This window comes from Ahaetulla prasina, chromosome 2 (genome assembly GCF_028640845.1).
Source record: "Ahaetulla prasina isolate Xishuangbanna chromosome 2, ASM2864084v1, whole genome shotgun sequence".
In the NCBI taxonomy this organism is placed as follows: domain Eukaryota; kingdom Metazoa; phylum Chordata; class Lepidosauria; order Squamata; family Colubridae; genus Ahaetulla; species Ahaetulla prasina.
This window is the reverse complement of record NC_080540.1, coordinates 271896205-272040383: the sequence shown is the minus strand read 5'-3', so window position 1 is coordinate 272040383 and position 144179 is coordinate 271896205. Positions and strand designations below refer to the sequence as shown.

The following is a 144179-nucleotide window of genomic DNA, read 5'->3' as shown; positions in this document are numbered from 1 at the left end:
ACAAATAATTCCATCAACACTATCAGACTATTTACTGAATCTGCACTACTATTAATCATTTCATAGTTCCCATCACCAATCTCTTTCCACTTATGACTGTATGACTATAAGTTGTTGCTGGCGATCCTTATGATTTATATTGATATATTGACCATCAATTGTGTTGTAAATGTTGTACCTTGATGAACGTATCTTTTCTTTTATGTACACTGAGAGCATATGCACCAAGACAAATTCCTTGTGTGTCCAATCACACTTGGCCAATAAATTCTATTCTATTCTAAGTTCTCAGCAATATCCCAAATAGTTCAAAACAATTGGATCTGGTTAACATTGAATTAGATAAACAATATATTGAGCTACACAGTCATGTATAATATTAATAATTCTTTCTGTGCAAACTACTTGTCCAAAAAGGCACTTGAGAGTCGGAGTCAGGCAGAGAAAAAATAATCTGCTATCCTTTCTTGCTATTTAGTCCGATTGCTAGACAAAATTCATTTGTCTCCCCCAAACCGGGCAGACAGTGGTCAAGGAGATTTGCTAATAAAATTGTAAAAAAGCAAAAGAAGTTAAAGCAGTTATTTAATCCCAAATAACATCTATTGCTTGGTAAATAAACAAATAAATAAATAAAATTTTGTGATAGTAAAAGGAGATAAACACACTCCAATCTACAATAGCTTAATCACACTTTGGATTTGCTAATTAATACATGGAAATGACACAATAACACAATAACAAAGTGTTTTTGCTTAAAGCAAAATCAAAAGCCAAATGTAAGATGCTTTCTTTTTCCATCTTTCTATTATAAACCAGTTCATTATGTAGAATGAAAAAAAAAATCTTATAAGCATGCATATTTTTATAATATAATTTATCTATATTATCTTCAAAGCAGAATAGACGCTTTAGATTTCTCTTAAAATCGTGGTGATCCAATCAAGAAAAATAAATTAATTAAAACAAGCAATTGGATATTATTTTGGTTTTGCTTATAAATTTATAAGTGTTCGTGGATCCCTTCTTGCACTTATCTGCCACAATTAACTGATGTTGAATTAGCATTTAATTAAATAGACTATAGTGCTTAAAATGTACATGATAATAAATTGTCTTTAATGTGCCATAAGTTATTGTGTTTGCAGTTTTAGCATGCTAAATTGATTTATTTGGGAGGATTCTTGCAGTGTAGATACAGTTAGGTTAGCCAATTTTTTTTAGGGCAGCCCTGAAATTGCTCTTCAAATAACACTAATTTCTATGAGCATTGCAGTGCTAGGCTGCAATATTCCCATTGTTTGTTCTTTAAAAGGCTAAATTATTTTTAATCTATAAGGTCAACTGATTTAAATTTCATTTCTTTAGCTTCAGATACTATACACACATTCATTATGCACATACACCAAGACACAAATTCACCCAGAACTGTAGGGGGGGACAGGGAGAGAGGAAGAGTGGAAAACAATGAATGGAAAGAGTAGGATTGTCATTGAGTAATGAGAAGCATAACTATCTTTAACAGCCAAGAATCCTCTAGTATCTTAAGAACTAACAAGCATATTGAGCAAGCTTTCATGGGTTACATCTGTGGCTTAGTTAAGTTTCCTCAGAAACAGCCTTCAAAGATGCAATGAGGTGGATGACATACTAACCCGAGGCAACATATCTCAAATTCTAATTGGCACAGCATGGCCCTCAGGTTTCTTCAGGACACATTTTATTTCTGTCATTATGCCATGATGAAATTGGAGGAAGGCCTATAATAAAATTCCTTTTCCCTGCCCCTGGTTCATCTATTACAAATGGGAAAAGCAGATTTGAAAACAAGAGAGAATTACAGCATGTTCCTTTTGAGCAAGTCCTTAGATTTGTGCCTATCCTTATTTCCAGATTGATTTCAAGAATGTATGAAATGCAGAAGAATATCTCTGTTGACTTTGTAAACACATGGGAAACTTAAATTTTTTTGTCTTGACTGTCAATATCCTTATGACATCTGTAAAAATGACAACTCTTCATACAGTGCTTCTTAAAGATCATTTATAAGGTATCCCCATCCTTGCACTTTTGAGACATTTGAATCTGAGTTCCATAATCCCCAGTTAGATATGTTGGCTTCATTTCCTTTGGCTAATATTGCTAAGAATCTTGGGAATTGAAAACAATACATCTGAAAGCCAGCAACCTGAGAAAGCTGCTTGAATTGTTCTTACTATTGGCATAGGTTAAAGAGCAAACCATAAACAGGTTTCATCCAGATTGTATCTGTGAAAGTCAGGATTCATTTATGACTTTTAATGACCCACACCAATTTGGAACCCATCCCTACTTATGGCCTAGAGTAGTGATGGTGAACCTTTTTGGCACCAAGTAGCCAAACCAGAATGTGTATGCGTGTGGACATGCCAGAGCGCCAGAAACCCAAAGACCAGCTGGCCAGAATGCCCCCGCCAGCCATCTGGTTTTCAAATTTCCAGTGGGCGCATGTGCGCTGGCCACCTGGTCTTCGTGTGTGCCGGAGTGCCAGAAACCCGAAGACCACCTGGCAGGTGCGCACACGCACACGCACACTGGAAACCAGAAGAGCAGCTGGCAGGTGCGCACACGCACACGCACACTGGAAACCAGAAGAGCAGCTGGCAGGTGCGCACACGCACACGCACACTGGAAACCAGAAGAGCAGCTGGCGATGGCACGCGTGCCCACAGAGAGGGGTCTGTGTGCCACCTCTGGCATGCATACCATAGGTTCACTATCACAGGTCTAGAGTAATACTGCAAAATGAGGAATGCTCATAGGAATTCTGAACTAAAAGATAAAGATGTATTTAGAAAGAAAATATTGGATTAAAAAATTGCAATACAGTAAAATCCTATCCCAAAAAATGACCTATTGGTCAATACATTAGCAAATGGAGAAGGGGGTTGCAGTTGCTGACCTGAAAATCCTAACAGCTCAAAGTAGTTGAAAGCGCTTTCTCGGAGTGGGACAATGAAGATAACCACTATAGTCTCTTTCATATCATTCCTTCCCTGGAGCCTGTTTTACTACTACCACTACTCATAAGATTCCACATTTCTCTGGGCCCCCTGCTGCAATTCCCTGAAACTGGCTATGATGAGGAGAAAGTTTTATCTTTCCTTCCTTACCCATACCCACTTTTGTCCCATTCCCCAAGGCTATTTTGCAGAAGATGGAAAACATAGGTAACAGATGAGGTTGTATCAAATATTGAGCCATGTTGAACAGAGACTCACCAGTGACAGACTGAATGTGTTTGGTGCAGGCAAGACAAAGGGTAGCTATTGCAATTATTCAACTGAGGACTTAACATGTTAAGTATTGTCTTTCCCTGAGAGAAACAGGAGATCCATTATCTCAAGGGTGCTTTTTCAAGAGGCAACTGGACTTTCTGTTTTTTCTTTGAAGACTTTCACTTCTCATCCAAGAAGCTCAGAGCTGAAGAAGCTTCTTGGATGAGAAGCGAAATGTCTATAACTTTAGGATAACTTTGGGATGACTGAGAATCTCCATAGACAGAAGATCCATTAGAATTTCTTACCCAACATCTACTATATTGGCAATGAGGGACTAGACAGGATGAAAGAAGTTGAAATTTAATTCTAACAAATGAGTTGCTCTTTGTCTAGAACAGAGGTGTCAAACTCATGTCATCACGGTGGCGTCACATGATATATCAGGACTTTACCCCCCTTTGCTAAACCGTGCATGGGTGTAGTCAGCGTGTGACGCATCCGGCCCATAGGCTGGGAGTTTGACAGCCCTGGCCTAGAAGCTTCTGTATTTGAAATGGCACAGCCCTGCCTCTGAACAAGATTGGATCTCTCAAAGAGATCTCAATCTCAAAAAGATCTCTCAAAGAGCTGGTCTTATTTGATCAACAGATCATTTTCACAAATGCAGCTTCCAAAGCCATTCTTACTTAAACAGTATCCATACACTGTTTTCTTCATTGCCTTTTGTTTAACCTTTTCTTTCTTTTTGAAAATGTCATGAACTCTCTCTTCAGTCATATATTGGTTATGCAATTCAATTCCCACTGATTGATGCAAGCAAATCTCCAAGTACTTCTACTGTATATAAGCCACAATCATTCAGTATCCATTCTCTTTTGTTTTACCCTTTATTTTAACATATACACCTCTTAAGTCGCCCAGGCACCATTTAATTTGGTTTTCCTGGTATATCCAACTCTCACTTCTATATAATATAGGGACACAATTAAGCTTTTTATGCAGGCATTTTTTTTAACATTCTTTTTTGCAACAGATCAGATATATCCATTATATTTCTGCAGCAATTGTACATCTTCAATTTTCTCTACCCATTTCCCAATGTTTAGTTAGTGTAATACCAATGGAAACATATTCATACACCTGCTCCTGATTTTTCAATTCTTGTATATAATTTGCGATTTCTTTTTTCTGGCAAACTCAGCTACATTGATAGATTATTTGTTTTGTTGAAATGCCTCATTGCAATATGTAATCTCTTCAACGTTCTCTGCAAATAATGGGGCCTGGTTGATAAACCCAATACCACTGACATACAAAATCATGCATGTCTTCACATTCCTAATCAACATACCTCTAGCACCATTTGTGTATATTGTGTTCTCCTCAACTCTTAACCAATTTATTATCCACACAAACTGTATTTCTTCATGAGTTGCTTTTCTCACCTACAGTATCTAACCTTCAACTCTAAATTACTCAGTATCTGTCATAATTAATTTTATACTATTTTTTTCTAAATCAGCAAACATACAAAATACTTTTTTTCTCGACATTCATCCATTTCTGAATAATTTGTTAAAATTCCCCAATGTGCTCATTTTCAACTCCTGACTCCTTTCTTTCACGTGTTGTCACGTGTGTGGGGAGGTGTGGGTGTTTGGGTGTGAAAGAAAGAGAAAGAGGTACAGCCCACCTCCCAAATTTCCCAGAGGCAATTTTTATTATTTTGAATTTTTACTTTCTATATGAAAACACTTAGAACTTAGAACACAGACTGTTCCTGCACCTCTCAGAGCCTAACAAGTATATATCCATGCTTTCCATCTGAATTTTGACAAACAACATCCCAGGCACATTTAACTGCCCTAGTTTTTGCTGTCAGTTGCTGCTGCTAGCTGTCCAGTTATAAAGGAAAATTATAACAACCTACTTCCTGTTGTCATGTACAGCTGCAGCTTTCACACCTGCATTTAAAAAGCTGTTCAGCCACTCCATGAACAAACCACATTCGTATTATCCCAGTTGCATTATCAACACACGCAGCCTTTCCATTTATCAAAGATATCAAAACATTTATGAGTATCATTCTTTTTTTTTTACAATGTGAACATTTAGGCAGGTATTTTTGTTCTATTTTTTTATATATCATTATTATCCCCATACAAATATGTAAAGTATTTCTTGTAGCATTTCATTTCATTATTTCATGACTTCGTTACATGATTTTTATTTATTGTCAAAAATAAAAGTGAAGTCATGCATTTCATCACTTTTACGTTTAATTTCATTGACTAGGCTGGGATCTTTTGTTTAGCAGATTTCTACCCATTTTCAAACAGTTTTTACTTCTTCAAAATAAACACATTTTCTTTTTCTCTTTCATCTTAAACTGTTCCTTACTCTCTTTCACTACTTTAACATTTGTATTATCCTTACATGCTGCAACAATTGTTCTCTTAAATGCATTTTTCTACTACATTTCCTCATTCCACTAAGTGTCCTTTATTATATTCTTGCTAGAGTAATGCCATGTAACTTTTTTTTTTGTTTGTTTACATTTATATCCCGCCCTTCTTCGAAGACTCAGGGCGGCTTACAGTGTATAAGGCAACTTCTATGGCAATCTACTAGAACAGAGTATGTTATGGGTTGCTTCTCTTAAAGACCTCTATCTAGTGGGACCAAGAAGAAAGTCCTTCTCCATGGTGGCTCTCTCCCAGTGTAATATCATCTCTTAGATCAGGAGTGTCAACCTCAAGGCCGGCGGGCTGGATCCGGCCTATGGGGTGCTTAGATCTGGCCTGCAGGGCCACCCTGGAAATGGCAAAGGCCTGTGGTGCCTCTGCCATTGAAAATGGAGCTTAGGAGGGAGGCATGCAGCCCTCCTGGGCTCCGTTTTTACTAGCAGAGGGATGCAGGACGTCGAGCTGGCCACACCCACGCCAGCCACACCCATCCTAGCCTTGCCCACTCGGCCCACCGAGGTCAAACACAACCCTGATGTGGCCCTCAATGAAATCAAGTTTGATACCGCTGTCTTAGATGATAAGAGATAAGACTGGGCACCACCCTGATATTCTTCTGAAAGATTCTTCTGAAAGATAAGAGTTTGCCAGGAGGCCTGGGGACCTCAGAGAGATACGGACCCCATCAAGTGTTTGTTGATTGTTATTGCCAGAGGGGTGGGGGTTATTGGGTATTCTGTAAGCTGTCGAGAGTCAGTGTGAGTGAATGGCCATATACATTTTATTGAATAAACAAATAAATGATTTTATTTTCACTCTAAGCAATTTCCATGTCCTGTTTCCCTGGAACCGTATTACATTTTTTTCCATAGGTGAACTATTTTTTTTTCTGCAGTTGTTCTAATTTAATTTTTGCTTCCTTAATTCTTTCCTTTTTTCCATGTCCATTTTCTCCAAGATGCACCTATGTTCAGAACCTCTCATTTTCCCTACATCCTTCATTAATCCTTTTAATCTTTCATCAAAAGCAATCAAATCAATTATGCTTCTACATTTATATAAACCTAATTCTTTGTTGTCTGTATATATGAATAAATTTACTCCAAAACCCTGTTTTTTGAATAAACACATCTTTTTCTAAACAGGAACTCATCAGCCATTCATTTATTCATATGTCTCTAGATGGCTCAATTACTTTTTCTGTATTCGCTCATCTCATTCTCCTCTATCCATTCATGTCACCTACTGGAAGAATTTTACTGCTGGCTCACATTCATTCAGAATGTTGCACAATTTTTCCCAAAAGCCATCTCTGATTCTTCCATTATCAGCATTCACTGGAGCATAAAATGCAGTTGTCACTAGCCTCTGGATTCCTTTTTCATGTTCACTCACAACAACTTTGATAATATAAATCCATTCTAACATATATTTTAGCTTTTTCATTCACGATTAAACCTATACTTTCACTTCCCATTCCACTCCAAAAAAACCTGCAATCACTCTTGTTTTTATTTATCCCTCTGCTTCCTTTTAATTCCATAGATACTGCTTTACTGACTTTAATTTTCATTACTAATTCATGCTCTTTACTCTTCTTGCCTTCCAAATTACAATGCTCCATATGCTATGATTGTCACCAATTGGACCCAAAGAAATGGATCTCCACAAACAATCATGGTTGTTGTTAGCTAAGACTTTCACAAAATGTTTCTTAACAATAGTGAAAAAGATTATGCTAGGCTATTAGCTTTAATTATACCACCTTGCATGCAGGATTACCCAATTATTGTAAAGTCAATATTAGCTAGTTTTAGTACCTTTGTGCTTGCATGCTACAAATGCAATGAAAATCCACAAGCGCACTCATTCTCTTCTATGAAAACTTGGATAACTAATGTAGACCCTACTAAACCCACATTATTTGCATTCCACCAGTTAGGAGGTATATTCATATATTGGCACACTCAGGATGCAATAGATAATTTAGAAGAAAAGCAGAAGAAAATAGCACATGGGGCAGATATCTCAAAAATGGGAGTTCTTTTTCACAACATTCTCAGCGCGTTTAACTGAGAAAATTATTAGTCATTCTTCAACTAAGTTACTTGGGAAAGATTTACTCTTAAGTGTATGCATTTAGGAGTCTGACCTTGTTTTTCCTGCCTGCAACTAAACATTACTAGCCTCACTTCCGTGAAGGAAGAATACCCACCACCTTTTTAATCCAATCATTTTCTGTAATGTATTGAGGTCTGCATGATATGACAATTGAAGTTGAGCTAAGCATACACTTTAAGAATACAGGGGATCAGATCTACAACTTGAATCAAATCAATAATCAAATATATATACAATGCAGAACATGATAATAAATAGAGATTGGCACATAAGCAACTTCATGGAATGACAGACAGTAAGCCAACAGTATTCCATTTTGAAGTCTGAAAGAACCTAAGTTAATACACCTGCAGTTCTTCCCAATTAATATGGCCAATTAAACCTTTGTCTCTAGCACCCCCACCTGACCATGGAAGAATATAGATCTTATCAAAATTCACAAAAGCAGTAGATACCACTAAGAATGATGTTGCCTTAATATATTACATTTTATACATTTGCTTTTAAATTATGATTTCTTATATTCATGTGATATATTATAGCAACTTGATAAAAAGAAGCAAATGTTATCATCATAGAACTAAAGCCTGTGCATTTTGATCCAGGTTCAGTAGCTTTGTAAATTGATAATAGTTTTAACTCTTAAATACCATTCATAGTTTTGATTAGCTTTGTAAATATCATCAATCACAATCAATTATATGTTAGCTGATGATAGACTAATATTTTGCTTTCTTAGTATATATATCTTAAAAAATAACTTATTTTTGGGTTATTTCATGGTTCAAACTTCTCTCCCCCAGATGGAAAAACAGGCCCTTCTATTCTTTCTTCTCCTTCCACTTATGGCTGTAACTTTGTTGCTTGTATCCTTAAGATTTATATTGATATTGATTGTTTCCTGATTGCTTATTTGTACCCTATGACTATCATTAAGTGTTGTAAGTGTTGTACCTTGGTGAATGTATCTTTTCTTTTATGTATGCATCAAGACAAATTCCTTGTGTGTCCAATCACACTTGGCCAATTAAAAATTCTATTCTATTCTATTCTATTCTATTCTATTCTATTCTATTCTATTCTATTCTATTCTATTCTATTCTATTTGACTTTCCTTAACTGAAGGAAAGACTCATCCTTATGAAGGAACCCTTTACTTCCTCTCCTAGTTCTTTCATGCACTCTTGGCACTTTTATCTGAAGAACCCAATGATATTTAAGATTGTTGAGCTTTCCACTGCAGTGATAAATATTTTCCTTTATGTTTGAATACCAGATTTCTTCTATTCTTTCAAAGAGGTTTATGCTTCAGTTGTGTCTATTTTTATATCCTTACCATGAGCATCATTTTTCCTGAATCACTGGGCTGGAACAGTTGTTGCAGAATCATTATCCTCTTCGAATCCTCTTCTGTCTTTACTAAGATGCTTCCCTTTGGTCCTTAGAGGTTGACTCAGATAGAGATGTGTGGGACGAGATTATGAGTGAATCAGTGCCACATACTTATGTGAGAATAATAATTCAGCTTCTTTTCCCTGTACTGGGCATATACCCAGTTTCTCTGATGTTTCTTCCATAGATTAGAAAATAAAATAAAAAATCCAGCTTGACTTCTGATCACATTCATGGATGTCCTAATAGTTTCCATCACAATAATATGGAAAAGGATAGCTGTTACTTTTTCTCAAGAAGTTTTTCAATTTCTTTTTACTTACTAATCAAGACCAAATCCATGGTGGTCTTTCGTTTAAGTATAACCAGATCTTACCGTGTTTTTTAAAAATCAGCCAAAGTCAGTTATTGCCAATTAATTTAGTCACAGGAACTAAAAAAAAGTAACTGGTCCCTTGAAATTTGTGGAATTCAGTGTAAATAAGCATAGAAATGCATTATGTAACTGTAATCCTGTGCAGGGACTCCTGCTGTTAGGGTTCCAAGTAATACCCCCAACGAAAGAAAATTCCGAAGCTTGAGTTCATTCAAAGTTCCATTTTATATTGGCACATCTGGGAAAACCCGAATCTGAAAGTTTTCAGATTTGCCCCACCCAAAGGAAAGTTCAAGTCCCTGCCCAACACCCACATGTCCATCCCATGGTCCAATGGAAGCATTGTCCCAACTGGAGATGCCTCCCAGTTCCAGCCGTCCAGGTACAGAGCAAGATGTCCTTGACTCTTTATGGAATGTTAGTATGATTATATACCATCCTGGCTCCATACAATCCCCCCTCCCGGTTTTGTTCTTTTTCAAACTATAGATACAAAATTGTTTGGGAGCAGAAATACAAATATACACTGTTCAGAGGTGAAATGCTCTGATGTCTGCTACCGATTTGCTTCACTACTGGTTTGCTGCGTGCACGTATGCGCGGTGCACACCAAACGCACACTTTGCATGCATGCACACCGCAGATACTACCGTGCAGTGCTGAAAAAGGAGGATAAAGAAGCCTTTTCTAAGGTAAGTAGAATGGGGGGGCAGGGAACAGCTGTGCTGCGCAGTTTAGATTCATTAGAAAGCAGGATTTCCTGCTTTCTAGTGAATCTAAATTGTGCGGCACAGCTGATAGTATTTTTTTTACTACCGGTTCACCCGAATCAGTAGCTTTTACTACTACCGGTTCGGGCAAACTGGTCCGAACTGGTAGCATTTCACCCCTGACACTGTTGTATATTTAAAGTGTGTACATAATCTTAGAGCATGGGTCCTCAAATTACAGCCCGGACGGCTGCATGCGGTCCGCTGAAGCTATTAATCCGGCCCACACAGGACCACAAGGCTGCCCTGCCCACATTGCCCCGCCCACCCTTCAGCCGAGCACAGGATTTACCTTCACGAGCTCCGCAGGCTGGAATTGAAAGGTAAGGCCAACAATTTTTGCCTGCAGAATGCTGCTGGAGGTTGGAGGCAAAAAAACGTGCAAAAATGGCATGTTTTTGGACAGAAAATGGGCCATTTCTGCCTGTTTTCAGCCTGCAGAATTCTGCTGGAGGTGGGGGAGGTGAAAAATGGGGTGCTTAGGCACCCCAGGAGGCAAAAAGATGGGTGAAAATGGTCCATTTGTGGCCAAAAAAATGGGCCATTTTTGCCTGTTTTTGGCCTGCAGAATGCTGCTGTAGGCAGGGGAGGTGAAAAATGGGGTGCACAGATGCCGAAGGAGGCCAAAAAATGGGTGAAAACTGCCTGTTTTTCACCTCCCTTGCCTCCAGAAGATAGATAAGAGAGAGAGAGACAGAGGGAGAGAGAGACAGAAAGAGACAGAAAGAGACAGAAAAAGAGAGTGAGACAAGACACACACGCACAGAGAGAGAGAGAGAGAAAGAGAGAGAAAGAGAAAGAGAGAGAGGGAGAGAGAGAGAGAGAGAGACTTTGATTGTAAGCTCCTTGGAGCTGAGAAGAATTGCTGCAGATTTGAGTTTTCTGAAGTGGACCACTAGACTCCTAAACAACTGAAAAAATGATCTAGTAAAAAGAAAAGTCAACCGAAAGAGCAACATGCAAACAAAAGCAAATAAAATAGCCCCAGGAGCAAAGCAAATTAAAGTTTAATTTTCGTGCATTGTTTAATGGACTGTTAAATTGGCCACGCCCACTTAGTCACATGACCTAGCCATGCCCACCCAGTCACATGACCACCTAGCCACAACCCACCCAGCCGGTCCAGTCCCCCAACAGTCTGAGGGACCGTGAATTGGACCCGTTTACAAAGTTTGAGGACCCCTGTCTTAGAGTATCACAAACAAGTATTAGAATTAATGAAGCTACTAAATGTGTATGTATACTAGGTGGAATTAATTCCAAGATGCTTGGTAATGTGGAAGGAAGGAAGGGTTTAGAAATCTGGTGATACAATGGCATGTGAGAATGACCCTGGGAGATACAGAAGAGCCACAACCAAAGGAATAGGCAGTTTACGATTAGGGGCAAATTAAGAGGCAGTTTAGCCCACAAAAGGATTGTGAGCATAGCAAACATCTCACAAGGGATCCTTGATCCTGCCAGTCTTGCCCAGATTGGAAGCATGCCCAGATGAACTAATTCTATTTTATTGTAAGTGTTATGTATCTTTAAATATTTTGGCGGGAAACAAGCACGTTGCTGATTGGTTGAAGCCGCCGGTTAAACAGTATATAAGGAGAGGTTTTTCCCCAGCCAGGTTGCTGGGTTCACCATATATTAAAGAGCTGTTGTCACTACCCTGGTCTCCAGCCTCGTTACTTCCCGAACTTAACACTGGCGACGAAGGTGGGATCTCGAGGCTAAGGAGAACCAGAACCGAGCTGAAGCACGGAAGAACCGAACCCAGCAAACACAGGGCAGAAACGCGGAGATGGCCAGTTACACTCCGCCCGCGCCGTTTGACCCAGCTAGAGAGAAATGGGGAACGTACATGACCCGTTTCGAAAGCTTTCTAGAAGCAAACGAACTGCAAGGAGTTCCAGACAACCGCAAAAGGGCATACTTCTTGAGCCACTGCGGTCCCGAGGTCATCGACATCGCGGAAGCCCTGGCAGAGCCAACGCCGGTACAATCGGTATCGTGGCAAACTCTGCAAACCCTGCTTAAAAACCATTTCGCGCCAACGCCGTCCAAATACGCGGCGGTTTGAATTTGGAGAGCGCCGACAGCTAGAGGGCGAATCCATCGGCGACTACATGGCCGCCCTGCGGAAAGCCTCCAAAGACTGTGGGTACCGAGACCTGGACGAGGCGCTGCTGGAGCAACTCATCCGGGGGTCAGAGACATGCGCTTATGGAGGCGGCTGCTATCAAAAGCAATCTAACGCTGGCAAACCCCCTGGACGAAGCCAGAGCGCATGAAATGTCCACCCAAGCGGCGGAGACCCTGCAAAAGCCTCTCACACCGAAGGCGAGCACAAAGTCAACCCCGGTGCACCAAGAAGAGATCCAAACCGAATCCGACGGTGAGGATGAGGAAGGGTTTGTCGAACCGAGAAACGCGCAAAGAAGACCGACGAATGCGGAAGTTGCGGAGGTCAACACCAGCGCCAACACTGCAAGTTCAAGGACGCTACATGTCGGCGGTGCGAGAAGAAGGGGCACCTAGCTCAAGTCTGTCGAGCTCCCCAACCTTCCCGCCGAAAATTCAAATCGGCCAATCAGAGCGCGGGATTGGCAAGGCGACCCGTGATTGGCTCAAACAAAAAGGGCGATTCAATCAAACGACGGTGATCATAGGTCACAACCCGGTGGAGAAGAAAATCTTCACCAAACCCAAAATAGAAGGAGTGCCGTGCCGACTCGAAGTGGACACCGGGTCAGCGATCACCATCATGTCCTGGGACACTTTGGCAAAGCCGTTGCCACCAGTCGCGAAGCCCCACCTGCAAACACAACGGCTACGAGTCCACGACTACCAAGGGAATCGCATCCCTGTTCGAGGGACCACCTCCGTCCGAGTCGAGTACGGACCACACAAGAAGACCCTGCCCATCACGATCGTCGAAGGGACCCTGCCTAGTTTGTTGGGACTAGACTGGTTTCGTGCACTGGGCATGGGAGTGACTGGCATCTACAAAAGTGACTGTAACCTGAAAGACATACTCATGAACGAGTTCGAAGATGTCTTCAAAGACTGCCTGGGCAAGTACAAGGGGACCCCTATTTCCTTCAACTTAGACCCCAGGTAGCCCCATTAGGTTAAAGGCAAGGAGAGTCCTTTGCCCTTAAACCTAAGATTGACAAGGAGCTAGATAAGCTCATAAATCAGGGATTCTGGTGCCAGTCGATCACGCAGTGGGAGACGCCAATCGTCACCCCAGTAAAACCAGATGGGTCAATTAGAATCTGCGCTGACTACAAGGCGACGTTAAACAAAGCCTTACAGAAAAGCGCCACCCGTTCCCGTGGTGCAACACTTGCTGCACTCTTGGGGCAAGGGCAAGTCTTTGCAAAGTTAGACTTGGCTCAAGCCTATCAACAACTGCCCGTAGACGCCAACACAGCCGAAGCCCAAACGATTGTAACTCACAGAGGTGCTTCAAGTGTACCCGATTACAATTTGGGGTGAGTGTGGCACCAGGGCTGTTCCAAAATTTAATGGAACGACTTCTGCAAGGGCTCCCAGGGTAGTTCCCTACTGATGATGTATTGATATCAGCAGAAAATTTAGAGGAATTGGGGAGCGTTGAGAAAAGTTCTGGGCATTTTCCGTCAGCCGGACTAAAGGTTAAAGTGAACAAATGCCAGATAGGGGTAGAATCCGAATTCTTGGGCTACCGAATAGACAAGAAAGGAATTCACCCCACTGAGAGCAAGGTCAAGGCAATCAGAAAGGCTCCAGCGCCCAAAACAAAACAGAGCTACAGGCATTCCTGGGCTAGTGAATTTTACGCGGTCTTTTAAAAACAAAGCGACTGCTGCTGAACCGCTGCATAAGCTCCTGGGAAAGAATACTGTTTGGTCTTGGGGAAAGTCGGAAGCTAGGGCTTTCGAAGCAGTAAAAAACCTACTCTCGAGCGATAGCCTGCTGATCCAGTATCATAGCTCATTGCCATTAGTACTGGTTTATATGCCTCCTTACGGGTGGGGCTGTGCTCAGCCACAGACTTCCAAACGGCACAGAAGCCCCTATAGCCTTCTACTCCAGAACGATGTCCTCCCAGAGAGGAACTATAGCCAGTTAGATAAGGAAGCGCTAGCAATTGTGTCAGGGTAAAAAGTTTCACGAATATGTTTTGGTAGAGACTTTGAAATTGTTACTGACCATAGACCGCTGTTAGGATACTGGCTGGCGATCACCAACGCCTGTGGCACTTTCGCCACGATTGACCCGATGGACTATCTTCTTAGCCGCTTATTCCTACAAGCTGCAGCATCGACCAGGAAAAGAAGTGGGGCATGCGGACGCTAAGCAGATGCCCACTACCAGGGGCGATCAAGACCCCACCCGGGACGCCCATCCTGCTAATTGACTCTTGACTCTGGCCCAGTCACATCTAAGGAAGTGGCTCGGCATCATACCGACATTATGTTGAGGACTGTACTCGGTTGGGTACAAGAGGGTGGCCGCTGCGCCGGGCGAACGGTTTAAGGAATTTGTAAAAACGTGGGAACTCTCGGCTCAAGGGGGTGCCTGCTATGGGGTGATCGAGTGGTGATCCCGGAGAAATTGAGGAAAGGTATTGGACCTCCTCCACGAGGGTCACCCAGGGATCAAGGATGAAGGGGCTAGCAAGAAGCTATGTGTGGTGGCCACTCATGGACTCAGAAATTGCTGAGAGGGTAGGAAATGCCAGGCTTGCCAAGAGTCCAGACCTCTACCCCAACGGCCCCAGTCAGGAATGGGAAAACCCCAAGGGCCCTGGTCAAGAATCCACATTGATTTTGCTGGCCCTTCCACGGCCAAACCTTCCTAGTGGTTGTCGACGCATTCTCTAAATGGTTGGAGATCATTCTCATGAAATCCATGACAGCCGAGGCAGTAATCGCAGCCCTGCGCCACCTATTCGCAACCCACGGGTTGCCTGACACGCTAGTATCCGACAACGGCCCGCAATTCACGGCAACCCAGTTTGAGGAATACTTGGCAGAGGAGGGCATCCGACATGCCCTCTGCGCCTTTCCACCCCGCGCCGAATGGTTTTGCAGAGCGCTCCGTCCGAGCGCTAAGGAGGCATTGTCCAGGCTCAAGCCAGGTGACTGGCAAACAAAGATAGATTTCTTTCTGGCCGCTCAGCACAGAACCCCAGCACTGCTACAGGCAGAAGCCCAGCCGAATTATTGATGGGACGGAAGCCCGTGCCCACTTGACTGCTTGAATCCCCATTACACACCAGAGGGCTACAAGGGGGAACTGGAAAAAACGAGAGAAATGGGCATAGGCGACCGAGTGTGGGCCCGCAACTATGGGGACGGCCAAAGTTGGCTAGCAGGGCAAATCATAAAAGCAACCGGTCCAAAATCATACTTAGTTGAGTTAAAAGACAACCGAGTATGGAGGCGCCACATAGATCAGATAAGAAACGAATAGCTGAACAACCCGAGCTAAATGAGACAGATCATGACCTCTCATTATTTGAACCCACACCTGACCATAACCCGGGGGAGGCGCAAGACTTAGCTGAGGTCCCGGAGGTCCAGCGACGCCATCAGGTTCCCGATGGAAACAGCAGGAAAACTCTGCAGTAATCCAAGGCCGGATGGCCTAGAAAAGAGTCTGCAGTAATCCAGGGCCGGATGGCCTAGAGAAAGAGCTGGGAGGAGCAAACAGCCCTCCGACCAGCTCAACACCACCCAGGACTGAACCGCGAGGTCCGAAAGAATCAGGAGACGCCCAGGTTATTTGCGTGACTACGCCGAAAAATAACATGTAAATAATATGTAAATAGAGGTAAAGTGTTTTCTGGGAGGAGGAGTGTTATGTATCTTTAAATATTTTAAGGGAAACAAGCAGGATGCTGATTGGTTGAAGCCGCCGGTTAAACAGTATATAAGGAGAGGTTTTTCCCCAGCCAAGTTGCTGGGTTCACCATATATTAAAGAGCTGTTGTCACTACCCTGGTCTCCAGCCTCGTTACTTCCCGAACTTAACAGTAAGGTTACATTAATTATTGTAAGGCAGTGGTTCCCAAACTTTTCTTGTTTGAGGCACAACCTTTTCTTGTTTGAGGCACCCTTGGAAAGCCTTTCAAAAGTTCCCGGCACCCTTATAAGGAAATAGATATTTAAAATCTCCGTAGCTCAAAAGTTCCCGGCACCCTCAAAAGATCTCACGGCACCCCTTAGTGCCGCGGCACACTGGTTGGGAACCACTGTTGTAAGGTTACATTAACCTATCAGAAGTCTGAAAGTATATTTCTCCCCTGTCGCCTTTACAGCCCAAGAAACTAGGGAAAGTCCCTCCTGAAATGTTTGCACATCCCAAGGAAACATTTTTCCAATACTATAACTGAATTGGTACTAAGAATAACAAATTCCAGAATAAAACAAATAACGTTGTGTTGCTTCAATTTAGAATATTGAATGTTTTAATATTGGAGATTTTCAACAGAAACGATAAAGTGCTCCTTCAAATCTTTGACAAACTGTAATATAATAACCAGATTCGTACCAGAGACAATCAATTCTAGACCCTGGAATTCTCATATTCTGTTTGTCTTGGCAGCTCAAGGCTTCCTTAGAAGTGATTATCTGTATCTAGGGGAAAGTCTCTCCAAGGCTTGAAGATGCCATTCACTAACACACTAGCCCTGTCTCTGATGGCACCTCACCTCCTAGCAACCATATGCATGAACATTCTACTGCCTTCAGGGAGAGAACAAACACATAAAAATAAATTTTATAGCCTTCCCTGAATGAAATTCTCCATGCATTCAGAGCTCCAGATGACCTAGGCTTTGTAAAAGTGCTTTATCCTTGCAGATATCTTTATATGCACCTAAACAAGCTAGTCATGCCATAACAAAACAAAGAAAGTGTCTCCTCATAAATTAGCCTAAGATTAGCAATATCTTCTAAATAACAGGAGGAGACAACTTGAGGCACATTAGGTATTGCTAAACTATGACTCCCAGTAAACATGAACAATGGGATTTACAGACTCTAGAATTCATAGAAACAATCTAGTAAGAAATCTGGGGGTTTGTATACATCCACATAGGTGATATACAAAGTATGTTGCTGTACATTTTCTCAATCCAGATATCAGATCTCCATTCTGCTTCATTAACAAGACTGGTGAAGAATGTTGGGCTAAAAGTACACTGATCAATTCAGTGATTCATTCATGTCAGTGGTAAAAGCCACCACCAGTTGATGTTCCCTAAATTAGTGTAGGGCTGAGTCTAGGAAAGGAAGCAGATGTTGACAGAAAGCAGAGTGGTAAGTTTGGCCATCTGTCAGAAGATGATCTATGGAATGGGTGAGGACTCCTGCTCCTCCTTCTCCTGTTTTAGCAGGAACTCCCTTGAAACAACTGCAGTCTCCATCATCCTATACCCCCAACTTATGGATCACCTGTATCGTCCGAGCCACCTTATGCCCATGCATCAGGCACTAGAGGGCTGACAGGCAGGCTGCTCAGTCATGTACTTTTGCTGCCAACAACTTACATGGCACAACATGAATTATTGTGAAGTAAAAGTAAAAGTACATTGTGAATGACTTGTTTGCCAAATGGGCATTTCCCCCTACATCTGTCAACCTGTACAGAAAAAAGGCTCTATATGAAAAGGAGGTTACTTGAAGTTTTACAGCCTGCTGAAAGCATCCAATAGGAACTGTGCAAATTCCAGTCTCTTCTCCACTGTCACTTTGGTAGCTGCTGAAGAACCACACTTTGAATATATAGCAAGGTTTGTATTGGTCGAAGATGGAAAACACAATTTTTAGTCCTGATCAGATCAGAAAATTCCAGAGTTGTGGATGAGAGAAAGGCTATGTTACGAAGATATGATTTCTGAGATATTGCCAAGCTGACATTAGAATTTTTGTGGACATACCTCTGTCCTTCAAACATGCAATTTGTCCTCTATTTCTGGAATTGCTGAGCTGCTTCTGATTGGCTGTATCAAATCTCACAGGATCCTAGATACCAATGTAGATAGAGATGGTATTTATTACAGTCATTCTTATAGTCTTCATAGAGCCATAGGGTCTGCAGAAGCTCTATTCCAAGTCAATACTTTTTCTTTTCATCACAAAATTAGAAGTATTCAGATCAAAAACACACATTTTGGCATTAGATTTTTTGCAGACCCACCTTCTCCATACCTGGTTTGCTATTAGAATTAACAGCATTAAATAATTTTTGGGCAGAGATGATGGAAAACAATGGAAAATAGAGGTTGTTTTTTTTTCATTTTTCCAGAACTAGCTTATGGTTGCTAAGTAACTATGCAAGCAAGAGACCTGCACAATTCCTTACTTGGTTTAACCAAAATATTGCAGCACAATTTTTGTTATTATTCAGCTGGATTTTTCTTTGTTCACCATGGATTGAGAATGGTGTTTATAAGCAGGAGAATTCATATATGTTTGAAATTGAGTAGATTGACTCTCTGAGAAATACCATAAGACAATCTCTGTTTCTCCCCCGAAGTGAAGGATATGGACTCACACTGAATATTTGCTGTAATCCACAGATTTGGATGCTTGTGACTGTATGGAGATGAGTAGGACCTTCAGTGTGAGTCATAAGACACTTTAGTTCTGTTATTAATGTCCCAACCTAAATAGACCACAAAGAAACTGCTTTGGGAGGTGGAACTAATTAAAGTAACCACCTGACTGGTGCTCTACTAAAGTTTATTTCGTAAAGCAGAGCTGAACAGTGAAAACTCTTCTTTTGAAATGATGGTGCAGGCAAAATAAAAATAAAAATAGAAGACTGTTATAATAAAACAATGTAGAATCTTATCTTCCTTGATACAGCAATTCTGAATACACTGTTATAAGTTTAGTAGTGGAAGTTTCAGAATCTAGTACTGTCCAGAAGTGCTGGGTTTTATATTCTGCAATTTTAGTGTATCTGAATGGCAACAACTTGGAGAAGGTTTATAGTAGTATGTTGTTGAAGAGATCTTATACCAAGGTGTGATCCTTTTATTCTTCTCAAAGGATTTATGACATATTAGACGTTAACCATTAAACATTCAATATTTGCATTAAAGGTAAAGGTTCCCCTCGCACATATGTGCTAGTCGTTGCCGACGCTAGGGGGCGGTGCTCATCTCCGTTTCAAAGCCAAAAAGCCAGCACTGTCCGAAGACATCTCCGTCGTCATGTGGCCGGCATGACTCAGTGCCAAAGAACACGGAACACTGTTACCTTCCCACTAAAGGTGGTCTCTATTTTTTCTACTTGCATTTTTATGTGCTTTCGAAACTGCTAGGTTGGCAGAAGCTGGGACAAGTAATGGGAGCTCACCCCGTTACACAGCAGCACTAGGGATTCAAACTGCCGAGCTGCCGACCTTTCTATCGACAAGCTCAACGTCCTAGCCCCTGAGCCACCGTGTCCCTCTTATTTGCATTATTTGCATTATTTGCATTATTATTTGCATTATGGTTTCATAAATCAATGAATGTCAAGGTTAGATTTATTTACATACAATATCACTTTCAGCACTGGTCAAAGAAAGAAATTACAGGCAGACGAGTTACATCCATCCATCCAAGATATCTCTTAATACAAATGACATAACTTATTCATTTTATATTCCCAGAGTCATCCAGATCAGGGGTCCCCAACCTTTCAGACCTCAGGGACCACTAAATTCATAATTTTAAATCTCACGGTCCACTAATATGATCTGCTTAATGACCAGCTGGGTGGGTGTGGCCAGGTGGTCATGTGACTGAGTGGTTACTCACATCGAGGGGCACCTTGCTGGCCTCTACTCATCATCCCTCTCCTGCCAGCCACTCCTCGCCTCCCCACCCAGGCTTCTTAGGGCCCCAACAGGAAGCAGTTATTGGAGCTAAGCAACCACCATGAGAAAGAGTTGGCAAAACAGCTCAGTTCAAATTGGATCTGACCGAGAAGGAGGTTCAGCAGAAGCACCTCATTCAGGACTATGAGCATAGGCTTTCCAAGCAGAGGGAAGACCTGCAGGAGTGTAAGGCCAGGTACTGGTGCCTGGAGGCTCAGCGGGCTGAGATGGTCAGCCAGTCCCAGGCCATGATGCAGTCCTACTGAACAAAGGCCCTCTGGCTCCTTGCCACCAACGGCACTTCCCTCCAGCCTTTGCCCAAAGCCCTGCACCAGGAGGCTGAAGCAGACCCCAAGTCGGAATTTCTGCCACTTCTGACCTGCACAAAAAGACCCCAAAGGGGGAGACTCTGCAGCAACATAAACGTTCATTGCATGTATCCGGCCCAGGGGCCATAGTTTGAGGACCGCTGATTTAGTGCAATATAAAAAAATGCAAATAATTTTTCTGTGAACCACCAAAATTCTCTCGTGGACCACCAGCGATCCAAGGACTACCAGTTGGTGACCGCTGATCCAGAGCATGTCTTTATATTTAATTGTTATGTTTTATTGATTTTATTCTGGAGAGCCTGTAGTAAAAATCTGCTGGCGTTCAGAGAACCAGTAGTAATGGCTGGCTGGCCATGCCCCTGAACTGGTTTGCCGATGATCGGAGGTTTGTTTTTTGTTTTTTAACTTTTAAAAGCATCTTTTCTTCAGCCAAAAAAAGGCTTTTAAAAGTTAAAAAAAAAAACCTCCGATGATCACACGGCTCAGCAGGGATCATCAGAACCCTTTAAAAGTGTTTTTTTTTTGAACAAACTCTTGGGCTGAAGAGGTTGTTAAAACAAAAGGTTTTAAAAGGCTCCTCTGATGATCCCAGCTGAGTTAAGAGCTTCTGGGCTGCTATTAGGCAACTTCAGTGGGATCGTCAGAGGAGCCTTTTAAAATCTTTTTTTCCTCTGGCCCACCCAATCCCCCCTCCCCACTTACATAATTACTGCTCCTTTTGGGCTTCTGCAATCAGTTGCATCAGCTAGCAACTTAATCTGCCTGCCTGCCTACAATCCATCTCCTCAGTGCCTTTGCTGGCTGAGGAACTCTGGGAGTTGAAGTCCACAAACCTTAAAGTTATTAAGGTTGGAGTCCCCTGATCTAAAAATATAAATAAAATAAAATAATAAATATTTGTGCAGCTTTCTGAGATTTGGTGTGTTTCTGTAGTGTTTTACTCTAACTACACAAACACACAGAATCTCACAAAGCTGTATGTGGCATTTTGTGTGTGTGTGAGAGAGTCAGTTGTGTTGTGGTGTGTGTGTGTAAAGTGTGAAAGTTGGTTTTTGAGCTTTTTGTGGCTGTGTGAGGTTCCTGCTTGTTGCAGGGGCCATTTTCGGTGAAGTGCAGCTGCTTTTCATTGTGTGTGTTTGTTGTGTTGTGTGTGTGTGTGTCCCTTCGCAAGGTCTTGGAGGCAATTCCTCTGAGGAAAAGAGGAGGCGGTGAAGCTCTTGTCTTGTCCCCCGGGAGAAATCGCCCTGTCTCTGCAGCATTGGTCATGTGACTGAGTGGGCGTGGCCAACTTGATGTCACTCACAGCAAGGTGCTGCCCCACGTTGCCCTGAGTGACTTCAAGTTGGCCACACCCACTCAGTCACATGACCACCAAGCCATGACCACCAAATAAGCCATGCCCACAGAACCGGTAGTAAAAAAATTTGGAACCCACCCCTGGTTATGAGCCACCTAGGATCACTGTCAGGCAACATACAAGTATAATAAATATTATTATTGTTGATCGCACAGTCAGCCCAATCCTGTAATTGTTTGGATCTTTGCTGTAAATGAAATATTTTTATTCATTATCATCTTACTCATGTATGTCTCTGTCTTCCCTCTTACATCAGAAAGAGTCTCATAACACCTTTCAGTTTAACCATTTTTATTAAAAGCATAAGCTTTCCTGAACTAGAGCAATATGTGGGACAAACAGACCAACCTCTGCACAAAGGAATTAATGGATCCAAGCATAACATCGGGACTCAAAACAAGGACAGCGTAATATCAAAGCATTTAAGTCACCCTGGAGACTCCACCACAGATCTCATTAACTATTTTAGAAAAACAAACTTTAATAACACAAGTGAGCAAGAAATTGCTGAAGTCACTTGCATGAAATAATTCCAACAAACACAATGGGTTTTTAATGCGCTCCAACTATTAATTGATAAGGTATTTACAATTGTCTCACCCAACCTGCTCCTGCTTAACCAACCTCCCTTTCCCCTCCTTTCTCCATTACAGTTTAAATCCTAGATCAGTTTAGCCACTACATACATCTGATATAGCATATGCCTTAATTAAAAAAAATATGTCTGAAAGGGTGCTACCAGACTCCTTGTGATTTTTGGCTACCATAGACTAGCATGGTTTTCCTGATAAATTCACTGTGGAATTTATCTCCTTTTAACTTCTCTAGCACACTGTCATTTTCAGCTAATCTTGAGTCCAAAAAGATAAAATGTCTGTTTTCATATTAACAGGATGCAGGATCTTTTATTTAAAGCTACAGAATTGTTGATTGCCTATTTGGTTGTCTCTCTCTTTTTTTTTTAAATTAAAATGCCAAGGTTAGCTGTGTGAAGTGAGTGTTTATTTTCAATCCCAGTTCCTAGCTTTCTACTGGTTTCTAAATAATTACCAGTTTATTGCATGGTTGTTTCATTAATTGTCAGCAGATGGGGCTAATACGTTAACAAAATCGATAAAAGCTTGATTGGCTGGCTGGGATTTACATGTTTTATTCTTTACTATTAAAAATGTCGCTTCCACCAATTGTGTTACCAAAGAGATGCTGCATCAGCCTATTTTGAGTATGAGGACAGAGCTTAATAATGTGTTAAATTGATTCTTGGCATGCATTTTTGTTTAAAAGCAGTAAGAAGAACCAGAAATCTAGCAGATGCTAGATGGTTCATCACTAGTTTGTCATCTGCTTTCTTCTTGCTTTTTCTTAAGGAAAACTCGAATTACTAGCCCTAAAGCTAAGAAACTGATGGATTGTCATCATGCTCTTAGACAAGATTTTTTTTTTGCAGGGGTCCTTGGTGCTGAACTTTGTCAGCACCCAGAGTCCTTGGTGATGAAGACAGTGACTTGTGGAGTCCTTGTTTGCATACAGACCTTTTGTTATCCAACTAGCTAACATTTTCAATGCTGGATATGTTATGCCACAAACAACCAAACTCAGCGAGCACCAAGCACCCCATAGTTCAACTTGGAGCTACATATATTCTCTTCTATAAGATTTTATATCCCTGAGTGTATCCTGTCTGGGTAGATTAATGTGCTTCTTTGTGATCAAGATAAGCATGTTGCTGAATAGAAAGTAGCTTTGTATGGTGGCAGGAAATGTTTAGTATATTAAAGACAACATGAACTGCAATTAATGTTACCTTATCATATCGTACTTTCTTTCTTGGAACTCAAGGTGATATATATGAGGATCTCTTCTAATTTTATTCTTATGATCCACTCTTTCATAGATATGCTATTAAGTAGTCCAAGGTCACCTGGTTAGCTCCATCTCAGGTAGGGATGTGAACATGGATATCCCTGATCCCAGTCTGTCATCTCAACCATTACGTTGCAGCAAATGTTTTTCACTTTGATCCATCTATTTGTTTTGCTTGCAGTAGTTCTTTCTTTCTTTGTTTTTATAGGCAGGGACAATCATTCACACAACCATCCTTCCTTTTTTTTCCCCCCTTAAACCAAAATGCCGCCATGCATCCAACACCAATCAATAGGCCAGGTGACACCTTGTTGGCTTCTGACCCTTGCCTTCCCATCCTCATTGCCCATTAGCAGGCAAATTAAACCCAGGGCTTATTACAGGTTTACAAAACTGGACCATTGACGTATGCAAAGTAACAACCTGTGGTTATTTTTTGATTATGACTCTGCATGAACTGCATGAAGTAGAACTTTATCTTCTCAGACTTGGGTAAGGCAAAGCAATAAATCCTGATTCTCCAAACACTCAACCCTGTATGCCAGAATTCACAACAGTTGCTAATAGACAAAAATTCACAGGCTAGAAAAGCTGCTTTATTGTAGATGAGAGAGGGAGGGAGAGGAAGAGGTATAGGGAGAGAGAGGGGGAGGGTGGGAGGAATGGTGAACAAAGAATTCAAGCCCTATATGTAAGTCTCCTTCAAGGTTTAATTCTAGATTTTTTTCCTCCTGTCTTTTCAAGTCAATGGAAATATGATAATTTTCTTTCTGCCCTTGAGAATAGGAAAATACCTGCAGAACTTTACATAGTAATTATTTAGGCTATGAACACTAGTTTTCACTTTGTCAGCTTCAGCTCTAATACTATCTTCCTCTATGTTTTCTTTTTCCCCTTGCAACCATTTTTTATCAGCATCACCCAGGTATCTCTTTCTTGTAAGAATGGCTTCAATGAATATGTTCTGTACCAGAGTCTAGTAAGGGCCACTGTTGCATTTCCAGCCTAATCTGGATTTGCACAGAATAGATATGAATTATGATGCCAAGCTTCACTTGGCTTTTTTTTGCTTAATATCTGGATGTCGAAGACTCCAGCCCTTGAAGGGTCAAATTGACCCACTTCCCAACAGGCATCTGATTGCAAAATGTCCCCTTCCCCACAAGCACAATGCTTAGTTGAGGTTTCCGAAGACAGTATTAACAGGACGCTTACATATTCCACTCTGCTGTCTATGAAGTTGAAGTCTCAGATGTGTGGGCCGAAGTGTAGGATAGAGGGACTACAACAAAAATAATGGCATCGTCTCTTCCCACCTGTCCCCTTGCCACCATTTCCTGATTTTCCAGCTACCAGTCTTGGAATAATGTAGACAAAGTTGTCGGGATGTCCTGACAAGTGAGTTCATAGATATTCCCACTTTAAACTGCCCAATCAAACCTTTTGTCAGCCTCCACTCCAATCTTCGTATACTTTTGTACAATTTATATCAGTAGATAGAATGTGAAATGTTTATTATAAAACAGTTAAGGAAATGAGATGTATCATAGCACCATACAGGGTAAGGGAAAGGGGCCTATTAAGAGTGTCGGCTGACATAACAGTGTGGGAGGGGTGATTAACGGCTGAGTGTTAAGAGCGCGGGCTTTTCCAACAGAAACTGCATTCCTAAGATGATTGACAACTAGAGACCTGTGGAAGAAGATTACCACGAGGGGCCGAGAAGGAGCTGGCATTGGACCAGACCAGCCTGACCTCCTGAAGGAGGAGGGACAATTGGGGGGATATGATATGTTAGCCATATTTTGTCTCAGATCCAACTTTACTAAGCTGCTATCAAGACTGTAACTAGTAAAAGTACTTTTCTTTATTGCAAATGAAGTCAAGGTGAATTCTTTCCTAGTTATAATCAGAGGCAGTCTGACACCTTTTTTATTCTAGCCCACATCCTTTGCAAATGGTCCCATATCAATGGTATTACTCTTGTACTAAGTGCTTACCCTGTCAGTGGTGATCTTTAGTTCTATCTAGATTGTTGGAAGATAGACCTCAGGATTTTCAGAAAATTGTCTGAAAACTATTCTGCTTCAAAAGATGGGTTGCCCATTTTGCTGCTCTTTTACTTGTTGGAACATTTATAAATCCTATTCGAGTTCAGTTTGTAAGAAAACATTTACATCTGAGGCATCTATATGATTAATATTGTTTGAGGAAGGTAATAACTTTGCTGGATTCTCATTGTTTTTGGCATGTCCTTGGAGGACTGTACTTGCTACAAGTGTTCAAGCAGTGGCTGCCAGATCTTTGGCTGAGATTTCTATGGATGCCACACATGTGGCTGATTCTGCCCCACTTGTCAGATTAGCTGATTATCATGGGTTGCAACTTACTTTTGATGTTTGAGTAAGGCACGGGTGACCTGAATATTAGCAAGTTGGCAAGAGGAGCTGTAGCTATTGTTTAACTTTGAATTTTAGGTAGAAAAAGGCAGAGCTTGCAATCAGATATCATGCCATTATATCTATTGTCTTCAAATACTTAACCTCATATCCAGAAATCTGCTTACAGCTGAAACATATAAACACAATCCAGCTAAATGTCGTTTTATTGCAGACAAGGTAGAAGCCCTGTGGCATAGAAGATCCCTCCCCCCCTCTCTCCCCCCCTCAGACTGAATTTAAATTATAGGGTTTCAAGGTAATAGATATTAGGCTACTCTCTTCTCAGCCTTAAATTTGCGAAACATCTGCTCAGTCTTCAGATTGTGGTTCTGTCAAGCCTGAGAACCTTTTGCTCCCACTTTCCAGCTTCTTTGATCAATAAGTTTGTGCTACAAGTTATTGTTATTACATGGATTATGTAAAACAATTTAAGTGGTAAATAAGTGGTAAATAAATATTTAATGTTGAAGCAAAGGGGTTGAAAGTTTAATTTCAGAGAGGACTTTAAAAAGGGAAGGGATGGGAAAGCATGTGTTATTTGCTGAAAAACAAACTTCCAGGTTTTAAAAATGAAATTGTAGGAAGGGGTGTGATCAAGATTTATGAACTTTTTGTCTGGGTGTTTGTCTCTTCAAATCAGTGTTGACTCCAGGCAATACCGGGACTAGCCCTTGCAGTTTTCGTGGCAAGATTTTCAGAAAGGGTTTGCCATTGCCTTCTTCTTCAGGCTGAGAGAAAGCAACTGGCCCAAGATCACCCAGCTGGCTTTGTGTCTAAGATAGGACTAGAACTCACCATCTCCTATTTTCTAGCCTGGTGCCTTAAGCTACTCCACCAAACTGGCTGGGGCACACAACTGCAGAAAGGTTGAGAAACATCAATGTATGTAACGCGATGCCTGAAGCTTGTTCTTTGCTTGCTACATTACAGGCAGTCCTTGTTTAATGTGAATTCACAGTTACAATAGTGCTGAAAGTGCAATTTTTATGACCAATCATCATATACACAACTTTCACTGGTCTGTAAAACAAAGGAAAGCCGAAGTAAGATCATAAGCACAGTTGTGGGGTTTTTTTTTTAGTGACTTCACTTAATGACCGAGTTGCTGGACCCAGTTGTGGTAACTAAATGACAACTGCAAAGGAAGCATCTTGAGAAACATTGGTATTATTGGGCATCATACTGGCACTGCTGGCAGGAGACTTTGAAGTTTATATAACAGCTGAATCACATCATTCTGCTTCCCCCCCCCTTCTTTTCTTTTTTTAAAAAATGCAATAAATTCTTAGCTTAGTCGCTGAGGGATAGGCTTACTTTTAAACTGACAAAGATTTTCGCAGCCTGTTTAACATAAAATCGATACACTTCATTAAAGAAATGTAGCCCTGCTTTGTAGGATTTCCCCAATTAATTGCAAACAGTTTTCTTGAAGCCACCATTATCTGCATTTGTCTTATTTGACTCCTGAACATTTTGCAAAGGATAGATTGAGAAGAAATAAAAATATTTGAAGCGGGGTGGCCCTGTGGTATATTTCAAAAATTCAAGATGTCCATGGGGGTCCAATTGAAAGCCTGCCTCTGCTTTTTTAAGCGCAGCACCATCCTATCTCCTGTTGTTTTGGCAGCTTTTTGAAAATGCAAATTTGGAACATAAGAAACAGAAGACAACCCTTTATCAGCACTGAAAAACCTTAGTCAATGATTGACGTGTGTGTGTGTGTGTGTGTGTGTGTGTGTGTGTGTGTGTGTGTTGTGGTGTATGTGTGTGGTGTGTTAAGGACCCATTTAGGATTTAAAGTTTCAAAATCTTCTGCTCCAAATCCCAAAGCTCTGAGCAGGGCCAAATGGTGTTATATAAAAAGTATGGGTATATTTAATGTGCCCATTTTTGTTTCCGTTTTAAATAGCAGCTGCAGGGGCCTGTCAAGAATTGCAGGAGTCAAGGAAGGGTTGCTGTAAAGAAAATGAAAAGCTCTGGTCTCTACATTTGCAAGAACATCATTCATACCCCAGGGTGTGAAGCTGGCATTGAGCCAACCTCTTTTTTTTTTTTCCCCTGGGACAAAAACCAGTACACATGATTTGGATATCAGTACCATTTAAAGGAGTGGAATTCTGGTTCTGCTCTTATTTGACAGTGGAAATTAGTGTTTATCTTTGATAGACAGTCATTATTTTTTCCAGCTTGGGCTCCAAGGGTTACGGAGGATAAGCTATGCTGTACCTTGGAAACATCTGACTTCTCCCCGTTGCATTTAAATTTAGCCTTGCTTGCTACAAAAAATTTTAAAAGCAGAAATATAGAGTTGGAAGGTTTTTTTCCCTTTTCTTTTCATTTCTAAGGGGTTTTTTTATATTTTAAAGGTTGTTTTGTTAATTATATATGGTAAGAATGATGTAAAAAGCACAGATGTATAATAGATTAGCTGCCAAACTCAAGTAAACATGCCTGGAAAGTAGTTTAGGAGGCCCAGAATAGGCTGCATGGTACATACATCTGTACTTTCCCAGAGAAAAGGATGCTTGGAAGGAATGGCTGACATTGCTGCTGCCTACCCTTCAATTGCTTCACTCCGCTCCAGAGTAGAACCAACCCTGCACATGGGTATTTGTTAAGTGTGCTACTTATTTTCAAATGTGAGAGACTGTAGGGAGGCTGAAGAAGAAATAGATGAAATGGAGATGGAGATGATAATGATGATGATGATGTATGATCAATTCATTGTTGACTCTTAGCAACCACATAGATTTTCTCCATGATGGTCTATCCAAGATATAAATAATGAAGAGATGATGGATGAGTCAGTTGATACCTAATTTTTGATTGGCAGCTGCCAAAGTTGGTTGAAAGATGGGCAGCTATATATATTTTTTCTTTTAACGACCCTTTAATTCCTTGCATTGGGGTGGCGATGAGGCAACTGAATGGAGTTTGAGCGTTCATGGCTGGATGCCCTTCCTGACACACACAGAGAGTTTGCAGACAATTATTCATTGCACTCAGAGAAATATCTGCTGCTACCTAGGATCCAGCTCACAGCCTCTTGATTGTGAGGTGAGAGCTCCACCTCTAGACCACTACACCAGTCATGGGCGGCTATATAAATGCTTTGAATAAATAAAAAGCACATGAATCCACTACGCACAAGTGGAGAGAAATCTGAAAAGGTGCATTTCAAATTTCTCAGAGAAGCTTGACTGGTTTTAATGCACTGTTAATGAAGGTAGAAAATTCTTATTTGTATTTCCAAAATTTCATGTTTACTTCTGATTAGCATTAAAGATACCTTCCTGAAATCTGTCTCTTCTTGCTTGCTTGGTGTTGCCAGTTGTGTTGGACCTTAAACCAAGGAACTAATGAAAAAGCAGCTTCTAGTACCCTTCAGCCAATAGGTGTTGCATGAGCACATCACATCTTTGGGTATTAATTAATATTAATATTTAATCCATTATTTTAATATATCATTATTAATATAGTAACATAAACATTTTCCCTCCAGAAAGTAATTTGATACCTGCAACACAGTGCATGAAAAATAGTTAAGTGGCGAGATTCTATTTAGGATTTCTCTGCGAGCATTGAGCACATGATCCCAGTGAATAGAAATAACTTGGGGAAAGAATTTGGGCACCATCCAAATACCTTGCAGGCCTGTGGATGGATTATATGTACTCTGTTAGTTTCTCAGGTTTTTTTCCCCCTAAGGGATCTGCTCTTGAAACTTCCCCACCATTTCTGAGTTTCTGTTTGTGTCTGTGTGTGTGTGTGTAATGTTTCTGAATAGAAGGCTTATAGAGCCTTCTTATAGAGGGCACCAAACACTCTTGAGTGTTTCTGTGAATCATGGCCATTGAATATCAAGACAAAAATCCATCTCAAGTCTTTTTACCAAATTCTTCTTTTTCTTTTGAATGTGATTTGGAAGAGAATGTTCAGCTTTGCTTTACAAATTCCGGTAGTTCCATGCCTGTATGCAGGTTGAGAAACCCTGATTGTTCCAGTACAAAAACAGGATAAGCTGCTTTAGTGAATTTGTACTTGATAGCAGACAGCAACTGCCCTCTTTCTGCATTGAGAAATAGGAGTCTTCCAGTGTTGTAGTCTAGCAGGATGCCAATCCGGGCAGGCTGTTCAGTCACAATAATTTCACTCATCTCGCCATTGTGCAGAACTTTAAATGCAGAACTGCAAAGAGCAAAAAAATATATAAAATCAGTACAAATCTATGGCAAACTTCCATCATAGAATTCGTTTAGTCCAACACTAAATCTCATCTAATGCTAACCTGACTGCAAAGGCCAATTTGTAACCTACTCCTTGGATCAACAAAAAAGTTTTTGAGATCTGAAAAGTACTGTGCAGAACTCAACCATCTGTTTAGAAAGAGATCTCAATAGGTTACTTTATTTTTAGATTTTAGGAATAAGAATCTGGAATCCTGTCGCTTAACAATGCATTCCAACATTTCTCTTTTGCAATGAGAAAAACCCTGAATAAGAACACAATTTAATTAGGATATATACACAGGATCATTCAAAAAGACAAGCATTTGACTGGATTTATTTTGGGCAAGAAAAGCAATACCTATTTTCTGAGTTATTGTATACTCTTTGGGATATTATATATCATTTATCTGCTTCATGTCCTTCCAAATGCATTGCTCTGCATTTACCTGCATTCTCAGGCAGGTTTCAGACCAGGAATTTTTATTCTAACTAGGAATTAGGAGAGTTGCAACTCAACAAATTAAAAGGATACCAGATCAAGATAGGGGCAGCTCTACATAATGTATATTGCCTATAAGCAAGATGATATACCTCTCTTCCTTCTAGATATAGAACTGACTGTTCAAAAGCAATTGGTAGATAAGAAGAAGGTGTGTGTGTGTGGACTCTATCCTCCACACAGAAACACAAAGCTTAGGAGAGCAGGCAAGGCACATTTGCTGATTATTGTAACATTTGTTCCCTAAACCCATTGGCATAATTTAATGTTAGAACTAGTTTGGGGGATTTATTTATTCATTGTATTTGTTAATAAATGTTATTTATTTAACAATGTTATTTAAAAATGTTATTTGTTTAATTTATTTGGCACCCATCACACCACAGCAAGGGTGAAATCCAAGAGGTTCTGACAGGTTCTGGAGAACCGATAGCGGAAATTTTGAGTAGTTCAGAGAACTGGCAAATACCACCTCTGTCTGGTCCCAGGGGTGAGAATGGAAATTTTGCAATATCCTTCCCTCAGGAGTAGGGTGGAAATGGAGATTTTGCAGTATCCTTCCCCTGCCATACCCACCAAGCCACACCAAGCCCACCAAGCCACGCCCATAGAATCGGTAGTAAAAAAAATAAATTTCACCACTGCACCATGGGGCTTCTTTAGGTGGCTTACAACAATAAAAAGGAAGAAATGGAAAGAAGTGTAAACAAAACAGAAGTAAAATAATAGAACAAGAGAACAATGAACAAGAAAATAAGAATACATCAATATGACAACAGAAAATGGATGGGTGGGAAGCAGAGATCGAGGGGGTTGTTAATCTACAGGGTAACCTAAATTAACCTACAATATATGGTGACAAATTGGCTATATGGATTCCAGCATTTTTTCTGTATAAAATCTAACAACGGGGCCTGAGGGAGAATACTGTATGTCTGACCTACTCATCTCCATATATCTCCCTTAACAAATGCATTTCCACACAGAAATAAGTATCACCATAGTATTAATCAAGATGCTCATTTTAACAGGGCTGCTGAAGTAATTACTAAGGAAGTATATATGCCGCACTTCATTTCATTAAGCACTCATTTTGAAATGCAGTATTACAGATACTAACCACCCTTTTCAATGGATGATGAGTGTTAAATTAAAAATACTAATTAGATATGGAGACGAGAAGTCTGAAAACCACCACAATGTGACCTTATCTGCCAGAAAAACGAGACAGAGTATATCACTAGAGTACTATTCCTAGCTAACAATCATCCAGCATTGCGAAGTTCTGGATTCCATCCAAGGAAACTGGTCTCTCTTTCGCTCCCAATACCAGTTATATCATCAGGATGACCTCGAGCGAAGCAGCCGTGGGAGCAATGTGTTAACTATGCAGCAAATTGCCCCAGGATAAGACAGATGGATCTCATGGTTGGAGGATTCATTACAACAATAAATTGCAAGGGTTCAAAACTCTGCTCCTATTTCAGTTAATGAAAATTATACAACCAGAAAATCAGGAAGAGGACCTTATGGTGAAATTTTGTTCATCCCGTTCTCTCGTAGAGAGAGATGGAAGCTTGCATTCAAATTTGTTTACAAATTATTCAATTTCAGTTATAAATGAAACAGCATGGAGATGATGATGAAAAACTGCCAATGGAAGTATGGAAACAGGCAAAAACAAGAAATCCTAATGCAGGAAAGAGAATATGATCCTAATAGAAACAACCGTTGGATTATATAAACAATGGAGTAATGTTAAGATTATGGGACGTGATAGTTTTAGTCACCACAATACAAAAAAAGGATGGTGAGGAACTGGAAACAGTGCAGAGAAAAACAACAAAGATGGCGAAGCACCTGGAGGTCAAATTCTATGAAACTTGGTTGTAAGAACCTGATATGCTTAGCCTAAAGGAGAGAAGACAAAAGCAAAGCATGATAGCAGTCTTCCAATACTTGAAAGGCTATCATAGGGAAACGGGTGTAAATTTATTCAAACACAAACTCAAAATAAGGAGTTATTTTCTGACCGTGAGAGCTGTTACACCAGGGGTGTCAAACTCAGTTTCATTGAGGGCTGCATCAGGGTTGTGTTTGACCTCGGAGGGCAGGGTGGGCATGGCCAGCTTGACATTGCTTATGTCGGGGGTGCCTGTGATGGCTTGAGTGTTCTGCCAGCAAAAATGGGCTCCCAAGTTCCATTTTTGGCTGTGACAGCCTCCTGCAACCCTCTGCCAGTGGAAATGGAGCTTGAGGGGTCCGCACGTGGCCCTCGTGAGCTCCGTTTTCAGCTGGGATGGCCTCCTACAATCCTCTGCCAATGAAAACGAAGCTCCATTTTCGCTGGCAGAGGCACTGTGCGCTGGTCCTTCATTGTTTCCAGGGTAGCCCCATGGGCCAGATCTAAGCACCCTTTGGGCCAGGGTGAGTTTGACACCCCTGTATTACACAATGAAACAGCTTGACTCCTAGAACTGTGAGTGCTCTGTCACCGGACATTAAAAAAAAAATTGGACTGCTATTGGTCCAAGATAGTCTGAAATCCCTAGGCAGAGCTTATAACACAGTTGTCCATGCACTGGATTTCAGGAGAGCACATTTAAACAAGCTTAGAGAATTATTCCATCAATCTTTCCCAATTAATTGGGAAAGATTGATGGAATAATTCCCAGAATTATTCCAGATGTGTTGGGACCATAATTCCCAGAATTCAAACCATGGGCTGTCTGGGAATTCTGGGTATTGCAGCCCCAAAAATTCTGCAGAACGCTAGATTGGGAAATAAGGTTGGCATTCTAATTTGTTTTTTGCTTTCCTTCATTTCTCTCTCTGACTATTTACATTTCTAAGTGTGGAAATCTGAATTTTGAAAGATAAGAAGAACACTGATGTTTCTGAGATATGATGTTGGAGAAAATACCTGAGAATGCCATAGATATTCAGAAAAACCCAAAAATGAATAATCAAACAAATCAACCCAGAGTTCTTACTAGAGGTTTACAGAATCCTACTTTTAGTAAATTTAAGACATATTATGTGAAAACTAGCTTTTTGGAAAAGCTAGTTTTCCCTATGCTAGAAGAAAAGGCCAACCAGTAGCAAAGTGGATGGACTAAGATACAGGTGCACCAGAGGTGGTATTCAGTAGGTTCTGACCTGTTCTGGAGAACTAGTAGCGGAAAGTTCGGAGAACCGGTGAATACCACCTCTGACTGGCCCCACCCCCATCTATTCTCTGCCTCCCAAGTTCAAGCTGATTGGGAGGAAATGGGGATTTTGCAGTAACCTTCCCCCCAGAGTGGGGTGGGAATGGAGATTTTACAGTATCCTTCCCATGCCACGCCCACCAAGCCATGCCACACCCACCAAGCCACACCCACAGAATCGGTAGTAAGAAAATTTGAAACCCACCACTGAGGTGCATCATTGTAAGACATAAAGAACCAGATTAGGAGCAGATTGTGAAGAAAAAAAATCTATATTATTGTTAAGAATCAGCACTAACTTGAAAGGATAGTAATCAGTCATTCAACCAATTTTGAAACAAGTCATCTTCTCTGCTTCTGCCGGGGATTATTTTTATTCTCATTTGCACTAATATTCCTTGACTATTACTTCCAACTTGTTATTTTGCTATCAGTTCTCTCTTTTAAGAAACTTACACTGTTTTTGTGGAGCACTCTCTCTTTCATTTGGATTAGGATGTCCATCAGAGGAGGTAGAAGCTGTGTCAGCAAAGCTGAAGCCTTGCCACTTTTTACACTCAGTGGTTTTTGCCTTCCTGAATTATTTGAAATCCCCTCTCCCCCCTCATACGCAGATGCATGTGACTGAGGAAAATTTGAAAAAAAATCCAACTTTGTGATCCAAATTTGGGCATTAATTTCAAAAGACCACCTGTGCCCACTAAGAAAAACATTAGAGGACATTAAGAGAAGTTTCATTAAAGAGCTTCTTCGTATTACCTTGTTTTGTTGGAGCAATGTAAGCACCAAGAATTGTTTTTCTGTCCCAGGTCACTGCTTTCTAGGAGCGTTGAAGAGCAGATCCCAACCTTGTAAGCTCCACAATCACTGACGGTGATTTCCCAGTAATGCCATCCTTGGGCAGGCAAGAGCTCACCCAACACTGGTGGGCTTCTGCACAAAGAGATGACAAAGAAAAGTGGCCTTGCATTCCAAAACAACCATGCCAGCTCAAAAACCAAAGAGGTCTCAAGTCCCTTAGCTTTTCACCATAACCTGGTTTAGCAGCGTTTGGGGTGAGAGAAAACTCCTTTCCCCTTTCAAAACCAATAGAAAGATAAGAAATAAATGATGTAAAACAGAGGTCTCCAACCGTGGCAACTTTAAGACTTGTGGACTTCAAGTCTCAGAGTTCCACAAATCTTAAAGTTGCCAAGGTTGGAGATCCTGATGTAAAAGGACTCTGGTGTCTGACAGAAGGACACCTTTATGGAAACAGAATGAAAAAAGAGCAAAACTGGAGACAAGAAGTCATCAAAAGAAAGACTAAATTCAATAATAGGCCCAATCCAGAGAAAAAAAATCCAGTTTAAATTCCTCAAATGCAGGTGGGCAATAGTTTAGAATTTGATTTGTTGATTCATAAATCTCTCTTCCTCCAGATGATGTGGTCTGGAGTGGAGCAGGTTACCCTGTTCACATGTGTGGGCCCAAATAGACATAGATGTACATGAGTGGAGAATAGAAATATACAAATGCAACACATGTGCACCCAACTAAGACACACACATCCAGGCAACACATATATCTCCATTCTGATTAGCCCCTCTCTCACACATACACAACACATCTGCACGCATCCAGATACCACTTACACACCCAGGCAATATATATTCACACATCCTGAGTCATTTCTGGACAGAAAGTCTGTATGGATGCAATATGTAACTTTATTGCGCAGAAGAAATATGCAGGCACTTTCTATGGCTGCTATTGGTATAGGGGTGAGGAAAGAATTCCAGAGGCTTTCCCTAACATGCTATTTTTTCCAAGCCAATGGAAAGTGGGAATTAAAGAAATAAGAAGGGGCTCAGAACTCTGTCAACCGGACAATTCTCCAAAAACAAACAGAATAAGATTACATTTGGTGTGGTGGGGAGATGTTTGGGTTTGAAAATCCCCTTCAGATTCCTCCAATTCGTCTTATGGGAGAGTCATTTGGAAAATCATTTAGAATATATCTATTAGAACGAAATCCCCTCTCCTCCTAATTACATGACCCTGAATAGAGTACATGTAGTCCTCAAGCGCTTCCAATGAGACATACACATACATGAATGCGGAACAGTCATTGGGAAACAGCAAAAAATGCACATGCAGATGCAACATGTTATTTCATCACACAGACAAAATAGAAACATCCTCTGCTTGGTATAAGAGTTGGAAAGAATCCCAGAAGCCATGCCCAGCATTCTTTCTCTATCTTGTTTACTAGTTGGGATATGTGGAGAAAGGGTTACAGAGCTCTACGAAGTGTAATAAACATGATCTTGATCAAGACCACAAGCAACCTGCTATTTAAAGGACAAAAATAACCTGTGTAAAATTGAAGTTCCAAGGGCCAGTTGATGCTGCAGAATGGCTGGAGGGGGACCCAGAGTAACACACCAAAGCAGCAAAAGGCAGGTGGATATTTTGATGGATTTACATGCATCTAAATGGATGGTTTTCTATTGTCCTTTATTATGCCTTCCTTAATCCAAACCATTTGGCAGAAAACTACCCAACAAAGACTTTTAAAAGATGACAACACAGGCTGCTAGTTAACTAACCTGAAGTGGAAAAAAGAGAAAAAAGGAAAGGAAAGGAAAGGACGGGGGGGGGGGGGAGTAGGGAGGGAGGGAGGGAGGAAGGAAAGAGGAAGGAAGGAAGGAATTTTCCTTCTATGAAAGAAGTCTGTTTTCCATTTTTCATGGTCTCTAATCCACATATCTTTTTAAAAATATTATCCAATAGAAAGAAAAAACAGGAGTCAATAAAAACTTACCCAGGGAGATTAGCATCATCCGGAAGGGATATCATGGTTCCATTGGGTGATACTTGCAGTACAGGGTGAACAAGTTCTCTCATTATATGAAATCTTGTTCCTATTGTAATTCATAGGCAAAAAATAAACACCATTTCGTGAATGAGGGAAATGGCTGTTCATGTTGTATTGTAAAAACTATAGAAATCACTATTAAGAAGTATAGAAATCACTATTATGGAAACAATATTGTGTGAGATTGGTAGGCCTCCCTATTTCTTTTTCAATTAAGCATTGAGAAATAAGGGTCTTAAAAGCCAACTTTAATACACAATAGCAATAGCATTTAGTCTTATATACCGCTTCACAGTGCTTTACAGCCCTCTTTAAGCAGGTTACAGAGTCAGCATGTTGCCCCCAACAATCTGGGTCCTCATTTTACTGACCTCAGAAGGATGGAAGGCTGAGTCAACCTTGAACCTAATGAGATTTGAACTGCCAAATTGCAGGCAAGTAGTCTTCAGTACTGCATTCTAACCACTGCACCTGCAGCTATTTCTGGTTGGTTTTTTTTTATTATTCAAGTCAATGGAAAAATCATCACATTTTCCCAGACTAAGATTTGATCTGAATTTAGAAACTTGGATTCATTCTACTAACCACGAAACCATTAGAACATTATGCTCAAAGGCAGAGCTCATCCCTTCAGCACTAAAGAGCAAAGGAAAAGGATCGTGATCAATTTGGTCTATTTTCCTATCCTACATGAGAGCGGCAACTAAAAATGATTCACAAGAATCCCAAGGGCATCCTTTTCCATTTGCATTTTAGCCTAATTTGCAGAGCTTATGTGCACAATTTTCCACAGATTTTTTTAAAAATGTAAATGTGCACAATACCATCTCAATGTAATATTACTTTTACAGCATATAAGTTTCCCAATCAGGCTTTTCACATGTAAACGTACACAAAGTACACTTTTTAAAAAGGTAAATATTAAGCCCAGGAAGCTGAAAAAGCATCCCAAAGAAGGGATAAGGAAAAGGTCCTTCTCCAAGTCCATGAAGTTACCAGGAGTTAAGTTCAGCTAAAAGGAGACCTTACCTTTTTCCCTCTCATATCCTTCCTTTCAAAACACAAACATCTTCACTATTGATTTGGTTTTTTATATAAATCAGAAATAGTCACTCCCCCTCAAACGCACTTATTCATTACACATTGACTTTGGTCCAGAGAAAGATTGACAACTGGAGTTTCTACTAGGGAAGGAGCTGCATTTTAACTCAGATACCTCTTTGGAGAATTTCACAAAACATCTGCCACAGAAATTTATGAGGATTTAATTTGCACACCTATCTCTAGAAACAAGATCTTTTTAAAAAACAAATGGCTTACGTATAAAGAATCCTATTGATACAAAAATAATTAGAGGAAAACCAGATGGGGCCATAGTTGTGGGAAACAAAGGAAAGAAAACCAAGATTGATTTAGGAATGTAAGGTAAAAGCTGATGAAATATAATCTATCAATTTTTTCCCCTCATTTCACTGTGGAACATTCTTACAATCTTTGAAAGCATAGTCAATTGAATTAGTGACCATTAACCTATTTACATCTGAAACAAAGTATCTAGAAAGCAACCAATATAGTATTCACTCCCAACTCATATAGAATATGTGTTTGATTTTCTTTTGATAAATGTCTGGAATAACAGCATCCAGGAAGACAATTAATCCAAACTTTTGCAGAGTCACAATCTTCAAATACTATTTATGCTCCCAATACAATGAAATGACCCATCATAAACTTCCTTCTGCTCATATAGCTATTGTGCACAATACAATTAAGCCAAACAGCCATGGTTAAACACTAAAACCAATGCTGCCTTGTATATCTAGCCTTCAATTGTTCTCCAGAGATTTTTTTTGCCATAATTCTTTTTTAAAAAAATTTAAATATAGGGGGGATAGTATACTTTTATACATTTTATCAATTTGCTATCAGATGTAACATATGGCGCAGCCTTTTATCACTTCTTTGTATTTTTACACATCTTTACTAATGCAAACTTCCTATCAGTCTTTGCATCAAATATTCTATCAAGTAGAAGATCGCACTTAGACTTATATACTGCTTCATAGTGCTATACAGCCTCCTCTAAGTGGTTTAGAGTCAGTATATAGCCACCAACAATCTGGGTCCTCATTTTACTGACCTCGGAAGGATGGAAGGCTGAGTCACCCTTGAGCCGGTCAGCATCGAACTCCTGGTTGTGGGTAGAGTTAGCCTGCAATACTGCATTCTAACCACTGTGCCACCAAGGCTCTGGTGAGATACTGACTGACATAAGCCAATTCTACATGTTTGTGTCTCAAGGGAGGAAGAGAGGGAGAGAATAGATAGTTTTTACCAATAGACATGATAATCCCAAAGTTTAGCAGGCCTGATTTTAAGCAAATGGTTTCATCAATCCATCAAATGTCTTCCCAAAAATACCTGAACTACACTTTAACTACACTTTAATCTGTTTTAATCATATGGCTAGAATAGAATAGAATAGAATAGAATAGAATAGAATAGAATAGAATAGAATAGAATAGAATTTTATTGGCCAAGTGTGATTGGACACACAAGGAATTTGTTTTGGTGCATATGCTCTCAGTGTACATAAAAGAAAAAGAATATATATATATATATATATATATATATATATATACATATATATATATATATATATATATATATATACATACATACATACATACATACATACATACATACATCAAAGGTACAACATTTACAACACAAATGATGGTCATAGATTGCAATTTAACCCTTAATGATAGCGACAAAAAGTTACAGTCATACAGTCATAAGTGGAAAGAGATTGGTGATGAAAACGATGAGAAGATTAATAGTCGTGTAGATTTAGTAAATAGTTTGACAGTGTTGAGGGAATTATTTGTTTAGCAGAGTGATGGCCTTCGGGAAAAAACTGTTCTTGTGTCTAGTTGTTTTGGTGTGCAATGCTCTGTAGCGTCGTTTTGATGGTAGGAGTTGAAACATTTTATATCCAGGATGTGAGGGATCTGTAAATATTTTCACGGCCCTCTTCTTGATTCGTGCAGTATACAGGTCGTCAGTGGAAGGCAGGTTGGTAGCAATTATTTTTTCTGCAGTTCTAATTATCCTCTGAATTCTGTGTCTTTCTTGTTGAGTTGCAGAACTGAACCAGACCGTTATAGAGGTGCAAATGACAGATTCATCTGAATATTCAGCTTTTTTTTTTTGGAAAGTATATGCAAGAAATAATGTTAATATTACAATATTGTATATGTATAATGTTAATGTTTGTACGTTTTCTCTATTTGTTGTGAAGTTTTCTTTAGTTTACCTACCTTTTGTTGAAATCAGAGCAGCTTCACTCTGTTCACTTATACCAAAGGTATTAACTGCTCTCACATAGAAGAAATAGTTTATGTTTGATTGCAGGTGAACCTTTATTTCAGGCTGTCGAATTCCAGCTAGAGATCTGAAAAAGCAGAAATATGTATGGTTGACATATGAAAAAGTCTTATTTTTTTTCCGTTCAAAATTCTGACCAATCTTCAAAAAAGAGCAACAAATGACAGAAGCTGTATCTTTTTTCCTATGGAAAAGATAAGGAAGGAGGTAGGAGTGTGTTTTTGTATAGCAATAGCACTTATATACCACTTCACAGTGCTTTACAGCCCACTCTAAGCGGTTCACAGAGTCAACATATTGCCCCCAACAATCTGGGTCCAGATTTTATCCACCTCCGGAGGATGGAAGGCTGAGTCAACCTTGAGCCTGGTGAGATTCGAACTGCCAAATTGCAAGCAGCCGGCAGTGTGCAGAAGTAGCTTGCAGTACTGCATTCTAACCACTGTGCTACCATGGCTCATAATGTTAATATTACAATATTGTATATGTATAATATTAATATTACAATATTGGTTGAACATTCAAAAACTTAAAGAGGAGTGAATTGGTGAGTATTTTCATTATGGCAAACAGGAAGAACAAAATTGAGACCAAATACTTGTCGTCCAAATGATTCCCAATAGATGATTTCCAATTATTAAACCATTCCATAGCATCTTCGTCTGTCTGTCTCTCTCTCTCTCACACACACACACACATACCACACATACAGCATTTTCCCCCAATCATTTCTGAAATAAAGAAATTGTGTAATAATTGAGATTGAAGTTGTATATGGAATGACAATGAAATTTATATTAGATGGAATTTGTGGAGCTCCATAATGCAATATGCAAAGCAATTCAAGAAAGTGTTTACTATCGTGCAAGATCATTATTGCAATATTTCACTAGTGTCTCAATAATCAGCTAAATGATGCTGATCCGCTGGGTAGCGGTAACAGGAATTGGTGGGATTTGGCAAGATCCCAAAGCTACACCTTTAAAGCAAAGGCTCAATTGCAATTAGCCTTATACTTTTACCAACATAAGATAAAGGAGCTCATGTTATCATAAGAAAGCAGCACAAGCATGACATTCATTAGTTACAACAGAAATAGTTTCCAAATCTCATTTTAGATTAAATACTCTTCAAAATAGAATCTTTAATGTTGCTTTTTCATGCCACAGGATTCTGATACTAAAAGAATATTAATAACCTCGTCTATTATACTGTATATAAGTATATTGTATATTCTTGCATACAGTTTACATTCTTTTATATTCTCCTAGGCTATATCTGAAGTGTATGGAATTTATCAAGATCAAGATGGGGTAGTCGAAGAAACTATCATGCAGCATTACAGTAGCAAAATCTTCATTGGTTTGTAGCATAGGGCTGTGGATATGATCTTCACCAATAGTTCTTTATCAATAAAGAGACAAAGAAGAATCTTCTCATGCAAGTTAGTCCATATTCCTTTCCCCCCCCACATGTATTTACAAAAAATCTATTTTTAGTTGGTTTTTTTTAAACAGGTAGACTACATCTTGTGTTGGAGGTACTACTTTTCAGTTTATAACAAAGTTTTAGTAATATCAGACAAGTCCTAAACTGACACCTGCTCTTTTTTATTTTTGTTCTCAAACTTAATAATTGAAAAAAATATATGGTAGGGATTGTTTTCCAAAGCATACATAGACATTTACAGATTTCATAAATGTCTGTATTCTGCATCCTATTGGATGAACCAGCAATGAGAGAAATAAATGAGAGCTCATAGCATGGCTAATGCAATTCTACTCTCACCCCATTTAACAATGTTAAAAACTACTGTCTGATCTTGCCATTTTGAAAGTTCTAGTTTTTTTCTTGCCAGGATTTCACCAAAAGCAGTAAAACCTGAAAAATCCAGAGGGATTCATCTTTTATTTCTTTCCTAGTTTTTGTTTGTCAGCACTACACATTGTTTGTAAGTTGTCCAAAAATCCCCTTACTTCTACATGCCTTATGAAGGGTTGGTCGCTATGCAACTAGAATACGTTTTCTCTAATTATATTGTTCATTACCTCCTCCCTCTATTTTTTTTAAAAAATGTTGAATTATACACTAACTTCAAAAAGAATGATTTTTAGCCAGAGTGAATTTCAAAGACTCCCAGATTCTTTTTAGGATTTGATCTGAGCTAAAGCTCTTTATAATTGGCTTGACCACTCTTCTCACAAAATCAATACTGTAAAGTAAATACGTGATTTTTTTTAACTTGGCTTGGTGGAATAGAAGGAATGTTCAGGAAGGAGAACATAACCACCTGGGGGAGCTATCTGTCTATTTGCAACACCCCTGGATCTATAGACCTTCAACTTTTAAGAAAAATGGCTGAAATCTTGCAACATCATCTCTTGGGAAGTCTGGTTTTCTGAATTAGGGATGCGAGTTAACAATCTAGCCTTTTTTATGTTGAAAGAGCCATACCAGCATCGTTTACCATGTGAATGAACAGAAGATACAGAATATAATGTTGGGTAAGAATAATGATCATAGTAGAGGTGCTGTATTTGTACAGTACTCTAAACCTTCATAGAAGTCTATCCAAACCTTACATTACTCTCTGCCAACTTGGTACTTTCCAGGGGTTAAAACTGCATTCTCTTCTGACTAGATTTTTATCAAGGGCAAAGGAAATTTTTTAGAGTTTATTGGCAGATATTTTTAAAAATCAATTTCTGAATTCTCTTCTGAGCGAAATCACTTGAACCACAGCCTTAGTTAAGATTATACCAGTAACACTGCACAGGGCTTGGCACTTTGGTATGAATAGCCTCCTACACACCATTCCACATCTACAATATTTTCACACAACAAATCTGCTCTTCCAGATTGCTGAGGAAGTGCCAACATATGGAGCCAGCACAGAAAACAAACCTAGGCTTCCGGTGAATGGAAGCAAGCAATTGAATGCAGTTCCCTCTCCCGCATAGGGGTGACAGAATGGCACATTTCAATAGAACAGCAAACCACTTCACAGACTATTAATGTGAATTTGAATATGGATTCAAGGATCAAAATGATCTGAAGGAGAACACTGAGGTACACACTCTGTGGGGGCTAAGTAACGTCACACCCATTCTTCACAGAAGCACATAAGAGGTGGTGCTGGTTTGACATCATTCTAAAAGACACCCCTCCCCTTCACAGAAGCAGGAAGGGGTGGAACCTGGATAATATGACACCAGTCTAGCTTTATGTATAGCAGGGGTCTCCAACCTTGGCAACTTTAAGACTTATGGACTTTAACTCCCAGAATTCCTCAGCCAGCAAAGCTTTGCTGGCTGAGGAATTCTGGGAGTTGAAGTCCACAAGTCTTAAAGTTGCCAAGGTTGGAGACTTCTGATGTATAGTACCTGCTGAATCTAGCAGGTAAAGGGCCAAAAAAGTGTTCCGATTAAAATCCAAGGTGCAAATGGGATGGGGGAGGGGGCAAAGATGGCACTGGCACACATATAGCACCCATGAGGAAAGAGACAGCAGGTCACTGAATGGAAGATAAAAAAAAAAGTCAAGGTGATTTTCAAAGGCATGTTTTGAAGGCATGTGAACATACAAAGAGTGGGACTTTATTTAAATTGATCAGGAGAATTAAAAGGTCTTCTATTGCTAATAGGTAATGAAAAGACCATTTTTTGTAGCAACCAACAGCATCTTATTGTTGGGGCACAGGAGAAGGACAGCAAAGGAAGTTCCTCTTCAGATAATTAGTGTGAAATTGTGTGGGGCTTAAATAATTAAATTCAGCATTGAATTTGACTCAAAAATCAAATTGCTAGCCACAGCCAATGGCAAGATACAGCATGATATGATTTTATTGGCCAAGGAAAGTAATCTAATCTAAGATTATGCACAAGGAGATGAACTTAATTCTTAATGGTTGATATAACCAGAAGCAACAGGGAGCAGGTTAAGTTTTCAACCCAATTCCATTCTTAAAACAGGGTTGATCAGTCCAGCAGATAGCATAAAGCCACTGCATTGGACAGCAGGTTTTGGAGTGTTTATTATTTATTTATTTATTTATTTGATTTTTATACCGCCCTTCTCCCGAAGGACTCAGGGCGGTGTACAGGCAAAAATAAAACAGATAATACAATGTACAATTTAAAATGTAATTAAAAAACTTATTTTAAAATTAGCCTGAGAAGTAAAAATATACAATAAACTAAAAACCCCATTTAAAATTAATTAATAAAAATTTAAAATTAATAAAATTCAATTCAAGCCAGCCCCGCGCGAATGAAAAGATGTGACTTCAGTTTGCGACAGAATGTCCGAAGGACAGGTATTTGGCGTAAACCCGGGGGAAGTCGTTCCAGAGTGTGGGAGCCCCCACAGAGAAGGACCTTCCCCTGGGGGCCGCCAGCCAACATTGCTTGGCGGACGGCACCCTGAGAAGTCCCTCTCTGTGAGAGCGTACGGGTCGGTGGGAGGCATGTGGTAACAGCAGACGGTCCCGTAAGTACCCAGGCCCTAAGCCATGGAGTGCTTTAAAGGTAGTAACCAAAACCTTAAAGTGCACTCGAAAGGCCACAGGTAGCCAGTGCAGTCAGCACAGGAGCGGTGTTATATGGGAGCTACGCGTAGCTCCCTCTATCACCCGCGCAGCTGCATTCTGGACTAACTGAAGCCTCCGAGTGCACCTCAAGGGGAGCCCCATGTAGAGAGCATTACAATAATCCAAGCGAGAGGTAACGAGCGCATGAGTGACTGTGCACAAGGCATCCCGATCAAGGAAGGGGCGCAACTGCCGAACCAGGCAAACCTGGTGGAAGGCCCTCCTGGAGATGGCCGTCAAATGATCTTCAAACGACAGCCGATCATCCAGGAGGACACCTAAGTTGCGCACCCTATCCTTTGGGGCCAGTAACTCGCCTCTAACAGTCAGCTGCGGCTGCGGCTGCAGCTGACTGAATCGGGATGCCGGCATCCCCAGCCACTCCATCTTGGAGGGATTAAGCTTGAGTCTGTTTCTCCCCATCCAGACCCGTACGGCTTCCACACACCGGGACAGCACTTCAACAACTTCATTGGGGTGGGCTGGGGTGGTGAAGTACAGCTGGGTGTCATCAGCGTACAGCTGGTATCTCACCCCAAAGCCACTGATGATCTCACCCAACGGCTTCATGTAGATGTTGAACAGAAGGGGCGAGAGGATCGACTCCTGCGGCACCCCACAAGTGAAGTCCCTCACGGTCGACCTCTGCCCCCCTGTCAACACCGTCTGCGACCGGTCAGAGAGATAGGAGGAGAACCACCGATACACGGTGCCTCCCACTCCCAATCCCCCCAACCGGCGCAGCAAGATACCATGGTCGATGGTATCAAAAGCCGCTGAGAGGTCTAATAGGACCAGGGCAGAGGAATAACCCCTGTCCCTGGCCCTCCAGAGATCATCCACCAATGCGACCAAAGCTGTCTCCGTGCTGTACCCGGGTCGGAAGCCGGACTGGAACGGGTCTAGATAGACGGCTTCATCCAGGTATTGGGGTAGCTGTCGCCACAGCACCCTCTCCACCCTTCGCAACAAAGCAAAGGTTGGAGACTGGACGATAATTACCCAAAATAGCTGGGTCCAGGGAGGGCTTCTTGAGGAGGGGTCTCACCACCGCCTCTTTCAAGGCGGCAGGGAAAACCCCTTCCAACAAAGAAGTGTTGATAATCCCCTGGAGCCAGCCTCGTGTCACCTCTTGAGTGGCCAGTACCAGCCAGGAAGGACACGGGTCCAGTAAACATGTAGTGGCATGAAGCCTCCCCAACAACCTGTCCACGTCCTCGGGAGCCACAGGGTCAAACTCATCCCAAACAGACTCAACAAGACGTGTCTCCTCTCCCTCGCTTGGATCATCCCAATTTCGGTCCAGACCATCCCGGAGCTGAGCGATTTTATCGTATAGATAACCACTAAACTCCTCGGCACGTCCCTGCAATGGGTCATCCCGCACCTCCTGATGAAGGAGGGAGCGGGTCACCCGAAACAGGGCGGCCGGGCGGTTATCTGCCGACGCAATGAGGGTGGAGGCGTATGAGCGCCTCGCCTCCCTCATTGCCACTAGGTAGGTCCTAGAATAGGACCTAACTAGTGTCCGATCAGCTTCGGAACGACTGGACCTCCAGGTGCTCTCTAGACGTCTTCTCCGGCGTTTCATCTCCCTCAGCCCCTCGGAGAACCAAGGGGCCAGACGAGATCTGCGCCGGGTCAGAGGTCGCAAAGGCATGACACGGTCCAAGGCCCCAGCCGCGGCCTGCTCCCAGGCCGCAACTAGTTCCTCAGTCGTGCCGTGGGCCAGATCCTCAGGGAATGGCCCAAGCTCCGTCAGGAACCTCTCAGGGTCCATCAGGCGCCTGGGACGGAACCACCGTATAGGTTCGGTCTCCCTGCGATGGTGGATGGCGGTTTGGAAGTCTAGGCGAAGGAGAAAATGATCGGACCATGACATCGGTTCTGTTACTAAATCATCTAGTTCCAGATCATTTAACCACTGTCCAGAGATATAAATCAGGTCCAGCGTGCCTCCCCCCATGTGCGTGGGGCCATCATTTACCCGAATCAGGTCCAAGGCCGTCATGGAAGCCTGGAACTCCCGAGCTGTAGTCGATAACAAGCCAGCTGATGGCAGGTTGAAATCCCCCATGACTATGAGTCTGGGGGTCTCAACCGCCACAGAGGCAAGTACCTCCAACAGCTCGGGCAGGGCTGTGGTCACGCAGCAAGAAGCCAGGTACGCGATCAACAAGCCCAACTGATTCCTATGGCCCCACCTCACATAGAGGGATTCACAGCCAGCAATCTGAGGAACAGTGGCCTCCCTCGGCTCTAGATCTTCCTTAATGACAACCGCCATCCCCCCACCCCTACCTTGGGCCCTCGGCTGATGAAATGCTCAGAAACCTGGAGGGCACAGTTCAACAAGGGGAACCCCCCCTCTGGACCCAACCAGGTCTCCGTAATGCCCATAAAGTCCGCGGACTCCCCCTGAATAAGATCGCAAATCAGGGGAGCTTTATTAGCCACGGACCGGGCATTACATAACATCAACCGAAGATCCAAGCTCTGAGGATCATGGCCGCCCGAGGAACGGGTAGGGACTGTGGGGCCGGAGCACGTGATCGCCTTCAAACATCGAGCACGTGCTCCCAACTCTCGATACGTCCCCCCCGCCATATCTGCCTCTCCCACTTACCGTACAGATTGAACGAGCCTCTAGTCCTGGAACAGAACCCTCCCCCCCTGCCTTCAGACCAGATGTAATAATGTTGCGAACAAGCACAGGGGCTGGATCCCTCCCCGATGGGTTCTCTCCCCTACCCGTCAAATCCCTCCCCCCCTCCCAACCTTTAAAATCCCCTCTAAAACTCCCCTTAAAAAATCTATTAAAACAACTAATTAAAAAACCCCTAAGCCTCCTATTTTTCGCATGCCACCTCTCGGGGCTCCAAAGCCCGTCCTCAAGGTGGGCCCTCGATAATCTGGAGGGCCAAACCCGCGAGAGAGGGGCATCTCGCAGGGCAAGTAGGTCAGCCGCGGTAAATGTTCGCATCACAGAGAAGGTCCGGCAAAAGGCCCATCCTGGGCTGGTCAAGATGATAGCAGATGATAAAGCAGATGATAAAATGACCACGACCAGTCTATCCTGATGGGAAACAGTTAGTGGTAATCCTTGTGCGGTAGATGACCAAACCGCTAACTCAGTCAATTCACCACCCCATACAAACAACCAGGGGTGGACTATGGAAGAAGGGGGGAGGAACGATGATAAAGATGTTATTTAAAGATGTTAAATAATGGAGGGGTATCCGCTGGGCCCGTGAGTGTAATAAATTGCTAGTTGTTTATTCTAATCTAGGGAGGGCAGGTTCTGAATATAAATAGATCAGTTCTTACATTCTGGAGTAGACACAGTGATGAAATCCAATTTTTTTTACTACCGGTTCTGTGGTCATGGCTTGTTGGGCGTGGTGTGGCTTGGTGGACATGGCTTGGTGGGTGTGCCGGGGGAAGGATACTGAAAAGTCTCCATTCCCACCCCACTCTAGGGGGAAGGATATTGCAAAATCTCCATTCCCACCCCACTCTGGGGCCAGCCAGAAGTTGTCAGGTTTCTGAAAGATGCCCTAATTATTTGCCAGTTCTCTGAACTACTCAAAATTTCCACTACTGGTTCTCCAAACTACTCAAAATTTCCGCTACCAGTTCTCCAAAACCTGTCAGAACCTGCTAGATTTCACCCCTGAGTAGACACTATACTTTGGAAGGAAGGAGGGCAAAATTGGGTACAGATTGGTCAGTGGGGAGGAATAATGAGAATTGTGTTCCAAAATCTTCAGAATCACAGGCTAAGAACCTTATAATAACTGTGAGATTAGATTAACTTTCCTTGACTATATTGGCTGACCAATCTGTGAGCTATTTTCCAACCCATTGTAAAGACACCAAGCTGGGGAAGGCTAGATTAGATAATATAACATAAGAAATTGCTTCTGGCAAAAAGAATAAATGGTTCACTTAGTTCTTCTGATCGCAAGAATTTAATGTATTTTAAACTATCACAAATGGTTAAATCCTGATATTTCTATCCTGGAGGAGAAATGAGAAAATCAATCTTTAAAAACATTTGAAGTGTTGCAGATTATCTGCGTAGAAAATTCTATAAAATAGAGCTACACACTTTCAGTGCTGCTGGCAGAGAATAGCTCCATTGTACTATCAAAGCGTGACAAATGCTGGCAGTTTTTCAGGATGCTTCCTTGAGCTTTTATGAAGTGATTGGCTACAATAATTTTTGAAAGAATGCAGCAAGCACAAGAAGAAAAAAGACAGAAAGAATATAATCCATGGTTTTTTGGCACCTACAAATAATCCCCCTCTTCTTCTCTGTTTTCTACATACATATCTCCAATCACAACCAGAATCTTTCTGAAGTAGAGTTTAAGAAAAAATCATGATAATCTATCTTTGTGGTCATTAACATCCTGAATAGCCTATTCCCCCCCCCCCCGAATGAGTGGTGGTGATGGTGGTAGTGGTGAAACATAAGATGACTTGTATTTTGCCATTTTAATTAATTAATTAATAATTTAATTAATAATTTAATTAATGGTATGGCAAATTAATTATTGGGGGACTAAAACAGAGCTAAGGCTATGAAGTAACTTGAGGAGCTAGGAAAAGCATCAACTCATTGTATCTCATATAACAAAAGGACAGTTGTCAGATACCATTGGAGGCTGCCAAGCTTTGAAGGATCTTGGTTTGCAAGAGAAAGACTGGGTATTTTTAAATACATGGGAAAACAACAAAGGAGTCCTAATCCCATTAAATTGGGCCCCTGTCCTTTCCATTCTTCTTCAAATAGCTTCGATGTGATCCAAATAAGGGGAAGGAGCAAAGGACTTAGCTTCTAACTATTTTTGTTCATTGCTAGCACAAAATAAAGGTATTTGTGATTTACAGAGTATAGACCCTGGCAGAATGGCCACAACTCTTCAAAAATAAATTTCTTATTTTCTGCAGGAAAATCCAGAAAAGAAAACGCTCTTGCTTTGACCTAAGCACAAACTGGGAAAAGCTCTCTAGCCCCCCACTGCATTTTATCTGTTCTTCAAAGCACAAGAGACTGACCTGAGGCCTTCTCCTTCAGGGGAATACTGTCTGCAGTACTCAAGTGTGAAGGAATCTGTTGCTTTCAGGTTGCTGGTGCTCCATCGAACAGTGGCGGTGTCCCAGCAGATGGTGCAGTCTTCTGATTTTATTTCAGGAGTTGGAGGAGCTATGAATATAGGGGGATATTTGCTGAATCACAAAAAAGGCTACAATTGCTGGTTTGTATACACCGGAAGTCAAAAATTCAGACATTTTTCTCCTAACCTATTAAAACTTTGCCATCAGCACTTGATTGTTTGCTTTTTATTTTCATACAGGTAGTCATCTCTTAATTATCACCTGTTCATTGGCCATTAGAATTTAACATGATGATCAGGGGTGCTATTCAGTAGGTTCTGACAGGTTCTGGAGAACCAGTAGTGGAAATTTTGAGTAGTTCGGAGAACTGGCAAATGCCACCTCTGGCTGGCTCCAGAGTAAGGTGGGAATGGAGATTTTGCAACATCCTTCCCCCAGGAGTGGGGAGGAAATGGAGATTTTGCAGTATCCTTCCCCTGGAGTGGGGTGGGAATGAAGATTTTGCAGTATCCTTCCCCTGACACGCCCACAAAGCCACGCCCACAGAACCGGTAGTAAAAAAAAATTGAATTCCACCACTGATGGTGCTAAATAAATGGTGCTTAGGACTCATCCTATTGTTTAAAATGGTTGCAGTATCCCAAAGTCACTGATTGACACTTGTGACCTTCACTGCTGGCTTCTGACAAAGACAATGGCAACCATGTGGTGGTGTGCTTAATGACAGAAATACAGCTGTTGCTTAGTGGTGTAGTCACATGATATCACATTTTACAACGGCATTGCTTAGTGATGGAATTCTGATCAAATTACCATTGGTAAGTGATGACTACCTCTATGATATTTCTCTCCTCTCCTTGCTATGTTTGCTACGTTAATGACTGTTCTAAGCAGAGGTGGGTTTCAGCAGGTTCTGACCAGTTATGGAGAACTGGTAGCAGAAATTTTGAGTACTTCGGAGAACCGGTAGTAAAAATTTTGACTGGCCCCACCCCCATCTATTCTCTGCCTCCCAAGTCCCAGCTGATTGGGAGGAAATGGGGATTTGGCAGTAACCTTCCCCTGGAGTGGGATGGGAATGGAGATTTTACAGTATCCTTCCCCTGCCATGCCCACCAAGTCACACCCATCAAGCCTTTCCACGCCCACCAAGCCACACCCACAGAACCGGTAGTAAAAAATTTTTGAAACCCACCACTAGTTCTAAGGAATGATGATCAAATAGTAGTAGTATATTAAAGTGAAGTTACCAGCTTTCAAACCTTTTCAGCAGCCCAATGCCTTTGATGAAGGTAATTTTATATATTTTTATTCTTTCTGCTTCTCTTTATTTTTATTTGTTGTTCTTAATATAAATATTGCAATTATTTTACACAATAAAAAACGAAAATAATACCAATTACCAATTAAAATGCATAAGCTGTAACCTGTAACATTTTAACACTTCCTCTAATCCTAATTACCACATTTAAGGCTTGGTATGTTCCCAATTCTATGTAAGTTGTATGTATGTAAGGAAATAATCAAAGGAGACTTTCATGCTATAAACTCTAACAGATGAGATAATACCACATGAGTAAAACTTAAGACTAAGACAGTCTTATCTATATAACACCCATGCAGGTGTAAATACAGAAAATATATACATACATAATACATACATACATACATACATATATATATTTGTTTTCTGAGGTTTTCGCGGGTGTTTGTATGTAGGTCTTTGGTTATTCGGGTTTTCTCCCACATAAAATTGGAAGTGTCTTGGTGATGTTTCGACGAAGTCTTATTAGTCATCTTCAGGCTGGTGTTTACAGCTTCGTGCTCCTAGAACCCGAATAACCAAAGACCTACATACATACATACATACATACATACATACATACATACATACATACATATATATAATTGCTCCCAGAAGCACGAAGCTGAAGCCTGAAGATGACAAATGAGACTTCGTCAAAACGTCGCCAAGACACTTCCAATTTTACGCAGGAGAAAACCCGAATAACCAAAGACCTACATATATATATATATATATATGTTTTCATAGATTTTCACGGGTATAGGTATGTAGGTCTTGGCATATTCGGGTCTTTTCCCGTGTAAGGTACACAGGAACCTTATAATTCAGGTCTTTTCCCGTGTACAAACCTTACATATATCTACCTCCTTCCCAAAATCTCTTATTTTAGCCATTTTATGATCTGTCCTCTGTACTTCCTTAGGGCACAGCTGTAAATATTGAGAGAGAGAAAAAATACTTAGAAGACCAAACATCTTACCAGTTCTAAATATGGATTTGTCACTGGAAAAACTACATCCTGCATAATTTATGGCCATGACCCATACGCTGTAACAGTGACCAGGTTCCAGATCCTCCAAAATGCAGTTACTCTCTTTCACAATGACACGATATTCTTCAATGAAGCCTACAGCAAATAAAAGCAAATGTACACATGCAAGAAGCCATGGAAAATCCCCTTTTGCTTCATGCAACAGCAAGTGAAATATTTGACCAAACAAGAGGTTGTTTGGAAAAATTCTACATAATGGAATGGGAAAGGGAAGAAATGAACATGGGTCACATTACAAAGTGTCTCTCCTTCCTTGATATATTTTTTTAATATTCCTCTTCTATCAGAAACAATACACACACAAACACAAAAGAATTTAAACACACCTATGTTTGGATTGATTTAAATTCTCCACTGGATTGAGATCAATGTGAGAACTGAACTCCTCTTTGGGTTTTTTCCAAGGTCAGGATCCCACCAGCCATAAAGACTACCGTGTTTTCCCAAAAATAAGACCCTGTCTTATATTTTTTTGAAACCCGAAATAAGTGCTTGGCTTTATTTTGTGGGGAGGTCTTATTATTTTGGGGCACACGGAGCAAGATGGGGCTCCTCTTGCTGTCTTACCTGATTTCCACCTCTGTCTCCCTAACCCTAAGCAGAGGAAATGGCAGGGACCAGCTGTGCATGCATTTAAATATTTTCAAGGAGGGTGTTGTGACCCAAGTTCCTGGACCCGGACTCCTGGACTCGGATGATTCAGAAAGTGAGGGAGAAGACCTGGCCAGCCCTGCTTCTCGTGAGCCCTTTCCCTCCCTGGCACCCACTCAAAGGGAGGAGGAGGGGCCGGCAAAGCCTGATTCCATGGAGCCTCCTTCTGATTTGGCAACGCCCCAAGAACAGTTTTGGAGTGATGCAAGATTACGAAGACGTGATTGGCGTGCGCAGCAGCGGAAGAGTTGGGACAAAGCCAAGTTATAATTATCATGCAGTGACATCTGCAGAGACTATAAATAGGAGGCAGGACTTCCTGGTTTTTTGTCTTGGACAAAGTAATGAATTTGTGCGGGCAATCTGTATCAACGGAGGGAAGAATATATTCGTGAGTAATTCTGGCCTTATCTGTAATTTCCTTGTTATCTCCAGAAACTTGGCAGGCCCGTGGGTAGACGTAGCCAGGACATTTATATATATGTAAATAAATCAGAAAAGAGGCCTCTGACTGACTCTTTGCTGGGAGTATTGGGGGAAGGGAAACAGAACAGAGGGCTTATTTTCGGGGACGGTTTATTTTTGGGGAGGGCTTATTTTAGTGCATGCACTCAAAAGCCTGATTGGGCTTATTCTCCAGTGAGGTCTTAATTTTCGGGAAACAGGGTAGTAGGAAGGAGAACCAAGCAATCCCATGACTCTGACATGATCTCTTTCTGAACCATCATATATTTGCTAAATTTATTTATTTTTATTGTATTTTCTTTGTAGTCGGTATTCATAATAGCAAGAAAATGCAATTTCTACAAACAAATATAGGTAGTCCTCAACTTATGACCACAGTTCAGCCCAAAATTTCTCTTGTCAAGTGAAACGTGTTAAGTGAACTTTGCCCCAATTTATGACCATTCTTGCTGCAGTTGTTAAGTGAATCGCTGAAGTTGTTAAGTTAGTAGCATGGCTGTCAAGTTTAATTGACTTGCCCATTAACTTTGCTTGTCAGAAGTTTACAAAAGAGGATCACGTGACCCTGGGACACTACAACTGTCATAAATATGAACCAGTTTTCAAACTTCTGAATTTTGATCATGTAGCCTTGGGGATGCTGCAACTGTCATAAGTGTGAAAAATGGTCATAAGGCATTTTTTTCAGTGCTGTTGTAACTTCAAATGGTCACCAAATGAACAGTTGTAAGTTCAGGACTACCTGCGGTCATTGATAGCAACATAGAATAGCTGAACTTATCAAAAGCAGGCTACGTGGAAAAAAAAAACCCTCCTTAAATCTAGTAGTAGTAGAAATCCTGCTTAACAACAGTCTTAACTTTTCCTAGTGTGAAATTACGAACAAGCTGAGTCCCTGATGCAAAAAACACAAATTCTTCTCACAATGTCTAAAAATATTCAAGGTGGTTTGATTATATTATTATTTTGCTTCTGTAAATTCTCTTTCCCTCTCTCATCCCCATTCAGAAACACTCACACACCACTTTGCTCTTTGCTTCCTGGGGATTCTTCCATGCAATAAACCTGGAAGAAATCAGCGAGATCGTCTTCATTTACAGTCCAATAGACAGCAATCGATGTGCTGGTAGCTGAGTTTGGATCCTGAGGCTGTAATTTTGGAGTATGTGGGACTAGGGAAAAAAATGTCATCAGTTATAAGGACGTATGGTTTGGTCAAGTATAATTTTATTCTGTTTTTATAATCTTACATTTATTCTGACCTATTTTCATGTTCTTGGTTTTTAAAAAAATCTGCATGATATTTCACATACATTTGGTACATTCTTAGCTCTGTAATCAAGGGAGACTTGAATCTCAAATTCTGCTTCCCAACTCAAATAGAACTTTGAGCAATGCAAATTAAGTAAATTCACAAACTGAACACATTTCTTTCACTTTCCAACTTTTTTCATTATTGAGCAGAGAATGCACCAACAAGATTTTTGGAGCTGTTCCTTAAATTCATTATTATTCCTTTTTACTTCTGTATAGGAACATAGGATTGGCTTAAGACTTTTGACCGATTGAAACACAGAGAGCATCATGTTTTTCATCCCATATTTTGAAATCAGATGGATAAATGGTTGAAATGTATTTCTCCATTGAACTATTGCTCTTTATGATCCAGTAGTACCTTGGTACTCATCATTAATTAAATTTTCACATCAAAATGTGTTCAGCACCAAATTGGATGAGTTTCAAAGCAGTTGAGTACCAATGTACTACTCTACCTGAAACAACACCCTAGTTTAGGAGATCTGGTCTAGCTGGGGATTGAAAGAGGGTAAAAGCGTGCCTTTACTAGCTTCTGTAGCCTGAGATCTAGGCACCCTCTGCCTAGTAGTGAGGCTGGGCCACAATAAATAAAATTAAAGGACTCAATTTTACACTAAAGCTCAAGCTGTACAGTACAGTCACATAGTAAAAATGCCTTCAGGGAAAAGAACAAAAGGATGTGTATGGTGATTTCTAGTTTGGCCTTCAGAAAATATTTAGGCTACAAATATACAATAAGGTTTACAGTTGATAAAACTGCCTGCCTGCCAAGGCACTCCCTAAAGACATGGGAATTTAGCTTAGTGATTACACTAGGAACACTTGGATAGAAAAATGCTACTATATTCAAACATTGATGCATAATTTGTCTTGGAAACGAATAGAGAAATAGCTATTAATGGAGAAATGACAAAATCATTTAACATATAACTTGCTAGCATTCTGAAAGAAGCTAAATGTGTAAGAAATGGAAACTTTCAACGAATAGTTTAAAATTTTTATTTTAATTTATTTTATTTATTTATTTTTGTCAATCATATATAAGATAACAGGTAAAAGTATAAACATAATTTGGATACATGAAAAGAATAAGTAAAAAGGAATATTAGGACAGGGATGGTAGGCACGCAGGTGCACTTATGCACGCCCCTTACAGACCTTTTAGAAATGGGGTGAGGTCAAGAGTAGACATGTTAAGCTTTGGGGGTTTGGGGAAGAAACTACAGAGTCAGGTAGTGCATTCCAGGCATTGACAACTCTGTTGCTTATAGTCATATTTTCTGCATCAAGTTTGGAGCGATTTACCTTGAGTTTATATCTATTATATGCTCGTGTATGTGGCTGAAGCTGAAGTAGTCACTGACAGTCACGCCTCAACATTAAACTTCTTCATACCACATCTTTTCCCTCTCTTGGTAGATTTGTCCTGGATGGAAGAAGGTTTTCCCTACTCACCCACTTTTTTATGTTAATTTCTGACAGAATCATGAGGGATTTTTTTGGCAGAAAAAAATCTGCTGACACTAGCAGATTCCCTGTGATTAAAACAAAGACATTCCCTGACATTCATAATATGCTTCCTTCCCATTACTGAATACAAACTAGGTTATTTATTTATTTCCTGGAAATGCAGCAGCTACTTCAAAAGCAAGAGAATGGGAACACAATTAGGTACCACATAGAACAGGGGTCTCCAACCTTGGTTCCTTTAAGACTTGTGGACTTCAACTCCCAGAGTCCCTCAGCCAGCAAAGCTGGCTGAGGAACTCTGGAAGTTGAAGTCCACAAGTCTTAAAGGGACCAAGGTTGGATACCCCTGACATACAAAGCATTCCTGATTAGATTGCCTACTGTTTTCCTGTTCAACAGCAGTTACAGGTAGGAAGTAGTGTAAACCAGTCAAGGTCCCAGGACTGGAAAAAAAGGACTGGTTCTAATGCCTTTTCTCCAATGAAAACCCTTCCAGGTTTATTAGGCAAATAATTTGGGGAGGCAGGAGATATAAAAGTACTGTTGCTCCCTCCCTGTGGAACAGGGGTGTCAAATTTACGCCCACCCCTATTTTAGCAAAGGGGGGGAAAGTTGAAAGATGTCACGTAATGATAATATGTCATCACGAGTTTGACACCCCTGCCATAAAACATCTTGCCCAGAGGTGAGGCTGGCCCTCACTTTTCTGGCCTTCCAAAAGAGTGTTTTGTTGTTGTTAGTTGCGAAGTCGTGTCCAACCCATTGCGACCCCATGGACAACATTCCTCCAGGCCTTCCTGTCCTCTACCATCCTCTGGAGTCCATTTAAACTCATGCCTACTGCTTCAGTGACTCCATCCAGCCATCTCGTTCTCTGTCGTCCCTTTCTTCTTTTGCCCTCAATCTTTCCCAGCATTAGGCTCTTCTCCAGTGAGTCCTTCTTTCTCATTAGGTGGCGAAAGTATTTCAGTTTCATCTTCAGGATCTGACCTTCTAAAGAACAGTCAGGGTTGATCTCCTCTAGAACTGACAAGTTTGTTCGCCTTGCAGTCCAAGGGACTCGCAGGAGTCTTCTCCAGCACCAGAGTTCAAAGGCCTCAATTCTTTGGCGCTCAGCCTTTCTTATGGTCCAACCTTCACAGTCATACATTGCAACTGGGAAAACCATAGCTTTGACTATATGCACTTTTGTTGGCAGGGTGATGTCTCTGCTTTTTAGTACGCTGTCTAGATTTGCCATAGCTTTCCTCCCCAGGAGCAAGCGTCTTTTAATTTCTTGGCTGCAGTCCCCATCTGTGGTGATCTTGGAGCCCAGGAAAATAAAATCTGTCACTACCTCCATTTCTTCACCATCTATCTGCCAGGAATTGAAAGGGACAGATGCCATGATTTTAGTTTTCTTAATGTTGAGTTTCAAGCCAACTTTTGCACTCTCCTCCTTCACCCGCATCAAGAGACTCTTTAGTTCCTCTTCGCTTTCTGCCATTAGAGTGGTATCATCTGCATATCTGAGGTTGTTGATATTTCTTTCGGCAATCTTAATTCCAATTTTTGATTCATCTAGCCCCGCCTTTCTCATGATGTGTTTAAGACTAAAGAGTGTTTAAGACTATCCAAAAGTGGCTGGGCAGTCCTGTAGGGGTTGGTTCCTTGAGGATGCTCTCTGCACTTTTTAAACTTTGTACATTGTTTGTAAGGATTTTTATGGTCTTTTTACTTGTAAGCCATTCAGAGTTACTTATGCAATGAGATGAGCTCTGTATAGGTTTGATAAACAAATAAAATTAAAAGACAGTATTTCCCACCTAGTATTATTAAACCCAATGAGAGTCCCTTCTCCTTCAGCCCTTCTGCGGCTACACTTTAAAAATCCTTAAATTACAAGTCACAGATCTGTTGCTTTTAGTTGCCAATTCCATTGTTGTTTGATATGAAGAACCTTTTTTAAACAAAAAAAAGATCTACCTATTGGCAAAGCAAAAGAAATATGTATAATAATAAGGCCTCTGCCACATGACTTCCACAATGGAGAGTCTTGATTTTTTTAACTGCTCTCTATTGCTAATTTTGGGGGTGGGGGGTTGTTGATTTTGATTTTTGGTGGACTGATTGGGTCAGCTTGGGAAAAGTAAAAACTTTTCAATGGATGAATGTTCACATACCAAAAAGAGTCATGTAATGCAGAAGAAATGGGGGTGGGGCAGGGGTGGGTTCTACTTACCTTTACTATCGGTTCGCATCATGCCCATGCACACACACTCACTCCGCTCATGCGCGCTCTTCAGCGCATGCGCAGAAGAGTTTTGATGATGTTTGGGTCAGTGGGCGTAGTCTTCCGCCGGTTTTACTACTGGTTCTATAGAACCGGTCCAAACCGGGGGCAACCCACCACTGGGGTGGGGGGTTTTGGGGAGATTAAAACAAATGCTACCCTCTTTACTGTTGACCAAGTTACACAACACAATTGATCCAAAACAGCCTATGTTGGGATTGCAATTTATTTTTATCTTCCCCTCAAGTCTGTGGAGCACTGATGACGTTTAGATTCAAGCAAGAACCCAAGAGTGAAAATCTATACGCAGGCAGCTCTATAGATGGAACTTCGGTTGTACAATATTCCATTTAATATTTAAGTGAAAATTGCTTGATTTCTTTTCTTACCTGCATTGTCCCATAGCTCTTACTATATGCAGGAGTGATTTCTTTTTGTTTTTAAAAGTGAGGACAATTGCTTCTAGCCTCCTATATGGAGGTATCACATTAACCAAGACTGAAATGAGCTAATGGATTGAAGCCAGAAGATTTTCTTTTAAGCATTATGGATAAGCAGATTGAAAAAAAAACATTTTATATATGATAATGCTGGAGAGACTTTGATGTACACAGATGTGGAAAGATACACAAATTCTCACAAAGAGAAAGTGGATTGTGAAACTAATGGAACTGGCAAGAGATGGCAAAATGATTACTCTGATGAAAGATAAAAGTTTATCTAACTTCGTTTCTATATGGAGACCACTTTTGAATTTCTTGTTTGAGAAAGATAAAAATGAAGTTTTGATCAGGAATGAAATCTAAATTTTTTTGCCACCGGTTCTGTGGGCATAGCTTGGTAGGCGTGTGACTGGGTGGGTGTGGCCAACATGATGTCATTCACTTCTTTCTTTCTTTCTTTCTTTCTTTCTTTCTTTCTTTCTTTCTTTCTTTCTTTCTTCTCTCTCTCTCTCTCTCTCTCTCTCACACACACACACACACACATACACACACACCTGGTCTGAGCAGCGGCTGCTGCGGGAGAAGGAAAAAAGTGTTCCCCATCATGGGCTGGATGCAGGCAGCGAAACCCGAGGTGAAAGGGAAGGCAAGAGGCCTGGGGGACCTCTGGGAAGGCAGCGTGGAAGGCAGGCAAGCATGGCAGGGTTTCGGGGAAGGGAGTAAGCTGCCCCCCCCACCCTCACCGCTTTGCCGCTCCATCTCCTCCTCCTCGCCAGCAGCATCCACTTGGCCAATCTCCCTGCAAACTCGGCCAATGCTTCCACACCTCCGCGCACTTCATTTCCTCCCCCCACGACCTCCCCACGCCAGCACAGCATCTGGTTCTGCAGTAAGGCAGCTGCAGGAATCACCAACTCATTGGCAGGCACTGGGAGCCCGGGAGGGGGGGAAGCCACACTTAATAGAAAGTGACTAGGATCCAGGCTATGGTCAGGATCGCAATGGCATTAGTCCGGATCCACCTCATTGCAGGACCTCCGGGGTGCCTGGGAGCTCCAAGTCAGCTCTCTTTTCTCATCTCCCCAGGAACTGAAGCTTTTTTCAGCCAACTCGGAGCTCCCAGGTAGCCATAGTCTGGATCCTAGGCACTTTCTATTAATTGTGGCAGGACAGCAAGCCTCATTTGGCCGCGTCCAGCCGGTCTCCCAGCAGCATCGACGTCAGCAGCGTTAAGAATGGGCAGAGAAGAGAAGAGTCTGACAAAGTCGAGCTCCATAAAGAAGAGAGGACCGTCCTCCTTCTCGTAAGTGCAGCTTTTCCCCCCTGGGCTCCCAGTGCCCGCCAATGAGTTGGTGATTCCCGCAGCTGACTTACTGAAGAACCAGATGCTGCACGGGCGTGGGGAGGTCATGGGGGGGAGGAAGGAAAAGAAGTGCGCAGAGGTATGGAAGTGTGTGTATGTGTGAGAGAGAGAGAGAAGAAAGAAAGAGAGAGAGAGAGAGAGAGAGGAAGGAAGGAAGGAAGGAAGGAAGGAAGGAAGACAGACAGACGTAAATTATGTCATGTTGGCCATGCCCACCTAGTCACATGACCGCCAGGCCACACCCACCAAGCCACGCCCACAGAACCAGTGGTGAAAATTTTTAGATTTCACCACTAGTGGGGATATGATAGTTCAGCAATAGTTGCCATCTCGATATTTTTACCCTTCTGTGGATTGTCAATGATAAGAGACAATGGAAGTTTAATAACATCTGAAGGGCCACTGATTGCCTAATCCTGGACTGTAAACTTATTTACAATTATGTTTTCAACTTTTTGAAAATATCTCTTGCATGTCAATTTAGATTTTTTTTCTTTTTGAAGTATCTGGTAGTAAAAAATAAGTTTTTTTAAATGAAATATCAAATGGAATAGAAATGGTTCGATTGAAAAAAGGGCAATAGCATCAGAAGGGGAAGGTTTAGCCCATTCCTTCCTGGCAGCAGCCTTCTCCCACCTTGAAAAGGCCTTCCTCCTCATGTTCTTTTGCATATCAATTTGGAAGCACTTAAAAAAACAGAAGTGAATTTGGTCTTTTCATCTAATGCGTCTTTATTCACATGGAGTCCATTATATAATGAGTGATCCAGCTTCCCTTGTTAATATGAATAAAGAGCATGCTATTCTTTCTCCAGCTTTCTTCCCCACCATAATCTAAATACTTAGGCACAATCAGCCTTTGCTTCAAACTCAGCTGATTACTAATTACATGCACAAGCTTGCAACTCCAAATTTCCTTTCCCAACACGTTCGTTTTTAAGGCATTGATATATTCTCAACACATTCGCATGGAATGGTTTGAAGGGCTTCTTACCAGGCATGAGTTGTAAAGTCCTGTCGCTATTTGTAAAGCCACCCGCACATGGTTCAAACTGTGAGAAAGCAGCAGGAATCTTTTCCAAAGTCACAATATTTTCCACAGCAGAAAGTAGCCTATACAAATGAAAATATATACACCTCTTTAGAAGCATTCTAAGAATTTCCAGCTAACAAGACCTACAATTTCCTAGATCAGGCCAGTACAAGTGGTGAGTCATCAGTCCAAACACTGCTTAATTAGCCATTTATAGCAGTTCACTAGTAAATATCACTCCATTTATTGCATGATGTTGGCACTCTTAAGAATAGCACGTGGCAGAGCAGGAAAGAAATCTCCAGCCCAGCAACAAAGGAGAGATGATCTCAAAGAAGCCTTGAGAATTAATGCATGTCACATGCAATATCAAATTAGATCTGTACTAATCATGGTTTAGTTTTTTTAAAGAGATATATTTCCCCTTTAAAACAGTGTGTCTCAATCTTAGCAGCTTTAAGATGTATGGACTTCAATTTCCAGAATTTCTAAGCCAGCATGCAGTGTTTGATAGGATTTTTAAACCATTTTTTAAACCAATAAATAATGGCTTTGTTCACATATCATACCAAGCAAAAAAAAACCAAAAACATACCATATTATGATTTAGGATAATGCATGTACCAAATTCTTACTTACTTGCTTAAATATTCATTGTTATTCACAATAACATTTGAGATCTTGGTTTACGTAAAGGCTGAGCCTGATTCTAGGGGATGGTCTCACATCCATTTCTTAGTTGAGGAGGCTAATGTGGACACTTCGGTGGTCATGCGGCCAGCATGATTATATGCTGAAGTTCATGGAATGCTGTTACTTCCCACCGAAGTGGTACCTATTTATCTACTTGAATTTGCATGCTTTGAATTGCTAGGTTGGCAAGTTCTGGGGCAACTAATGGGAGCTCACCCCGCCATGTGATGCTTGGTTCTCGAATCCAGACTGCCAGCTTTCTAACTGATAAGCTTTAGCCACTTAGTCTTTAGCCACTGAGCCAAGGTGAAATGCTACCAGTCAGGCAAACTAGTAGTAATAAAAGCTACCAGTTCGGATGAACCAATAGTAAAAAAAATGCTACCGGTTCATCCAAACCGGATTTCCTGCTTTCTAGCAAATATAAATCCCGTGGCACAGCTGTTCTCCCTCCTCACTGTTCTACTTACCTTTTTAAGCCTCTTTTTTCCATGCGAAGTGCGCGTTTGATGCGCACTACATGCACACATGCACAGTGTGTGTTTGGCGCACACTGTGCATGTACGCATGCAGCATGTGTTTTGCATGCACTGCTCATGTGTGTGCACAGCAGGCGTTTGGCACACCACGCATGTGCACACAGCGGACCGGTGGCAAAGCTCGGAAGATTTCACCACTGCACTGAGCCATTGCACAACAGAGACCACTAACCATAATTTGTCAGAAGTTGCTGGTTTGTCTAAGAAATAATTATTTGGCTTTACACAGTATATTTCAATCAACAGCAAAAACAATTCTGAGTAGGCTTTTGAAAAGAATAAGTCAGATTAAATTTAGAATACCTTAAGGAATCATTTCTCTCCTTCATTCCTATCAATGTTGCTGTGTTCCTGTAATGCACTACTCTAAATTGTGGATGGTTGGTTTTAATCCATCCAATTTGACTACTTCAGTAATTAAGTTTGTTATGCAAATATAATTATATTATCTGGGGAATTCTGGGAGCTGAAATCCAAGAACATCTGGGAAATGCCTTAGACATTTTCAGGTATCAAACCAGGACATGTAAATTTACCTCCTCATTGCTGTACTTTTTACCTACAACCTTCTCCTCTTTCCACAGCATTTAAGGCCACTCACCCACCCCAACTACAGGCAGTAAAAGCACAGGTGAATGGCAGAAATGTAGAGCAGCTGTTCCCTAAACCTTCTTTGACAGGGAGGGACTAGTGATCAGACCTAACTGTCCAATTCTGAAGCACAAAGAAGTTAAGGTCATAATGAAAAGTATAGAAACTGAAAGAATAAAAACTGTCCTTTGAAATATTTGTAAATATAACAGAAAATAGGTTGAGCAAGGAGGAAATTTAACTGATGCCATAGCTGCCATATAAAAGAGCTAACAGTATGGAGCTCATATCAGAAAAGGAGGTAGAAACAAAAGCAAACAGAATTGGAAGTTAATAACGCTTATTTACAGAGAGAAAAAAGGAAAACATTTTAAACTCTAAGACAAGTATCAGAGAGCCTGTTTATGCAAAATAGTGGTGTGTCATCATTTAAAAGCAAAGAATTACTCTTGAAATAGGTCAACCGTAAACACTAAAGAATTTGCATTTTATGTAGACAAATAAAGGCTGAAGAGGAAAGTTGCAGTTAAGTTTTTACACAAACATAGTACACATACACACAGGGGCCAAAGATATATCTCTGCCATCATGCCTTTATTCTGGTTACAGTAAGGTTGAGACAGTTGTTACCCTATTAATTGCAAGGTCAGGTGACATTATTGTAAATGGATTTGAATGTAAGTGCCAGCTTGGCCTTTATTTCAGACAATAAGTTGTGAGACAAACCCAGTGCTGCACACATGGTACTCTTAAGCTAGCATGCTGGGGAAGTCTGGGAGGTGAATTCCACACATCTTAAAAGTTTCCAATGTTGAGAAACACTGATTTAACTTCTACTGGGTCTTGAAGATGTTCTGAACTAGGACTTAATTTGGGTACCTTCATCAATAAGGAATTCATAACTGAAGGTAGATTGTATAGCTTATTGCAGACATGCCCAAATCATTTTAGGCCGATAACCACATCTGAAATTTTGAGAGCATATAGCACTATGCATATTCTCATATAGTGGCTGCCATGAGGAATGAGGTCAGTTACAAGCATCAGTTTCCTAAAAGGCCAATTGATCCCATTATGAATCCTGGTCTCCCAAAATGCTCTCTGGTACCTCTATTTTTTTTCCTGGGCAAATGGGCATATTTCAAAATAAAATCAGGCACAATACACTAAGGAGTCTTTCTTGTATCAAGGAAAGATATCTCTGAACTCACTATTTGTGAGCAGATAAAATTCTCTATGATCCCACGTGACCTGCATTCCATTGGCTGGGTGTACCTTTTCATACTCAGAACCTCATACAAGGCCTCTCCTTTGTAGCTGTTACTCTATTGGCTGCATTCACACATGCTCCTCCATGATACAATTTGTTTCAACCATAACTTGTCAAACCAACTGTAGCAGTACGGATCACAATTAATATTAAGGTGTAAAGGAAAATTTACACATCACAATTCTTACGTTGCTACATTATATAAAAAAATAAAGAAAAAGAAAAAACCCTCCAGACCAGGGGTCTCCAACCTTGGTCCCTTTAAGACTTGTGGACTTCAACTCCCAGAGTCCCTCAACCAGCAAAGCTGGTTGAGGGACTCTGGGAGTTGAAGTCCACAAGTCTTAAAGGGACCAAGGTTGGAGACCCCTGCTCCAGACCATACAGTGTCAAACTCAAAGCCCAGGGGCTGGATCCAGACCTCAGGGTTCACTAACACTTCCCCCTTTTTTTTTTAGTGTCTTTGCATTTGTCTCCAGAAATCAGATGTTTCAGTCAGTCTCAGGAAGCCCCATTCTATGAGAGATCTGACCCACAGGGCCCCTAGAAACAGCAAAGGATTGGCCCACAGTGCCTCTACCAGCAAAAACAGAGCTTGGGAAGGCCACGTGCAGCCCTCCTGAGCTCCATTTTTGCTAGCAGGAGGCTTTCACAGCTGAAAACTGAGTTTGTAAGGGCCGCGGGCAGACCTCCCGAGTGCCGTTTTTGCTGGTAGAGGATTGCAGGAAGCTATCGCAGGCAAAAATGGAGCTCAGAAGCCTATTTTCGCTGGCAGAGTGTTTGGGCCGCCACAGGCATCCCCGACATGAGTGATGTTGAGCTGGCCACACCCACCCTGGCCATGCCCACCCCAGCTCCCCTGAGGTCAAACACAACCTTGATGCAGCCCTCAATGAAATAGAGTTTGACACCCCTGGCTTAGAACAAAATGGGAAACAATGCTGAGGAATGTATAATAAAATCTTTGAAATGCAAAAGGATACTTGCTGTCTGTTAAATATGGGCAGATTACTACAAACTCTACCCCCTTTAGTATCTGTATTAATAGAAAAGTATTTCTGTATTTATCCATATGTTTTTTTTTAAATTACAAGCAATTTCATAATGTAATATCTTCTAACATAAGGAGACTATATTCCTGATTTATGTCATTCTTAATGTAAGTTGGCCCAGACCTTACATGCTCAGTGTTAAGTGTTCTTTGCCTTTTAAATCTTTTTGATGCTCTCTTTTCAAATGCAAATTTCACTATTTTAAAACTCCTTTTTAACAACACATTGCCTGATGGTTGCATGCAATATTCAGTATGATACCTCTTTTTTCCAGAAACCTTTTATAGGAGAAAGATGAATACTAATAGAGTTTTTTTGAACTATGAAATCTACTGTGAGCAGAACATCCAGATTCCTTTCCAACAAAATCCATGGAACTATTCTTTTAAATCTCTACCGGTGAGGGATATTTTCTATCTCCCCCCCCCCTCCCACCATCCTAAATCTGAGTTGTTAATGTTTTTTCTTTTAATTTTTTTTAAATTTCAAAAATCTGCAAGATTTCTTGACTGAAAAAGCAGCAATAGATCCAAAGAATTCACAACTGTAGCAGGAACAATTTTGGCATTTTTAGATCCCACCTTTCAATTTTCTAGAAAACGTGGGTTCCCAGATTTTTTGGAAATAGTCCTTCGATTAAAATTAATTGTTGAGAGAATCTTTATGAAAATATCCTTAAGCAATATATTACTAATACCTAATTATTCTGATACAGGAATCAGAAATAAAAAGACAAATTCATAGTTAATTGGCATTGGAGTTTTCACTGGTCAAAATTTAATTATTTAACCAAACTAGCATTCAGGATCATTTTCATTAACATTTCATCTAATACAGTAATTAAATCAACAAAACCTGAATACTCATGAATATTGACATTTTGCAGAATGCAACTGGAATTTTAAAATAGATTTTATATAACCTTAGTAAATGCCCACTTTGAAATGCTCTGTAGATGCTATTGAAAAAGCAATGGAATTGTATCATGCCTTACTTACTAGTATTTAAAAGATGAGTTATAAAATTCATGCTGAATATTTCCAACTCTTGACTATCACTGCCAAGCACACCATAATTTTTTTTTTTTGTTTCATCGAGACATTTCTAAAATGAGATATATTTACTGGCAACATGCCTCCAACAGACCTTGACAGGATTAAAGTATTAAAACATGCTCATCCTAATTCTCTCCACAATGCATCAAAGCTACATTTCAAATACCTTTTATTTATTTCTTCAGATGACTAAAAGAGAGAAGAAAGGGATTAATTGATTCATGTTATTTAACATACTGAATATAAAACATGCAAGATTTTGTTTACTGACATGCTCCACATATATCAGAGCAGGATTTCTAATTTTTAAAGAAATTTTGTATATTTGTAGCAAACCTTAACCTCCAAATTTGCAAAACTGAAGGAGAAACAGTATCCTAGTAATTCATATAGGGACCTGAATTAAATAATCACTACTAGCAGCCGTTGAGCCTTGGCAAGCTTAAGTTAGAGTATTCTATATTAAGAAGATTCCACCCACACATCCTTCAGCCTTTTATTTTATTTTACTTTTAATTATATACATTACAAGAGCATAGATCTAGATGTTTCCAAATGGATGACTTCCAATTATGTGGGACTACATTGGTGGCTGGTGGAGGTGTTTTCTTTTTAGATTCTTTTTTTTATCCTACTTTATTATTTTTATAAATAACTCAAAACAGCAAACATTCACTTCACAATCCTGTGAAGTGAGCTGGGCTGAAAGAGAGTGATTGGCCTAAAGCAGGGGTCTCCAACCTTGGCAACTTTAAGACTTGTGGACTTCAACTCCCAGAATTTCTCAACCAGCTTTGCTGGCTGAGGAACTCTGGGAGTTGAAGTCCACAAGTCTTAAAGTTGCCAAGGTTGGAGACCCCTGGCCTAAAGTCACCTGGTGGGTTTAAAACTCAGTCTCCTAGACAAGACTGATCCCTTAACTGCTGGCTTATCCTGCACTTTAGTTTTAATTTAGCTTAGGGGGCTTTTGTTTGGTTTTCTGTTGTAACTAAATGCCAAATTGGAGAAAGCAGTTCCTTCTTTGTTTGCAAACAAGCTTTCTGCTTGAATGGCAACAATGAACAGAAAAATAATTTGAGGTCATCGGTGGTTGTCTGACTTTTTTCAGCCTGATGAGTAGAATAGAATAGAATAGAATAGAATAGAATAGAATAGAATAGAATAGAATAGAATAGAATAGCTTTATTTGGCCAAGTGTGATTAGACACACAAGGAATTTGTCTCCGGTGCAGAAGCTCTCAGTGTACATACAAAACAACAGAATAATAATAAGCATAATAATGATACCAATAAGAGAAAGAGTTGAAAAGATGAGAAGCATAATAGCAATACAGCCATACTATATGGGTAAATGTACTTAGACAGAAGACAGTACTGTGGGAATTAGGTGTTCAGCAGAATAATGGCACAAGTGAAAAAAATGTCTCTGTCTGGTTGTTTTGGCATGCAATGCCCTGTAGCAGTGAGCCTGAGGTAAGGATATGAAACAGTTTACGTCCAGGATGTGAGAAGTCTGTAGATACTTTCTCAGTCCTCTTTCTGACCCATGCAGTACAGAGGTCCTCAATGGAAAGCAGGCTAGTTGCAATTATTTTTTTTCTGCAGTCCTAACTATCCGCTGAAGTCTGTACCCATCCTACTTGGTTGCTATAACAAACCAGACAGTTATAGAAATACAAATGGCAGATTCAATAATTCCTATCAACAGCTCCTATGGCAGTCTGAACTTTCTGAGTTGATGGTTTTCAGCATGCACATGCGCACTGGATAGCTGGTCTTCACAGACACATGCACGCCAGGAACCAGAAGACCAGGTGGCCGATGTGCATGCGCACGCCCGAAACTGGAAGAGCAGCCGCTCGGTGCATGCATACACACAGGGTGGCTTCTCTTCCAGTTTCCAGCACTCCCATGTGCATGAAGACCAGCTGGCTGGCACACCAGAACCCGGAAGAGCAACGGGTGACGGCTCACGTGCCCAGAGAGATGGTTCTGTGTGCCACTTCCGGCATGCGTGCCATAGGTTCCGCCATCACGTTTATAGAACCTACAAACTTTAAGGACTCTACTGTTGATACTTTGTTGTCTAAGCGGTGGTAGAATAGGAGAACTCTTCCTAAAATCCACTCTCATCTCTACAGTTTTAAGCGTGTTCGGCTCCAGATTGTTCTGGCAGCACTAAAGAGCCAGTTGTCAACCTCCTGTAACTTGATGTAAGTAAAATAAAAATAGGAACTTCCAGTCTCCCTCATCACTTTGAAAGTGTCTCTCCTTAATGGATTTGGAGATTCAGGCCAGGATAGTCCAACCAGTGCTTTTAGGAAGCATGCAAGTACAACATAAAATAAACTCAGGAGAATATTATAGAGATGGAGACTGTGTTACAAGCTTTCCTTAATCTGATGTATCTTGCAGGGAATTTTAAGCGTTATCGCTCCCACACAAGCTATCTCACGGCAAAAATCCTATGAATATTATTTCAAAATTAAGCACCAATTACTTCAGTGGATCAGATTGAACAGTCAGACAGGATTCCAGAAACATCTGGTAAAAAGAAAGGAGGAGGCTTATGCCTATATATTAGCAGAAACTGGTGTCAAGATTTTAAAATAATTTACAAATTCTGTGACAATAATTTAGAGACTCTAATTATCAACTGCAAACCTTACTATTCGCCTCGTGAATTTTCCTCATTTCTTCTAATTGCTGTTTATGTCCCACCACAAGCCTGTGTAAACAAGGCATTACGAACTCTAGCTGACCAAATCATGGAGGCTGAAGCAAAACACTCTGATTCACTGGCCATTGTTTTGGGAGATCTAAACAAGGCAAACTTAAGGAAAGAACTACCAAAATACTTTCAGCATGTCAATTGTCCCACCAGAGGCAAGAATACTCTAGACCATTGCTACACAACACTAAAAGATGCTTATCGGTCTTTACCACGTGCAGCTGTAGGACACTCTGATCATTGCATGATTCACCTTGTACCTGCTTACAGGCAAAGACTTAAAGCCACAAAACCAATAATTAAATCAGTGAAGACCTGGACGGAGGAATCAAAATTAAAGCTACAGGCATGTTTTGACTGCACTGATTGGAATATTTTTAAAGATACCTCTGCAGACCTGGATGAACTCACAGATACTGTAACATCATATGTCAGCTTCTGTGAAGACCTATGTGTACCTACAAGGAACTTGCGAATATACAGTAACAACAAACCTTGGTTTACACCTAAACTTAAGCAGCTACGACATTCCAAAGAGGAAGCCTACAGAAAAGGTGATAAAATGCTGTACAATCAGGCCAGAAATGCACTAACAAGGGAGATCAGAGCAGCAAAAAGAAGCTACTCTGAAAAGCTAAAGAATCAGTTTTCAGCAAATGAACCAGCAAACATGTGGAAAACTCTTAAAAATATCACCGGCTATGGCAAACCTCCTTCTCAGGCTGTAGGTAATCAACAACTGGCAGATGACCTGAATGAGTTTTACTGCAGGTTTGAAAGGAAACTACAGCCACCTATCTCCACAACCCCCATCTCAGACACACCAACAACAGCCAAGCCTCCTACAACTGACCCCATTTCATTGGGTTCACAACCCCTAGTGATCACAGAAAAGGAAGTGCAGGACCTATTTCATAGACAAAAGCCAGGAAAAGCTCCAGGCCCAGACAAGATAACTCCTTCTTGCTTAAAAGTCTGTGCTGACCAATTGGCCCCCATCTTCACCCATATTTTCAATAAATCACTAGAGATGTGTTATGTTCCTTCTTGCTTCAAACGCTCTACCATCATCCCAGTGCCAAGAAGCCCACCATCAAGGAACTGAATGACTACAGACCAGTTGCTCTAACATCTGTAGTCATGAAAACCTTTGAAAGGCTAGTGCTTTCCTACCTGAAATCCATCACGGATCCGCTGTTAGACCCCTTGCAATTTGCATACCGAGCAAATAGATCAACAGATGATGCTGTTAATATGGCTCTGCACTACATCCTACAACATCTTGAGTCTCCAAAGACCTATGCAAGGGTCCTTTTGTAGACTTTAGTTCAGCATTCAATACCATCATTCCAGACATTCTTCTAACTAAGCTAAACCAGCTACAGGTACCGGAACAGACTTGTAAGTGGATCACAAGCTTCCTAACAAACAGGAAGCAGCAGGTGAAGCTAAGCAAGATCACATCAAATACCTGTACAATTAGCACAGGGGGCCCCCAAGGCTGTGTGCTCTCCCCACTTCTCTTCTGTCTGTATACCAATGACTGCATCTCCAATGATCCATCTGTTAAGCTACTGAAGTTCGCAGATGACACAACAGTGATTGGTCTCATTCGAGACAATAACGAATCCGCATATAGACGAGAGGTCGAACGACTAGCCTTGTGGTGCAACCAAAAACAATCTGGAACTGAACACACTCAAAACCGTAGAAATGGTGGTAGACTTTAGGAGAAACCCTTCCATACTTCCACCTCTTACAATACTAGACAACACAGTATCAACAGTAGAGACCTTCAAATTTTTAGGTTCTATCATATCTCAAGACCGAAAATGGACACCTAACATCAAAAACATCATCAAAAAAGGACAACAAAGAATGTTCTTTCTGTGCCAACTCAGGAAGTTCAAACTGCCCAAGGAGCTGCTGATACAGTTCTACAGAGAAATTATTGAGTCTGTCATCTGCACCTCTAACTGTCTGGTTTGGTTCTGCAACCCAACAAGACAGACACAGACTTCAGAGGATAATTAGAACTGCAAAAAAAACAATTACTACCAACCTGCCTTCCATTGAGGACTTGTATACTGCATGAGTCAAAAAGAGGGCTGTGAAAATATTTACAGACCTCTCGCATCCTGGACATAAATTGTTTCAACTCTTACCCTCAAACCGATGCTATAGAGCACTGCACACCAGAACAACTAGACACAAGAACAGTTTTTTCTGAATGCCATCACTCTGCTAAACAAATAATTCCTCAACACTGTCAGACTATTCACTAAGTCTGCATTACTATTACTATTAATCTTCTCATTGTTCCTATCACCAATCTCTTTCCATTTATGACTGTATGACTATAACTTGTTGCTGGTAATCCTTATGATTTATATTGATATATTGACCATCAATTGTGTTGTAAATGTTGTACCTTGATGAACGTATCTTTTCTTTTGTGTATACTGAGAGCATATGCACCAAGACAAATTCCTTGTGTGTCCAATCATACTTGGCCAATAAAAAATTCTATTCTATTCTATTCTATTCTAATTCCTCAGTCAATGTATAGGATTGAAGCCCCAAAAGTCTATCCCAATTTATTTACCAGTAAGCCTACTGATAAATAAAAGCCAATCTGCTTCCATGAAGAGCTATGAAGCAAAGAATATCAATCATAGACTTTATTTTTTCCATGATCTCAAACTTTGGGAACATAATATAGCTTTGTACTACTTACTTTTAGCAAAGCAAAATCATCAATTTCCTCAGTTTCCTTTATTATCATTTCTAGTGTCTCCTTTGCTGTATCAATATAGTCTTGTATATTAATCATCTGTTCATAAAGATATTCCATTTTTGTGTTCTTTGCGTCTTCAAAATTCTGTAACTTTCTCTCATGGTGACCAAATACCATCTTTACCAGATTTTCATTTTGCTCTTCTAATAACTTCTCCTTTTCCTTACAGTTGTCCTAGGAATAAAGATCAGAAGAAAACGTAATATTCCAGCATGAAACATTAAATGAAATTTCTTTGTAAATGTTTCTCTTTTAGAAGGTGAGACTTCTAAGCTACTTTTCCAGGTAAAATTCTTCAAAATAATATGCCACTATTGACCACATTCAACCAAAGCAAGCCTTCACAACATAACTTGAGCATTTGGCTCTATTGTCAATGGGTTCTTAGAGTTAAGAAGAATATTATATTGCATGTTATGAGGGGAGACTTACTAGATGTGGTCAAAAAAGTAAAATGCCATCCATAATGGTGTAATCGAATCTATGTTTTGTTTTTATGTATATTATACTAAAAAACAGGCTGTGCTCTGATCACGCTATCCCAGCCATGTGGTTTTTTATGACCATAACCTGTGGACTCACTATTATCTTGCACTTCCACATAATAGAAGTTGTGGTTTTCTTCTACAGGACACTTTTTAGGCATTTGAAGAAGGGCTTCATACTATGTCTAAAAGATTTATTGGAAAAAAGACTGATGTAGAACAACAAGATAGAGTTGTTATCAAAAGTAAATTTACAATTGACAGGCCAAAAAATACTTGGAAAAAGATGTTTCACCGGAGCTACAAAATAAATTGGCTGATGTTTTAAAATTCAAAAGGAAAATACAAATGATTAACCAAGACAATTTTTTCCTATTGGATTTACAAAACGAGCTTATTAAAGCCTTGAAGAACTCTGTACAATGGGACAAAGAAGAAAAATCAAATCCTATGATAATATTTAAATGATCTAAAGACAAAAAGGAAAAGGAAGGAATATAAAATTGGTTTAATTGATCAAGTTAAAGCAAAAATGTGTTATTACATCTTGGGATGAAGAGATAATTGCTTGTAATCTTAAAGGAGACATGGTGTCCCAAACCCTGTTTCCTTATTATGATATAGGATGGAAGTCACTTTTATTTTTATTCTGTCTTCTTTTTAAAGTTTAGTTTATATTAGTTTTTATTAATATAATCAAAATTCTTAATAGAAATATACATACATACATACATACATATATATATATATATATATATATATATATATATATATATATATACACATACATACATACATACATACAATGAAGAACAGCTTCACATATATGGCTAAACAACAAATCACTGTCAAACATATGATTAAATAGTATTAAAATCTAATAAATAGGTATGGAAATCACAATGCTTCAGTTCACACAACAGACTAAAAACCCAAAGCAAACATACTACATTATGACTTAGTGTGTTGTACGAATCCAGGAAAAATAATCCTAATTTCTTCCCACAGCCCACTGTCAATTTTTCTCTCAAGGCTAAAAATACAGTAATCCAATTCCCATTCTCTTCGTAAGATATTTATTCATTTACAGTATTCTAAACTCATTGTTTTGAACTCATCTCAAGTAACCTGAATCCTTTTTACATTGTGGTGTAAAAAACATGCACTATGTTCAACCAACAAAGAAGAGATATTGCCCAATATGTGAGATAAGTAACAAAATTTTGGCTAGTTCATATCACAAATAAACAAGCCATAAGATGACTTCAAGGTCTGTGTGAGCCCTGCATTGTGAGGCATGGTAAAAGCCAGCGCTGACTAGCAGAATGACTAAGCAATCTAGTGAGTTCTGTCCTAACTAAGATGATAGCACCCATTCCTTGCCCAACCTACCTCTAGAGTGTTAAACAAAGCCTCTATTTCACTGACACATCCTTCAATTTTCAAAGATCTTTGTTGCAAAACATCTAGGAATCCATTCAACTGGTCCTGAAAGAGATAATATATATGTATATATATGTATTTAAAATCATAATTGCCTAAAAAGATCAGTTTACAATGTCCTCATGCATAGAATTAGATGCTAAAAATTGTTTAAGCTTTCATGAAAGGTTTCTCAAAAGCCATCATTACATCACTGATACACAGCAAGAGATAGGCTCATTGGCAGTCCTGAAATCTTCACCTTAGACTTGAGGTCTGAATGAAATATTCTATTTCATGCTATTGACCTACATGCTTGTTTCCGAAGAAGTAGGACTTATTGTTTTCCATGGACTTACTATTGGATGGGATATTACTTTCAGTCTTATTAGGTAGCATTTTAATAGCACACGAGTCAAAATGCAAAATCAGGAGATTTAAGCAAATTGTTACAAAGAATCTGTTGGCAATAAGCTCCATTAAAGTAGAATTAAAATGTGTGCTTTCGTGTCCTTCCTTCCTTCCTTCCTTCCTTCCTTCCTTCCTTCCTTCCTTCCTTCCTTCCATCCATCCATCCATCCATCCATCCATCTTCATTGAAAGCTTTTGTCTATTTAACCCAGTTTTTTCCAACTTTGTGTCTCCAAAAAGTACCTCTGCTTCTTGTTCAAAAAAAGTATTAATTTTAAATTAATGCCTCAGAAAGCCCTCAGTTTTGTAATGGTACATTTAATTATATAGAACCAATTAAGTAGAAAATGTATGTATCAAAGCTCAAGGGCCAAATCCTTCAAACATATACAGTATCTGATTTCCAACAATTGCCCAAGGTCTCTCAGGCAGCCAGTTTTTAAATGCGCCAGAGATTGATCTGGGCTGTTTTGACAGTTTTTGGATCTATTTGGACATTTAGGTTGCTCTGAGCACAGGATGTTTACAAGTTTACAAGGCTGGAGACTTCACAATGAACCAACAGCCATTAGCTGAGTCCAAGGCATTGTCAAACCACCAGTGCTTGTCATCCAATAATTGATCAGATCTTCCTCCTCAGTTCTGTGTTTAAATGAAAATCCTTAACCCACTTCGCAAAATTAAAATTAAAATTATTAGCTAATATATCTCTCTGTTTCTATGTGCACTGTTCTGACAAACTTCTATGGATATTAATAAGCTGGCGTGCTCAACCAGGGCAACTTTAAGATGTATGGACTTTCAGAATTCCTCAGCCAGAATGTGAGAATGCTCCTATAGCAGGAGGCAGGTGAACCAAAGATCCCTACACCTACTCCAAGTGAGAATACAGGATGCCCTCTTAAGCACTTGTCTACACTTTCTTTATTATTGGATTTATTTTTCACCAGTCTCACAGAATTCAAGGTGACTCTGAGCGGCAGTCACTTCCTTGAAATAGTCCTCCTGCCTCCACAGTACAACACTATTGCTGCAGGAAATGATCGAATTGCACTCAATTGCAAGGTCCCAGTTATAACACTGTGTGATCAACAGGTTGCTCATCTTGTTACACTTCCTGGATTGCCCCTTTATTTGGAGAGTCTTTGCGTGTTTACAAGTTTGGGATAGCAAGCAGTTTTTCATTCTAGCTTCATCAGATGGTTGTCTGGGAGATTCCATATATCAGAGTTTCCCAACCTTAGCAACTTTAAGATGTGTGGACTTCAACTCCCAGAATTCCCCAGCCAGCTATGGGTGTTGAAGTCCACACGTCATGAAGTTGCTACATTTGGGAAAGCCTACCTTATATTAAAGACACAGATTAGAGGGAGGCTATAGAAGGGAAAAGGGCAGAACATTATATGTGGTTCCTTTAGATTGCAGGCATCCTGTTTAATCAAATAAATGCTATTTTGTCATCTTTATTCCTGATAGGGTGCCTGTCAAAGTGGCACATTGGGACGTGGGGTTTTGAACATGCAGTCCTAGTCACCTTTTTGACTTTTTTAAACTCCCTTGCTGGCTTCCCTGCTCCTTTTATTGTTTGACTTACTTTTCCTCCACCTCCAATGCTGCTGTGACAAAACTGCACTTAAATAATTTAGACAATACTCATGAAATATGCTGGGTTTTTTTTTCAGGTTCCCTCCTTGACCTTCCTTCAGAATATTTAGCCTTCTGTCTCCAAATAATTTGGAGACACCTGACCTTAATGGAAATTAAATATCACTATTTGCTTAAAAGGAAGATTAGGCGTTGAAATTAGCACATGTGACACCCATGAATTATAAAAATGCATACAGCAGAATGCAATGACTACATGTTTCAGGTGTAAACATTTGATTTTAAAGAACATCAACTCTTAGCAGCTTATTATGCAGAGTGCATTCTGTAATTGACAAAAGCTAAAATGGCTAGTTTCAGTTACCTGTACATTTTTTTACAGAGGGATATGATCGCATATGACTACAGTAGCAGAAATGAAGCAGAAATGCCATCTCAATGATGTTTCTGCCTGGTGGAGCTATACTCGTGAAGGAGACTTTATTACAGAGCCAGAATTCCTTTCTGGCTCTGTTTCTAAATTGGAGGGCCAAAGGCAGATGTCACAGAATGTCCTTGGGTCCTTTGACTTTCAAGAAACTAATTTAGGGACAATTCCAAGGCCTATGATTCGGTTGATATTCTTAGCAGCTGATTATCATCCACCACTATAACATGGAAAAGCTACCTTGTCCCACACTAGGTCCTTTTATATGAGCAACTCCCATAATTCTAGTCAACATCCCATGATTTGGAATTATATCTGCTCTGGGGCATCAAATTTATGAGACTATTATATAAACCAGGACAGCAGCAAACTTCTAGAGCAGGGGTCTCCAACCTTGGCATCTTTAAGACTTGTGGACTTTAACTCCCAGAGTTCCTCAGGCAGCTTTGCTGGCTGAGGAATTCTGGGAGTTGGTCCACAAGTCCTAAAGTTTCCAAGGTTGGACACCCCTGCTCTAGAGCATAGTGTCAGCTAAAAAAAACCTCCATTCATATTTCAGCTCTTAAAGAAGTTTACTAAGCTCTTAAAACGGTCTTAAAGCCAGGAATGGGCACTAAGGTAAATAACTGAAAATGTCCAAGCTTTTGATGTTTACATGGACTTTGTTTTTCTGCTGCTGCTATGTGGCATTATGCTTCTAACTGTTTTTGGGTATATTATAAGTCAATCAGCAAGTTTCTCAGGTGGCTTTATTTCAAAATTAATAAATTAAGCAAAAAACATAAACACCGGAAGGAAGGAAGGAAGGAAGGAAGGAAGGAAGGAAGGAAGGAAGGGAGGGAGGGAGGGAGGGAGGGAGGCAAGCAGGCAGGCAGGCAGGCATTCAAGAGAAGGCCCAGACTATATCTCTGCAATAAAATCAGAATATATCTTAAATCTCTGATTATACACTGCACATAGTACCTACCTGTCATCTGATTGGAACTTCCATAATCCTCTCTTGGTACTAATCTACTTTTCATATTTTATTACACTATGCTATGTTAAACTAAATTGCACTGTGTTACAGTACATTATAGTATTTAATGTCCAAGTAAAAAATACTCTAGGGGTAGTTTACAGATATCAAAAGGATGGATGGATGGATGGATGGATGGATGGATGGATAATACAGTATCTTTCATACATACCAAACATCCACAAAAATTTATGAATAAACTCATAATGCTTTGTCCAGAAAAAGGTAGGGAAGGTATATCATATTTTAGCGTCTGAACTAGTGAAGTGAAAATAGTGATTGCAATAACAATAGCACTTAGACTTATATACCACTTCACAGTGCTTTACAGACCTCTCTAAGCGGTTTACAGAGTCAGCATATTGCCCCCAACAATCTGGGTCCTCATTTTATCCACCTCAGAAGAGTGGAAGGCTGAGTCAACTTGAGCCATTCTACAGATGGGGACCCTTTAGAGAGAAAGCTTTCTTTCTCCTGTTATTATAAGACATATCAAGAGAAATGCTCACAATATTTAATCTCAACAGTCAGGCAGAAACAGACTTTCCATGTGGTCATACTTCAGTGTTGAAAATCCTTGCTGTACTGCTCAAAGATCTTTAAAATCTTTAAAATTAATATGAAAAGAATACTACAATTGTTGTTTGCTCTTGTTTTTGACTGAATCATAGAAGTATAGCAAACCTTTGGGTGAAACATTCTACAATTATCCTGTTGCCCTTCTAAAAAATAAATATGGTGAGCATCTTACCATCTGGAATTGTACCAAAGGATGTGTTTACATTAACAGAAAACATGAGCAATTGCGCAAGGCAGGACCCTTGATTTTCAAGATCTTCTCCATCCATTCCCTGTTCTGAAGAGCTGCCTTTGAGAGTCAAAAGGATACAAATTCCAGTGTATCCAAAGGGATACTTACCTGTAAGTAAAACATGTGCAATGGTAGTCCATCCAAAATAAACCATGTTTAAAAGGTTCAGACAAGGCTTGAATTTTTTTGGTCAACAGTTAGCCAACTGAGAAAGCAACATTCTAAACTAAGAATCACAGCAGAAATTACATAGAACAGGAGTCTCCAACCCTGGTCCCTTTAAGACTTGTGGACTTCAACTCCCAGAGTCCCAGAGGACTTCAACTCCCAGAGCAAAGCTGGCTGAGAGACTCTGGGAGTTAAAGTCCACAAGTCTTAAAGGGACCAAGGTTGGAGACCCCGACATAGAACACTTATCATCAGCTTCTGATATTTTCTGATTTTATAAAAAAAAAAAGCAGGGTGTGGTTCTAATTCTGTGAGATGTAATGTTTCCCATTACTGCCTGTCTTCATTTCTCAAGAAATAAAAAGAGAGAACCTCAAGTTTCTTGGGGGAGGGGAAATAAGGTCTGTGGAAATACACCATTGTTTCTGAGCCATTTAAGAAGAATTGCCATTCCTCCAAGCCAACTATAAGCTTATCTTATATACCTATAAGAGCTTGTCTTATTTTACTGATAAGTGTTTGCTTTCTTCATCATGCAGGAATGTTGATTCCCTCAAATTTTCTTTACCTCAATACATTGCCAATGGTCATATTGTCTGGAGCCTTAAAGGTCAAAACAGCTTGAGGGCACTAGATATATATTGCTGCTTTTATCTATTTTAGTTAAACACTAAAATATGTCAGTGAAAACAAAGGGCAGTATAACTGCATACTTTCAATGTCTTACCTTTAACACAGTCACAGCTGTACCCAAATCGGCTACATTATGGTCTTTATGCTCCTCAATAAGCTTATCCTCAGAGGAAATGGGACATTTGCACTGGTAGCAGTATGCATCCAAATGTACTTGATCAACTTCTTTCTGTAGAAATTCATATTCTGGAACATTTCTTTGTAGCATTTCAAGATCAAGCGATTCAGCCACCTTTTCTTCAGCATACATTTTTGCCTCTCCTTCATTCACAAATTCATAAGTATCACTAATGCCATCTAGGGATTCTTTATCATCAAAAAGCAATTCTTCATGAGCTATTTCTGAAGAGACTTCTTCCTGAAAAACATCATCGTGGGTAACCACTTCATAGTTTAAGAACTCAGCTAGATCTTCATCAATGTCACTGTCCTCTTCCTCTTTTATTGAGTATAATGGGTAGGTATCAAAATCGTGTGACAAAAGAGAATAGTCAACTTCACCAAATTGGTTATCAGATTTTACTCCTGCTGCTAACTGGTCTGGTGTGTCATACTGCATTAGATGCTGGGCACTATTTTCTCCAATTCTGTTCTCAAGTTTTTGCTCTTCAGTCTCCAAACATGGAAGATCTTTGTGATCTAAAACCTTCATATCTTGTATTGGGGGCTCAACTAAAACATATGTATCTTCTAGTTGTCTTTCACCTTGCTGCTCAGCCTGACCTAATCCTTCAAGAGACTGTGCATTTTTTTCTGCAGTCTTTACAACTTCACCCTCATCCATTCCATGAACTTCTTTTATTTCAGACTGTTGGTTTTGGGTGACTGCATATCCAGCATCATTACTTGTTACATCTTGCCCAGATGATTCAGTTTGATATAGAGTTGCTGCATAATCAAGTATGGGACTGGACTCCTCATCACTTGTTTCTTCGGGTACCTGCTGGCCTGTGTCATCAGATAAGGATTCTTCTTGTCTTCTCTGACTACTGTCATCATTGCTGGCTCCTGAGCTATAGAACTCTCTTCCAAAAGGAATTGCATGTGTTGGCTGACAAATCCTAATTTTTATGTCACTCACAATCTCAGTTACCCCATTTGTAAGTGTATCACTCAGACATTCCTCCACTTGGGCAGATAGACCAGGTTGAATATCTGCAGATTCATTCTTTTTTCCATTTGGTTTGTAAGCATCTTCTGTGACTTTTGGTTGGGTTAAAGTTTCCTCTTTAAAAGACTGACCATTTAAAATCTCTTTGTTTTTGGATTCTTCCACATTATTTGGAGTGTAATCTCTAGGAATTTCCTTCTCCAGATGCGTTTCAGTCCCATCAACTGGAATATGTTCTCTGATATGAAAAGGCAGATCAATATCCTTCACTTCTTTACATTTGTGGTTATCTTTTTTAGAATCACCCACTGCTTCTTCATAGAAATCTTTATATAAAAATGCCAAGGCAGGTGGCATCTCTAGAACTTCAGAGTCTACTACAGTCATTGGCAAGGAAGCAGTTGGAGACTGAGACAACTCATCTTTCTCAGTATTAAATAAGACTGCATTAGTGTTTGCTAAGTTAAACTCATGCTCTATGCTTTTATCATCATCCCTAACAGCTTCAACCATTTTATTTTCATTTGTTTTTGAAATGTCTTGATGGGTAGCTGTTGCATTTTGTTTTTCTATCAATCCATTAGGGGCTTCATTCAATTCTCTTTCTAATAAAGATAGCTCCACAACATTCTTTGATTTTGCTGCTGGATATGTCACTTCCACATATTGTTTATCTATATCATCAAATGGCCTCTCTGTGTGCTGAATAGACTTTTCTTTTTCTGTTTGGGTGAAGGATGTATTTTCAATCAAGGTGTCCTTTTCAACATAATCAATATTGGCATTATTATAAATATTATCATCCTTGCTCTCTGGAATAACAGAAACCTGTTCAATTTCTGTGCTTTCCTTAATACCCTTCCCTTTTCCAAGTTCCTTTGATTCATTTTCTGTCATTTCATGGTGATCTACCTTTAAGTCCTCTGTATATTGTTTATTTGGTTTGTCAACTGAAGGTTCCTTATCAACAACCACATCTCTAATATCATTACATGCTTTTGTTTCCAACAATGAAATGGTTTCTACTGCCTCTAGTATAAGCTTTTCTCTATCAACAGAGGAAATGAGAGGAACATTAGTTTTCACAACTTCACAACTTTCAGAAATATTAGCTATGTCTTTTCTTTCATCAAGATTAGGAGCTGGTAAGGCTTTTTCTCTCGAGTTCTCTTGATCTTTGAATTCCTTCTCTTTACTCAAATAGTTTTCAGGTACTTTCAAAGTATCCTCCATGGTAGGCAAATGTTTTGTATCTTCTGCTTTTGAAAGATGTTCTGTACTGATGATTCTGTCTACCTGGGGTTCTGATTCAAAATGTGTTGGAGAAAACTCAGTTTTCCTCTCTGCCATTGCATTTTTCTCAACAAGGACAGTTGAACCATTTATTGAGCCAGCATCCCCAAAAGGAGCCTGAGTATCTAAAGTCTCTTTTTCTGAGCTCTGTGGGGGACAAGTTTCTATTGTCTTTGCCTGAGAAAGAAGGAATGCAGCAATGGACATGGATTCTTCTGGGATCTCCTTTGTTATTACAGTTGTGCAAGCCTGAGTTTCTTGTTTCTTTTCTGGATCCAATGTAGCAGAGTTGGATGGGCTCAATAAAGATGTTGAGACCAAAGATGGATGTGAATTCTCTTCTGGCTCTTTCACTTTCTTAGTGAAAAGAGATGAAATGAGTGGTTCTTGTTCAGAAGTCTGATTTTGTTCCTCAAATGAATAGAGTTCTGGTTGTTTTGAATAAGAAAAATCTGACTGTTTTGTATCCAGGGATGCAGTGAGTGGTGGATGCAGGTCAGGTTTCATTTCATTTTCTAACAAAACAGATGGTTTACCTTCTATTTGAGCAGCTTCAGACCACGTTATCTGCATTTCTTGTTTTTTTGCATCATCCATCAACTGTGATAATACAGAAACACCAGAATCTATCTCTTCAGTTTTAGGCAAATAATCCACTTGTTCTTGGGGTTTCATATCAGCCAATTGGGATGAATCTTGAAGAGTCGCAGAACAGTAAAGCTGGATTTCTTCCAGCTGTGATTCTTTTACTGGTTGCAACAAACTGTCATCTTTTAATGGTGCATCCTGGTCTTTTGAACATTCAGTCTCAGAAATTCTTCGTTCTGGGTCATCTTTTTCTTCATGGCAATATAATATTCCTTGAGGCAAGGTGGAAGGTGAATATAAAACAGTTTCTTGCTTGGGTTTTTCTTCAGTGGAATTCAATAAAGTGAGACCTTCCAGCTCTGATTGCAATGCCACGGGACTATATAGCTTGCTATCGTGGCTCTTGGTTTCAGAATGTGGAGTAATAAGCAAAGGAAACCGAGTATCTTCCACATCTGCTTTCCCAACAGCCACATCTGTTGATTCTTCATTGAAAATTGAATGGGACTGCATTTGTTTCTCTTTTTCAGGAACAGAACAAGATGAAATAGGTTCAACAAAAATGTGTTCTGCAGACCATGCTACAGAAACAGGAGGCTGTTCATTTATTTCTTCAGATGTAGCATCATCTAGAATGGATCTGGATTCCTCAGACACAGTTTTTGTGGCCATGGATGAATACAGTGGTTCTTTGCTGACCTCCTCTACAGAGGAAGTTTTAGGGATCAGTAAATCTTGAGACTCAGGGAAAGGGAAATTATTTTTTCCTATTTCAATTTTGTCCATAAGTTCTGAAGAAATAGCATTTGATTGCTGTGTGGCTGGCAGTGAACTTACTACTGATTCGGTAAGTATTGCCTGGGGCTTTATTTTATCAGGGACAAATGGTAAAATTAATGGTGGTGATCCAGATGCCTCAATTAATGTCTTAGACAAATCATTTTGATTTCCCTGTGTTTCTGAAGCAAAACCTTTTAATTTGGATGTTGGAATTATGGATGCGCTGCATTCAGTTTCTTCCCTATCTTTTTCAGATGATATTGGCTGTTCATCTTCTGATTCTGCTGTCACAGTTACAGGCGTTTGAAGGCCTTCTCCTTCTGTGCTTGAAATGAGAAAGGATGCATCTAAATGTTTTCCCAATTCAGGCATGACGTGGATCTCATTTGTGGAAGGAGTCTCCGATTGTGCAGTAATAGATTCAACAGCATGTTTGGCTGAGTGCTTTGATTCTGGATCAGCAGTGCCATAGTAGTCTGCATCAGCTTTATTGAGTTGCATGCTTAAAAATTCAGAATCTTTGGCTGCAGTTCCTGAAATACCTTGATTTTCTTGCACATCCGTTGAATAAACTGACTGCGATAAAGGCTGCCTAGTTGCAGGCAAAGGAGGCTGAATCCCATTTATCTCCTTTTCTTCTCCTAACTGGATTGCATCCCCTTCTATCGGTAGAAGTGTTTGTGATATATGTCGAAGAGTTTGCTGCTGAACAGCATCTGTCTGTGGTGGCTCAAAACGAGGATGTAACGAATCAGGTTGCAATGGCTTGATGATAGGTTTATCAGGTTGCATAATTTCCTTATGCATTTCACTGACAGAATGCAAAGCAGTTGTTCCTTCCAACTGGGATGAAACAATAGAAATTTGCTGTATAAAATGCTCTCTTGATTCAGATTTCAACGATTGCTTCAGCTGAGTTTCACTTACTTCACAAGAGGATTTAGCTTGTTTCTCAACATCAGACTGTGCTTTTATAGTGGGGTGCAGCTGATTTTCTAAATTCAGTTCTTGCATTTGAACAGGTGCTTCACCTGGGTGTTGTGCAGATAAAGTGGGAGAAAGTTGCCCTGTTTTTGTACCTATGCTAATTTCTGGCTCCCTTGATTTAGATATTAATTCTTTTGCTAGACCCTCTGTGGATGACAAGGATGGATTTTCTTCCTTTGTTGTTTCAGCATTTTGAAAAGACCCAGTAGAAAATGATGCTTCTGCTATTACAGAAGTTAATTCAGTAGAATCAGACCAATTGCTTTGGTTTTTCATTTGCTGAGGCACGCAGGGTATATTAAAGTCTGGCTTTTCAAGCAATGGTGCAGTAGCCTTTAGTGAGGGTGGCTCTGTTCCATGCAGTTCCACACTGGCAATAAGAAAAGATGGAGTAGATAGCAGCTGTTCTGATGAGCTGACTGGCTCAGTAACTTTGTCACTGAGAAGTGAAATCTCTTCAGGTCCATGTGTTGCCTTTATGGATTTGGAGATAACAAGATGTTCTGGTTCTGACTGTGCTGGTGCTGGTGCTGTAAAAAGTTGCTGAGCCTTTTCCTCCTGTGCATTTTTAACTGAAAGTGTGGAATCTGGACACAAAGATTCTGTTGAGACAAGCTGAGTCTCTGTTTTGTCTCTTAGATGTTTTCCTTCTGAGACAGTGGTCAGAGATGGCTGAGTCTTAGCAGCTTGTCTTGGCAAGTCTGATTTCAATTTTTCTTCTTTTGCGGCTTCTTCTTTAACCATTGTATAAGAAGACTCTGAAAGTCCGGTGGGTTCTTCCACAGCGTTACAGATTTCCTGAGTTGTGGAAGCTAGTTCAGTTTCTTCACTTTCTGACTTGCGAACCAAAGGAAGATAGCCTGACTTTCTTTGGAAAAGCACAGTGAATTGATTCTCCACCTTTGTTTTGTCTGACAACTGTTCTATTTCCTGCTCTTTTCCTTCTCTAATAGAATATGGAAATATTGCCTTTTCAGGGATGGCGTCTTTGGTTTCAGTTAAATAAAGAGGGGCTGTTTGCTTTTCTGTTTCTCCAACAGAATGCTCCAAGGGTTTACCACTGACTTCCATTACTGAAGGAATTGCAGATTCCATAGTTTGATTTCTCATTTCCGCTAAATCACACACTTTAGATTCACCACGCATAGCTGCTAAATCAAATACGGGTTCAGATTCATGAACTTTGGATTTGTGTTCCAAACATTCAAACATGGGTAGCTCTTCTGACTTTCTTTCAAAAGGTGTAGTTAGTTTATTCTCTAACACTTCTTTTTCTTTATATTCCTCTGCCAGCTGTTCTTTTTTTTCCTTTTCTGCTTCTTTAACAAAAGATGGTAATTTTGATTTTTCAGGGATGGCACTTTTGGTTTCAGCTGAATAAAAAGAAAACTCTGCTCCAAAAGAACACTCCAAGGGGGCACCTTTGACTTCCATTTGCGGCGGAATTGTGGATTCCATAGTTTGATTTCTAATTTCAGCTAAGTCAGACACTTCAGGTGCTGCTAAATGAAGTGCAGGTTCAGTTTCATGAGCTTCAGGTTTGTGGTCTAGGCAACTAAACAAGGGTAGGTGGTCTGAGTTTGTTTCGAAAGGTGTAATTGATTTGTCCTCTAAATCTTCCTTTTCTGAATATAGCTCTGCCAGCTGTTCTTCTTCTTGCATTTTTCCTTCTTTAACAGAAGATGGTAATCTTACCTTTTCAGAGATGGCATGTTTGGTTTTAGTTGAATAAGGAGGAACTTCTTGTTTCTCTGCTTCTTCACCTGAAAACTCCAAGGGCTCACCTTCGACTTCCATTTGTGAAGAAATTTTGAATTCCATAGCTTGATTTCTAATGCCAAATATGTCTGACCCTTCAGGCTCATCAGCTATAGCTGCTAAATCAGATACAGGTTCAGTTTCATGATCTTCAGAGTTATGGTCTTGACAACCAAGGTATGTTGGTAGTTGGCCTGACTGTGTTTCAAAAGGTGCAGTAAATTTGTCCTGTAACCTTTCTTTTTCTGAATATTGCTCTGCCAGCTGTTCTTCTTCTTGCTTTTCTCTTTCTTTAACAGAAGATGGTAACCTTGCTTTTTCATCTTTCGTTTCAGTTGAATAAAGAGTAATTGCTTCCTTGTCTGCTTCTTTAATTGAATCCTCTACGGGTGTACCACTGACTTCCATTTCTGAAGGAATTGCAGAGTCCATACCTTGATTTCTAACTTCAGCAAAATCAGATGTTACAGATTCACCATGCCTTGCTGCTAAATGAGATGCAGGTTCAGTTTCGTGAGCTTCAGACTCGTGGCCCAAACGCCCAAACAAGGGTAGCTGATTTAACTTTGTTTCAAAAGGTGTAGTTATTTTGTCCTCTAACTGCTCTTTTTCTGAATATTGCCCTGCCAAATGTTCTTCTTCTTGCTTTTCTTCTTCTTTAACAGAAGATGATAATCTTGCCTTCTCAGGGATGGTGTCTTTGGTTTCATTTGAATAAAGAGGAACCTCTTGTTTCTCTGCTTCTTCAACTGAAAACTCCAAGGATGTATCGCTGACTTCCATTCCTGAAGTAATTGTGGAGTCCACAGTTTGATTTCTAATTTCAGCTAAATCGATAATTTCAGGTTCAGCATTCATAACTGCTAAATCAGATGCAGATTCAGTTTCTTGAGCTTCTGACTCCTGAACCAAAGACAATAAGGGTAGCTGGTCTGATTTGGTTTGTAAAAGCACAGTAAATTGCTCCTGCATCCTTTCTTTGTTTGAAGATTTCTCTGATAGTTGTTCTTTTTCTTGCTTTTCCGGTTTTCTAACAAATGATGGTAATTTTGACGTCTCAAGGTTAGCATCTGCGATTTCAGTTGAATGAAGAAAAACCTCTTGGTTCTCTGCTTCTTCAACAGGCTGCCCTAAAGATGCATCTTTGATCTCCAGTCTTGAAGGAATTGTAGATTCCATAGATTGAGTTCTAATGGCAGTTAAGTTACAACTTTCAGGTTCACCGTGAGTAGCTGCAATATTATGAGGATGCTGTACACGTTGAGTCGAAGTTTCTGATAACAATGTTCTAACTGAGTCAGGTTGATTTTCTGTTTCTGATTCAACATAAGGAAGTGGTTCGACAGGAACTGGGGAACAAGGCTGAGTTACTTGATTCTCTGACGGTGGCCTCACTTCTTTCAATAAATCAGAAATTTCGAAGGTCATTGGTGTATGATCCTGAATTTCCTGTTTTTCACCAATAAAGTTGAATGATTTTTCCGGTGCGGTATTTGAAATATTTGGAGAAATGGACTGTTTTTCCTTTTTTTCCATTTTGTCAGGCTCAGCTGGTTGAATCCATTCTGGAAGTGAGGTATGAATTGCAGACGAATATTGTTTCGTGTCCTTTGCTTTGTCATCAAGATGTGTTGAAATTTTTGATAGCTTTTCTAAAGGCTTCTTCTGTGTTTTAGGAGGAAACAAGTGCTGTGGCTTCCTCTCCTCTTTACTGTGAAGTGCAGACTTCGAACTTCTTGTCTCTACATGTCTGAGATTATAACTCAGAACTTCCTTCTTGTTATTCTTCTCTGCAGTGTTTTGTTCAATGTGCCGTAAAGATACTGATATGCCTCGTCTGGAGAAGACTTTGGGGGGTTCTCTTGGCTTCCTGATCACCTCTGAGGGTGGAGGCATATCTTTATTGTTTATCCTTCGGAAAACCTTTTTATGTCTTTCTTCCAACACAGCGGTGATTTGAAGAATCCTGGCTCTCACTGTTCCTTTGATAGGCAGCTCCCCTTTTTTCATCAAAGTATTTTCTTTCTCCTCTGACCCGGTGGTCACTTCCTGTGTGATTTGAACCAAATACTCTTTAATCTTAGAAGGTTGTACTTGAGAGGGCCATGATTGTGGATCAGAGGGATCAAACTCACTTTCTTCAGCTTTTCTGAGCATTGACGTCTGAGAAGAATCACATTCTTGGCTGTCTGGTTCTGTCGTCTCGTTTAACGTCTGGTGGGTTGAATTGCTCGGCTTTTCCTGCGTAGTCTTTCTCTCTTCCTTCAGGAAAGTAACCTTCCCCGGAGAACAATCTATGTATGAGTTTTCCATACTGTACACTCCAGATGTAATGCTGGCTTCTGAGGCATGGGATGTGGAACATCTACTTGAATTGGTCTCCCACGTTAAGCTACTTTCTTCACTTTGAACAGCCTCCATGGCATCAGGCAACTTGGATTTCATCTCTTCATTCTGGCTATGTTTTTTAAAACTGCTAAAGAAACAAATAGTAAGAAACTATAACATTCTTTAATAAACATTCAAGAATAACCAAATAATAAAATCTATAAACATTACTTTTCAAAGTCTTAAATCTGCTTCATAAGATAACACTGGGACTGAAAAATCTTCCTTGCCCTAAGAATGCAGTGTTGGACTATTGTTATATGTTCATCTAAGATAATTTAAGACAGGAGAAAAAGTTTTCCTTATAATCTAAAATTGATTATGAATTTGTAAATGTGTAAGTGAGAGGGGGAGATATTTTATGCTCTGTGTGCCAGGTTTCAGCAGTAAGTTTCAGCCTCTTGACTTTACCCAGGTTAACTTGGATGCTAAGCAAATTAATCTCTTAAACTCATGGTGTGGTGTGTGGTTAGATAAGAATTTATTTGCCAAACTGGAAGAAACTACATTGACTAGCTGATTGGCATCTGGCATACAGTTCCTTTTTTACACCCCAGTTTGAATTTATTGCTTCTTCTCCCAGCCTTACCCTGTGTTTCATAGCTGAGTGGTTGAAGCTAAGTGGTTGTTGATTATGATAAAATTAATAACTTTGCCCTGAAAACTGCGGATTCTTCTCTCACCATTCACAAAGGCCATGCTTTAAATAATGCCTGTTATAGAAATGTGTGAAAATGTTTCAAATTTGAAATATTTTGAACTAATACTTTCATTAAGGTCAGAAATTTGTGGACTATTTCCAATGAATTAAGAATAGGAGTTTCAAAATCCAAGAAGCTAATTTGGGTTCAGAATAGAATTTTGAACTCAGAAGTCCTTGAATCCAAAATCTTTTGAAGGCTTTAATATGTTGGAGGCTTTGATCCTGCTTGCTTAGTTAAAAAAAAAGTAGAATTCTTAAAGACATATGAAATACCGAAGCTTCTTCCTGGTTCCTGGTATCTTTCTCATATTTTCATTAGCCTTCAAGGAGTTAAGAATATTACTAATTACTAATAGTAATAGCTACTATAACTAAGGAGTCTGATGTACCATGGAACCAATCAATGTCACTTGAATCTCAATGATCCTGAGTACGCCTAATCAAATTTATTTATGAAAACCTATAAAAATATTTTCAATTTTTTTTTACCAAGACTATGTAAAATGGGCATATTGTCTTTGAAAAATAAGGTGACTAGCTTAAGCAATTCTAGATCAAAACTCATTTCTTGTGTTTCTAAAATGGATAAAAAGGCATGGAGGTTCCCTAGCTCAGTCAGTCATATTGCATTGTAAGGTTTATTCTGCTGGGAATCAGCATCTGCAAAGGCCTGTTGTTTCTGGAAGCTTATATTCCTAACTACAAATGGAGAACTGAACCTCAATATGCTTTCTCACGCATGAGTCATGTTCTTGTTTTTTTGCAAAAGGCATTTATAATCAAATTGAACCATAGCTGACAACTTAGAATATGATTATGATTATATTAATCGGCCAATCCATAAGACACTTGTTTCTCCCCACAAATAGGCTATTTCAATTTATCTATGTTTGAAAAATCCCTTTTAATATGCATATTTCTCTCCTTGATATTTATCAAGGTGAAATCCAGGCTAGGATTCTTATTCTGAAAACAATTCATTCAAATGATAGAGCAGACTGCCCCACATTTAACAACTGGACACTGTTCAGTGTTCCAGTCCTAATATTTGTTTGAAACCTTGTAGTTTATGTAAAGCCATATACTTTTTTTTAAAAATGCTATTCTATTTGCCAATTCATTACATTTCTTTTAGCAAAAATTGAACTAGGAGACTTCACAACCCAAGAAACTGGTGCCATCAAATTGCCACCTCAAACCTTTCTATCCTGCTACACTGATTTATTTGAGGACTTAGTGAGAGTTTGTTAGAGTTAAACAAGAAAACAACCTCTTTGTGTGTGATATGGGTATATGTTTGTGTGAGATTATGGGTGTTCATGGGTGTATTGTAACCAATATAATACTGAAAAGAAAAAGATACAAATGTTAATCTTTCCAGTGTTATATATTTTACAAACTATGTGGTCTGAATTAAAAATTAAAGAATAAACCATACATAAAATAGAAATGGGAAAAATGTCTGGAACTTTATATTTTAGGGAAATTCTAGTATTTCATTCATTTGACTTACATAATTCCATAATGAAAATATAGCAGAGATTGATCAGTTGTGACTATTTCTAAATCTGAAAAAAATATGATCCAATTCAAGCACATATATTTGCTTGTCTGTGAATCTATAACATTCATTGACAACTAACAGCCAATGAGTGCTTGCACTTCCTGACCAATAGCAAAGCTCTGCAGACCTTTAGCCAATCACTGCTTGCATTAGGCTAAACCTCTTTTTGCCCCTTCAAATCAGGCTGCCAAACAAGTCCCTCCCCTTTCTGTGAAAAAAGAAAAAAAAATTATATTACAACCCTGTACTCATCATGGAGGTGAAACTTTGCTGTCATGCCTTCCATACTTCCTTTATATAATCACACCATCCAGCTACTACATCAGGAAACCAGGAACTGAGAAGTGGGACCAGGTAGGCATCCTCCTCAGTAACAAATCTAACCACCTTATGACAGAGGATGTAGCAAAAAAAAGCTTCAGCACATTCATGATCTGAAACCATGGAACAGCTTAATATGATCAGTGGAGAGGTTCTGCTTGATGATGCCCAACTGGACCTGCACCTCCTATGATGGAAGACATCATAGACAAAATAATTGTAGAAATTGATTGGTAATCCTCCAATTTTCCACTTTGGTTTAAATAGAATAGAATATTTTTTTTTATTGGCCAAGTGTGATTGGACACACAAGGAATTTGTCTTGGTGCATATGCTGTCAGTGTACATAAAAGAAAAGATACATTCGTCAAGAATGCAAATCGAAATGTAAAATATAAAACAAAAGAGAAGTGAATTCAAATTGATACCAGTAATCCATGGTATCTATCAGGAGATATTTAAATATAGGGGTTAAATCCTGGTTTGCAGGGAATTATCCAAAAAGTATGATGAGTATCTTCCTGTATATATCTCTGAGGCAGAAACAGATAGCAGCAATATACTAGCTGTTGCCATATCATTGCTTCAAGACATTTTAGGAAATACACAGATTGAACATGTCCTGTGACACAGTCCTCCTTGAGTTCACTTTAAAGAAAAAGCTAGAATAAATATCTCTGATAGGCTCTGCAGGGTGCTGCTTTTCTGCTCAGCAGCACCTTCTCCAATAGATTGTTCTTGGTAAAAAAAAAATTAAAAAATTAAAAGTCTATTTATAGATTATTACAAATACATACAACATGTGTGATTCTTTCCATCCTGGCAGCTTTTTTGATACATCCTCTGTTAGCTTTATTTTCACAAGAAAAACAGGGAAGTTTCCCAGCTTGGTCTGGAGCTTTGGACAATTATACTGGGGGCCTGCTTTAGAGTTTCAGATTTATTTTTAATGAGGAATAGAAGCAGAAAGATGCTGCATCTGGACTCCTACCTTTTATTTCCACAATTATGAAAGAATGCTGACTTAATTAGAAGAAATATTGACTAAGTACAATAATAGCAGCAAATCTTCATACTTTCTAAGGTGGTGCTCTCTGTCATACAGATTGGCCACCTCCACTGCACTCTATCAATTTCAGGCTATTTTATTTATTCATTTAATTGATTAGTTATTATGCTGCCTTTCTACTTTTGTAAGTAACTCCAGGAGGCAAACATGCCTTCCTGAATTCATAGTTTCCTGGCTTTTAGCCTGGGCATTAACTACTCTATCAAACTGGCTATCCTGGCAGATGTCCTCTTTTTAATTTTAAATAAGCCAAACTTCCCAGCACACAATTATATGGAACTGCATATACTTGACACTCAGGAGGGAGGCAAGCATCTACAAAACAATAAAGCAGTTTCTCCAAAATTGGGATTGGATCCACAATCCGTCAATAACTGAGTTAGTTATGTGTTAGGAAAGCGAAACCACAGTGCCAGAGAATGTGAAGAGAACAGTGTGCCAGCTTGCCAAATGCCCTATCAGCTTCCACCATCATGCTCTAAGAGGCTACCTTTATTTTATTTATTTATTTATTTATATTTATTTTATTTATTTATTTTGTCAAACACAACAATATATACAGTAGGCACGCTGGTGCTCTTATGCATGCCTCTTACAGACCTCTTAGGAACGGGGTGAGGTCAACAGTAGACAGTCTTTGGTTAAAGTTTTGGGGATTTTGGGATGAGACCACAGAGTCAGGTAGTGCATTCCAGGCATTAACAACTCTGTTACTGAAGTCATATTTTCTACAACCTTCCTTCTCAAATTGAGAAAGCTTTACTACACAGAGAAAACATCCGCAGGTTCATGTTTGTAAATTCTGACCCTGGACGTCTTCAGATATAGAGTTCCATGCAATCAAAACTTCTAGGCATGGAATTCAAAATACATGGAAACCAGAGGATGGGCCAGTGTAACAAATATCATCTATTACATAATATCTGCAGAAAAAGAATGACAGACATTCTCCCTCTGACAGACAGAATTCATGTACTGATTGCAGCATACCGAACTTTTCAGCTGATGGACACATCAGGAATTTCTATGCAAGTTCTGCCTTGATGGCAGAATATCAGTCATGATATTCTGTCATGAATATCAGCATATAAGGTCACTGATGAAGTTACTCCTTCATCACCTTCATCACTCCTTCATCACTGCTTCTAGCCTCTGTCCTCCTCCTCCTCCTCTGGTTAACTGGGAAAACAATATAACTGCCACCATTTTTATTCTTTAAAAATGTCTATGGAATTCATATACAGTCCACCGGAGATCTGCCTTTATTTTCAGCTGATCAGCTCGAAAATAAAAAGAATCTGTGCAAGTTTAATGAGTGTCCAGGGAGGTAACACTGGCATGTCGTATAACTCTGTTGAATTACTATTCTGCCCCCACCACATCTGTACAAAAATGGAATTGTGTCTTACTGCAGTCAGGCTCCTCTGTTCCCCCCAGAAACAGCAAATGATGGAAAAGGCATTAAGGAATGATCACAAAACAAGTAGGTATTAATGTTTTTTGGAGAGGCGCAGGGGAAGTGCTGAGTTTGAAAGCTTCCATTCTGTTTTCCCCAAAATGCCATTCTACTTTCAGCACAGGAGCTGGCTGTACTGGATTTTAAGAATCTTTTAGCAGTCCCAGATTAATAGCAGACTATGATGCATCTTCTACTCTTATGCCTCTAACTCAATTTTATCTCAGTCTGCTGATAAATGTCTAGATAGATTTCGTAAAAAGCATTTATTATTATACAGAAGCAGCACACAGCAAAGTTGGGCGAGTTCCCAGAAACATCCAACATTTTTAGCAACCAACACAAGTCATTTCCATTAAGCACTGCTTTGCAGAAGCTACACACACACACACACACACACACACAGAATCCATTTTGCTAATTAAATCATGTATCCATAGTGCAGAACCCAATATCCTTAGTAGACTAATACCAATTAAGATATTATGAACTTATTGGCTGCAATTAAAAATGATCGAGGCAGGTTTTGTTAAAAAAAAAACACCACAGTAATGGTAAAATTTAAATTCATTCCCTGTTTCTGATATATGTTTATCTTTTCTCCCACAAAAATCTAATGTACAGCTTCTATTAATGATTATCTAATTGTAAATCCAACTAATAAAACCAGTAGAAATTAAGATAATAAATCAGTTCTTTGTATGGTTCAATCTGAGCTCAAGATTCTCCATCATATTTATCACTTGTTATTTGGCCACAACAGTTTGGGAATATTATTGGCCCACATGTTACTCTATTATAATGTCTAGACAGATAGAAATAGTAGTGAACTGCTAACATTCTGAATAGCTAGATAAAAGGTAGTGCACTTAGGATTTCAATCTATGTATTCATGCCTGAAAATAAATGTCATTGAACTCACTGGGATTTATTTCTTTAATAGAATGCAGAGAATTTTATTGTTAATATAAATTATTTCTATGAGAATAATATGCTAAACCCTGATAATTGAGGAGCCTACATTTCTCGTACATTGTTCACATGCTCAGCAAAAAATCTGTAGTTTTCTTTCACTTATTCAAGATGCTACACATTTGATAATTATTTTTTAAAAGGAGTTTTTTAATTCCAGCATTTCTCATAAAATTAATAAAATCATTAAATACAATTGTTCATTGTCTAATCCTACTTGAAGCCATTCATTCTCAAACCAGGAGAACAGACAATTGTTCATCTAACTATATTTAAGCTACCTTTACAGATGCAACTGTTTCTTCCAACTAAATTTCATGGTTGGAAATAATATTTCAGATTACTTAGAACATTTATCATAATTTGAGATTAAAGCTATAAAGCTGCCAGAAATATCGTTTTATTTGGTAAATATAATCTTTCAGAATTTTGAAAGTTCTAAAGATTCGTATACTACTCCAGATTAGTTTTCAATACTCTTTTTTCTCTATGTGTATAGTAAACCATCTTCAAGCACTCGCTTGAGATGGATGAAAATCTGACACTACAGTTTCACAAGGTTAGCCTCAGAGTTTAGGGAAAGTCCTAGGACAGGGGTCTGCAAACTTGGCTCTTTTAAGACTTGAGGACTTCAACTCCTCAAGCTTTGCTGGCTGAGGAACTCTGGGAGTTGAAGTCCTCAAGTCTTAAAAGAGCCAAGTTTGCAGACCCCTGTCCTAGGAAGCTAGGTCACCAGTTTTCTTTCTGATTCCTGCATGTATTTGAGATAAATGCCCCAGGTTATTCATAATCTAAAACAGCGGTTCTCAACCTGTGGGTCGGGACCCCATTGGGGGTCGAATGATGATTTGCCAGGGGTCGCCTAAGACCATCGGAAATATGGGAAGTATACTTGCGAGCCGAAGAATTGCGCTTCAATGGTTGACTCCACAAGCCAGCTGCAGGTTCTTCAAATCGCTAGCTGAATTCGGCTTCAGGGGCGATGAATTAAAAAAGAGAGAAATCTTTGCTCTGATGTCTCCCTCTCAAGCCAGCTGCAATCACTCCCAATCGCTAGCCTAATCTGGCTTCAGGCGTGATAAACTTAATAGGGGAGGAGTCTCCACTTTAATGCCTCCGTCCTCAAGGCAATCTCAAGCAGTTCAGATCGCTATCCAATACAGCTTCAGGCGCAATAAATTCAAAACGAAAATAATTTTATGGTTGGGGTCGCCACATCGTGGGGAATTGTATTAAAGGGGTCACCACATCGTGGGGAATTGTATTAAAGGGGTTGCAGCACTATAAAGGTTGAGAACCACTGATCGAAAAGAATTCAGAACATATTTGTGGGTATGCTTGGCAACCTATGTCTGAATGAACTGTTTTAATGAAATAGGAATAATAACGAATCCTTGTAAACAGCAGCTAAGTTCCTTTACCTGATGATAATAGGCAAAGAAGGCAGAGTCACAATACAAAAATTTAACCTGAGGTTGGCCATTTGCCAGGAAGACTATAGTTGTACATTCCTTTGCAATTCCTAATTTGAGCAGGACTTCGAACATACGACTTTCAAAGTCTTCCAACTTTATAATTCCCTTTTACCCATCACCCCCCATCACAATTCTGGCTGTGCTGATTTTACATATTATGTGTTTTACAGAGTGTATAAATACAGAACATGCATATCAACATGGTGCCCACCTCTCTTTTAGATATTGGTTAGAATCTAGATTGATGGTTCAAGCCATTTATTCAATGTTCTTTTCTAAACATTATCTTTCTTTAAATGTTAAAATTGTAGTATGTTTCAAACTCTTCCATAAAACTGCAGTAGTGCTCAGATACTACCAGACTAAGCAAGCCATGCACAATTTGCTGGAAAGTAATTGGTTACAGACTCCAAACACAAATGGAAATGGAATTCCCTAAAAGTTACTGAGCCTTTGACTTCAAACTTCTTTCCCATTTTTCATCAGTCAGAACCTCCTCATAATTTTCACTGAACAAATTCAAGTCTTTTACTCTCCGTCATTTTACACTTGTACATTTTTCTCCTGTACACATGTATATCTCATAGTAAATGTGATTAAGATGCATTGACAGCCGAGCTAGGGAGGAGGAGGAGGAGATGCCAAATCCAAGGGGCTCAACGTCAGATCTTTAAATAGAAAAATGCCTTTGGTGCAGACAAACACAACTGGCTACATTTACATTTACCATGAAAATCCCTCTCATTCTTCACACTTTATTTCTACTAAGACTCACTGCATTTGCATAAAGCTCTTACACCTTGTCCAGTTTCCCAAAACTTCTAAATCTGGCACTGATGGTTTTTATTTTCTTTGAAGAACAATACCTGATGTTAAATTCTTCACCCTGTGACCCAGCCTCTTCCTCCTCTTCATCTTCCACAGAAATATCAAGTGATTCATCACATTCTGAGATGCAGTCCGCCTCCATTTCTCCCCAGGTAGTTCCTCTGCTAGGTTTTCTCCCTTCTACTTGATATTCTCCAGAGTTGCCAGAAGCAAACTGTCACCCACCACAGCTTAGTGGCTCTCCTGACTCAGGAGAAGTCTTTAAATAGAACAGAAAGTTGAAACAAACTGCTACTGCCACCTTGGACTGAATGCTGGGTCCTAACACCACCTTGTTTCGAGGGTCAAAATAGTCTAAACTGAAGGCAGCTCTGGAAGTCACTGACCTTGATCCTGGTTTAGTCACAGGCCATCATCAGCCTTTAGTAGCAAATAGAATTTCTCATATACATCAAAATCAAGGGACAACTGGTTCAGCTGATCTCAAAAGATCTTCATATGTGCGTGCTTGCTTGCTCTTTTTCAGATTTTCCCATGTCCTATTTGGTTGTAGTTAAGAAATATGCAAGAGCCAACTGAAGCTGCTGTTAATGATGGTGAGGTTCTGCATTCTTGAGGAAACAGTCTTATTATTGATCACCCTCTTCAATTAGGAGGCTAATAGTGTTCTTTACTCAGGCCAGGTACATTTGGGTATTCAACTGAAAATTATTTATTCTTTCTTCCTAGGTTTCTTTCTGGTTCTTGGAACTTGAATCAGTATGGAATGTTAGTTAGTTGTTCCTTCCAGCTCAGGGATCTGCAACCTTGGCAACTTTAAGAGTTATGGACTTCAACTCCCAGAGTTCCTCCCAAATTCTGGGAGTTGATGTCCACAAGTCTTAAAGTTGCCAAGGTTGGAGACTCCTGTTCTAGCTTATACCCAGCTAAGACACTCCACCATTTTGATGACTAAAGCTACTGCTGAATGCACTCTAAGTTCCCATCTCTCATTCTTTATGGAAAACGAAAAGATGTAGAAATAGAACATTAAAGTGAATATTGAACTGCAACAAAGATCGCTCTTCCAAGTCCAGCTTTGTTAATCAGGTAACTAATCAGGTTAAACAACATTAAGGGCCATCATATTTCTTACTGTCTGAATTTACCGCTTCCTTGAGGAATTGTACATAGCACATGAAAGGGCAACAATTTCCAACTTTCCACCAAGCATGAGTATGATCTTATACAATGAAAGAATGGGACACAAAGATCCAAAGTCTCCATAACCTTGTGTAGTTTCTCAAGTCCTTCAAAAAAAAAAAAAAGCTACCAATAGAATATGTTTTATGTGACAGAAGGGGGAGGAATTACCAAAATGGGGAAATAACTGGATTCACCATATTTATATATTTTATTCATTTGTCCAGAAGGTGTGGGGTTTGGTGAATAGACTGATAGACTATTTGATAGACTACTCATTTGGTTTGATAGACTACTCATTTGATAGAAACCCTGCACATTTTTTTCTTTTCACAATGATACCGAGTGGTGTATCAAATGACATACTGGTGTAAATAGTCTGTTCCAAAACAGATCACCAATCAGAGTGGACACTTGGGCTGCAACTGTTTCCCTAAGGTCAGTAGTCCAAAGAACTACTTGTTTTTAAGAATGTTTTTGGGGAGCTTTGTTTTTGAAATAGGTTGGTGGAGCCCAGGTCATGTGATCAATTTAAATACACAATCAATCCTTCCCTTTGCATATATCCTTTAAAATAAACAGCGTGTGGTAATTTAAATTCTTTCTAAGTAATTAACTAGAAAAAGTTCTGTTTCTCGGCTGAGCTCAAGCCTATGACCACAGTGTGATAGGTACTTTGCTCCTTAATCTTGGGAATGATGTTTTCCTGTAAAACTGTCACTGAATAAGTAGCGCAATGTTGTATAAATTCAGCAACCTTTCTTATTGGTCTGTAAAGCCATAACTTTGAAAATAAAAAAGTTCCTTACTTGCAGAAAATGTTAACTCTTACAACTCTAGCAGGTCTTTTTTTCCCCCCAGATACAAATATCCTCAGATGTACAGAACTATTAGGAAAATCTGGTTCTGTGCATTTTGGCTTATCGGCGATTGCTAATCTAGAAACATGAAAACTAATATTGAGATCTAAATTCACCTAGTATAACAAATGTTAATGGGATATGCAAACATCAGCCATGCAATTTGCCTGGACCATTTGGCAATAGTACTGCCTCTGCCTCTGTTGCCTCTTTCACACATAATTCCCTTTCACTTTCAAGCAGCTAGATGCCCTCAGAGAAAAGCTAGTACACCTGGGTGACTGATGAATCCAGAACCTATAATGAGGCAGGAAATAAAGAGCCAAATTCAAAAGTGGGGTCATAATAGGGAGGGAGAGAAAAATAGCTCTTGTGGTAATAGTTATTTTTTACCTTTCTTCCAAGCAGTAGGCTACCAGGGAAATCACTCTTGGCAGAGCTCTAAAACGATTTGCCCAAAGTTGTGGAATTGCTCTAAGGGTTTGTGAAATTAGCTAAAGCTGCAGGTTGTTTTTCCTGCATTCACAATACAAAGTGGAACTTCACTGCCAAGATGTTGCACTGTGCAGCCCTTTGGATGCAGAAGGATGTAACATCTTTCTGTAACTCCTTAAAACCATCACCCAAACCTGGGAAAAAGTCACAGCTGCTTTAAGAGTTGCATAGAGGTAGTATGTTTGGGCACACTAAATTCCAAAGATTGTACAAATCTAATGTGCAATGTTTTAATATAATAAGGTCACAAATGACAAAATTGTGCAAGGCTAAACATGATTACCTTAATAGCTTAAGCTAGGGAAAGAAAAGGAAAGGAAAACAAATTGAACAGCTGACTGAAAGAAAACAAGCCCATATAACAAAACTGCTTTATTTTCAACAGATAAACTTTATTCCACTTAACACAATAAAATGTTTAAACTTTAAAAAAAAAAAGCAAGGTTGACACCAATGAAAAGAAATTATTCCTTAACATATTACTTGGTCTGCAATAAATATAAGAGGCACAAATTGTGCTACAGCAGATCTAAAAGAAGTCCCAAACTTTTTTTAGAAAAAAAGTTAAAATTTAAGATTTGTTTTAAATCCCAAGTTATATAGCGGTTCTAATATTTACATAGAAACAAAAATTTAAGAAAAATTATTGTACCAGTTACGATTAGCAATCATCAGTACATTATTGATACAGAAAGAAAATGTTGAGAGCCTGACTGAGAGCAGATCCACATCTTGGAGCAAAGCGTATGAGAAATGCAGAGAACACTTCTTACATTTATTGTGATGCGAGGTTTTTATATAGATGTACAGGCAGCAGTACAACCTTTGCAGGTTTTCATTTGTTCATATTATATTAGAAGTGCAATTAAGGGGACCATCACTCTTGATTGTGCTTGCTTTTCATCTGCTTCATAATAGTTTAAAGCTACCTCTAGTCTGAAAAGAGTAACAAACTCCTGCTACTTCCTTTTGTAAAAAGAAAAAGGAAAAGACAAAAATTTCAGATCTGCAATACCTAGGCCCTTTTATTTACTTATTTATTTTTACTCCCTCAGAAAGGCACTACTGTACACGACCACTAGAATATCTGACACTACAGCCTAAATATTACTGAACTCCTAGTTATAAAATTTCAACTAAGGTTCCATAGATAGAAATTCTTCAAAACGACAATAATTGCATATTTGGGAATCTATTAATTCAGACAACAGCTAGTAACAGCTGTTACTGAATGTTTCCTGTGATAAAATTCTGCATACTTGGGAAATATCAAATCAAATCAAAATAAAAAAATATATTTTTCTCAATATTCACTTTTCTTTGTGAAGATTTTTGTTCTTGTATACAGCAGCATCTAATAAAATAGATTCTTGTATGCAATTAGCATATGCCAGATACAAGTCATGATTTCAATGAGAATCAGCCTGGATCAATAGGAATGATCAGGACCAGGTTGTTAATATTGCTTCAAAGCTGGTGTTTATTACTATGGTATTAAAATTGGAATGAGCTAAAGTGCATATTATAATTAGTTGTAAAGCAGAGCCTACTGGCTTGTACTTCTTACTCTTATAAGTACACCATTATATTTTTTATCACTGCTGGCTGTCATACATTCACCTTTCTGTTTCAGTATTTAGTGTGGATGCATAAACTACTACAATACATAGTAACAGGAAATCAAACTGCAACAGATCTTGCTAAATTCGTATTACAGCAGTAGTTTCTTTATTGGTCACTGATTTAATAACTCCAGAAGCCAGTGTTCAAATTGATTTAATGTCATCATAAAGGTTGCAATCTTCTTTGAATTCTTACAAAAAATTTTCCTACCAAAAACCTGAAAGAAAAATATCTTCTTAAAAAAAGTGCAGCAGGGAAGGGAGAAAAATCACATCCCGGGCATTTCATGTATTTATATGCTGTATTTCAGAACAGTCCAGTTAGTGAGACCAATCATCTTTTTTGTATAACTCCTCTTACAGGTAGTATACAATTCAAATCCTTCCTTTCTCTCAGCCTTTGCCATGACTACGGGATAGAAGAGATCATACAATTATGTTAGTACAGTATAGCCATACTTTTAAAATCATACTACAACATCAAAAGAATATTAGTACTCAGAATAATAATGACATATAAAAATGCATTAAATGTTTCCTTTAATAAAAACTCTTATAGTTTCTGAGAAGCAAAATTTCATGATGTATTAAACTACTTTTAAAAGGCGGGAAAGGGGATATTTAAAATATAGCTTTCTGCTCTGCCCTACAATTATCTTCCCAAAATGGATTACAATCAATCAAAACAGATACAGAATGTAGTTTTGTAATCAAATTGTAACTGTAATGTAATTCAAAAACAAAGAACTTTTCAGTTCTATGGATTTAGAATTGCACAGGAAAAATTACTTCAACTTAGAAATTCAGGTTTTAAGGGGTGATATCACTTATTGCCTAACCCTAATCCTGGCAACAGGAAAACTCCGTTTCAAGTCCAACCATAAGGTGTCTTGGGTGACTTCACTTTCACTCATTTTTTGGGTCAATCATTTTATACTCAGCCCATTGAATATAGGGGAAAAGAGGAATATGAACAAAAGGCAAGATCTTGACTGACTGATTATTGACAGAATGAATTCCTCATTGTCAGCCCTTCACACATTTCTTCTCTTTATAAAAAAAAAATCAATCTACAACTGAACAAATGCCAAAGTAACTACTTAACCAATTCTTAAGAGTCAGTCTAAGGAAAATCAAAGAATATTAAAGAGGAATTTACTGAGACAGGCTTACAACTAAAATAATGACTCCACAATCCAGAGAATTTTGGATTGCTTTTGGATTGATTGGCATATTTTTTTTTGTCCTCAGAAGAGAACTGTTTGTCATAAAACTACCATATTGAAAGAAAACTCCAACACTGAAAGGCATTTGTCAGGTATATTGGAGTAATTAGGAAATGCAAGTTGCATTTCAGAAAAGCAAAGTCTTAAAAATGAAGAGAATAGATATATACATTGTGCCTATTACAGACAAGTTTTTCTTGGAACAGTTGTTACACACAAATAACTTAAATAAAACATTTTATTAGATTGTATGTACTTTTACCTTTTGAAATTCATCTATGATAACTTCAAACTTCTGTTTTTCATGTACTGCTCTAGCAGTATTAGTTCTATCAAAAGGTTCTGAAAAAATTGAATTATGTATTATTTTATTTATATTTACATATCAATTTATCTATCTATATATATATGCGTACAGAGAAGCAGTTCTATAACTATGCACCTATGGAAAATCCTGTTGGAATAATTGACATTATTTGAAACTGTTTTCACAATGCTCTTTTTAAATTTAATATATTTTATTTTGCAAGAAAAGGTCAAAATAATCTTTTTCAGTGCATTTTGTTAACTGATTACATATCCCTTGATTACATCTATCCTTAAAGACAGAATTTTAATTAATACACATTTAGAATGTTTCAAATTTTTTTGCTAGTTTATTATTAAAAAGACATTTCAAAGAATTCCCCACTTCAACAGTTGAAAGCAGAGCAAAAAGGAAACCACATTTAAAGAGTCGTGTACAACTTTATAAGAATATATAGCTCCCACCCATAAGACCTTCTATAAATAGGTGAAAACATGGCTTTCCTGAAAGTTCTTCAGATTATTTATAACCAGCAGTGCCATGGTCAATTCAACATCCCTTGGGACAATGCTGAACCTCGTCCCATTTTGTGCTCTCTGGGAATGGCTTGGTGACCTCTGAAATTGGAACAATTTGAACATGCTTCTGATTTGGAGGATTAAGTTCCTAAAACCACCCCTGGAATTGTAAGATGATTCAATATTGTCTGGAGGAAAGGGGGGCATTCCAGAGTTTTCCAGAATGTTCTCTTCCCACATCAAAATTTGGCATGTGTTATATATTGCTTCTAACTTTCTTCAGTGGAGGGCTGTTTTTATTTTGGATAAATACATTATTATTATTTAAAACAAATTAGCAGAGAGGAATATAATTAGCCTGTTTAATAAAATGATAAACAGTCATTTCCACAAATCAAAATACTACATACCTAATCACACACAGGGAAAGAATATATAAGCCTGATGTTCCTCATACCATGTCCATATAATGTAGTAGTAGGCAGTTTAGGATCTATATATTGCGCTCATCACCTCTCTGCAAACATCCCCAAATTTTCCATTTTGGGCAGTTTAAATCAAGCAAATTAAAGTACAACAAAGGTACAAAGGAGCCATTTGGTGTCGAGGTTCAGGCATCAAGCTAGGAATTGTGAGGGACTGTGAGTTCTAATCCTCCTTAAATAAAACCAGCTAGGGCCAGTCACTCTTTCTTAGCCCTAGGAAGGAGGCAATGGCAAACCACTTCTGAAATAAAACCATGCCAAGAAAACTTTAAGGACTAATCCATGCAGTTGCCTACAATCAAGACACCAAAAAGAAACAAAAGGTGCAAAATCTTGTCTCACCCTTGATGTGATGCCCATGAGTCTCAGAGTAAGTTATGTTCACCCAGAAGCAAAACTAAAAATTGCAACTACAAAAAAAAAATTAATAAAAAACTAAAAAATGACTTTATACCAGCAGTGAATTTATAGTTCTAGAAAACATAAACTAGGACAAGGATGTAGAATTTACCTTCTATGCAAATGAATTTGTTTCTCCATTCAATACCATCCGGTCTTGGAATAGCTTTACCTTCACGAACCGAAATCATCTGATTGTTCCAACTAGCAAACAGAAAGGGAAAATAGTTGTCTAAAATGATTTAATAAAATGTGCTATGTAAGTTGCCATGTAAAAGCCATTGGGGAATGATTTTTAAATATTAGAGTGGATTACCATCCTAGAAAAGTTGGACTTTAACACAAGTTCCTATCCCTCAGAAATAGAAATACGATTGTTTGATCCAGGAAGAGGAAGTAAATCATGTACAAGGCTGCTGAATTAAAATTACATCGTACTAGGGAAGGGGAGAACTGGACCTTAGTCCTGAATTTCTCAGGAAGAGAATGAGATATTCTGGGATTCCATTTTTTCTAAGTGCAGTCATCAGCTTATGACTGAATCAAAGGCTGCTACATAATCAATTAAGGATCCTATTTTCTTTAACTGAAACTGTCAGTGGGTCATACTGAGGTGGCTGGACTGAATGCCCTGGCTACAATTTCGGAATGTGACAAGTTGTCCCTCAGGAAGGTTTCTAATGGCAGACAGATAAACATTTCTTCCCAGTAACATGCATTTTTTCCCAGTAAGATCCCAGCAGATCTCTAAAGCATCCCCTCCCATTCTAAGCTAAGCCCAGAAGCTAGATATAAAAACAAGCAAGCAAGCCTCTATTACCTTCACTAAACAAGTTTAGAAATGTTTAGAAAACAGAAAAGAAAATATGCCTATGCCTGTGTGTACAAGGCACAAGACAATACTTTTGTTTTAAAAATAAAAACATAAACCCCAAAGGTAGATGCCCAGAGGTCTTAGAAACCCTCTGAATCTTGACATGGGAGTCTATCTGCTGTTTTGGAGTAGTGCAACATGGCAGATCCTGCTGCGATCATGTATCTTCCAATAAGTACCCCACCAGACATCGACTCCCTTATCCTAGCATGTTAACTAGATTAGGCTCTGACATCATTCTGATGTCGTGTCCCACTCCTCCGCTGACGGCCGGGTCAGGGAAATCCGAATCAGGCTTGCCTCTGCAGCTCTGCCCAAAGTCCTAGCAAAGTCCTCAGAGCAGGCAGGAGACCAGAAAGTGACTTCAGCAAGATAAGTTCGACTTTGCCTGACTCAGAGACTGCCAGAAAGCAGATCCTTTATATAGGCCATGGGGTGTGGCTCCATGACTCAGCACTCATTAAGGCCTGCCCCTCCCTTCCTTCTGTTGCCTCCGCCTATCCAGTCTTCTGATGCGAGGGTCACTCCAATCAGCAGCTGAAATAAACTTTCCTCAGGCTCACATGCTGTGGAGGAGGGGTCTAGCTGCTCCGTTTGCCTGGGCATGGAGCCAGGGCTGGGGCCGGGGGGTGCTCCCTCCTCTGCAGCCTGCTTGGGCATGGAGCCAGGGCTGGGACCGGGAGGCATACATTCCTCCGTGTTCGGGAGCAGATAAGAAGGCCCCTGCTGCTGTGAGAGCGGGCAAGACACAACATCTGGTAAATGAATGGTTGAAAATGAAAAAAGAAACAATTCTTCCTGTTCATATAGAACTGAGTGTAAAAAGTGTTTTGGCCCTTCCTTGGGAGATGGCCCAATTTCATAAAAGGTTCAATGCTCCAAGCAGAGCACAAGCTGATGTATTACAAATAAAAAACTCACTTGAAAAAGAACAGAGTGCAATTTCAAGTTATTGTTTTAAAATCACAAAAGGTACCTATTTCCTCAAACACAACCCAAGATATGCATGATAGAATAGAATAGAATAGAATAGAATAGAATAGAATAGAATAGAATAGAATAGAATAGAATAGAATAGAATTTTTATTGGCCAAGTGTGATTGAACACACAAGGAATTTGTCTTGGTGCATATGCTCTCAGTGTACGTAAAAGAAAAGATACCTTCATCAAGGTACAACATTTACAACACAAATGATGGTCATAGGGTACAAATGATATATTGCAATATACACTATTGGTGTACTTGCAGACAGAAAGGAAACACCAATATCTAATACAAATGCCTCCCTAATTCCTTCAAAAGCATGTGTTCTATTTTTTCCAAGTTAGTTTTTTTCCTGGAAATTCCAGATTTTAATCCATGTGTCTGAGGTTGTTGCCAGCCACTTGTTTTCTTAGCCTTAGTCCAGCAATTTCTGGATCAGTTTTAAAAGCATAAAAACTCTGCTATCCTACTAACACAGGGAAGGGTTGGGGTATCTCTTTGTATACAAGGCAGAGAGTATTTTCTCCTATACAGATGTGGCATCAGTAATTGTCCTGTCTGGGCTGTAGGCTGGCCAGCTGTCGGGCTTGAAGTGGCCAAGCATGTCTGCTAATTTTACCAGCAGCTACTGTAACTCATCCCAGCTCTGAAGAATGCCCTGCGCACTTTCTGTTAGCTTCATACAGCACATGCTCTGTCCTCCTGACTTCTCCAGAAACTGGAGCACTGCAAAGTCTGTTTCCTGTCTACACTTCAACATACCTGTCTCCTTCAAATTTGATCAAAATCCTCCTATCACCTATGCCAGGGGTCGGCAACCTGCGGCTTGAGAGCCCCAAGTGGCTCTTTGGGCCCTCTGCCACGGCTCCCTGTCCCATCAGTGGTTCACCCTGCCCTCTTTTTTTTTTTTGGACTCCAGCCTGAAGCAGCAGGAAGCGAAGGCTGCCTTACGCATAAATGTGGTGTGAAATGTGGCAGCTTTGCTTCTGCACTTTCCTCCCCCCACTCCTCTCGTATCCCCCTGGTCATCTGTGGCTGAGCTGGGACCGTGCACATGCACAGAGAAACCCTCCATAAGTGAGCCACTGCCCACCCCGCGCACGCTTTTCCTGAGCTTTGGCATGCTCCCAGCTCAGCCACAGCTGTCCCGGGTGTCCTGGGAGGAGGAGGGGGAAGAGGGGGAAGAGGGTCGTCGGAAAGTGCAAAAGCAAAGCTGCTCTGTACCTACCTGTTGTGTCTTGCCCGCCCTCAGAGCAGCCGGGGCCTTCTTATCTGCTCCCGAACACGGAGGAATGTATGCCTTCCAGCCCCAGTCCTGGCTCCATGCCCAGACAAACTGCAGAAGAAGGAGCATCTCCCTGCCCCAGCCCTGACTCCATGCCCAGGCAAACGGAGCAGCTAGACCCCTCCCCCTCCTCCACAGCAGGTGAGCCTGAGGAGGTTTACTCAACAACAGCTGATTGGAGTGACCCTCGCATCAGAAGATTGGATAGGCGGAGGCAACAGAAGGAAGGGAGGGGCAGGCCTTAATGAGTGCTGAGTCATGGAGCCACACCCCATGGCCTATATAAAGGATCTACTTTCTGGCAGTCTCTGAGTCAGGCAAAAGTCGAACTTATCTTGCTGAAGTCACTTACTGGTCTCCTGCCTGCTCTGAGGACTTTGCTAGGACTTTGGGCAGAGCTGCAGAGGCAAGCCTGATTCGGATTTCCCTGACCCAGCCGTCAGCGGAGGAGTGGGACACGACACTACCTTCGCGCCACATTTTCACGTAAAGCAGCCTTCACTTCCTGCCACTTCAGGCTGGAGTCTCCCTGTGCATGCGAATGCTTCCGGCTCAGCCACAGCCGGCCAGGGCATTACAAGAGGAGGGAGGAAGGAGGAGGACAGTCACCATAAGGGAGCGGGGAGAGAGTGACACACATACACACATACATACAAATACACACAGAGAGAGAGATATAGAGAGACACATACAGAGTGATACACAGAAAGGGTGAGAGAGACAGAGACACATACAGATGATACATACATAGAGAGGGGGGAGAGGGAGAGATACAGAGATAGAGACACAGAAGGGGGAGAGAGACAGAGAATAGTTTCGTGGCTGGATAGGCATGGCAACATGGTCATGTGACTGGGTGGGAATGAGTGACACTGAGTTGGCCACACCCACCCAAGTTTTGTGGTTCCCAGTGTGTTTTTTTCCTGTAGGAAACAGGTCCAAGTGGCTCTTTGAGTGTCTAAGGTTGCTGAGCCCTGACCTATGCAAAGCACAGAGTAATGTTACAAATTCCAAAAAGTTTATAAACTTAAAGCTAGCCCTGAAAATACTGGTCACTTCCCACACTATTTTCCAGAATTTATTTACAGGAAATAAAAAGAATGGCAGTGAACTAGAAACGTTTTTTGTTCCAGACACCCACATGTAATTCAGCAGAAACATGGCTCATGTAACTTGATTCAAATACAAAAAGGGGCAAAATTAAATCATCATGCTTCAGTGTTTTACTTTGTATTTCACGGATGCCATTGTACAATTAATTCCAGTTTTGCTATGATGTTATTTTTAATCCTGCCAAACAGTTCGGGCAAACTTAACCAAAAGGCCAAATCACCACGAAGAGATCACAATTAACTAAATGCATAGCAACATCAGGCAGCAACTTTGCTCTGAAACAGCAAAAATTGAAAATCTGAAAATTGATTAATTTAAGTGCTCTCAACATCTATGAACATCTATGATCAGGGATTCTTAATGATGGCCATGCTGACTGGGGAATCTTGGGAGCTGAAATCCACATACAAAGTGCCAATGATGGCGAGGACTCCTATGAATCCTTTCACTGAAAACTGCCTTGTGAATTAAGAAATGGCACTTGGTGCTGAACAGTAGTAAGAAGCACAGAGCTCCGAAGCAAAATAAGATACCCCTAAAGGAAAAAACAAACTCCAGCATCACAAGGCCAGAAAGGAAGATCTGGATCGTAATCATTCCTTCTTAAACTTTCAAGAGAAAATATAGTACCTGTTGTGTCTGCGCCCCCCGAGCCGGGCCTCCTGCCAGAAAGTGACTTGAAAAGTGAGGGGGAAGGGCCGTTAGGACTTACCTCGGGAGCACCGGCTTCCCTGGCTCAGCTCCAGGAGCCAGAGGCAGGCCAGGTGGAGGAGATAAGGAGGCCTCCGTCCCCTGACTCTTTCCCCCCCAGGCCACACCCCCAGACCCAGCTGATGGCAATCAGGCCTGCCTGGACCCTAGGTTTCGTAGGCAGGAGAGGCGGGAACAACAGAAGCAGGGGTGGGGCAGGCCTAGGAAGTGTTGAGTCATGGAGCCACACCCCACAGGATATAAAGGCAGCAAGAGCTGCTGTGCCTCTTCGTACCAGGCAAATTAACTGATTAACTAAGAACTGAAGTACTGTTTGTTCCTGGGTGACTCATCGGCGTCGAGGGAGATAACAGAGACACTTGGCAGACGCTCGCTAGTTTGCTGCCAGAGCTGATAGTGCCGGCTAATTAAGCCATCGCTTGGACAGAGGCAAGGGGGGACAGAACAGTACCACTCTAGAGGTAGAAAAGAAGGATAGCATAGCGATGATGATGATGATACCAAATAATTATGTCACCATCACTACCATCTGCTTGAATGGGTGTTCATGTGCAACAGAGCTCCTTCAAGTAAGGTTTGTACCCATAGATGCTTTTTCAAGAGGCAACTAGACTTTCTTGTTTTTCTTTGAAGACATTTTGCTTCTCATCCAAGAAGCTTCTTCCAGCTCTGAGAAGCGAAAAATCTTCAAAGAAAAAAAAGTCCGGCTGCCTCTTGAAAAAGCACCTTTCAGACAACCATGACCTGGGTGACTGAGAATCTTTATAGACATCTGAACCAGAGGTTGCCAAATCTAACTAGTAGATTATGTCATACATTTTAAGCCTGCCTGTACATGCAAGCATTTAGCTTATCTCTATAAACCTCTCTTTTACCATTATAAGCAAGCTACCTAAAAGGAACCCTTTGTTCCTTAAATGAAAATAGAGACCAATTGGAACTCCTCTATATAAACTGCAACCAGAGCAGAACAAAGCAACCAGAGGATTTGTTAAAATGAAAAGTTGATCACTCACTCAAATTCTGTAGCATAGTATTTCAGGAAGCCTAGCAATAGATCTCCAAGTGTAGATTGGTTTTTTGAGATGTAAGGAGGGATGGTGCATGGTGCTCGATGCACAAGATGCAGCTGCATAGTAGGATCAAAAGATTCCTGTAAAGACAAAGAAACAAAAATAGAAGTTAAAGTCCTATTTATGGGCCAAAATGTGATGTTGTCTATAATCTGTTCATATATTTTCAAAAATAAACATTCATCTAACATACAGACAAGGTCTCCTCACATATTGAACTCCTACTTTAACTTATATGCCAATTTGATCAGACTCTTAAAAATTCAATATGCAAGCCTCTCATTTACAAAATAAATAATATTAATAGTTTTGAGCATATTATTGCCTGCTTCTTTTCTAATCTTCATATTATGCAATACTGTGGAAAAAAGTACAAAGTCTGTGCAAGAGAGAAGTTGAGATTTCTGAAAGTTCTGGAATACCAGCTTTTAGTTGGTTTTGGTTATTATCCTGCCATTCTGGGCCTCTGTGGCTCAGACTGCTAATGCAGTCTGTTATTAACAGCAGCTGCCTGCAATTACTGCAGGTTCTAGTCCCATCAGGCCCAAGGTTGACTCAGCCTTCCATCCTTTATAAGGTATGTAAAATGAGGACCCAGATTGTTGGGGGCAATAAGTTGACTTTGTATATAAATATACAAATAGGATGAAGACTATTGCTAACATAGTGTAAGCCGCCCTGAGTCTTCGGAGAAGGGCGGGATCTAAATGCAAATAAATTTAAAAAAAATCATAAATTTCCTAAATCTTCAGGCATTTGAGCATTACTGCCAACCTAAGTTATTTCTAATGGAAAGAAAATTGTACACATTTAATTGGATTCTTTTGCTGATTGCAAGTAAGGAATCTACCTGCTGCCAGGTAATTAAAAATGCCCCTTAAAATGAAACAGGAGAACAAAGTGCTGGAATACAACCCAGCATCCTCCTGAACAAGAAATCTTCATATATGCACACCTGAGCTTCTCTGCAGAGCAGTAGGATTCAAATGACAAATATGTCTTAGAGAGCGATGATGGCTTGTTTATTGATTTTACTTTAGTTAACTTTTCTGACAAACTGCATTAAAATCAAAACTTTTAATATCCTGTTTTCTGATTTGATTAAAACTAAATAATACACTTAGAACATGGATAACCGAAATATAGGGAAGAGATAGTTTAGGAATCTCCTGCAATATTTGATTTCTGTATTGGGTAGTTAAAGCTTTAATATTTATTTGAAACATTTATGTAGCCGCTCATCTTATATCAAACTCTGGGTGGTTCCCAATCAATAATTAAAACAACATCAATAATAAAAACAAATAATACATATATGTATTAAAACAATATTAAAAAAATATTGTTTAATACGTTAAAAAAAACCTAGCACCAAAATTAAGCTTCCACATGCAATTCCTTTTTAAATCCTCTCTTCCACTTCACCCTATTCCAATGCTTGGAGAAAAGTCAGATCTTAAGTGCTTTTGGGAAGGCTCAGATGGTACAAACCTGCCAAACCTCAGGGAGAAGGATGTTCCACAGGGATGGGGCTGCCATGGAATAGGCCCACTTCCCATAAGATGACAATGTGTAAGGGAAGGAGTAGGAACATGATCACCCTATCTGACCTGGTAGGACAGATAGAGGTTCTTTCAGAGATGTGGTCCTGCTCAGAATCCCTTGGTTAAGTTTAGGGGCTATAGAAATTAAATATATAAATAAAATAAAATAAAATAAATGAAAACCTGGTGCTGTGGCATATAGCTACCCATATATGTATCCCAGACAATAATGTCTGGGATAATAATGCACTTTTATTTTGATTGAGCAATCTAATGTTCCACCTGCAGTCACCAATCCTGAATTAAATCTTACACCTCTAATAAGATTTTCTGAAAAAAGGTAGTGATAGGAAGAATCAATTCTAGACTTTACCATTCTGGTTCATTTGCATGTAACAAATCAAAATTGTTATCAAATGTTCATAACAATTGTTTCAGCTGAACTAAAAAATTAAGCAGGTATTTAAATAATGTTATTAATCAATTACATAGCATTCTAGAGGTAAAGGACACATCTGAAAGGTTCTTCACTAGTCTCAATGTACTCAGCAAGGAGTGACAAAGCCAAGGCCACAAAGGAAGAAGATAACTATTATACATTAACGACCTCTGTGACCATATTATAAGTAATTGTGTTCTCTTTGCCGATGATGTCAAACTATTTAAGACTACCAACAATGCTGCTACCCTTCAAAAAGACCTTGACTTTGTGTCGGAATGGTCAAAAATTTGGCAACTCTAAATCTCAACCAACAAATGCTCTGACTTACACATTGGAAAAAAGAATCAGAACACTAAATACAAGCTTGATGGACATGACCTTGTAGATGACCCTCACTCCATAAAAGACTTTGGAGTTCTCATATCTATGTGCCAAAGCCCACTGCAACTACATCGCAAAAAAGGCATTAAGGGTTGCGTAGCTTCTTCTCCGGAAAGATTACACTATTAACCAGAGCATACAAAACATTTGCTAGACCAATTCTCAATTACAGCTCACCTGTCTGGAACCCACACTTCATTTTGGACATTAATACAATTGAGCGTGTCCAGAAATATTTTAAAAGAAGAGTCCTCCACTCCTCTGATCACAACAAAATACCTTATGCCACTAGACTTGAAATTCTGGATTTAGAAAATTTAGAACTACGCCGCCTTTGGCATGACCTGAGCATAACTCATAAAATCATCTGCTACAATGTCCTTCCTGTCGAAGACTACTTCAGCTTCAACCACAACAATACACGAGCACACAATAAATTTAAACTTAAAGTGAACCGCTCCAATCTTGATTGTAGAAAATATGACTTCAGTAACAGAGTTGTTAATGCCTGGAATGCACTACTTGACTCCGTGGTCTCATCCCAAAATCCCTAAAACTTTAACCTAAGACTGTCTACTGTTGACCTCACCCCATTCCTAAGAGGTCTGTAAGGGGCGTGCATAAGAGCACCAGCATGCCTACTTTTCCTGTCCTAATGTTCCCTTTGGTTGTATTCAATTTGTATGGTTATTTCATGCTTATACTTATATATATTGTTGTGTTTGACAAAATAAATAAATAAAATAAATAAAAATATCTAAATTTGAAAACATATTTTTTGTTTTAATATAAACAACATTTTTACTCTACTTTAGAGCGATTCCTTTCACTATACTATTCCATTCTGAGGTAATAATACAACACCAAATTGATGACCTTGCGATGATTCATAAGCTATTAGTTCCTGCTTAGTGATTAACATTAAATTATCTGTAATATGTTAGATTAACAACAGATCATTTTGGCATCAGCCATTTATTTACGTTATTCTGCCAAGCAGTAAAAAGATATACCATGTCACCAGTGATGGCTTTATGAACTCAGTTAAAATTGAAAAATTGTGGGTTTGCCCAATAACTTTAGAAAAATCACCATGAATTTCAGAAAGGTACAATAAAGAAAAATATATAAGACAAAGTATCCAAGCTCAAGGAGAAAGTACACGATGCTAAATGCATATACCCAGTTTCCCCCAAAATAAGACATCCCCTGATAATAAGCCCAGTCGGGCTTTTGAGCGCATGGCAATAAGGCCAAGCATTTATTTCAGGGTTCAAAAAATATAAGACAGAGTCTTATTTTCGGGGAAACATGGTGTGGGTGGTTGTGGGTGTGTGTTACACACACACACACACACACACACACACACACACATACGTTTTAAACAATGGATACAGCAGCTGTTCTTAAAGATGATAATTATCAAGATAAGAGCAGCAGAAAGTGAAAGCTGAACAGTTTCTTCTACTATGGTGGCTGGAAAAATAAATCTCCTTTAATATATACAGGAAACCTCTACATATATACTGGAAACTTCCCTGAGTCTCCTTGCATTTTGTGCCAGATTGCATTCTAAAAAATGCTAATAATCCCATTTCTAAATTGCCCCACAAAATAGTGTAACTGAGGCTCCTCAGGGAAAATTGATAGAACAGTGTATAAAAAAGAACTACATACTTAGATCAGAGACATAAATTCTGTCAATTTCAGAAGAATTAAACAGACCATTTTATGAATCTCCAAATTTATAAATGATGCCGGTTGTTATGTAGTAGTGAGAGGAATATTTTCTTTTAAACACTTCTAGCGGGATTCAGAAGGATTTACCTTGCCATTTTGAGAAACGGGTGTAGTAAGAAGTGTTCTTTAGATGCTCAAGGTTGTTGTAAAATAGAAGTCAAGGAAGTGTAGGGAAATTATAATTTGTTTTGTTTTATATTGCATTGTACCTCTTCCAAACCGAAGGCTTGTGTAAATGCAGCTACCACAATTTATTTCCATAATAAAACAGTAAGATGGGCTGCACTGAGGGAATTACTATCCAAATTCACCCTGTAAGTTCTGACATAGCACTAATCATGCCAGCAATTAACCATGCCTGAATATAAATTTGCCTTCATTTGTAATTTTCTAAAATGCAAATGCATTTAGCTAAATGCCTATCCAAAGGAGGCATACAATACAGTCAAATTAAGAACATTTCACTTGATAAGCTGGGGGTGGGAGGGGGGTTAGTTATAACATAAAGCCATAACCTCAAAGGACTCATAATTGTGTAACTGCTAAAAATGCACTTGAGCAAAACAGGGGAAGAGATAATTTGTGTGACAATTCATAGAACTTAATCAGAAATTTCATCCGATAGAAATAGTTCATGTTTTAGACTCAGATCTGCTTTTTTTCTAGATTTAACACAACAAAATAAATCTGATCCAACACAAATCTAAGACTCCCAGAAGTTTACAAATAAGTATATATGCATGTCAGGTTAAATTGTACTTGAAATAAGCTCATGATTATTATAAAAACCGGGAGTCTCTTGGATCCAATCCTCAATAGATGAAAACTGGAATTTCCCAGCAGTAACAGGTAAGAGAACTCCAAACCAGTGTTGACATCAAATCCAGCATAATAACACAATCCCTAGACCCATGATGGTGAACCTATGGCACGCATGCCAGAAGTGGCACACAAAGCCATCTCTCAGGGCACGCAAGCCATTGCCCATTGCTCTTCCGGGTTCTGGCATGGTCTTCACACATGCGGGTGTACTGAAACTGGAAGAGCAGCTGCCCAGTGTGCATGTGTGCGCTGGGCGGCTGCTCTTCCAGTTTCCCCACCAGGTATTCTGGTTGTTGGCGCACATGCGCGCATGAAGACCACATGGCCAATGTGCGTGTGCTGGAAACCAGAAGATCATCTTCCCAGCACACGCATGTGCACCAGGCAGCCATTCTTCCAGTTTCCAGCACGGGCATGTGCACCAAACAGCTGGTCTTCGCACATGCATATGCACCAAAAACCGGAAGACCAGGTAGCCGGTGCGCATGCATGCGCCAGAAACAAGAAGAGCAGCCACCCAACACACACATGTGCACTGGGTGACTGCTCTTCCAGTTTCCAGCACGCATATACATGTCCTCCCATTTCAGCACTCGGTGCTGAAAAGGTTCGCCAACGCTGCTCTAGACTGTCCCCATTGCCTAAATTAATATACAGGGATACTAAATTAAACCTAAATTAACATATAGACTAACCCTATATAGCTCTAGTTTAGCTATACGTAGATAAACTATAGCTAAACAAAATCCTAAATTAACTTAAAGGCATGGCTAAATTAAACGTATTAGCAGCAGACTCCCTGGCTACAAATATCATATGTTTGAAAGTCAACCACAGCATCCTACTTCCCACTAAAACTGCTATTAATCTGAAATCCAGGAGTGCAGTTCTTAGCAATATTAGCTGCCCAACCAGGTCCTGATAACACAAACCAGGTCCACCTACTCATCCCCTCAAAGTCATAGCTAAGCATGGTCTTGTCCATATAAATTTGGTAAAAGTCTGTAGAGATTCTCAGTCATCCAGGTCATGGTTGTCCCAAAAGTGATTTTCAGAAGGCAACTGGACTTTCTTGCTGTTTCTTTGAAGACGTTTTGCTTCTCATCCAAGAAGCTTCTTTAGCTCTTCCATTCCCCACTATCCTGTCAGAGCTGAAAAAGCTTCTTGGATGAAAAGTAAAACATCTTCAAAGAAAAAAAAAGTCCAGTTGCCTCCTGGAAAAGCACCTTTGGGACATATAAATTTAGTGTTTACCAACAGTTTAAGCCAAGATTCCCCAGACCAAAAGATGAAACTGACACTTGCAACCTTCTTTTCCCTGAAATGGCCCACCAAGTGTCCTCTGACATTTCTTTCTCTTAGTGAGGTAAATATAATCTAGTTCAATGTATCTAAATCCCTCCTCCTTAAATCATCTTACCCTTATACTAAATCACTGTACTTCTGTTCATCAAACAGCAATTCATCCTGAAGACATCAGAAACCAGAAATATGCAGCTCTATTCAGTTTTCAGGTGACTGACTTCCATGTGGGCAAGAACAATCACACAAGCCTGCCCTCTCCTCAATAAATCTATCTTATGTACTGTATGTAAATGGAAAGAGTTAATGTAGTTTGAGTAACATTGATGTGGGGAAGGTAAGGGATATTCCTGAGAATGCTCATAGGGAAATCCCATTTTGAATGCCCAAATTGGCCTGATCTAAACAGATAACTTCAAATTGGATGAATGGACCATTTCACTCTTGCTTGCAGTACCTAACTCTTTTTCAAAGATTCCTGTAGTTCATAACAGTGCAGCAGCCAAAAAAACCTCTCCAAATTGCTATTATGTTTGTTTAATTCTGAGTATGTAAAAATGCCATTTTGTTAAAAAAAAAAAAGGCAATATCCTTGGCTGAAAGACATTATTCGTTCCTTCTTTTTGTTGCTGAAAACACCAGATATTCTAATCTAGTTATGTTGACTAACACGGGAGTGTACAGTGAGTACTACAGAGACAACTGGAATTTCTATAGTTATTAATGCAAAATGATTCAGTTGTTTATTTATTTATTATTTAATTTATTGGCCACCCATTTTACCACAGAGTAACTCTGGGCGGCTTACAATTTTAAAGTTTGTTTTTTTTTAAACTACTGTTTGTCCTCAAAAATGGAGCAACATGAAAACTATCCCAGGAAATGCCAATGAATGCATTAAGGAGAAAATATAAACAAACAAACAAAAAACCACATACAAGGCCAAATCATTTAAATAAACACTGATTATTCAGTAATCTTGCCAGATTATGGACAATGGAAACTAAATTTATCCAGTGGGTTAAAGTATTCCAATCTTACCTAATCTGGCATTTGCAATTCCCCAAAGTGTCCCACATAGCATCGGATGCAGCAAATCCCTTACCTTTGATTCTGCTTCGTCTGTGGTTTGCTCCCAGGTGCTCTGGCATCTGGTCATTTCCAGGCACCTTACAACAAAAAAGTCCTTGGGAACATTTGCTTACTTCAGGGTGCTATCATGATTTCTGCAACTAAGCAATATTTTCACACTACTTTACCCCTTGATAAATATACAAAATATACTGGATGGTAAGCTCCTTTACTTCTTCCTGGGTCAATTTGTTATATATTTTACTCCAAAAGGGCTGTTCTTCTGAATTTTTAAAATGTACATCTCAGCAGATGTGTCTAATAGTACAGTCACAAATTGCTTCTGAAATAGAGCTATTATTGGCAATTGCTGCTTTATTTATTTCTGGTTAAACATGCCTATGGAAGCAGTTTTTAGGTAGTGCTCCTTCCTGTGATTTTGAACAAATTTTAAACTCGGTTCTAAGTAGACCTACATGTTGATTTGAACACAATGATGCATTAGCAATTAATGCCTCTGAGATATTTTCTTGAGGGCATACACTATCTAGATTCTATCCAACATTGAAAAATGGCCAGTAAGATAGCATCTAGCTTTAATTGGTACTTATACTGATAACAGCTCTTCATCCTTGCAGCAGGATTAATTTTGAAAGTCCTATCCTATCAGCAGTTTGATCCAAGTTAATTACCCAAAATAAACTATATTTAAAGCAGTCCAGTTATTATGGCTATGCAATGCTTTGGATTTGGTTCAAAACTATGGAAACACAAACCCAACATCGTGTAAAGCAGCCACATTTGATTCCGGAAGTGTGTGGCTTCTGCAGCAGAGACGTAAGTCTGGAAAATGACCTGGTTGTTTTAATGAATCAAAGGTGCCATTTTCATACTTCTGCATGATTCAAAGAATCTATTCTGAACAATATCCAAAGCAATGTAATTCTTACAAATTAATAAGCAGTGTGATTTGATAAACAGGTGACATAATGCCATTTCAAATGTAGTGCACTATGAAAATATTTATGTAGAAAGACATGCATAAGTGCAAACTGCAATTGTTAAATCAAATATTGTTTTGTAGATCTTAAGTATTACTTTAAGATTACTTTAAGAATTCTCACATCTCAGCTAAAACTACTTGTTTAAAATGCTGCTATGTCAAAAAGTTTTCCACTGATCTTTACAGACATTTAAAAATGTGCAGATACTTGTTTCAGATACATAACTGTGCATATCCAGCATTTTAAAAAGCATTTTTTCCACTGAGATTATAAACATATATAGTGTGGATCTTTTAATAATTCAACCTAACTGAAAATAGAAATATTCCAATACTGTGAATACTGTTAATAATTAAAGATTTAAATATCAAAAGCCTTTACACTATACATTAATTTCAATGAAAAATATTGTTCAAATTTTTACTTCAATAGTAATTTTATAAAATAAAATTAAGTGAGTGACCCTATTATGTATCTCTTACGTTACCAAACATGATCCTGAAATTAGGAAATTTTAATTAGTTATTTTGATGTAAGAGGAACAGAGTTAGTTTTAAATTGCTTCTATATTTTCTATGCAACTGCCATCCCTTAATCATCCTCTTTGCTCTTAGTAAACTGCATGCTAGTTTACTTCTTTCTATTATATCAATGTTTTGATATATTTTAGCATAATAATTTATCAGTACCGTCACTGCCACAAGAAATTTTAAATAATAGTCGGGCAGAAGCAGAGCAAAAAATCATTATGGAAATAAGTTCAAATTGAATATAATAAAACATTAAAAGGTAGATTACCATAGGAAAAGGTGAGATAAGTGCTGCCATGCAGAATGGATCATGTCTATGTGTATTTACCCATGTAGTATTACTGTAGTATTATTATTAATCTTTCATTATCTTCTTCACTCCCCTCCCCCTTATTTTTTATATTATTATTATGATTATCATTATTCCGTTGCCTTACAGGTATATTGAGAGCTTCTGCACCAGAGACAAATTACTTGTGTGTCTAATAAGTATTCAATTCAATTCATAAGGTAATATGCTGCAGTTCTAAACACAAAATAACAATCCAGATTCATGGATCATCTCCCAACACATGCCTCCCAAATCTTCTCAGGGAGATTCCCCAAACCTCTGGAATAGATCTGATAGTGCATAAGACATTGCAGGAAGAGAAATCCAATCGGTTGGTATTGCCTTTTCCACCAGCTAACAAAAAAGACATGCATACAACTTAAGAGAAATAAATGCTGTAGTTCTTATTTCTCAGCCAAAGATCATAATCAGAATTGACTTTTAAAATTTGATTTTAAGGGTGAATGAGTCAGTCTGTATAACTTTCTATACACATGTTGGAGCATTGTGGAGTTTTAACAAACATGGTCAGAGGCATATTTTGTTATTATCCCAAAGTAACAGCAACATTCATGTGGAAGGTAATCATTTCAATAAACATATTATGTAATAATTTATAAGAAGCACTTACTGGGTAATTTTTTTGGAGGGATGGAAGGATAGGTTCAGGTAGGGCTATAAAAAAAAAGTTTAAAGTCACTGTGATTTATATATTTCACAGAAAACAACATACCAGCTACACTAGGGGTATGAACTGAAAGTTTAGGATCAAATGCTTATCCCAAAACTGAAATTTCTAGCTTTTTAAATTAAACATATTACTTCCATAAATGTGTGAAAAAACTGATTAAACATTTAAGAATATGACACTCATTTAAGCCAAAGTTGCAATATAAATTTATCCAGGGACATGTGAAATTTTCAACACTGAAGACATTGTATTTAGTTATAAACATGATGTTTTTAGGTTTTTGCAGATTATGCAATTCTAAATGATCAACATAGGATTAAAGGTGTAAATTAAGTTCTCGGTAGTATCTGGAATAATGTCTATCTTTCAGTGAATGGAAAATTTAATTTATCTAAAAATAGCCACTATCAATATTAACAATGAATAAAAACTTGTCTTATTTATAGGTATTCCTCAACTCATAACTGTAATTGAGCCTGTCCATTATAGTTGCAAATTGTGATGGTCATTAAACAAAGTGACCATATGATCATTCATATCACTTAACAACCTCTACCCCAGTTCTCTGTGATGCGGCCATTTGATCACTGCACAAATTGTTAAGCAGAGCACTGGATACCACAGGGGAGGGAGAGTTCCTGGGAAGCCCTGTACAGGCCAAAATCCACCTGCATTGGGTCTCCCAGGCCTCCTCTCCCTTCCAAGACAAAATATGCTTCCCACCCACTGGGCCTTACATCCTTTTATCCATCCCATCCATCATGCATTTATCTTTTGAGGATCTCTGGACCTCCAGAGCTTGCACTGGGGACAGAGGGGGAGTGAGGCAGGGTGCTCTGTCCCTCAGTGACCCTGGGACAAGTACTTCATCCCAGAAGAAGATGCCACTTGTAGAGCAGCCACAATGAATTGTGACCCTTCCAGAGCTTATGTTAGAGAAGGAGGGGTGGGAGCTTCTATCCCTCAGCATCCCTGGGCTGCATGGCTTCATCATAGAAGCGGCTGCAATGAATTCTGGCCACTCTGAAAATGGCAGCCACTTTTGGGACCTACCACATGGCCCAGGGACACCCAAGGGATGGAGCGGCTTGCTTCCTTCCCCAAAATGAGTCCTTGGAATCCCAGAGATCTTTGAAAAGTAAGTGTGCAATGAGTAATGGAGGGTGGGGAGGAGGGAATGTGGCCTAGTGGGCTGGGAAGCAGGGGACTTGTAGGTGAGGGGGCACTTAAGCATCCCTGTAGACAATTGTAAAGGCGAATGGTCATAGGGGTTAGAGCAGCCCTAACTGAACCAGGCTGGAAGTAGCTTTGGGGGTCTTGAACAGTTGCTAAGTGACAAGTTGTAAGTCAAGGAATACCTGTACATCTTTTTTAAAAAAAAATACTTATTAGAATCCTAAGGGCATGCGATGGGCAGCAATTCCTTACGTCCAAGTTGAAAATGTTCATGAAAGGACTCACCTATTTTATATGCAATTTTATAACTCTTTGACTAAAAGACCAATCTGTTCAAATTGTTCCTCTTCTAGAATGTATCAATGAATCTCTCTCTCTCTCCCTCTCTCTCCCTCTCATCTGCAAAACTCTTGAGTGAACTATATAATTCCACTAGGCCAGAGTACTTATGATTTGGAGCATCAACATGTTTAATTGCTCTCAAAGGAAACTGAAACAAGTATGGCTGTAGAAGGCTCCGTTTCCCAACAATGTCTTACTTCAATGCTCATATTTATACTTAAAGAAAAACATATAATTAATTAGATTGAAGGTGGAAAGTTGTGATATATTATGATAGCAAGAACTCAGAAGTCTTATAGTATCTTTTTTGGCTAATAATTTTATTAAAAGGCAAAGGCTTTTGTGAACTACAGCTCACTTCATCAGACACATGAAATGGCTGGACCGATACCGGGACCGATAAAACACAAATGCGTGCTTTATCATAGGTAGTCCTCAAGATTTGGCTATAATGGACCCTGCCCTTTACAGTCACAAGTGGTGATGGCCATTAAGTGAGATAGTCTCACTCAATGACTCCATCCCCTTCACTGCCTGACACAGCCATTAAATAAATATCCAAGTTGTTAAACAGAGCGCAGAGTGCTTTAGGAGTGCAGGAGCCCCAGTTCTAGTTAGAACTGGGCTCCAGCTCCTCCTGCTCCAGGTCTCCCCCATACCTGAGACACCCCATACTCTGCTTCCTATCCCTTGGCCCCTGCAGGCTTTTCCCTCTCCCACCAGGTTTCTGCAGGCCTTTCTCTTTACACTGAGTCCATTAAGGGCCTTTCACCCTTCCACCACTTCCCTGCAGACCTTAAGCCTAATTCCAACCCCACTGAGCCCAACACTTTCCTTCTAATTTACCTTTTGAAGATCTCCAGGCTCATTTTGGGGATGGAGGGAAGGCCACCCATCCCTGGCTGTGTGGCTGCCTTCTGGACCTAACCATTATTTTCAGTGTGCCCACAATTCCTTACAGGTGTACCCAAACAGCATCCACTTCTTGGATGATGATTGCTGTGTAAGTGAGGGACAAGTAATTTCAGAGCTGCTGAAAATGATTGGAAAATAGCCACATGGCCCAGGTAAAGTTTAGGTCAACTCGCCATGGCTGATTTGCCCAAGCCATCTTACCCTGTACAACTCACCACAGCCAACTCACCATGGGACAATTCACTGTATAACAATTCAGAATAGGATAACTCAAGAGAGGGACAATTTCAGTGGGTCCTGTCTTGCTTTAGGTTTAAATCCTCTCAAGTTAAAAGTACTCAGGGTGCAATTCTAGTTGGCTTTCTCTTGAGTTATCCCGCATTGAATTGTCCTGTGGCAAGTTGTCCTCCAGTGAATTGTCCTGTGACGAGCTGGCCGTAGAGAGTCAGCCATGATGAGACAGCTGGGGCGAGTTAACTGGGGCAAGTCGGCCACAACGAGCTGTCCCGTTGACCCGAACTCCTTCCCCATCATGAAGTCTGGATATCTTCAAAAGGTAAATCTGCACCGGGTAATAAGAATGTGGGGAATAGACCCAAGGCCTGCAGGAACCCAGCAGCGTGGGATCAGGGGAGGGAGGGCAGGGCCGCTACAGCATTTTTGTGATCTGCTGGGGTGTTGCACCAACCATAACTTCAAAACAGGGTTGTAAGTAGCTTTTGGGGGATTTGTAATTTCTAACAGCCATTAAGCCATTAAGTGACCATTCATATCTTGAGGACTATTTGTATATTAAGTAAAGGTAAAGGTTCCCCTCGCACATACGTGCTAGTCTTTGCCGACTCTAGGGGGTGGTGCTCATCTCCGTTTCAAAGCCGAAGAGGCAGCACTGTCCGAAGACGTCTTCGTGGTCATGTGGCCGGCATGACTCAACGCCAAAGGCGCACGGAACACTGTTACCTTCCCACCAAAGGTGGTCCCTATTTTTTCTACTTGCATTTTTACATGCTTTCGAAACTGCTAGGTTGGCAGAAGCTGGGACAAATAATGGGAGCTCACCCCGTTACACAGCAGCACTAGGGATTCGAACCGCTGAGCTGCCGACCTTTCAATCGACAAACTCAACGTCCTAGCCCCTGAGCCACCGCGTCCCTATTTGTATATTATAAACTATTATAATGTATAGCTTAAAGTTAATGATAATAACTTATCACATTATAATATCTAAGAGAAGTTTCTACAGTAATATAAATACAACTTTTTAAAAAAGAATCCCGTTTTTATTTCCCTAATGCCTAATTATAATTATCATAGCTGAAAAACACAACTACAAACAGAATCTGAAAATGATTAGCATAATTTTATCTTGTCCTTTTTCCAATGAGCTCGGGATCTGTGCACATATATTTCTCTTAAAATAATTTACACATACAGTAAGATCAAGTTTTTCTTGTCTGTTATAAAAGTTTAATGATGGTTATACTGTATATCCTCATCCATTCAGTTTTTGTTCATCATAGAATTCCTGATAAACAAAGCTTGAAACCGAAAACTACAATAATTTATGGCAGCAATTGCTTTTTAAATATTTAAAATAGTCAGTTAGAAGAATGTTAAAGTAGTTAAGGTTAACTATTAATGTTTAGCAATTAATATTAATATTAACAGCTAATAAAACAATGTTAATGACTGATTTTTTAAATTTGTTTTCTACTGTATTTAAGAAACAGCAAGAAATCTAAGTGATTATATTACAGACTGTTTCAGTATTTTTCATAAATATGCATGTTTTACAGAGAACACTTTTCATGCATCAAAAACTTGGCGCAAGTGAAAATATTAAAGCAAAAGCAAATATTTTACCTAGAGGCATCACTAGCAGTTTCTTAACAACTGATTCTAAGAAGAGAATTTGACAAGTGCTATATTCAGGGCAAAAGTCATTTGAAAAGTTCAGCGAGTACTTACTTTGTAAATAGTGCAAAACCATCAACACAAGACTATAGCTGTTTAAAGTGCCTCGGCTGGCATCATTTATACCATGAAAGCTTGCCCATTTCTTTACAACCAGCGCTAATGGACGTACTCGGTTCTCAACTATAAACAAGAAATAAAATGTTGACAGGCAGAACACTTACATGGTTATTCAGTGAGAATGGCTATATACAGTTTAATTCAAGACTGACCTCTCAACTAGAGCACATATTCATGTATCATTATTAGGGTTATGGATGCTAAAAATATTTTGCTTTTAAAATAGTTTTGCCCTTCTTTATTACATTAGAAGCTCTTCCTATCTACGAGAATCTATTCTGTCTACCATTTTCATAGCTTCACCCCAAAATACTTTTTCTTAACTGAATATATGTTTGTTGTTGTTCAGTCACTAAGTCATGTCCGACACTTCACAACCTCATGGATCATAGTATGCCAGCCCCCAGCCCCATCCTCCATTATCTCCCTGAGTCTGCACAAACTCATGCCCACTGTGTCAATGACACTATCTAAACATCTCAACATCTGCCATCCCCTTCTCCTTTTGCCTTCAATCTTTCCCAATATCAGGGTCTTTCCCAATGAGCCCCCTCTTCTCATTTGGCAGCCAAAGTATTAGAGCTTCTTAACTAAAGTAAATACAGCTAAAAACCTGAATCTCTCTCTGCCATCCCCTAATATTATTTAATATTATTTAAATTTAGGAACTATGAGCATTTTGGGACAAAAAAAAAACCCCATTATATTAAGTGCCACATTGTTTACCAGTGCTATTCTAGTCCTTACAACCATTCATTTAGCAACCATTCAGTTACAGTGGTAATGAAAAAAGTGACTTACAAGTCTCACACTTATGACTGCCACAGTATTCCCGCAGTCACACAATCAAAATTTGGGCATTTGGCAATTGCCATGTATTTATGATGGTTGCAGCTTCCTGGTATCATGTGATCACCATTTGTGACCTTCCCAAGGGAGTTCCAACAAGCAAAGTCAATGGGAGAAGCCATGATTTATTAAACGAATGGTTGTAAGTTTGAGGACTACCTGTATTAGAATTCAGACATGTTCTTTACAACCATCATCACGTTTGCTTGGTTTTTCAGTATGATGGTTTCTCTCAAGTTTGCATGTCTGGCGCCAAAATTTTAGGTAACCAAGTATCTCAGTTTTCATAGGAAGTAAGGATACTAGAAAGAACCCAATCTATGATACAAAGAGTAAACTACTTACTGTATGCATAGGTTCTCAGAAGGAATGTATTTCTTATTCCTGCAACATTGTTTACATTCAAGTCAAAATCCATACAGCTAGGAGAAAAAAACAAATTCAATTTGCACTAGTACTTTATACAAACAAATCCAAATTGTATTACATTAAAAATATTGAAGGGAAAACCTTTTTTTCAGGATAAATAATTCTCTGTAGTAGAATAACAATACCTAGAGATAGTCTTTTCAATATTTGGCATCCCTAAAACCCTCCAATTCTTTGGCTTTGCTCCCTGTACTGCCTATTAGGAATTGGGCAACAACCCCCATATACTTATTAGGATGATAGATGTCCCACTTCACTAGGAATGAAGTTTTCTTTCAAGCATTTGAACATGGATGCTCCGATGGTGGAAAAAGTATAGTATTGAAAAGCCTGGGATTCCAAAAGCCAATCACAAAAATCAGTATTTTGTCCATTTAAGTGTATCTCTGCATTCTCTTTTAACATGAGTATTTGATACTGTACATGATCATAATGGGGAAAAAATTATATCATGAAGTCCTCTATTCATGTCCAGTTGCAAAACACTGTATTTTAGGTATTGAAGTGAGTGACTATTTATGTAAGTATGTGGGATCGATAGTAAAATTAGCATGCCAGCTTACCTTAGGCACTCTTTGCTCTGCCTATGAATTCTAGACTGCACAATTGGACCATCGATACTGAGTGGTAAAAGAAATGCACTTGGCTTTTGCTCAAAGGCACTGCTGTTTTAAATGAGCTACTGCTGAGACCAGGCGACAATTAAGTGTTGCTTCTTAGGAAGCCATTTATTTAAGCAGACACATCATTTATCAAGGTCTTGGGGAAAACAGATTCTAATGAATTGTAGAAGAGCTTGAACAACTGAATATAATTAAAATGAGTACAATGCATTGATCGTAGTTGCTAATCAAACCTTTGAGAAATAGCAAGTTATAAGAAAGGTACAAAATCTGCTAGTGAGACAATCAGGAAATCCTGACAGACTCTGGAGTAGCCAAAATGCTCAAAAACAAACAAGTCAGTGTATTGTTCTGCTGATAATTTGGCCAAGCCTATAAACTACTGATCAACAGCAGGAAAAACATTTAATTGGTAAGATGATCAGATACAGACATACTGGGGAATAGGTAGGATACCGCAATCTCTTTCTTATTCACACAAGAGGTGGTTTTAAAAGTAGTGAGGACTCACAAAATGTAAATATACATATGTTATTAGAGTATTTGATAATGGAAGGATAAATACCAATCTTTTGCTCCCAGAAACTGAGGTGGTGACCCTTCAAGTAATTTCCTATGGTCCCATATCAATACTCCACTGCTCAAAAGTCCAAGGTGTGACCGCCACATATAGGCTGAGAGATAGAAAAGAGCAGCATAGCAGCAAAGGTCTCTGGGTTTGTCTCAGGGGCTGGCTGACCAAGTTACGTGATTTAGGGTGTATCAAGTTTTTCAATTTCCAAACATTAGAGGTGCTCAAAAGTTGTGACATGCCTTGGGGATTGTAAAGATATTCTGGTTACTTTAATATAATTTAGATGTGCTTGGTAAGTAACTTCATAAATATAACTTTTTAACCTTTTGTTTGCTTCATTTCACAGGTTCAGCTGTCTTTCTCTTTTTGTTAAATGTTATTTTGTCTGAGAGTGTTAATACTGCTGGCCTCATTTCCTGTGAGTAATGACTTCTAAAAAAAGAACAAGATTGGGAACTTTCACTCATATGAGTCACCTAATCGGAACTAGCAGAGACTTGTTGCTGTCTGAACTCCAACACTGTGAAACATTCTCAATATGGCCTACTGTTAAGAGAAAAAAGTAGTGATGATGCTAGAAACTACCTAGCAGCCAGTCTTGCAAGAGAAATATATCCAAAAATGCTTGAAAAGTGCAACAAGCGAACAGTTCTTTTGTGACCTGTTGTAAATTCACAAATGATAATCTTGAACAAGATCCAAGAGAGCTGGGATCAAGCCAAAAACGTATCTCTTAATAGAGGAAAGATGTCAAACAACTTTCACTGTGAAACTTGATAAACTGTTTGACATCCTCAACAGCAAGTGTCAAATTGTTCAGTGTGTCAAATTCGGCTGCCCTGCTGGCTGCAAAAAACCTCACATTAACTCTACCTGGCCTAAAGAGATGAAGATACCACTGAAGGAACTTGCTTTTGTTAAAGGTCAGAGACAAGATTGGTTCTTTTGGATTGCACCAAACTGGTTTGCCAGATGTGTCCGAGCGGAAATGAGTAGTCAAAAGACCAAAGTGGCAAGACGATGAGAGCCAAATATAAGCAGAGAAGTATTCCAGACATTTTGATACGGACAAATGAAGTAATTATCTCTTTTGATGAAAATGAAGGACAGAAGACTGATGCTGAAGATGAAGAAGAATGTGATTGAAGTTATGAAGAGACCTTAGACCAAACACATGTACCCTCTACTTCAAAAGAAAAGACAGAATACAATAGATTAAAATAAAATAGATCACTATGGAGAGCATAAGATACGGTGTTGGTCTATGTGCCACTGCTGCCATTACCACAGCCACTTTCACAGATGCTGAGTTGAACACCAAAGAAGACAAAAGACTTGTAGTTGACCACAATAAAGTCAAGAGAGCCCAGGAAAAAATTATGAAGTTCCTAGATCAAGAATTTGATGAACTATGTAAGAATGGTGAAATAGAATGCATCTTCTTTGACAGCCATATAGATGTAACTAAAGTAGTGCTGAAAGCAAACAATTCAGACCAGCAATTCCCCAGTACCATCAAAGAAGAACATTATTATGTTTGCACTGAGCCAGGTGGAAGATATCTTTATCATTTCACTCCAAAGAAAGACTCAAAAACAGGAAAACCTGCTCAAGCAACTACAGATAATCTGGTGTATGAAGAAGAAAGGCATTGACAAAAGCTTGAAACCATTGAAGGAGATTCTACAAATGTTAATACGGGCTGTGAAGGTGGTGCCATGCACTGAGTAGAGGTTAAGCTTGACCGGATGTTGATCTGGTTGGTGTGTGCACTCCACATGAATGAGTTACCCCTATGACATTTAATCACAAAATTGTATGAGAAGACCTTGTCTAACAACAAATGGGGAGGTAAAATTGGCAACATGCTAGACACTGCAACAGAACTTGACACTGATTTTTCATTCACCAGAGTTTTAATTGGTGAGACTCTCATTTCACTGAGCGACAGTGTTGAAAGGATCACTCTACTGATTAAGCATATGGATATAGGATCACAGGCAATAAGGACAGGAGAACTTCCCACAGATCCGGCTCTTCTGGAAATTGGCCACATAAGCCACTCACATTGGTTTACAACTGCAAATAGGCTTTGTTGAATATGGGCTTCAAAACATGGCTTTAAAAGCAAATTCTCCAAAACTTAAGAATGATAGTCGAATACATCATTAGTGTGTACTACCCTTGCTGGTTCAACATCCAAGTAAAACATTCCTGGATTGAAGACTGGTGTCATGTTCTAGCTGCAGCAAGTCAGACTGCAAAAGAAGGCTGTAGTAGATGCTATTTTGCCAACCATTCAGCCCTCAGCATGGTACACTTTCAGTGAAATGATAATCCAGACACTCTTGTGTTCAGATGACATTCAAGAGAGGAGAGCTGGTGTGCAAAAGATAATTACTCAGGGCTGTACACCGCCCTGAGTCTTCGGAGAAGGGCGGTATAAAAATATGAATAAATAAATAAATAATAAATAAATAAATTACTTGAGGGGTGCAGACAATGAAGTGCTAGGAGATTTTTATGTATGTGCAAGAAAAACGCCTTTAATCAGCACCACAGCCCCACTCTGTTGAAACTGATTAACTGGTCTGAAGGTGTATATGAGCCATCCTTGACGTGTAAACAGCCTGTAGTGGAAATAAAGAAGTTCATTGACGAACCAATACAAGTACCACAGTGGCTCTGTCATGCCCAATCAATAGAGGGATGTATGAAACAGGTTACAGAGGCAGCAAGCAACGTGTATACACATGAGAAACATGAGGGTTATATCAGAGGCCAAGAAGCAAGTTGGTGGCTGATGTCTAAGAACAAATCAAAACAAGACTTGATGAAACTTGCTTAAACATTTTTGTAACTCAGTTAATTACAGATAATTGCTTTCTGATGTTAGTTTATGATCGCATAGATTATTTTTTGCTTAGCTAGGTAAGATTTATGCAGAAAAAAACTAATTTTTGTAGCACAAGGTAAAATTTTGAGAAGATAATAGTACTTGGGTTACAAGACACTTTTGTGGGGTATATAATCAGATGTGGATTTACCATACCAAGCTAAACATTGTGCAATTGCAAAAATAACAGATTTGAATTCTTGGTGTAAAAACGTATTTTTAGAATCCCTAACTGAAAAAATTGCAAAAAATAATTTTCACCCCATTAAATGACACGGCCTAGATGCATCCAGCATCATAAAGCTTTCTTGCTACATAGTTCCACTCTCTAATTTGCTCTCACTATTTGCAGTGTATTTCTGGGCATGATACTGGGCTAGTGGGAGTTAGTAGTATGTGGGAGGCCACAAGTTCCCCATTTTTTATTTTGAATTCTGTTAAAATAGTAAATGGAACTAGCTTTATTGCTTGGACTGGATCAGCCATTGCAACTTCAGCCACTTCTCTACTAATAAAAGCATGCACAGAGACAAAATATCAGAAAAAAAAATCTTTAAACTTCACTGAAATAATGGAATTCACTATAACTTTTGCAACTGATTGTCACCATTACTATACCAATGAGAAAACAAATGGCAGATTGATAGGAAAACTCTAAGAAACATGTCCCATACTAGTAAGCCCACCCTGTCTAAATGAATATATGAAAAAATAATGGTAATTGCAGTTACTTGCCTGACTTTATCCCTGAACTTTACTATTGGCACTTTTGCTCGGATCAGTTGAGGTCTCTCAATATAACTTGCTGTAAAGAAAATGAAAAACTCTTGTAACATCCAATATAAATGCTATTTTGCAGCAGGAAATTTATCAGAACATATTTCCTATACAGTTTCATGTTGCTCAGATGTAATTAAATAAATAGATAAAATTTAATTAGTGATTTTATTGCATAGAACTTCTTAGGCTCTACTGCATCGTTTCTGGCAGGGTTTTTATTCAATTTGTAGAGATTTTCTAAATGAATGGATGACCCCCTTTCTGCTTGGATTATGTGCCATGAAATCATTGAATCTTAGTGACCACATATTTTCCATGACTGACTTTCAAGAGGAAATTATATTACATTGCTAGATCTTTGTATCTTTAGGTATTGTGGGTTGCTGCTATTGTATTTTACTGACTATGAGATTCTTAACTTAATCTTTATTGTAACAGCTATAATTGTATGTTTTTTATTATCAAAGAATATATGATTGAAGCAGCATAGAAATATCAATCAATACAGCAAATTGGATTGCATGTTTTGAAAATTATTCAGAAGTGCTTCAGGCTATCTATCCACAATCCATCCATCCATCTAATTTAGAAACTGCCCATTTCCCTCACAAAAGAACTCTGTATAGTCTGCAAATAAACTTTGTGTGTGCACATACACACACACAAATAACTTAAGAGAGCTCAGTGCATCACTGCTATTCATAAAAACATGACTTTGTACAGGATTCTGCCTTAACAGTCAGTGTAAATACATGATGCTTTAATAATTAAATTAATTAAGACAGCATCACCATCTCTCTCAAACTGACATAAAAGAGATTGTCTGCTTTAATAAACAAAAACAAAAAAAGTGGTGATCTTATTTATGCAAGGTCCAAAACACTTCTCTGGGATTATATCTGAAATGTGCAGAGTTTAAAAATTTGTTTTAGCTTGAAATTTCATTTACTAAAACACCATAAACAAATTAACAATATTCATCTCATTAAACATAGTCTAGAACTTACAAAGCTTTCTACAGAAGTGTTTTTGGAGTACGCTGAGTATGTGTCTTGCTTCAGTCTTCTGATTCATCTGAAATAAATTAGTCATTAATGTTTTAATAATGTTTAATAATGTTTAGACATATATATGGTAGAACACTCTGAAAAGTGGAAACATTTCACCAAATGAATGCATGAAGTGAGAAAGAAAAGGAGTAAACCCAGAAGATGAAACCACTTTGTTCATTATAGGACAGCAGGAACAACCTCCAAGGTCCAACTCTTAGAGCAGCCCATGTGCTAAAGCTGAACCACTATACCAGGAGTTTTTTTTCTATCATGTAAAGTCCCAAGAAAATTTAGAATGATGGGCAATCAATACATTTGGAATTCCAGATAGTGTTAGACTGAGTTTAAAACACACATGGACATACACACACAATAATTTCATTTATCAAAATGTAGGAGCTTGTAAAAGACAGCCATTAAAGAAAGGTAATTTTTGCCACGTTCTATTGTATTGGGATTATAACAATTGTTTGGATCAATAGTAAATAGAGAATAGAGCTCAATTCTTCCTAATCTCTTTTACAACTATCCAAGCATTTCCTTTTGTTAATAATAGTATCCATGTCTCTCTAAAAATAAGTCTAATGACTATATAAATCATTTAAGTGGTATTTCATAGTCCCCTTCCCAAATTTGCTTCAAGCTATTTGTCACACTCACACACTATTTCAAAATCCAAACAACAAAACAGACAAATGGAATTAAATCAGAACCCATAGTTAGGCAGTATTTCTTAGTATATAAACTGAACCCTCTATATGAAGCGTATTTGCATAATTATTGTTTCAAAAGTCATTTATTAGTGGCTTTTACTACTGATGTGAATGCCTTCTAAAAATGTTATTAAAACTAATGTAGCATGTAATGCACCAAACCACCCTTTAAACTTAAAGTGATTTCTTTCAAATTATCTGGCGGGGTTTTATTTTCCATTTTTGCAAGGACACAGCTTCTTTAAAATTGCAGAGCTCACCCCACTAATTGTCTTATTTTTGTTACAGAAAAAGCAGCATGCAGGATGTGTCCTTCTTGTCATCTTAAAAAGTTGTGGCTGCAGTAAGGCAGTTTTTCTTAGATGGAAAAGTATTTCCATCATGTAAACAAGAAAATTTATACAAATCATGCAAGCATGGCCATGGAGAATTCTTATACTGTATATCCAACAGAAATAGGGTAATATATTAACATCGCTTTTATTTTTCTATTTTCTTGCCGAAGTGTTACTTCAAAATCATTAGAATACTCATTTGAATGAATAGCTATTTTCAATGAATACTTTGCACAAGCTCAACTTACACCTTATCGATAAATTTGATTTTTTAGAAACTAGTTTTACTTGTTCTTCTATATTTATCTCCCTTTCACTACTCTCTCTTAAAAAAAATATGGATATTTATATTTTTTTTTCCTGTACTTACTGGCTCCTCTTTAACCACTAGGCACAAATCACCATCACTGCTACGAGTACCAAATCCATTCAGTGAAGATCCAACCAAAAAGAGCCTACTATCTGCAAAGCAAAAATAATTTAAAAATTATGTTCTTCTTTGAAAGAACTCAAATACCAAAAATTTAAATATAGAATAATAAATATACAGAATTGCAACATACTTGGAAAGATCTGCTGAATTTCCCTTTGGAGTTGAGTCCGGCAAAGCTCTTTTTTGTTCAAGTCGTAGGTTTGTTGTTGACATGCTTGAAATAACTCCAGTACTTGCTGACTTAACTTTATGTATAAAAAAAACTTACATTAAATGTATAAATATTAATCCAGTTTTTTAAGTCTTATTGAATGTAGGCAACTTTTTGATAAAAAGTCATCAGTCCTACTTTATCTGGTTCATACTAGATCTGTCTTGCAAATAACAAATTATCTAGATACTAATAAGTATCATTAGATACTTATTAGATACTAATGAGTAAGGTTAATTATTTCAGGTCTATGAAGCAGCACATCAATCACAAGACCAAGAAACATTTATTCCTGGAAGTTGAAGACAATCAAAAAACAAATTGGGTTTTATTCTAACTGAATACTGATTTTGGATAACCTGGTAGATTTACCTTTAAAATTGTTGCTATACAGCAATAAGCAGTGGAAAATCTTTGCTACTATAATAGTCCTTAGCCTGGATGGCAAGATTAATGCAGCACAAAACACAGCCTCCTTCCACCCACTTTGATTAGGATTGGAGGCAGTGACAAAAAGACTTCTCTAGGAAGATGGTGTGGTTTTGTTTTTTTTTAACATTTCCAATTTAAAGAAAATGTCAAATTGTAAGAAGTGCATTAAGCCAACCTGAGATTCTGCACTTATAACACTTACTTTGCAATATTATGACCAGTGGTGGGATTCAGTCAGTTCGCACCACTTTGGGAGAACTGGTTGTTAACTTTCTGAGCAGTTTGGTGAACTGGTTGTTGGAAGAAATCATTAGGGCAGAGAACCGGTTGTTAAATTATTTGAATCCCACCACTGATTATGACCAATATTCTTTTCAATCTTACCTTATCTTTGGCTACAGGAAGTGTAGCTTCTATAGCATTATTAAAGGAAGGTTCTTGTAAAGGTGGCACACATCCTGTTAAATCTGAGATGTAATGTGCTTGAAATAATGGTGAAGAAATTGATCCAGGGAATGAATAACTATGATCTTCTATTAAAGGCACTAACTGGTTAGCTGAAGTTAATTCACGATGAGGTGAATGAAATCGCTGACGCTTTACTTCATAAGGAACATCCTCTTCTTTCAACCTCCTAAAAACATAAAAGATTTGATCATTCCAATTTTCCACTTAAAATATGCAACAAAAACCTCAATTGTAAATACTTCTGATTAACGTGAATATTCCAAAACTGAACATTATGCTTTATAAGGATGTGCCAAATTCTTTTAAACAGGGAACCCAATTGTGCCCCATGAAAAAGTGCTAGATTAAATACAAGTTTTGTTATTGAAAATTTAATCCGATGAAGACCAGCTTACACAAACCATACTGTTTTTTAAATACTCCCTATCCAAAAGAATAAGTTCACATCTTACAAAGTGCACTTTAGTGAGAAGTTGTGTCCAACGTGTACCCAGTGAAAAGGGTGATAAGAAAGATAGAAGAGATGGAAAAACTTACCACAACCGCCATTCAAAATGTAGAAAGTGTCTGTGTAGGTTTAGATTGTACAGACAGTAAAATGTTTGATCTGGGCAAAAAAGAACCTCTATTTCATTTGACAATATTTATATATGAAAGCAACAATTGTGTATTATAAAACATCTTGCTTTCAGCAGGCTCAGTAAGCTTGATATGATTATTTTTAGACTACAATATTCATAATAAACAACAGACTTGTTTAATACTAATCAAGCATTAATTATGTTAATTAATGAATTCTGTGATCTGAAAATAAAGATTCACACACTTTCAATTACTGAAATACTGACAAAAGTTCCTGCCACTCATACAGGATATCTTGCCATTATTTTTTAATCAAGGCAGCAGTCGCTGCATACAAGATAAATTTTATGCCCATAAAAAAGATTTCAATGGTGCTTCTCTTTGAAAAAAAAGCTTTGACAAAGACTTATTTGATGTGACTCTGGGAAACAAAGCAATAGCCCACAAACAAATCATAATAATTATTAGGCCTCTAGTGAGATTACAAGGATTACTTATCAGAAAATGTGAAAATGCACCAATGTTACATAAAAGGACACTCCCCTGAAAATAGATAAGCAGTAATTTAAGGTGATCTTTAGTGAAACTTCAGAGCAAGAATATTATGGACCATATCTATTTAGTAGAGGATAAAAATGCTAGTGCTCTACAATCCCCGATACAAAGTAAAGGAGAACAGATATGCAGCCAAGTGAATTTTCAGGCATTTGGCTTTCTTAGCATTCAAATGGCCAATTAAAAGCAAAACAAATGCTTGGAAAAAATATTCTTGATATCTCACTGTTGTAATAATCAAATCATTCAGTTACTTAATAAGCTGAATGCCATGTACATGTAGTTGATAATGTAACAGATAAAGCACAAGCATTTGAGAAGCATAAAGATACTTTTTAAACACTGCATTAATTCTATTCATGCTTACACAAGAAAAACATTTTTTTCAATGAGCTATATTTTCAGTACAAGTTGATAGTCTAAGCCAAAGGTTTCTTTTCTTTTGATTAAAGTATCAGTTCAGATACAAACTGCATTTTAACCTACGTTATGTTCTAAATATTTCCATTGGCTATTAACATCATCCAAATTACACAAAAATATAGGATCATGCAAGTATTATAACTGGAAGTTATTAGCTCACTAATGCCTTTTTAAAAACACACACACATACGGATTCCTCTGATACAGTTTGGCTTATATATTTCATTTCCCACAGCACTTTTGACTTGTGGTTCTGGGAAGCTGATACTCTTTCCCTGACATTTTTGATATTGTTAGTAGAAAGACAAGAAGCACAAAGCAAGCCACACTTACACAGCCATTTAAAAAATAATGGAGGCAATAATGGAGCCATATACCAATATGAAAATCTCCAAACTTTGCATATGAGAGACCTCTATTATCCAGTGAGGTAATCATCAAGTTAAAATAAAGCAGACTTGGAATTAGTGTTTGTTTTTCTAAAAATGGAAGGACTTTCTATGTGGAAATAGCTTCTGAGCCATTGAAACTTTCTCACATATGAAATGGAAGAACATTTAATCAATTTATCACCAGTCTTCCCTGCAACTAACTCAGATTCCCTATGTGCCTTGAATATCCAAGTATACATTGTGAGGATGAAAGTTCTAAGGAATACAGGGAAAGAAAAAAAATTTCACAGAATCATTCTGAATAAAACTCCATTCATGCTGGATCTAGTCCTGTAATACCATGTCTAAGTCCCAGTATGCACTGAGGCGCTAAACTTTTCTAAACTTTTTTCTTTTTAACTCAGTACTGGAGAATTCAAAAAATTTCCATTGCTACCTGTATTCAAACATTTTAAAACTTAGAACAGGACCAGAGCAAAGCTAGAACTAAATTTGTTTTCATTTCAAAGTATCTAATATTTAATGTTTCCCATTTATTGTATTAAAAAATTATACTTCAGTGGAAATTTTTGGAATTGGTTACCTCCAATCATTGAAGATGGTGAAAACTCTGGAGCTTCAGGTTGTTCATCTTTAATACAGTGTCACATGAAATGTGAAATGTGTGGCTCATCTTATGATACCTGCTAGTTTCAAACTTACTAGGCAATATTAATTATTTGTTAATTTTATATGACACCTGCTATCGTTAATCTAAACTGGAAACTAAAATTGTCAAACTCATCACTGTGCAGCACATTTTCATACATTAAGCTGGCGATTTGATTTCCAAATGGGATCTATACAAACAATACAAATACAAAAGCAAGTACAAAACAAGCCATTGGTTCCATAGCTTCTACAAAATAATTCTTCCTGTCACGTTTATATATCTTACTTACTTTCTGCGCCGGAATAACATAGGTGTAGGTGGTCCATGCGATGGATTATCATTTTGGCAGGCAAAGTGTGGTGGTGAAATAGGAGGGATGGTTGAAAGAGTACCATTCACGAGAGTTCTAAGGATATTAAAGTGTGATATTACTGCTTATGAAACTTACCAAGGTCTTAAAACCAGAACTGTATTAAAAGTTGCTCTGAAAATTTGTTTCAATTTACTTAATTTTATTATGCTTCTAAAGCTCTGGTCCATTTATTTCATGCTTTTTTTTTCTTGTTCTTTTGCTTTTTTATTTTCTTTTTCCATTATAGGTAGCCCCTCAGCTTATGACCAGTTGCTTATTGATCATTCACATTTACAGTGGCCAGAGAACAGGTGCTTTATAGCCCTGCTGTTGATTATGGTAACGCAACCACCCCACCACATGGCCACATGACTGCAAGTGTGGCTCTTGGCAACTAGTCACCTTATGACTGATCGTGGCATTGCATAGTCATGTGACCACGATTCACAATGTTTTTTTGCCTGCAAAAAATACCCATTTAATTTGCACTTACAACTGCAGCGTTCACTTAATGTCCACCGCAAAAAAGAATCATAAAATCACTTCTAGTCCCGTGGATACCTTGTCTCACAGCCCTAGTGACTTATGACCGGATTTCTCAACTTGTAAAATGCCTTCCAGACAGACAAACAGACATTATTTACACACACATTCAATGAAACTGTTATTTGAATAATTAACAGAGTTTATGATTCTTTTATAAAACACATCACCTAGAAACACCTAGAATTACAAATATTAACTATTTTATAAAAGAATCACAAATTGTTTAAACTGATTACATAACTTTGCCTTATAATGCAGTCTTATAATATATATATATACACACATACACACGTGCACACACACATATATATGACTACTTCTCTATAATGATTTGCATTTTCAACATTTCAAGATTTGCTACCCCACATGATTTTTTCTGAAAATGTATGTCTGATAAACTTCATATTAAAATGATACCGAACTTACGTTGCTCTCTGAAGTGGCTGATGAAAGACAACTGGAGGTACGTTTACTGGAAGATTAATGAAGAGATTATATCGTTGGTGTTCTAGTGGAAAAGGTGGACGACTCAAAGTGGAAGAATTTGGGAACATGCTCTTCTGTGCTATAAGTGAACATGTATTCTTCTACCTATATAAATTTTAAATGAAACTGAAGTAAAAAAAAAAACTATTCACAATTACTATAAACTGATATGATTTTTGACAAATATATTCTCAAAATATTTACATTAATATTTACTGAGAAAAGTGTACATATTATTTACCATTTTTTGTATTAATACTATTAACATGTTTGGCATTATATTATATTATATAATTATACAGCTATATAATATTGTATTATCTTTTATAATAGCTGTATTAATACTGAAATACTTTTTCTATTATATTTGTATGCAGCCAAAGCAGTTCCCTTTATTAGAGTTTAAACACAATCCCTTCAATAAGCTGTATTTCCACTATTCCATTCTATTTTTCATAGATGTTCAGAATAAAAATACCAAAAATAGAAATACACTATTTTACAGAGTTGCAACTATATTGGTCTCTAATTGATTACAAAATACATGCCAGAAGCTTTATTAAATTTAGAAATTGAGAAAATGGCATATATGGTAACCAATATGACCAAGCAAGATCTCAAATATATTTCCATTCTGCTCTCTAGCACATGAATGTATCACAAACACACACACACAAATCTGCACTGAATACAAAAGAAATCTGTAAGGAAGTTGATATTGACATTTATTTATGCTATCAATTTATATCTCTGCCCATTTACTGTGCAGCTCAGGGCAGCTACCAAAAAACGAAAAACAAACAATAAACCAAACAGTTAAAACATACTGCATTGAGGAGAGTTCATACAAACAATATATGTAGCCCAGAACTTTGTTTTAATAGACTACAGGTAATCTTCGATTTAGGACAATTGGGACCAGGATTTCTGTTGCTAAGAGAGGCGGTTTTTGAATTGTTCCCAATTGTATGACCATTTTGCCACAATTAAATGAAGCACTGCAATTGTTAAGCCAATTCAGCTCCTCCTACTGACTGTTATCGGAAGCCAACTAGGAAAGGTCACAAATGGCAATCACATGACCCGAGGATGCTGCAACCATTGTAAATGCTTGCTGGTTGCCAAATTTTAATAATATGACCATGGGGATGCTGTGACAATTATTTGATTACGTGACTATGGGGATGCTGCAACAATCATCAAATACGTTGACTATGAAGATGCTGTGACCAGCCATAAGTAACTTCTTTCAGCGTCACTATAACTTCGTTAAACTTATAACTTTAAGTCAAGGACTGACTACCTATATATATTTTAATGCTCACAAAAATTCAAATGTGGCAGAGAAGCAAGAACCTCTCTATTATTTGCCTTCCAGGAGCCTGGCAATTTCAACATTGCATTTAAGAACTATTAATAGGACTGCCTTCGTGGATCTGTCTTGTTCTGAGATACAACTCCCAACAGCCCAAGCTAGCATGGCCAACAGCAGGGATACCAGGTGTAAAAGAAGATGGCCATATACTATATGTCATTGATCTAATATCTTTGAACCTTTAATAGCTGGCTCAGGGGCTAGGACGTTGAGCTTGTCGATCAAAAGGTCGGCAGCTCGGCGGTTCGAATCCCTAGTGCTGTCGTGTAACGGGGTGAGCTCCCGTTACTTGTATCAGCTTCTGTCAACCTAACAGTTTTGAAAGCACATAAAAATGCAAGTAGAAAAAATAGGGACCACCTTTGGTGGGAAGGTAACAGTGTTCCGTGTGCCTTTGGTATTGAGTCATGCCGGCCACATGACCACAGAGACGTCTTCGGACAGCACTGGCTCTTTGGCTTTGAAACGGAGATGAGCACCCCCCCCCTAGAGTCGGCAACAACTAGCACGTATGTGCGAGGGGAATCTTTACCTTTACCTATAATTTCTACCACGATGAGGGAAACGAAGGTATGTATTTATTTTCACTACTTTTTGTTGAACTTGTACTGCTAACAGGTTTGGAAATAATTTGCATTTGCATGCTTGGTAAGCCACTCACAGTACACCACTCAATACACAAATGGCTAATGAAGCAATGATTCCCTTTGATAACTGTTTTCATTTGATTCATCTTCAATAAAGCTTATTCTAAGATGATGGACATTAAGGCCAACAGTTTGGCAATTTGCTAGCTAAAGAAATATTAAAAACGACTTTCAATATATTTCTGATCATAGCATCTCAAAATTATCCAGGGACTACAGTAATTTTGCAGAAATATCACTTATCTTGTAGGTTTAAAAATGGCAAAGGAAATGCGATGAGATTTTTATATTTGTATATAGTGTAAAAACACTTACCTAACCTGGTGTTCTCAAAATGTCTTGACTTCAGTTTCCATAATCCCGGAGAAGCATAACAAACAGTCACACTTTTAGAGAATTACAGGAACTGAAATCCCCTGAAATTTCTTTGATGGATAATGGATAATGAAGGGGCGCATTTGAAGTTTATCAAATAATTATCAGACAAAAAGAAATATTTAATTACATAACATGCTGAAATTATTGAATTTCCTATATATTTGTTTATAGTTAACAATTCAGAAAATTTTAAAGTCAAATTTCACAGACGGATAGAAGACGAACTATGGAAAAGTATACAAGAATAAAGCCTTCTTATGCAGTTGCGTACAATAGAGGTAAAAACAAATACACTAAAATTATAAATATCAAACTAAAACCATCTTCCTTACCAGATATCATTAATGTAAATTATTTTTCCTAAATCACTTTGATTTCATTTTAGGGACATTTACTGTCAGAATATATCAATAGTAGCTTTTCAATTTTTCTTAGTTAAAAATTGCTTATATTTTCTTATAGATTTCCATCAACATCCAGAAAAACCAAATCTTTCCAAATGAGACACCCTCCTCAATAAAACCAACCAAAAATGCAAGAAAAGCCAGTAGATACCCTTTTTTTTTTTTTTTGCACTAATCCATCAAAGACGCAGCACACCAACTTTCAGGAATTTCCAGTTATTGGCTTGGCAAAGCATTCGCCTTCACTTTCCAATCTTTCTTGGGTTAAAGAATCAGTCTGCAAAGTTAGAGAGAGTTTCTTCAGGTGAAGTTCGAAATACACTCCATCCTTTTTTAAGACAATTTAGAAGCAATTGCCAAACTGTAAAGACGACATAAACCTATGTATAAGATACTGTACCTGAAAAGAAAGTATCTTTTTATACCCAAACCACCATGAACTGACGTGTTATTTGTAATAATAGCAATAAACGGTGCAGGACACCAAGAACTGCCAAGGCATCATCACCACCACCCGACCCTCGTGAAGATCCCCGTTTCTGAGGCCGGTTTTCTCCAGATTTCTCTCTTCTCAGATGCCCCGCCGAAAGTTCCTCGCCTTGGCAGGGGCCCTAGGACATCCTAACCAACGGCCCAGAAACAAGCTCTCTTGCCTTTTCTCTCAAAAGCCCTCTAGGCCCAACAGTCCGCTCGCTTGATCCCCGCTCGGTCAAAAAGAAGCCCAAGAGGCGCTTTCTTCATCTCGTCCGCTCCGGGCTACAACCTACGCGAAGGTTGTTTTAACTTACTCCGACGACGGCGTAGAATTCAGAAGCGGCTGAGGGTCGAGGCCCACCCGCTTTCCGAGGCCAGCCGCCTATCCTGTTTTCTTCCCCTCCTTTCTGGAGAGAAAGAGAAAGGCAGGTAGGATTCTCCGGAAGTAAGCCGGAAATTCCTTAAACGGGACCATCTCTATGGCTGAGGCTTTGGACTACCCCGGATGCAAAGCGCTCCGACCGGAAGCGCTCCAAAAGCCCCCGCTGTTACGCTCAATCTGTGTAATCTCCCACTCCGCTCCTCGCAAATTTCGACATCCCATTCTGCGCATGCGCCTTTGGCACTGCTCCCTTGTTCAAACACGCGGGTCGGACCGCTCTGGAGGCTTTATGTTCCTGGTTCCTGGAGAAAGGAATTCTCTTGACTCTCCTGCCTATCTTACAAAGGATTAGCATGAGTTTCCATCTCTAAATAACTACCGTTCTGGAGCGATATAAAGGCCCCTTACTGCGATAGAATAAACTAGACCTCGAAGATAACAGGGAGATTACAATTGCCATTGGGCAGAAAATTCCACTCATTTCAAAATGGCAAGATTGCTGAACTTCAATCGAATTTTAGGCAAACATTCAGAAATAGTTTCCACCTGTTCAAAGATCTAAGAAAGTCTATAATGATAGATATTTTTTTTCTTATAACTCTTAAATCAACTGTTTTGAAACTGTTATCACATAATCATGTGATAAATGTGAATCATTTATCACATGATTAAATGTGAATGCTGAGTTGTTAGTTGCAAAGTCGTGTCCGACCCATCATGACCCCATGGACAACGTTCCTCCAGGCTTTCTTATTCTCTGGCATCCTCCTCTGGAGTCCATTTAAGCTACTGCTTCAGTGACTCCATCCAGCCACCTCATTCTCTGTCATCCCTTTCTTCTTTTGCCCTCAATCTTTCCCAGTATCAGGCTCTTCTCCAGTGAGTCCTTCCTTCTCATTAGGTGGCCAAAGTATTTCAGTTTCATCTTCAGGATCTGGCCTTCTAAAGAGCAGTCATGGTTGATCTCTAGGACTGACTTGTTGGTTCACCTTGCAGTCCAAGGGACTCGCAGGAGTCTTCTCAAGCACCAGAGTTCAAAGGCCTCAATTCTTTGGCGCTCAGCCTTTCTTATGGTCCAACTTTCACAGCCATACATTGCAACTGGGAAAACCATAGCCTTGACTATACGCACTTTTGTTGGCAGGGTGATGTCTCTGCTTTTTAGTACGCTGTCTAGATTTGCCATAGCTTTTCTCCCCAGGAGCAAGCGTCTTTTAATTTCTTGGCTGCAGTCCCCATCTGCGGTGATTTGGAGCCCAGGAAAATAAAGTCTGTCACTACCTCCATTTCTTTCCCATCTATCTGCCAGAAATTCAGAGGGCCAGATGCCATGATCTTAGTTTTCTTAATGTTGAGTTTCAAGCCAACTTTTGTACTCTCCTCCTTCACCCGCATCAAGAGGCTTTTTAGTTCCTCTTTGCTTTCTGCCATTAAGAGTGGTATCATCTAAGGTTGTTGATATTTCTCCCGGCAATCTTAATTCCAACTTTTGATTCATCCAGCCCCGCCTTTCTCATGAGGTGCTCTGCATATAAGTTAAATAGGCAGGGCGATAGTATACAGCCTTGCCGGACTCCTTTCCCAATTTTGAACCAATCAGTGGTTCCGTGTCCAGTTCTCACTGTTGCTTCTTGACGCGCATACAGGTTTCTCAAGAGACAAATAAGATGATCTGGTACGCCCATCTCTTTAGGAACTTGCTACAATTTGTTGTGATCCACACAATCAAATGCTTTAGCATAGTCAATGAAACAGAAGTAGATGTTTTTCTGGAACTTCCTAGTTTTCTCCATGATCCAGCGTATGTTGGCACTTTGATCTCTAATTCCTCTGCCTCTTCGAAATCCTGCCTGTACTTCTGGTAGTTCTTGATCCACATACTGCCAGAGCCTAGCTTGTAGGATTTTAAGTATAACCTTACTAGCATGTGAAATGAGTGCAATGGTGCGATAGTTTGAACATTCTTTGGCATTGCCTTTCTTTGGAATTGGAATGTAAACTGACCTTTTCCAATCCTGTGGCCACTGCTGAGTTTTCCAAATTTGCTGACAAATTGAGTATAGCACTTTTACTGCATCGTCTTTTAAGATTTTGAATAGCTCAGCTGGAATACTGTCATCTCCACTAGCTTTGTTGTTGCTCAGATTTCCTATAGCTCATTTGACTTCACATTCTAGGATGTCTGGCTCAAGGTCAGTGACCACCCCATCGTGGTTATCAGGGCTGCTAAGCTTTTTCTTGTATAGTTCTTCTGGGTAATTTTGCCACCTCTTCTTAATCTCTTCTGCCTCTCTTAGGTCCCTGCCACTTTGGTCCTTTATCATGCCCATCTTTGCATGAAACGTTCCCTTCATATCTCCAGTTTTCTTGAAGAGTTCTCTGGTCCTCCCTATTCTATTGTTTTCTTCTATTTCTTTGCACTGTTCATTTAAGAATGTACTCTTATTCTTCTAGCTGTTTTCTGGAATTCTACATTCAACTGGGTGTATCTTTCTCTTTCTCCCTTGCCTTTCGCTTCCCTTCTTTCCTCAGCTATTTGCAAAGCTTCCTCAGACAGCCATTTTGCTTTCTTGCCTTTTTCTTTGAGATGGTTTTAGTTGCTACTCTTGTACAATGTTGCGAACCTCCGTCCATAGTTCTTCAGGCTCTCTGTCTATCAGATCTAATTCCTTAAATCCATTTGTCACCTCTACTGTATATTCATCAGGGATAT

General features: G+C 39.2%; 2 protein-coding genes and 1 long non-coding RNA gene across 7 annotated transcripts; 1 reads left to right on the top strand and 2 right to left on the bottom strand.

Moving 5' to 3' along the window:
- Positions 1-29656: 29656 nt before the first annotated feature.
- CMYA5 (cardiomyopathy associated 5) lies at positions 29657-96816 on the bottom strand. Of its 4 annotated transcripts, none has more exons than XM_058169382.1 (13): positions 96601-96815; positions 79304-88262; positions 74107-74202; positions 72170-72403; positions 66868-66890; positions 61463-61581; positions 54627-54776; positions 52417-52563; positions 50072-50219; positions 40353-40486; positions 36976-37075; positions 34929-35102; positions 29657-30420 (listed from the first exon to the last, which is right to left on the bottom strand). In XM_058169382.1, the coding sequence occupies exons 1-13, from the start codon at positions 96702-96704 to the stop codon at positions 30168-30170; spliced, it is 10641 nt and encodes a 3546-aa protein (XP_058025365.1). In that variant the 5' UTR covers positions 96705-96815; the 3' UTR covers positions 29657-30167. The 4 variants fall into 4 exon arrangements, 3 of the variants coding, with proteins under 3 accessions (XP_058025365.1, XP_058025367.1, XP_058025368.1); XM_058169384.1 differs by having other exon boundaries at positions 79304-88259; XR_009153473.1 differs by lacking the exons at positions 29657-30420; positions 34929-35102; positions 50072-50219 and having other exon boundaries at positions 37061-37075; positions 96601-96816.
- A 2642-nt stretch (positions 96817-99458) lies between these two features.
- Positions 99459-141650, bottom strand: TENT2 (terminal nucleotidyltransferase 2). Of its 2 annotated transcripts, XM_058169388.1 has the most exons (17): positions 141399-141650; positions 140762-140887; positions 137747-137911; positions 136712-136828; positions 133735-133984; positions 132838-132952; positions 132645-132736; positions 131182-131248; positions 130130-130199; positions 125218-125294; positions 123958-124086; positions 119497-119540; positions 117035-117115; positions 109642-109778; positions 103769-103860; positions 102210-102289; positions 99459-101130 (listed from the first exon to the last, which is right to left on the bottom strand). In XM_058169388.1, exons 3-17 carry the CDS (start codon positions 137872-137874, stop codon positions 101056-101058), a joined length of 1554 nt encoding a protein of 517 aa, XP_058025371.1. In that variant the 5' UTR covers positions 137875-137911; positions 140762-140887; positions 141399-141650; the 3' UTR covers positions 99459-101055. The 2 variants fall into 2 exon arrangements, with proteins under 2 accessions (XP_058025371.1, XP_058025372.1); XM_058169389.1 differs by lacking the exon at positions 117035-117115 and having other exon boundaries at positions 141399-141644.
- LOC131191354 (uncharacterized) lies at positions 125301-126075 on the top strand. The gene is made up of 2 exons (XR_009153481.1): positions 125301-125669; positions 125777-126075. It is a non-coding gene; the product is annotated as an uncharacterized LOC131191354 (long non-coding RNA).
- Positions 141651-144179: the final 2529 nt, after the last annotated feature.

Coding starts and splice junctions, on each gene's coding strand:
- CMYA5 (XM_058169382.1), bottom strand. CDS start 96,704: ATGGAGGCGGACTGCATCTCAGAATGTGATGAATCACTTGATATTTCT. Junction 88,263..96,600: donor GGTGAAGAATTTAACATCAG/GTATTGTTCTTC, acceptor TTGTTTCTTTAG/CAGTTTTAAAAAACATAGCC. Junction 74,203..79,303: donor CAGCTGTGACTGTGTTAAAG/GTAAGACATTGA, acceptor TATCTCTTTCAG/GACCAGTTGAATGGATTCCT.
- TENT2 (XM_058169388.1), bottom strand. CDS start 137,874: ATGTTCCCAAATTCTTCCACTTTGAGTCGTCCACCTTTTCCACTAGAA. Junction 125,295..130,129: donor AAGTTCAGGGATAAAGTCAG/GCAAGTAACTGC, acceptor TTTTTCTCCTAG/CTGTATGGATTTTGACTTGA. Junction 119,541..123,957: donor GGTTTTGCACTATTTACAAA/GTAAGTACTCGC, acceptor TTTTTTTTATAG/CCCTACCTGAACCTATCCTT.